Genomic DNA, 144,179 nt, shown 5'->3' on the forward strand with positions numbered 1-144,179 from the left:
CCCCTGGGCTGAGCTCTTTTAAAGCCACATCTCCCCTGTGCTTTACTCCACTTTTATAAGTGTGCCTTAGTACTCTAATGAGGTTAGGATCTCTAGGGGAAGCTGATAGGGCAGCTCTGAGTTCTCTGTTAGCCCTGGAGCAAATGTTATCAAACCACCTAGGGTTGGGTATAGGTTTAGCTGCGGGTCTGGAGATTAGTTCTTCAATACCTGCGCATAGTAAGATAAAAGCAGAGACTGCCTCTGGGTTAGGGTTAGCCAGTGTTAGGCAAGTCTCACAGAGCGATGGATAGTTTTATACCATCTTTTGGAACACCTTCGTGCAGTCCAATGCTTTCCATTTAACTCTTAGGTTATAAGTGGAAATGTCTAAATTGCCAGCCCCTGCCTCCTTTCTAGTTTTGGGTCTCGGGGCTGCCCAGAAAGAGACTAAGATGGGATTGCGATCATCAAAGCTCGATGCCCTAACCTCTGCCAAAACCAGATGATCTTCTAATTGTGCAGATATAAAAACATAGTCTATAGTTGAGGCTCGACCAAAACCTCTATAAGACAGTGTTGAACCTTCCCCAATATTTACAGAAACAATATCCATAACATTTAAAAGGCTGTTATTTGATAGGTGGTTTATTAATTTGTGTCCTCTCTTACATGGATTAACTGAGATATGATGGGTGGGACACGCAGTATTTCCCCCTACTATCTTCGCATTAAAGTCACCTCCCAAACATATCCCTACCGGTTTATGCTTTCCCAGTAGATTATCCATGTCCGAAATAAAGTTAAAAAGATTAACAAAATTAACGTTAGGTGTGGTTAAGAAGTCTACTATAAAAATTAATAAAACAAATAGAAACCCCCGTGTATTAATCAGTACTTGAAAGTTAGCGTTTCTAATGGGAATTAATTTCGGTCTGCCACCTGATGCGATACTGACCCATATTGATAAACCACAAGAGGGTCTACCGTGTTTGGGGTGAGGGGGTATAATATTATAGAACTCATATCCTTCTAGGTATAATTCTTTAGTTGCCCAGGTCTCCTGGAACATAAGGATATAAAATGTATTTACCATATTAACCCATTCTTCAATAAACGCGGCAATTTAGGCTGCGGGTGTGTGCTTGTCTCGCTGAACTTTATTTTAAAAGCTGATCTAATAGCTGTGTTGCAATTTTAACTTAACTGTACAATTTATTAGGTGTTGTATGCTTAAGGGTGCTAGAGCTCACTTACCTGTTCCTAACGCTCTTGGCCCCGTTCCGCCCCGGCATTGTGCCGTTTGTGCGGAGGGTCGTCTAGTTGAGCTCCATTTTCTGCCCCTAAGACCACTTCCGCCCTGCCCCTCCACCTCGCAGGTTAGCGGTCTAGTGGCTGCAGACATTTTTCTATTTTAGGCACGGTAGTTGCACCTTTCCTCAGATAAACGCGGCGATTTAGGCTGCGGGTGTGTGCTTGTCTTGCTGAACTTTATTTTAAAAGCTGATCTTATAGCTGTATTGCAATTTTAACTTGACTGTACAATTTATTCGGTGTTGTATGCTTAAGGGTACTAGAGCTCACTTACCTAATGCTCTTGGCCCCATTCCACCCCGGCATTGTGCCGTTTGTGCGGAGGGTCGTCTAGTTTTTTTTTTGTGTAAGACCTTTATTAACACAAAGCAAAGTACACAGCATGAGCCTACAACCCTGGGGCCGGCTCGCCACGTTATTATGATCGTCCAACAAATAACAAATGCGCTATGAAGAAGAGCGTACAATCTTTAGGTAGAGCCACCCTACACACCTTCCGTAGGACTCTGACTTGACAGATGATGTGAGTCTTACATTTTATCATTTTATAGAGAGAAAAATGCAACATACCCCAACTTAAGACCTTACAGTGCTATCACTCACAACCTAGACATCAAATTCGACAATAGTTCCGGTTCCCCACAAGGGTCAGCCGCCATCAGCTATGTATTCGTGCACCAAACATTACACATGTCAGAATGAGACAGAAGTTGAGCTAGTCTTCCTCACTGTCCTGCAGTGAGTTAAGGTGGTCTGTTAAGAAACACCATATGTCCTTTGGCCTGGATTTCGCTGGCAGTTGCTCCTCATAGGTTTGCAGTTTGTCCCGGCAGGTGGACATATCATGAAGCAACGTTTTCTTTGTCGGCACCTTACGGCTGTGCCAACATTGCGCCACCTGCCTTTTCGCTAACAGTAAAGCAATTGCACAGAACTTGCGTTTTAACGCCCTGAATTGGGGCACTATACCCAGTAAACAGATCTTAGGCGTGCACCGCACCTCTTCCTCCAACATGACAGCTAGTGTGGCAGTGACCTCCCCCCAATACCCCGCCACCTTCGCGCAATCCCAGGCCAGATGTACAAAGTCTGCACCCTCCCTGTCACACCTCTTGCACCTGTCTTCCTCCTGTAAGCCAAACTTAAGCAGTTTTGTTGGCGTGTAGTAGGTTTGGTGAATAAATTTAAAATGTATAATTCTCAAGTTGCCGTTTGGCGTCAGTATCTGTGTTAACGCGCAGGTGCTATGCCATTCCTCATCCGTTAACGGAGTGTCTAGTAGTGCATCCCACCGCCCCTTAGCCTTAAGTGTGTCCCGATATTTCGGATTGTGCAGCTGTATATAGTCTGGACACCAGATGGGAGAGGTCACTAGTAGTAATCAGTAGTTGCAGAGGTGCAAGGCATTCCGGTTCTGTGGGGAATGTCGGGTAATGTTCCCTCAATGCTCTGGTCAACCTATAGTACGTGAAGCGAAACATGGGAGTCTGGTTTTGGATATAAGTCAATTGGTCGAGGCCTATGAACGTGCCTGCTTTAAACACATCACCCAGCTTGTCAATACCAGCTCTACTCAGCAAGGACATTCCAACCTTTTCACTAGTGACGGACAACGCCTGATGATGTTGTAGTGGCATGTCCGGTGCATACAGCGGGGTTTTGTGAGCCAACTGTCCAAGTCTGTGCCATGCTTTGACCATGGTGTCTACAGTGTTTATGTCCTTTGCATGTAGTGGTGGCCTTGTGTGCGATATGATCGCAGATAGGGGGACAGGATGAGCATCACCCTCTTCTATGGCCACGTGTGTGAGATAGGGGACCTTATGGTACCAATATGCCGCATATTATGCCTGGGCACAGAGGTAGTAGAGGAGAAAATCAGGCACACTGAAGCCGCCCTGCGCAAATGGGAGTGTTAGTGTCTGCAAATCAATACGAGCTTGTTTGCCTGCCCATATCAAAGTCCGCACCAGGGATTTAATGCGGCGGAAGACTTCTCGTGTCGGCGTGATCGGTATGTTATTAAACAGGTATAACAATTTGGGTAACACGTTCATTTTAACGATTGCGATTCTATCAGCTAGTGATAGCGGCAAGTGGATCCATCGTTGGACTTTATCTTCAAGCTTAGAGAGTACCACCCCATAGTTTGCTCGCAGGACCTCCTCTGGATCCCTGTGAAACATGACCCCTAGGTAGCGAATCGGGTCCTGTTGCCATTCCAATGGGAAATCTACTGCAAAGGGTGATGTAGTGTCAGTTAGAGGTATTATGGAGGATTTGGACCAATTAATCGCCAATCCCGAGTGTCCGCCAAATCGGATGTATTCTCTGAGCAGCGGGTTTAGATAGGTTTCAGGGTCACGGATGTATAGTAACATATCGTCGGCTATGAATTGCAGTGCCGATTCTTTGTAGTCCTGTCGCACTATGCATGCTAGGGGCTCCAGCGCCAGAGCAAATAACAGGGGTGATAGTGGGCAGCCCTGTCGCGTGCCACGCTCAATGCCAAACGGAGCCGAGACATAGCCATTGATCCGGACCCTGGCGCATGGTTTTGTATAGAGCAATGAGATCCATTGAACAAACCGTTTAGGGAACCCCATTCTGTTTAGGACGGTAAGCATATAACGCCATTCAATGGAATCGAATGCTTTCGCGCGTCAAGCATGACAGCCACCGCTTTAACCGAGGGTCGCAGGTAATGCGAGAGTGCAAACAGGGATCTGGTGTTATGCGAGGTGGATCTGGTGGGTACAAACCCCGACTGATCCGGAAGGACCAGGCGGGTCATCAAAGGGGACAGCCGAACCGCTATAAGTTTGGCAAGGATTTTCGAGTCCACGTTAATCAAGGACAAAGGTCTGTAGGAATCGCATTCCTCCGGATCCTTGGACGGCTTTAGGAGAGCAATGACCAGTGCTTCTTGCAGAGTGGGGGGAAGTAATGATTTCTCAAAGGAGGTGCCATACATGTCCACTAAATAGGGAGCGATAATGTCCGCAAACTGTTTATAAAATTCAGAGGTGTACCCGTCAGGGCCCGGTGCCTTGCCATTTGGTAGTGAATTGATCACCTCAGTTACCTCCTCCACCGTGATGGGCCTAGCCAAGTACTCCCTGTGTGCATCCGATAGCCAGCCAATCGCCACATCATGTAAATAGTCATATGTTTCTTCTGCTGGCGCTGTGGGTTGCGATTGATATAGCGAGCTAAAGGAGTCCACAAAGCATTTCAGGAAATCTACGGAGTGTGTTTGTAACATACCCTCCTTAGATTTGACTCTGAGTATCGCCGATTGTCCCTGCCCCTCACAAATTTTCCGTGCCAGCATACCCCCTGGCCTACCCCCCTCCCCAAAGGTTCTAGCTACACGTTTACGGTCTAAGTACTTTATTTCGGACTCCAGAAAGTCAGCGTGCTCAGTATGCAAGTCGCGTAACCCAGGTAGTAGTGAAACATCCTGTGTCGTCTCATATTGCAATTCTAAGTCCCTCATTTGCTGCTCGCAGCGGCGAATCTGGCTCCTGATGTCCTTGAGTACCCCTATGGTGGTGCCAATGCAGACACCTCTAATCGTGGCTTTGAATGCCTCCCAGAGAAGGCACGGGTCTTCCGTCGTCTGTGCATTAATGCCAAAGTAGTCCTTTATTGCTTTTTTTAAGGTGTCAACATAGACTGCGTCTGAGAGGGCCTGGGAATTAAACCGCCACTGGAATGGGGGGGGGGGGTGTAACGTGGAAGTTCTATTTGCAACAGGACAGGGTTGTGGTCTGATAATGTGCGGGGTAGTACCTGTAATTTACGAACCCACAGAGCCATGTCCCTAGAACCCAGCCAGTAATCCAACCTGGACCAGCTATTGTGAGACGCTGTTATGTGTGTGGCGCCTGGCGCGTCAGTGTGTTGCAGCCTCCAAAGATCAGCTAAGGCCAGGTCTTCCATCATGTGACCCACCATCAGCCGCGATTGCTTGTGCTGCTCTAGCGAATGTGAGGAGCGGTCCAGCCCGTCCTGCAATGTCACATTCCAGTCCCCCCCGCATAATATGTGTGTGCTAGTATGTTTTTGCAAGTGACCCCAGACTTCCCGAAAGAATTCCAGAGCGTCAGTGTTCGGTCCATATACGTTAAGGAGTGTCACGCGCTGGCCCCTCAATGTACCTGTCACCAGCACGTACCTGCCAGAGGGATCATGTGTAACGTGCTGTGCCTCAAAGTTGACCCCTTTCTTAATCAAAATAAGCACCCTACGGGAGTAGGAAGAATAGGAGGCCCTGTATGTGGACTCCGCCCATCTCGACCCCAAGTGTGCGTGTGTGTTTGGTGCGAGGTGTGATTCCTGTATGAACGCTATATCAATGTTCCATCTGGTAAGACTAGCAAAAACCTGTCTGATTTTCTGAGGCCTAGAGAACCCCCATATGTTCCAAGTAAGAACATTTAAGCACAATCTGCCCTCATTCCTAGAACCCATTAACATCAGATAATGCAAAACATTTCATCCCTGCACATTCCAATGCTGCATGTGGTGCCCGCCCATTCTCAGTATAGAGAACAAACGTACCAATGGCTGTCCATCTCAGCGGAGAACCTATGAAGTTTTACATATGCAATGCTGTCGGTCTTCGTAAACAGTCAAACATCCCCCCACCCCTTACCCCACCCACTCCAGCAACCCCAACCTGCCGAAGCCATAGCCCCTCAGAGCACAAATCCCACAAACACATAACCAACAACTCAGTGCCCATACTGAGAACTCGTGGTGGGTATTACCCTCATGGAGGACCGCCAGGAGCACAACCCTTCACCCGGTGGACAGGTGCAGGCGATACTATAAAAACTGTACATATTCGTAATACATGTGTCCATTGACCCGCTGTCCCCTCCACTCTCCAATGACTCAGCAACATTACTCAAGTAGTAGCGTTGTTATAGGGGCAGCACAGCGACACCCTGACTCCATCCGACGGCAGTGGCAGTTTCAATCCCCACACCGCCCAGTGTACATATCACCCCCATATATCAAGTGCGTGGCTGCAAGTAGACAGTACAATGGAGGTGTGCAGGAGCGGGCGCATATCTGCAAGGTTCCATACTGCAAGGTCGTGTGCAACGTAGCGTTGAAGGCACTCCCGCCCCCATCGACCCAGTGCTCTCAACAGGATGGTTTACAAGCCTACTCATGGGGAAGGACCTGGACAGTTGCCTTGCGCACCAGAAAATGCATCATTTTGACTTGGTTATATGAACCAATACACCGCGGGGAGGGCATGTAAGCATGGGTCAGCCATAGGCAACGGTTAAAGTCAAAAGTCAGAAGGGAACCTCAGCCCTCGTTGCCCCAATGGATAACAGCCCCTCTGATATACAGTGAGTTCATAATCTACACTCAGGAGTCTGGTATCAGGCGGAACTGCCCAGTGCAGCTTATAGCGGCCATGTAGCAATCCATGTTAGCCAACAGAACAACAAAACTCACCGCTGTCCGATGAGGGATATCGCCGGTGGCTTCAGTCCGAGTCTCTGTGTTGATCATTTTGCGATTCTGATCTCGACTCACGCTGTACCTTCTTAATAAAGTCCTGGGCCGCTTTGGGTGTTGCCAGCACGATTGCCTTCTCCTTCCATACCACTCGAAGTCGGGCTGGATATAACATCGAGTAGACAATGTTCAGATCACGCAGCTTAGCCTTCACTGAGGTGTATTCCTTACGTGCCTGTTGAACCGCTACCGTGTGATCCGGGTAGAACTCCAGGGAGCTGCCTTGATGGTTGATTTTGCCTTTTTCCCGTGCGAGCCGGAGGATCGTAACTCTGTCCCGGTAATTGAGTATCCTCGCCACAATTGGCCTAGGCGTGGCACCGGGCGGTGATCTGGGGGCTAACGATCTATGGGCCCGCTCCACTAGGAAAATTGGCGATAAGGCCTCCGCTCCAAAGAGATCTTTACACAGATTTTCGACGTATTGCTCCATCCGCCCAGTGTTGGTCGACTCCGGCAGGCCAGTGATTCTCACGTTATTGCGCCTCGAACGCGCTTCCAAATCCACCTCCTTCGCTTTAATCACCTCCAGGATTCGTTCCATTCCCGCGCACTTGGTGGTGGAGGTTCGCGCTTCATCTTCAACGGCCGATATTCTCGTCTCCGCTTCATCCAAACGTTCACCATGCTTCTCCTGCCGAGTGGCCATGCTATCCATCCTGCACGTCAGGTTGTCCAGCTTACCGTTTATGTCCTGCAGATTCGATTGTATTCCCAAAAGGATCTTCTCCATGTTGCTGTTTGGCATTGGTTCGGTAGAGTCGACAGACTCCACCACCTCGTCTGCAGGTTTTGTCGCCTTTCTGTTGTCAAATGATATCTTTGGTTGTTGTTTATCAGGTTTCCCCATTATGGCGGTCGGAGAAGTCGCTTTTCTGAATGCGGGCCCAGACGCCCTCGTGACTCTGACCGCCGTCGCCGTGATGCACCGGCAAGGGTAGCGATTAGCTGCACGTGGTATCAATCCTGCGACTGGGAAAATGGCCTTCAGGTGCCCCTCTCCAGGTCGTGTGGGCTAGGGGGGGGACGTGGTCGGGCGACTCCAAAAGCAACGCGATCTAATGCGGCCAGGGAGCGCCTGTACCTCCGGTCGGGTCCCCACCGCAGTCAGCAGGATGTGGGAACACGGCCCACCTTGTGAGACCCTCTGTAGCAGAAGTTGCTCGTGAGTCCGGCAAGCCTCCCGCCGATTCGTTAGGGCAGGCGGCGACAGCACGCCGGTAGAGAGCAGTCGGTAAGCGCTTACATCCAGCAGCGGCGAGCCCAACCTGGCCGAGTCTGTATTCACTGGCGCGAAGGCGATGATAGCTCCACTCCGGCACTACGCGCCGCCATTTTGTCAGGCGTGTGGTTCAGGGAGACGGCAGAATCAACTGGTCGTACACGAGGGTGAAGGCAAATCACAATGGTCACTTGGGCCCGGGAAGCAGTTCCTCACCCCCGGATTGCGGATGCTGGTTTAGTAGGCCGATCCCACGCCGAGGCCGCCGCGCAAGTCGGAGGTCCGCAAGCCGATGTCGGCCATGTTGTCAGGCGGGTCGCTGCGCACTACAATGTACACGGCAAAAGTAAAAAAAACAGGAGTGGTGGTCGAGTTTCTCCACGTCGATCGATGCACCACATCTTCCCCCACACGTGGATGGTCTCGGAGAGTGGGTTAGCGGGGTTGGAGCGGCAATAGATCACATTGTTGGTGATCGCGGCGGAGCTGCAGTTCAGGCAGCCATTCCGCTGTGCGCCCCCTAGCGTCTCCTTGAGGGTCGTCTAGTTGAGCGCCATTTTCTGCTCCTAACACCACTTCCGCCCTGCCCCTCCACCTCGCAGGTTAGCGGTCTAGTGGCTGCAGACATTTTTCTATTTTAGGCACGGTAGTTGCACATTTCCTCAGATAAACGCAGCGATTTAGGCTGCGGGTGTGTGCTTGTCTCGCTGAACTTTAATTTAAAAGCTGATCTAATAGCTGTGTTGCAATTTTAACTTGACTGTACAATTTATTCGGTGTTGTATGCTTAAGGGTACTAGAGCTCACTTACCTGTTCCTAACGCTCTTGGCCCCGTTCTGCCCCGGCATTGTGCCGTTTGTGCGGCGGGTCGTCTAGTTGAGCGCCATTTTCTGCTCCTAACACCACTTCCGCCCTGCCCCTCCACCTCGCAGGTTAGCGGTCTAGTGGCTTACTTCCTGGGTAGTATAAATGGTGGCCTGGCGGACGCTCAGCGGACGAGTGCAGCGGGAGCGCCGACTTCGCGCCGAAGTTGCACCTAAGTAAAGCCCATCTGCGCCCATCCGCGGCCGACCGGGCCCTGGGGCCAGTCACATTGCCCAACTCATCACCTATTCCTTCACTGACCTTTTAATGTTTTGCCGCACGGTACCCTTACAGGCCCGCGCCGCAAGGGCTGCTCTGGATTGTGGCATTCTTGTTTCCCTGGATACTCCTATTTTGGAGACTCCTTCTCCCTGCTCTAAGCCGATATCTTCTCGCCTCAAATCGTCAACTCTGGGGGCCACTCCATTGACCGTGATATATCTCAATACCCGGTCAATGGTGAAACATCAACTCGAAATTTTCCAGCTGCTAGACGATAGAGCTGTGGATATCCTCCTTTTATCAGAGACTTGGCTGACTGAGGACTCCGCCCCTGACATCCTTGCTGCTATCCCCGCCCGCTATTACATCCTGCAATCTAATCGACCAGCTGGGCAAGCCGGTGGCGGGTTGGTAGCCATCACACGCTCCCAGTATATTTTTACAACCTTAGCTTGTGCTAGGATCTCCAAAACGGAAAGTCTCACTATCAAATTCACTTCTCCCAGGTTCTCTTTTATCGTTGTTCTTGTGTATAGACCCCCTGACCCTATGCCCTCCTTCCCTCAACAGTTTGGTGATCTTATTTCCCAACTCATCATCAACCATGCTAAGGTTATCATTATCGGTGACTTCAATTATTGGCCCTCTGACCCCCGGGAAAGCCGTCTCTCAGAGGAATTCTCTGATCTCTTATCAGGCCTGAACTGTCATCAACACATTAAAATACCCACTCACTGCAAAGGCCACATCTTAGATCAAGTGTGGACGGCCAATTTCGAAATTTCGTCCCCTATAGTGACCCCTTGTTCTTGACCAGATCATTGCTTTATTTCTTTTTCTTTTAACTTGACTACCCCCAGTCGCCCCTCCCCTACGACCAATTTCACTACTCGGAACTGGAAGAGAGCCAACCTGATGGAACTTCATTCTATACTAGCCTCCACAGTCCCTCCGACCTCCGCCTTGGTGACTCGCCAGGCCTTCCTTCTTGAACAATGGCTGCTGTCCGCCTGTAATACTGTCGCCCCCTTGAAAACTATAAAAACGAAGCGCCCTCATGACCCCAGCGGTGGTTTACGGATCAACTAAAGCTAGACAAATTAGCCCTACGCCAGGCTGAGCGCCGCTGGAGGTGTAATTATGACCAACAACTTAAAGCTGAGTTTGTGGACCGTCTGAAAGCCTATAAAAAATCCATCTTATCGGCTAAAACAATTTATTTTTCCCAAAAAATTATGGAGTCTGCTTCCAAGGCAAAGGATATTTTCTCCATAGTGAATGAGCTCTCTTTGCCAGACCGTGTCACTCCTCAACCTTAGACTACACAGTCCTTGTGCGACTCACTCAATGCTTTTTTCATTGATAAAATCATCACTATCAAGAACAATATCCCCCCCGTCCTCATTCTCTTCTCCTCCTCCTTTACCTCCCAGAAATCCTTGCTGCCTGGATGTCTTTCCCCCGATCTCCCTCTCGGCGTTTTATTCGTTACTGTATAAAGTGAGCTCTGGCTCCCCCAATGATTGCTGCCCTCCCCAGGTCCTTAAGGAAATCTTCTTGGCCCTCCCCGACCCTCAACTGGCATTACTGAACAACTCACTGGCGACGGGGGTGGTCCCGGACTCCTTTAAACAGACAGTTGTGATACCAATCCTAAAAAAGACCAATGCCGACCCTACGGTCTTTAGCAATTATAGGCCCATCGCCCTTCTCCCCTATCTGGAGAAAATTTTGGAGACATATGCTACTCGCTGCCTGAGTGCTTTTATTGAGAGCGCGCCTTTTCTGGAGGCCCAGCAAGCCGGTTTCCGCCCACTTCATTCCATCGAGGCGGTCATTGTGGCTTTGATGGATACCCTGAGAAGGGGCGCCGACAATAACATCTCCCAAGCACTTGTCTTGCTGGACTTATCGGCGGCCTTTGACACGGTCGATCATGCAATATTGATCGACCGTGTCGGAAATGCCGGCATTCAGGGCGTAGCTCTCAACTGGGTTAGATCCTTTCTGGATAAACGCTCTCAGGCAGTGCACCTGTCTACCTTCTCCGCCTCCTATTCCCCCCTATCCTGTGGAGTCCCACAGGGCTCCGCTTTATCCCCTTTGTTATTTAATTTGTACATGCAGCCCCTAATTGCTTCTCTTCGCAAATCCGCAGCCACTATCTTTAATTACGCGGACGACTTGCAGTTAATTTTTCCTATTGACACCTCCCTTTCCTCCTGCACCAGCTTCCAATTTACCATGCTTGAGATATCGGAATGGATGTACCACAGCCAGCTCAAAATAAATCCTACCAAGACCGAGCTTGTGCTGGTGGGCGGAGCAGCCAACCCATGGAATGACAGCTTTTGGCCTCCCTCATTAGGGCCTCCTCCTTGCCCCGTCAACTCTGTGAAGAGTCCTGGCATAGTCATCTCCAGTGACCTATCTATGAGGCCTCAGATTAGTGCTGTCACGTCATCCTGCTTTTTCCATCTGCGCAGGATACGTAAAACCAGCAGATTTCTCACTAGAGATGCACTTATATTTGTCATCATGGCCCTTGTTATGTCGAGAATTGACTACGCCAACACTCTGTATGTGGGAATTCCTGCATACCACCTCCACAGGTTGCAGCTGGTGCAAAATCAGGCAGCACGCTTGGTTTACCATCAGCCTAAGCATCAGCATGTTTCGCTGTTGCTGCGGAGCCTGCATTGGCTCCCGGTGGCTAAGCGTTGCATTTTCAAACTGGGCTGCACGATATTCAAAGCTCTGTCTGATTTGGCTCCTGTTTTCTTTTCTTCTAGTCTGAAGCGATATGTTCCCTCGAGAGATCTTCGCTCCTCCTCTCACATCCTTTTAGTTAGCTAAAATCAAACGCAAAAAACATGGTGGTTTATGTTTTTCTTTTTTGGCCCCCAAAATCTGGAATTCCCTTCCGTCTGCTTTCCGACATTGCCCCACCTACGACTGCTTTAGTAGGATGCTGAAAACGTTTCTCTTCCAATCAGCCTTTAAGTAATACCCGTTCCTGCCCTCCGCATTTGTTATGAGCGCCATGAAACCGTCCGGTGACCGAGCGCAGTATAAATAATTTTAACATAACATAACATAACAATGTCTAGTTTAGGAGCCAGACCAGCCACATTCCAGCTCAGCACCAGTAGTAATGAGTCAGAATGATCATTTGGAGAAAGTTTCCACCTCAGTGTCAATATTAATTTTAGGAGTCTCAAAGGGTGCCGCGAATACAGAAACAGTCGGTTGAGATTTAGAAAAAGGTCAATCATGAGTGTCTAGGTCAGAGATGGGAGAGAACCTATTTACCGATGTGGAAAATGGGCTAATGAATGAGCACTGTGTCGGTGGTGGTCTATAAAAGAAGCCGAGGGGTCGTGTACATATGTTTGTGGGTAGTGGGCAATTAGTCTCTAACAACTAGTATAGATCTAACAATACCTGGTCGGCGAAAGTTGATGACAATACAATCACCCCTAATAGTTTTTCCTGCTGGTCCCACCCAGCCTACCCTTCGTACCATTAGAATATAATGTATATCCCCCCTCCTGTACCCTTTGTATTTAGCCAGCAAATCCACACTTTTGTTCCGAAGTTGTTCCCAGGACTCTAATTTGTTTTTCTCTAATGGAGGTACCCCTGCAAGAACCAAAGCATACGGGCAAGATGCTGGAGGTAGATTAAAAAAGATTTAAAACATCCTTGTTTGGCTCAACATGTTTGCCAATATTAATATCGAAAGTATTCGAGTGGACTGTCGGGCCGCCATGAGCACAAATGACACTCATGTTTTGAATATTAGCAGGTCCAATGCGTGTTTTTAAAGCTGCAGAATCATTAGTTTTACTGTTAATGTCACAGGGGGCAGATAACGACTTTGCAGTTTGAGGTACATATTGCCCACTCTGGGCTAAATTTCCCTGGGGACTGGCCTTTTCAGGCTGCTGATTAGGTTCCCTACAGGGAGATTTTGCCTTAGTGGTTAAGGATTGCAGGCAATCTAGACGCTTCCATAGTTTTGCAAAGCTTTTATCCACAATCCCTTTATCACGTTCATACAGTGTGTCTATAATATTATCTATGGCAGTGTCCCCAAGTGTAAAATTACAAAAAGCAGCCTGTGTGGACTCCATCTGTGTGTATACTTAAAACATCCAATTAAACTAAATTAATTGAGTCACTGCTAGGGATTGGGTCTACTATGGCCTTCAGCCCCTTAATCCATGTATTCAATGTTGTGCATTTTGAGTTCAAGCGTGGAAGTTTTTTCCGTTTGGAGCAAACTGGTTTCACCGCCTTCCTCTTCCTTTTCACTCCACATACCTCAGGGTTAGGGGATATGTCCGAATTAACCAAAACTGTAATGTCAATTGGGCAGCTCCTAGATAAAGAGTCCACTATTGCACCTATATGGTCAGAGCCTTCCACGTTCAGTAAGTTATCTCCAATTAATGGGTGTGGACAGTGGTCAGCCTCATTGTATACCATTATTTGAGGGTCACTTATATCAGTGTTCTCAACTTGTACTGCAGGTTGGGGTTTCGTGAAACCCAGGGATAAGGGTCTCTCTGTCAGTTCGATCTCGGTACTGACTATGTCCATCGCCCTTTCCAACATAGTATCTATAGACGTAGCATTACGAGCTGTGGTGGTTGGATTTCTTTTGCCCAGGGTGTGTTTTACCCCAGAAATTCAATAGGTACTTTAAAAAATACACTCCACTCACCGTTGCAGGGTCCAGCTGTCCTTGGAATGGCATGGGGGTGGCCCAGCCCGGCCTCGAACGGTCCAGGACGGGCCTAGACAGGCCCGCCCTTGGCCCGGGCTTTGCCTGGGCGAGCCCGAGCCCGTCTCGCGCCACGGGGTCTCCCTGGCAGATTTATGTGGTGGTGACGCGGGTCCTCTCGCACTGCCTTCTGGGGTATGTAGTTCCCCGGCAGTCCGCGGTCCGCGAGGAAAGCACGTGGATGGCTTGATGTAAGGATTGAGCCCGCAAATCTCAGGAGGCTCTAGGCGGCAGCAACAACGGGCAAAGGAAGTACTTGAGAAGACCAGGTAATCGGCAAACAGCGTCCCCCGCCGCGGGGTCTCCCTGGCAGATTTATGTGGTGGTGACGCGGGTCCTCTCGCTCCTCTTACCGCAAGACCGCACTGCCTTCTGAGGGATGTAGTTCCCCGGCAGTCCGCGGTCCGCGAGGAAAGCGCGTGGATGGCTTGATGTAAGGATTGAGCCCACAAATCTCAGGAGGCTCTAGGCGGCAGCAACAACGGGCAAAGGAAGTACTTCAGAAGACCAGGTAATCGTCAAACAGCGATATCAAACTGGACCAAGGTGGGCTGCAGACAAAACATGGGGACTGTATCAACCTAGAAAAACAATTATATCAGTAATGACGTCCAGTACCAGCTCTTTGATGCAGTCATCTTTAGTAACAAATCTGTAGTGAATAGAAAATATGCGGTCCTGACCATGCATGGGGCTGGTGGAGGAGCCCTTCTCAGTCGGTATTTCTCTTGTTGATGTGTATTTCATGAAGAGTCTAGATTCTTTTCTCTTTCAGGTGCTTTAGATTGTGCTGAAAGGTTTAACCTGCAGACCTTTCATAAGTGATCTCTCTTGTCACATGCATTTCTTTGCCCCTGAAGCACTGGGCATTGGTAAGACATTATCTGCAGCAGGAGCAATTGCTATTCCCATTGACGTCGTCTGATGTGCTAGAATCTGGTTGCTTACGGAGCCCGAACGGTTGCAGATGGGCTTGCCTTAGGCTCGCCTTCAGTACACCAGTGGCACATCTGCACTTTGAACATCTTAAGAAGCGTTAGAAGAGAAAAGAGTAAGCTGCCCCGCCCACTGCTAAACACTGGAGCGGGGAAGCGAAAGCTTCGCAGTGGAGTTACACCACCGCCATTTGAATGCAGGTAAAAGTGATTCAAGCAGATTCAAATTCGAGCAAATCCAGATCGTATTCAAGCAAATTCGAACTGTATACCCCCCAGTAAATTTAAAAACTAAAAGCTACCCCAAACTTGTATGACAACATCGCCCCGTGGCATGTAAGTACAAATAAGCAATGTACAAATGAGTAAGGTATTTTTAAAATGAGAAAGGTACAATGTAAAGTGTTTGAAAGAGCTTAAAAACGCAGTGCGGGAGGCAAGCGGTGTCTCTTACTTTTGCTCTCTCTTAGGAATTCTTGTTTCAACAATATCTTTTTTAGGTCGAGCCTAGCTCTATGGGAGGCTTCTTGTCAGCACTCTAAACTTCTCCGTATGGGTCTGACTCCTCCCACACCTTGGATTGGTCTTTGCGTGTGTCTTCCAATAATGGAAATTAATAAACAAGGACTCACTGGATTTTTAGACAAAGGTGGTATTATTCACCAAATAGGCACAGGGAGAGGTCTTTCACATGGTAATACAGTTTAAACACCACTGTACAGAACAGATCATGTGACAACCCTAGTGGCACTTGGTGCGTGGTGCTATATACAGTGATAATAGTGAAGGTGCAAGTGCTCTAGTGAACAGCGTGATCGGCGCATAAAACCAAGTTGATACATCAATCAAAGGCAGCGTGAACAACAAGTTGTAATCACTTAAAACATGTTTGCATAAATTTAAACAGGAGCACAGAGAGTGATATGCGTCGTATTATTTATGCTGTAGAGTCGACGGCGTTTCGATCCTAGTTAGTCGGGATCGTCATCAGGACAGGGTTGTAGATGGATACAGTGAGTGCACCCAGGCTGGGAGGCGTGGGCGTCTGGGGTCCAAGCAGTCAATGGTGGCTCGTGAACTGATCGTGTAGATAATTCCGATCAGAGGGCAGGGTATGTGGCGCCTGTGTTAATCAGGACGGCGGTCGGCAACTGGGGCTCTACAGGGGACGAACTGCAAGCAATGAATGCAGGAGCATTCCTTGTTTATTATTTTGTAATGCAGACTGCATACATTACTTAAATTGATCCTACATGATACCTGTTGGGAATTGTTACTATTTATATTACACACCCATCCCAACGTGGTCTATGGGTTCGCTCCTGTCATTCTTATACTTCCAATAATGGAAGCGCACAAACGGACAAAGGGGGGTGCATGTCCCACCTCTTCTCAAAGCTTCACTCCCACCTCGTTTTGCTCTCGGGAGCGAGCAGCGGCGCGCAGGGTGGCAGCTGCATTCCTCATTTTGGATCAGGTTACTAATTAAACACAGTGCAGTCACTTTCACTTTAGCGGCGCACTTGTTTAATTTCCTGTTACTTTGCTCCCACCCCCCACCCTTTGTCCGTGTTCACCAGGCTATCGTCCCCCGCTGTCTGGATACCCTTTGCTCCCGCCCCCCTCCTTTGTCCTTGTTGAACATGCTCCTGCCCTCCTCCCGTTGTCTGCATTTCTTTTTTGTTTCCGCCTGCCTCTTCACTTGCGGCGGCCCGCGAGGTGCTCCCCCGCCCTTGCCCACCCGCGGCACAACACTTTATTAAAAGGCTGAACAAAGTCAGCAAAAACCATTGGCAAAGCCAAAAGGCGTGACCTATTGGCTTTGCCAATGCTTGTGTGCCAAGCCGGTACACAAGGGGCGTCAGTGTTGGGGTAACGGATCCGGTGAGGAGAAGGAGGGGAGGGGAAGGACTGGGAAAAGGGATGTCCGAAATCGCTGCCTCTTCTGCAGGACCCATCTCTCTCTTTCTTCCCTTAAGGGAGATTTGTCACCTTTGCTGTAAAAGCCTTCCCATGGTGTGCCTGGCATGGCGACCTCTCCCCGGCATGGGCACTGGCTGCCAGTTTAGCAATGGCGACAATCATTTAAAAAAAAAAAGGCGAGCTGCCAATTAACAATTAACAGTGCCACAGTGCTTGCTGTCTCATTATCCATGATATCATCGATTTAGTCACTCCGGGTAATAAAAGAGACATGCCTAAGGCATCTGGGGCAGTGTGCGGGTGGCTCTGCTTGGGCAGCACGAGGAGCTGGGCACAGACTCTGGCTGGCAGATCAGGTGCCCGCATGCTCCCTCTTCATTGCCTGCTTGCACGAGTGTGTATGCTTATACATGTGCCTGGATCTGCTTGGTTCTGTTGGTGGTTGATTTATGTTGCAGCAGCATGACCCCACATACAGTAGCTTCAAAGATTAGTGCTAGTCTAAGCAAACCCACCCCTGCGCTCAAACCCTATTCTCCTGCATGGCTAAACACTTATTAGGTCCCATCGGCGAGACCTATTGGCTATGCCATTGCTTGTTTATTTTTTTTAAGTGAATCATACTTGAGAGAGGGAGGTTTTTTTTTACGGTCGACTATTATTGATGTTGATGAGTGTCCAGTGATAGTTGAAGTGGTTATGGTGGAAATATAGGATTATTGACCATCTGGAGAGAAACACAATAGATTATTCAGTTTACTTATGACGGATTGCCTTTTAGGAATTTTTTAAGTCAATTTGTTGCCGGGTGGCTGATCTAAAACAAGCTTGGTAGTGTTGATATATATTTTTATCCCTATACTGGCACTATTTCATATTTAATGTCTTTTAATTCAATTATTGTAAATGTTTTATGCACTTTTATGCACTTGTATGCGAAACAAAGTATTGAATTGATAGAGAGAGGGAGGTGGTCAATAAAGCAACAAACAAAGAGACAGTCCCAAGTATCAATGCCTGACAGAGTCCGCAAACGTAATATTTTAAGAGGCAATTGTGCTCTTAAACCAGAAACTCTACACCTAATTTGGGCCACAATGTCAATCTTGTTCGAAGATGTAAAACCATATTAAATATAAGGAATTTCCCACATACATAGGAAAATGCGCAATCTTTCCTTAAAATGTTTGCTTTGACACATGAACTATGCCACACACTTTATATGATCTAGTGTATAAAACTGTGTGGTATTTTTCTCTGTTTGCTTTGCTATGAACTGCGCTGTGCATTTGAAAAAACCCAATAAAGTTCTTAAAAATTGCACCACTGACCAATATTCTCTTTTATTCCATGAAATACAATCTGTCACTTCCAGTTGTCATCTGAAGAACCGGGCCTTTGGGCCTGGCGGCGCAGGGCACGCCTGAAATCTTCGAGTTCACCTGCCTTGTTGCACAGAGACACGGAATACTCTGTTGTCGTAGAAAACCAAGTTTATTAGCTGGAGCTAAGCACAGTTGTCCAAGAAGTACATCAAGTAGGTTCTCAGGAGACTGCCCATTTTATTAAGGCGAGACGTCTCATTTTATACCCAATATTCACATTAAAAATGTACACCCACTGCACAAAATTCTAACCAATAAGATACATTTTCAAACAAAGTATCACATAGCAAAAACTCAATTTACAGTATCCCAACCCAAAAGTTAATTATTTGGAATGTCCCAAATTCAATCTCCACAAGCTTGACAAACCTATAATTGAAAGCATAACCCATGTAATGAAGAAACATAAAAAAGAAACAGTAACAGATGCTGAACAAGATAAGACAAGTGCAAGGAAACTAAAAAGGTTAACGATGTCCTGAACATTGATTGGCAATCTCAGACAAAGATCGATCAGGTAGATTGGCTTTGCGAGGTCAGTTTCAGGTGAAGAGGTCAGTTTCTTACAGTTCATTTCAGAGTCGAAAGAAACCTAGTTAATGTATACATGAACTGAAAAGGCCAGGCCACTTTGTTCGCCAGGCTACCTTTACAGGCCTACGTGAGGGCAATACAAAATGGAGTCAGACTCGAGAATTACAGAACCTCAGCCCCTCCTTTTGCCATTACGTAGGCAATAACCTAAGACTCATGTTAATCTGAATCTAGGTCTATATCGATATTCATTAGATCATCAAGATGTTGCTGTAGCATCATTTTATTATTCTCTACTTCTCTCGGGACAGATCTCCGAACACACATAGTAGCACAAAGACTACAAATGACGGGACCACACTGGATGCAAAGACAACAAGAGAAAAGGATGGCTAAAACCATACCAAGAAATGTCAAAACCTTCCATCCCCATTCAGACCGCAGTCCCCAAAACCATCCCGTCAATGACCAGTCTCCTTCGTCTACATGGATAGACTCAGAGATCTTATGCAACCTAGAGATGGCTTGGTACAATGTAGGGGCATTATCTGGTATGTAAACACAGCAATTGGATCCAATTAATTTACATACTCCTCGATCTGCAAGTATGATGTCTAATACCATACGATTCTGCAAAGTCATAAGGCGGTCCTCTTGAAGCTCAGCTGTGACATTACTAAGAGCATCTGCTATCTCATTAATAGTGGTTTCAACAATGCGGACAAGCTGTCGAATATGCCTACTGTTGATCATTGGACCCCAAAAGGGCAGGAAGCCCTTAAAAAAATCTCCTACTTCGTGTGCTGCAGTATCTTCCTTATCGAAGACACCTCTACCATATCTCATTCTATGATAGTCTGAAGCAGTAGTGTATGTAGGGGGAAGCAAAAACACCACATAACATGTTCCTGAAAAATCAGGTGGCCACCATGTGTAGGCTCTGTCATGACAAGCAAAATATGTGCCTTTAGCTGGCACAAACGATGGAGAAGTCCGGGATGAATAGACATAGGTTTGAGCACACACACTCTTACCTAGCTGAGCTTTCGGATTCCGACCAGTACCTTGCAAACAAAAATGGCCTCGATGGGGTACAATCCAAATAGGAGGAGACCTTTTTCGTCTCTCCTTCTCTGTCAAGCTGGTACTATATCCAGTCACATTCCAACCAACATAAGCCTGCACCTCATCCTTAGGGATAGCATTATATGCATCAATATCTCGGATCATAGCTACTATTCCCCTTATCAAGGCACCATTCCTGGAGTTATTTTTAAGGGAACATAAGGGGTGTACCTCATTTGCATAGATAAACATGGTCTGTAAAGCCCACACAGACCCATTAAAAGAAAAAGGCAAAACCAAATATGGTATACCTTTATCCGTCGTATGAGGCATAAGACCACAAACCCAACAATTAGTGGTATTTACTACTAACTGATGCTGATGCAACAACTGTATGAACGAGTTGTTGACAAATTCTGATCTCCTTGTTTGTTCATGTTCAGGCAACAGATAAAACTGGTGCAAAGAAACAGTAGTGAAAGAAAGCATATGTTGGGAGGTGGGTGTAGATGTCTGTTGTGTAACATAAACAATCCAACCCACACAAGCTAATGTGATACTTAAAAACATCAAGAAGCACAATATTATAAAACATTTGCTATATATTAATGTACAAAATCTTGTCTTAAGGTCTATTCTCTTAACATCTCTTTCAGTTACAACAGACTCCATCCTCTAACGTGCTGCTTGCGGCAATTTTCCTTCTCACTCAAGTGTGCGTCCAGGCGTCCTAGATATCCCTAGAACAGAGTTCTTCAAACTGTGGGGCGCGCCCCCCTAGGGGGGCGCGACACCATCCTTGGGGGGGCGCGAACTCCTCTCTAATTTCACCTTTGTTCTCTGTGGCAAGTCAAGGGAGGAGGGAGGGGAAATCGACGAGGCACGAAGTGCCCATTCTTTTATTATGTTTACCCTCCCAGGAGGGGGTTAATTCATTCAGCTTCAGCAAGGAGGCAGGAAGTCTCCTCTACTAAACCGAAAACTGCCTTTCAAGGACATTTAATTTAGGAAAAGAGGTCTGTGATGGTTTCTGATAATATTCACAGAAGCCATGGTGACGTGGGAGGCGCTGCTTTAGGTGACTGAGCCCCAATGCAAATTATGGTTCGTGAAAAAATGGGAACAGCGCCAATTGCAAACAGGACGATACAGAAAAGGGGGTGGTGATGAACAGAGTGTCTGAATTAAGCAGACCACTCTTACCCAGTCCAAAGATCAGGGCTTGATCCATCACCGTTATTTATCTCACTGCCCCATCCCAGCTCAGAACCTGGCTATATGCAAATTAGTCTGTCCCTGGCCCAGTGCATCATGGGAACAGAGCAGACCAAACTACCAAGCCAATTCTTTACCAGAAAGGAGACAAGCTACCGGGGACCGGTTTCTGGCATTTCAGCCTCTTCGGCCCGGCTTGCTTGAATCCTGATGGAGCAGTGAGAAAGGGACTCATGTCTGAGTATACCCTGCCACACCTATAGTGGCCAAAAACGATACAGAAAAGGGGGTGGTGATGAACAGAGTGTCTGAATTAAGCAGACCACTCTTACCCAGTCCAAAGATCAGGGCTTGATCCATCACCGTTATTTATCTCACTGCCCCATCCCAGCTCAGAACCTGGCTATATGCAAATTAGTCTGTCCCTGGCCCAGTGCATCATGGGAACAGAGCAGACCAAACTACCAAGCCAATTCTTTACCAGAAAGGAGACAAGCTACCGGGGACCGGTTTCTGGCATTTGCAAACAGGAAGCATTTAAAGTTGACATGGAGCCCGGCCCCCCTTTGAAATGAAGTGAATCCATACCAAGAGCACAAAATCGTAAAGAACAAAATCATCCAGAAATTGGGCAAAGTCAAAACATTCAGACCATGAAACAGGACATATTGTTGCAGCCTCGTTTTGACACATTTATAGCAATTGATTTGTGGCACTTGCCAATGGTCCCTTAACCCACATTCCTGATTGTCTGTCCCCAGAGGTGCAATACAGAAGCCTCATTAACATACAAATGGTCTTTTAAAGACCTGTGAAGTGCTTGGGTGCGGGTGTGTGTGTGTGTCCTGAAGCTGTATCAGCCCGGGCACAGACAGGCAGGATGAGATGAAGAGGGTGATAGAGGGAGGTGGAGGGAGACAGAGGGAAGAAGGAACAAGCATTTGCAATGCAATAGGTCTCGCATTAGCAAAGTTTGAAGTTGTTGGTATTTTAAATGGCATTGTTTTTTATCTATTTGTTTTTAAAAGCGTCCGTGGTGCATTTTTTATTATAGTTTTATGTAGCACTATGTTCTAACGTTGCATTAGGGGCGAATTAACACATTCCGTGCTGCTTGACTCCCGCACAATAGGAGCATCAGCTGAGAGGCCACTATTTGAATGGGCACAATAACAAAGCTGTATTTAACTGCCTTGAGGACACCTCTATTTGGAGGGTTGCGGCTAAGTACTGTAACAATTCCCGCATCTCCATGATAGTCATTTTCCTGACAGTGGGAGGACGGTGCACAGCTGGCCCTGCTAGGGTTCAAACTCACACTCTGCAGCCTGCGAGGACGTTTATCCAGCAGATGCGTGAACCCGTTCAGTTACCTCCTACCACCATCATGCACTCTGGCAGAAGTTATGAGGGGTCAGCTGGGCTATAGAGCACACGAATCATGATGACCTTGAGGCGCTTTCAGGCAAAGTCCCATCTTAAAAGAGTGAGAAATGCTAAAGCAAGTCAAGGGTCCATGATAGTGCTACAAGGTGTACATCTGACTGTTGAGGCAAGCTAGTCCAGATGCATTAGGGGCGAATTTACACATTCCGTGCTGCTTGACTCCCGCAGAATAGGATCATCAGCTGAGAGGCCACCATTTGAATGGGCACAATAACAAAGCTGTATTTAACTGCCTTGAGGACACCTCTATTTAGAGGGTTGCAGCTAAGTACTGTAACAATTCCCACATCTCAATGATAGATATACTTTTTTGTGTACTTTTGATAAATATACAAATATATTTTTTAAAACGTTAAGGAAGCTAACAAGAATGCGTTCTTAAATTATAATATTAAAAGTACCTTACCTTATATTTAAGTACTAAATATAGCAAGGCTTTCAGCTTTCCAATTCACCGAAGTGTCTCCGTTGGAACAAATGTTTGCAAATGCTTGCTTGTGTGTGCTTAAGTAGAGGAGCGGGAAAGGGAGGCAGACAGAGGGAGAGATAGGGAGGGAGGGAAAGGGAGGGAGAGGGAGGGAGGGTTGGAGGGAAATGGAGGCAACAGAGGGAGAGCGAGGGAGGGAGGGAGAGGGAGGAGAGAAAGGGAGCGAAAGGGAGGCAGACAGAGAGCGAGGGAGGGAGGGAAAGGAAGGAGGGAAAGGAAGGCAGACAGAGGGAGAGCGAGGGGGGGAAGGAAAGGAGGGAGGGAATGGGAGGCAGACAGAGTGAGAGCGAGGGAAGTGTGAAGGGGGGATAGAGAGGGAGGCAGACAGGGAGAGCGAGGGAGGGAGGGAAAGAGAGACAGATAGGGAGAGAGAGAAAGGGAGACAGAAAGAGGGAGACAAAGAGAGGGAGAGGGAGGGAGACAGAGGGAGACAAAGAGAGAGAGAGGGAGGGAAACAGAGGGAGAGGGAGGGAAACAGGGAAACAGATAGAGGGAGACAAAGAGAGGGAGAGGGAGGGAGACAGAGAAAGGGAGACAGACAGAGGGAGACAAGGAGAGGGAGGGAGACAGAGAAAGGGAGAGGGAGACAGAAAGGGAGAAAGAGGGTGACAGAGGGAGGGAGGGGGGGCGACAGAGTGAGGAGGGCGAAAGAGTGAGGAGGGTAGGCGAGAGAGGGAGACAGAGAGGGATAGGGAAGGAGAGAGAGGGAGACAGAGAGAGAGGGAGACAGAGAGAGAGGGAGACAGAGAGAGGGAGACAGAGAGAGAGGGAGACAGAGAGGGAGGGAGACAGAGAGAGAGGGAGACAGAGAGAGAGGGAGACAGAGAGAGAGGGAGACAGAGAGAGAGGGAGACAAAGAGAGAGGGGGACAGAGAGAGAGAGGGAGACAGAGAGATAGGGAGACAGAGAGATAGGGAGACAGAGAAAGAGGGAGACAGAGAAAGAGAAAGAGGGAGACAGAGAGATAGGGAGACAGAGAGATAGGGAGACAGAGAAAGAGGGAGACAGAGAGAGAGGGAGACACAGACAGAGAGAGAGAGACAGAGAGAGAGAGGGAGTGAGACAGTCGGAGTGAGTGAGACAGGGAGGGAGTGAGAGGGAGTGAGACAGTCTGAGTGAGACAGAGTGAGACAGAGGGAGAGAGATGGAGAGAGAGAGAGAGAGATGTGTGTATGCCTGGTCTGGTGGCTCAGTGGACAAAGGTGTCTGCTGCAGGGACCTCTGTTCAACCTCAGTTTTTTTTGTTTTCTCTAGCCCCGCCCCCTCCCCCACTTACCCTGCCCCCACCGGTGCGGCCCTCGGACACAAACCACACTGTAAATTTGGCCCCCGAGAGAAAGTTTGTGACTGCCCATGGTTTAACACGTTTGAAACCTTACTCTGCCCTCAATAACATTCTAAGTTACTTCAAGTGTCTTGGAATGCACCTTGCATTCAGACAACTCGCTTCTCATTCTCAAAAATCCATCTACAGATTGAGCGTCTGTGACGAAAAATGGGCCCACCCGTAACATTTATGTTGGTGGTGTTATCAATCAATGTCATGTGTAAAACAAAGCATCCTAGTAAAAACAATTTGCTCACATTTTATCTAGGAAAATGGTGGTTTGAGCTATGTAATAATCTGTCATTTCAGCACCCCCACTCACAAACCTGCACTTAACTAAACACTCTTATTATGTTGGACATTATATGCTGGATATGGCCCCGGGTTTGGCGCGGCGGTAAATTATGTAGTGTACCAGGTTCCAGAAATTTCTGTCAGGTTTTGGGGGGGGGGGGTGGGACGGGGGCCCAACAGCTGAAAAAAGTGAGCTGGGGGGGGGCTCAACCTACAAAAGTTTGAAGACCTCTGCCCTAGAACCACAGACCACAGACAACCCAGTTGTTTGAGTTGACAAGAGGGCTAGAGGTAAGGCGTCGGGCCAGGCAAGAACTGTGCTGGCTTGTATCTTTCCAAGTTTAAGCTTGAGAGTGCCATTATAGCATTTTACCAAACCCGCTGACTGAGGGTGGTTTGCCGCGTGGAATTTCTGCTTAATACCAAGACCTGCACATACTTTCTGCATAATTTGACCCACTAATTCACTTCCATTGTCACTCCAGACAATTCAATGTAAACCAAACATCGGGAAGTATTCTTTCAGAAGGACCTTGGCTGTAGACAAGGCAGTATTATCCTTTTGAGGGTAGGCCTCTATCCATCTAGAAAAGGCACACACCACCACAAGGACATACTTTAGGTTTTTGCATCCCTCCATATGAATGTAGTCTATCTGCAATATCTCAAAAGGATACGTTGGGGGAGCAAAATGGCCTGCTGGGGTTGGTGTCCCTCTTCCTGGGTTGTACATCAAACAAACAATGCAATGTTTAACAAGATTGTCTGCACATTTAGGAATTCCTGCATTCTGCCATACCGGAGCAGAAAGCTTGCATATTCCTTTCGCACTGATGTGGGCTGGACCATGCGCCATAGTCACTACTGGAAGTACATAGGCGTCTGGTAACAGCCAACGTTGGTGTTCAGACAATTCTTTCCAACATCCTGTAGCATCCAACATTCCCATACTATCTCTCCACTTACTCAATTCTTTCTCTGTAGCCTCTTCCTGAATCATTTTCACACTTTCTATTGTGTCCTCACACATTCCTCCTTGACTGACCCATCTAGCAGGTCCAGCAACATACATATGACTCGTTACATCTCTTGCTGTCTCTTTCGCTACCTGATCTGCAAAAGCGTTTCCTTCACCCACATCATCAGTGATCCTCTTATGTGCACTACACTTCACAATTGCTATCTGAGCGGGTAAAGCAAGTGATTCCAAAAGGTCATTCACTAACTGACCATGCTGTATTTTAGTACCATGTGAGGTAAAGAATCCTCTTTCCCTCCAAAGGCGGCCAAAACTGTGGGCCACCCCAAATGCATATTGGCTGTCGGTGAACACATTCACTCTCTTCCCTTCAGCCAATACACAAGCTCTAGTCACAGCTATCAATTCAGCTGCTTGGGCTGAATTCTGCCTAATGTGTGCTGTCTCCACAATCGTATGCAAAGTGGTAACAGCATAGGCTGCAGTCGTTTCACCATTGGGGAGCTTAAAACACGAACCATCTACCCACAGGATCCCATCCGGGTTCAGGAGCGGTGTATCTTTTAAATCGATCCTACCTTTTGTCTCCTCTTCTGTACGGAGAAAACAACCATGTTGCTCTTGAATGTCTTTCTCCACTGGAATTGGCAACAATGTAGCTGGGTTTAGGGTATTACATCGCTTGATGTGCACGTGACTAGCCAAGAGTGTCAGCTCATATACCGATAAACGGGCGCTCGTAAGATGCTGAGTTTTTGTACTGTTTAGAAGTGTATCCACTGCATGTGGCACCATGACAATAAGCGTATTGTCTAGCACCAATCCAGCAGATTAGCGAATAGAAACTGCTGCTCTACCTTTCAGACAACTAGGTAATGCTTTAGCTACAGGGTCTAACGTAGCCGAAAAATAAGCACACAGGCGTTGTTTGTCACCAAATTGTTGTGTCAAACCTGACAACGCGCAACCTTCTCTCTCGTGCACATAAAGTGTAAAAGATTTGCTGTAATCCGGAGTACCCAACACAGGAGCAGAACACAAGGAACTATGCAAATCAGTAAAACTTTTCTGGCATTCCTCTGTCCAAGGGAGAGGTTGGGGTGTATCTTTAAGAGTAAGTGCTAACAAAAGTTTCGCTAACAAATAAAAATTCGGAATCCTTTGTCTGCAGTAAGAGGTAATTCCTAAAAAGGCACGCACCTCTCTCTGTGTGCATGGTACAGACATTTGTGCAATCGCTTGGATTCTTTCTGGGGTCAATTGCCGTCCCTCCTTCGACAAGAGATCACCTAAGTAGGTAACCTCTTGGTGACAATATTGTAATTTAGAGGGCGAAACCTTATGATGAAGGTCAGACAAGTGATGCAACAATGAAACAGTAACTCGTTTACAAATTTCCTCCGAATCAGCAGCAACCAGCAGAACATCTACCTACTGAATAAGGGTGGCACCTGGAGGCAAAATGAAAGCATCGAGCTGAGTTTTCAAAGCCTGACTATAAATGGAGGGACTTTCACAATAGCCTTGAGGTGCGCGCTTGAACCGGAAGCTTCAGCCTCCCAAAGAGAAGCCAAAAATATCCCTACTTTCCTCAGCAATGGGAATGCTAAAGAAAGCATTATTAAGGTCAATGACCGAAAAGCAGGCAGCTGAGGCAGGTATCAGTGTCAATAAAGCAGTGATATCTGGGATGACAGGAAACTGGGGTACAACGAGCTTGTTGACCTCCCGGAGATCGATCACAAAACGATAAACAGGTGGCTGGGAAGAGTCAGTATATTTAAGGATTGGAAGAACAGGTCTATTGCACACATTTCCTCTAGTCTCTTCAACCACACCTTTCTCAATCAAATCATAAATGATAGCCATCAGCGCTCTCTCACCATCACTCGAAATTCTATACTGAGGAATGCGAGGTAAACTAACATTGGACTTGAGGGTGACAACATAGGGTGGAATCTGCAAGAGACCAACATCATTGGAGCCCGTAGCCCAAAGAGTGGCAGGCAGGGAGCGTAATTCAAGAGTGAGTTGGTCTCTAGACAAATATGTCGGGGACATTAATCTCTTGCCTAAAGTAAGATGTACACCAGAAGGAGAACAATGCAGGGTCGCATACAGTCTTTTTAACAAATCCAAACCCAACAAATTCTCACCACAATCAGTTGTCAAAATAAGAGGAGCCTCCAAATCATAAGGACCACTGGAGATAGGTAAAGGACAAGAAACTGGGTTACGAACTGGGGCGCCAGAAAATCCTACAGAAACATATGTTAAGCCAGACAAAGGTGCCCCCGGGAGTTTAGAGTGGACGATAGAACTCTTCGTTGCACCAGTATCCAAGAGAAATGGTTCTGACACACCAAGCGCAACAACATCAACATAAGGCCCATTTTGGTCCACTGGAACTGAAATGACTCCCTCACTTTGTCTACGGCTGTCCTAGCTAGAGAAACCCTGATTCTCATCTTCCATATAATAATCGTCATTATAATATTGGGCAGACTGAGTATTTTGCTGATCAAAATAATTCATGGAATTTTGAGGCGGAAAGGAACGTTGATCCTGGTACATGGTACTTCGCCCCCTCCCCCTAGGTGTTGACTGGAAGCCACCTCGGCCTCGCGGCCCAGGCGTACCACCAGCACGCTGCAATAATATCGGGCAATTATTCTTGAATAACTCAGTTAGACTTAAGCCCAAAACTTAAATTAAAGTGAGACAAAAGTCTAACTTTACTACACGTAAATACCTTTTGTGAATACCAAAAGTTGCAAAGTTAGACTTTCGTCTCAGTTTACATTTGTGAATCGGGCCCTAAGTGCGGGCCTCCCCCAGGCTGCCAGTTCACAAGTGCCTTGGGGAATGTGTCTGCCCATTGGAGCGCTTCAATGGTGACGTGGCAGTGGTGCTTGTGCTGAGGCCCCATCTCAGGGCTGCTGTAAGTCCACCTGCATGAGAGTCTGCTGGCTGCAGACATAAAGTCGTCCGAGTTGTCACTCTGATATCTGGCGCTAGGATGCAGCAGACACTTGACCTGACTATGGCAGGCTCAAGCACACCAGGAAAGAGTACATTCACTGCTGCTGCCTGCTGCAAAGCTAGTGGCCCTTTTGGGATATGCTGGAATGTCTGCCTCGCTGCAATTATGAATAAGCCTGGCAAGCCTTGCCAGAACATATCAGCAGGCAAAGTGCAGCCTCATGGATCCACGTGTGCCTGGCGCTGTCTGCACGTGATGGCAGTTATGTTATCAACATTAGAGGGCCAGCTACGCACGCCGATAAGACACAGGCTGACTCAGCTTCTAATAATAATTTTGGATTCTTTTTGCCTTCCCCAGAACCCCAGAGTAAAATCGACAACATAATGCAAACGCCCCCCTCTCCAGGATTGGGGCTATAGGACATAAATACCGGTTGTGGCAGGTACTATTCTGATAGAGCAAGCCACGACCCGACTGGAAACCGAAACCGGCCCTGGCCTCGGCACCCTAACATATTTTTTTTCCTGTTCCCATGTCCCTTCCCCTCGTGTTCTCCCTCATCCTCCTTCCCTGATCATCTGCGGGATCTTCTGAGCCACATCACCTCTATCTAGAGGGTTTATTTCATGTACTGTTTTCCCTGTTTTCAATGTCTTCTCACAAGTTCTAGTTTACACAGTATCTTGGACTCTGCAGAATCGATAAACTTTCATACCTATTATATGCTCATTGTATATGAAAAATCAATAAAGAATTGAGGTATTTAAAAAAAGACACAGGGAGTGGTGTCACTTAACATTTGACTTTGACAATTCCAAAGGAAGAGACATTACTGAATTTATAGACATGATCAGCCCACATGTAAAGTGATGAAATTGCAACCAAGTCTCACTAAAATAAACATTCAATTTAACATTCTACTGAACTGTGTGCAGTACTCATGGTGAAATATGAGAAACGTTTGCCACCAAAATGTGGGACAGAGGGTCTGCTCTGTGCCAAATAGTCACTTGTGAAGTTCTAGTTAATCCCCATAGTTTTGAAGAATGAGCCAGGTTTGAGTGAGACTTCAGCACGACCTCCAAATGTGTTAGTGTCACTCGTGATGAGTGAGGCTTGAGGGCTCTGATGTAGGCACGCCAAAATAATGTCACTGTCGAGGCACTCAAGGCTTCTTGCATGACAATGCTACAAAGAGTTGACACACTCACTAATCAATGGTGTATTGATGACGAGTGTACTGTGATATAGGGGCCTATGTGAAGGAGTAGAATATTTTCGAGTAGTGAAATGCCCCTGCCCTGTTCTTCATACCAGTAATACCCATTCATTTTTATGATACAATATAAACTTTGTGAAACATCTGGTTCATACTTGGTTGCCCTATCTTAGGAATTAATTGTTTCAAAGATATATTGCTTTATTTTTTGTCAGTGAATCTTTGTTGAGAGAGGATGGTGGTTACTGGAAACAAAAAAACAAAGCCTGGAAGAGACCGCTATCTTAATATTTTAGGAGACAGTTGTGCTCTTAAACCAGAAACTCAAAACCTAGTTAGAACCTACAATTCAGTCTTGTTCAAGCATATAAAGCCGAATCAAATATAAGGAATAAGCCACAGACACAGGAAAATTAGAAATAAGCTCCTTCAATTGTCGCTTTGACACATGACCTATGCCTCATTGTCACTGATCTGGTGTTTAAAACTCCATGGTATTTACCTCTGTTTACTTTGCCATCTAGGACGTTGTGGATTTGAACAACTGCAAATAAATTATTTAAAAGAATAAATAAGCTGCCCAGTTTAATTGGAAAACTGACTGATATTCTGATATATTCATTCAAATACAGATATATTCATTGAAATACAGATATATTCAATGAAATAAAGATATATTCATTGAAATACGGACTGTCGCTTCCAGTTGTCACCTTTCTGTAAATACTCTTAAGTCCTATACAACAATGTTTGGAAGATGCTCATCCAAAGTGAAGCTATAAATGCTTTCTTACAGCAGCAGCCAAGTGTGAAGCCCTGTACTTGAACTGTCTGACCCTTAAAAACATTCCCGTCTGAGACATCTGAAATCCCAGGTCTTTACAGGTATAAATGCTTGTTTATGTGAAATGTATTCACTGCTGGAGCCTGGAGGCGGCGGTTCCGTCAGCGGCCACCAGAGGGCGCTCCTCGCCTGCTGATGAAACCCACTAAGCTGCACATTGGAGGAAAAAGAGAAGGGTTTCCTCTTCCGGGTCAGCGGTGGCATGTTCAGCATACTCTGACCACCTTTATTGAGAACAACAAACTGCTGCATGACTCCCAGTCTGGCTTTCGTGCGAACTACAGCACGGAGACAGCTCTGGTAGAGGTTACCGACGCCATCAGGGAGACGCTCGATCACGGGGGAAAGGCTATGTTAGTCATGTTGGACCTATCGGCAGCGTTCGACACCGTCCCACACGCAGGTCTCCTTTCAAGACTCAGGGAGATTGGTCTGCGAGGGACGGTGCTGGACTGGTTTCAATCCTTTCTTGCCGACCGCCGACAGGTGATCAGGGCTCCGCCGTTCTCGGCTGAAATGCCTTCGCTGGAGGTGGGGGTGCCTCAAGGTTCTATCTTGAGACCCACCATCTTCAACATATATATGGCCCCTCTAGCGGAGGTAGCGGAGGCGTTTGGGGCCCGGGTCATCTCATACGCTGATGACACCCAGCTCCTGTTCACCTGCAGGAAAGGAGAGGTCTTCAACGGCGGCAGAATCAAGGACTGTCTGAGTGCAGTCTTTGCGTGGTTTCAGCGGCACAGCCTGAAATGCAACTCAGACAAGTCTGAGTTGCTCTTTTTCGGCTGTGCCCCTGATCCGGGTTGGAAGACATGGTGGCCCCAGGACATGTTCCCCCCAGAGAAACCATCTTCTCAGGTAAAAAATCTTGGAGTGGTGTTTGACGATGATCTTTCTTTCCGTCCACACATTCTGGGATTATCAGGGAAATGCTTCGGCATCCTTAAGATGCTTAGGAAATTCCTCCCTCTGCTTTCATTGCAGTATCGTAGGAATGTAGTCCAGGCGCTTGTGGGATCCCGCCTGGACTATGCAAATGCGCTTTTTGCAGGCCTACCTAAGTATCTGTTATCCAGACTGCAGATTGTCCAGAATTCGGCGGCCAGAGCCATCTATGGCCTGCCCAGGAGAGCCAGCGCCTCTGCGCTACTAGCTAGGTTGCACTGGCTGCCAATCTCTGGTAGAATCAGATTTAAACTCCTCACTCTGGCGTTTAAAGCCCTCCACGCGATTGGTCCCAACTATCTGAGGAAGCGTATTGCTTTCTATGTGCCACGGAGGTCGCTGCGGTCAGCGGACTTGGCCAAAATGGAGGTGCCTGTGGTCAAACGTGTCCGGATGGGAGGCCGATCCTTCCAACACGTGACAGCTTGTTTGTGGAACGAGCTCCCACTTTCTCTTCGGAAAGCGAACAACCTCCTGGCTTTTAGGAAGGAGTTGAAGACGCTGCTCTTCACCAAGTAATCCACTGTGACTGTAGTGTGTATGCCTTTGGTTTCTTGTTTCTCTGGGCCTCTTTGCTAAAGCGCCGGGACACCCTTGTGGGGTAGCCGTGCGCTCAAAAAGTACGGCTTAACATTAACATTAACACCAGCAGCGGGGGGTGACATCACTTTCTCCCTGTGCTCTGTGTCCAGCCTGTTGCAGAGGAGGAAGGGCCCCTGTCTGTCTGTGTTTGCAGCTACCTCCATCTTCAGACCCTCACACACCCCCCCTCAGACCCCAGATCTGCCCCTGCCCCCCTCAGACCCCAGATCTGTTCCCCCGCAGGCCCCCAGGAGGAGGAGAGAGCCCAGACAGGTTTCTGATCAGGTAGGAGAGCTGCCAACTCACTTAGCTGCAATTTATGAATCCATGGATCAGATCCCCCCCCCCCCCCACTCCCTCCCCCCTGGCATTCATGTTGACATCAGGAGAGCTCAGCTCTTCCTGCTGGTGAGGCTGAGTGGGGAGCGGAGGAGGTGAGGCCTGCCCAGGGTCAGAGGAGGAGACGTCTGTCCAGAGGTGCAGAGGAGGAGAGGCCTGTCCAGAGGAGGGGCAGAGGAGGAGAGGCCTTGAGCTGGGGTTCAGAGGAGTTGGAGCCTGTCCAGTAGGGGTGAAGAGGAGGTCAGGCCTGGCCAGGGGTGCAGAGGAGGTGAGGCCTGTCCAGCGGGCAGAGGAGGAGAGGCCTTTCCAGGGGTGCAGAGGAGGTGAGGCCTGTCCAGGGGTGCAGAAGAGGAGAGGCCTGTCCAGGGGAGCAGAGGAGGTGAGGCCTGTCCTGTAGTGCAGAGGAGGAGAGGCCTGTCCAGGGGTGCAGAGGAGGAGAGGCCTGTGAGGCCTGTTCAGGAGTGCAGAGGAGGCGAGGCCTGTCCAGGGGAGCCGAGGAGGTGAGGCCAGGGGTGCAGATGAGGTGAGGCCTGTCCAGGGGTGCAGATGAGGTGAGGCCTGTCCAGGAGTGCAGAGGAGGTTATGCCTGTCCATGTGTGCAGAGGAGGTAAGGCCTGTCCAGGTGGGCAGAGGAGGTGAGGCATGTCCAGGGGTGCAGAGGAGGTGTGGCCTCTCTAGCGGTGCAGAGGAGGAGAGGCCTGTCCAGGGGTGCAGAGGAGGTGAGGCCTGTCAAGGGGTGCAAAGGAGGTGAGGCCTGTTCAGGGGTGCAAAGGAGATGAGGCCTGTCCAGGGGTCAGAGGAGATGAGGCCTGTCCAGGGGTGCAGAGGAGATGAGGCCTGTCCAGGGGTGCAGAAAGGGAGAGGCCTGTCCAGGGGTGCAGATGAGGTGAGGCCTGTCCTGTGTTTGGGTGGTTCATAGAAGGTGGGGCCTGTCCAGGAGGGATGCAGTGGAGATGAGACATGTTTGTCCAGGCAGGGTGGTCGAGAGCTGAGTTTAAGTTTGTTAATTGTTGTTCCAAGAGATTTTTGGAATGAGTGTAAGTTGTTTGTAAACTGGCTAATTGAAGAGCCACAGAGTGAAGCGCCTCCATATATGTTATTATATATTACAAGAGATTATTCCAAATTTGCAGACAATATTGCAAAGTCGAAGACCGGGTAAAAGAGGACGCATCATTTAGCATTGCATCCAGATGTTAGTGCACATATCCGATTCAAAAAAGGGGGTGGTGATGAACAGAGTGTCTGAATTAAGCAGACCACTCTTACCCAGTCCAAAGATCAGGGCTTGATCCATCACCGTTATTTAGCTCACTGCACCCTCCCAGCTCAGAACCTGGCTATATGCAAATCAGTCTGTCCCTGGCCCAGTGCATCATGGGAACAGGGCAGACTAAACTACCAAGCCAATTCTTCACCAGAAAGGAGACAAGCTACCGGGGACCGGTTTCTGGCATTTCAGCCATCGTCGCCCCGGCTTGCTTGAATCCTGATGGTGCAGTGAGCAAGGGACTCATGTCTGAGTATACCCTGCCACACATATAGTGGCCAAAAACGATTCAGAAAAGGGGGTGGTGATGAACAGAGTGTCTGAATTAAGCAGACCACTCTTACCCAGTCCAAAGATCAGGGCTTGATCCATCACCATTATTTAGCTCACACCGGGAGCTTGTTTCCTTCCCAGTGTAAGAATTGGCTTGGTAGTTTGGTTTGCCCTGTTCCCATCGTGCACTGGGACAGGAACAGACTAATTTGCATATAGCCAGGTTCTGAGCTGGATGGTGCAGTGAGCTAAAAAACGGTGTTGGATCTAGCCCTGATCTCTTGACTGGGTGAGAGTATTCTGCTTAATTCAGAAACTCTGTCCATCACCACCCCTTTTTGTTAAACGTTTTGTCCACCCTAAGCGTGGAAGGGTATACTCAGATGTGAGTCGCTTGCTCATTGCACCATCAGGATTCAAGCAAACCGGGCCGACGCCGGCTGAAATCCAGAAACCGGTCCCCCGGAGCTTGTTTCCTTCCCAGTGTAAGAATTGGCTTGGTAGTTTGGTTTGCCCTGTTCCCATCATGCACTGGGACAGGAACAGACTAATTTGCATATAGCCAGGTTCTGAGCTGGGATGATGCAGTGAGCTAAAAAACGGTGTTGGATCTAGCCCTGATCTCTTGACTGGGTGAGAGTATTCTGCTTAATTCAGAAACTCTGTCCATCACCACCCCTTGTTGTTAAACGTTTTGTCCACCCTAAGCGTGGAAGGGTATACTCAGATGTGAGTCCCTTGCTCATTGCACCATCAGGATTCAAGCAAACCGGGCCGATGACGGCTGAAATGCCAGAAACCGGTCCCCGGGAGCTTGTTTCCTTCCCAGTGTAAGAATTGGCTTGGTAGTTTGGTTTGCCCTGTTCTCATCATGCACTGGGACAGGAACAGACTAATTTGCATATAGCCAGGTTCTGAGCTGGGATGGTGCAGTGAGCTAAAAAACGGTGTTGGATCTAGCCCTGATCTCTTGACTGGGTGAGAGTATTCTGCTTAATTCAGAAACTCTGTCCATCACCACCCCTTGTTGTTAAACATTTTGTCCACCCTAAGCGTGGAAGGGTATACTCAGATGTGAGTCCCTTGCTCATTGCACCATCAGGATTCAAGCAAACCGGGCCGACGACGGCTGAAATGCCAGAAACCGGTCCCCGGGAGCTTGTTTCCTTCCCAGTGTAAGAATTGGCTTGGTAGTTTGGTTTGCCCTGTTCCCATCATGCACTGGGACAGGAACAGACTAATTTGCATATAGCCAGGTTCTGAGCTGGGATGGTGCAGTGAGCTAAAAACCGGTGTTGGATCTAGCTCTGATCTCTTGACTGGGTGAGAGTATTCTGCTTAATTCAGAAACTCTGTCCATCACCACTCCTTGTTGTTAAACAGTGCACATATCCAGCAAAATGTGAGGGGCTGCAGACCAACATTCTGGATGAGATTTTGTTGTAACCAAAGTACTCTAGTGACAATTTTATTACTAAGCAGAAGAAGATCAAAATAAAAATAATGATGGCTCAGACAAAATTTTTCCAAACGGGTGACGAAAGTGGTTCTCACAGATTGTATTCTTGTTTTGATTCTGGGTTTGTTGCTGGTGTGAATTTGGATATGCACGGCGTTGGGGTGCAGAGTAATGATGTTCAGTATGTGCAAGGAGGAAATGTTGTTCCTCTGGGTCAGGGCCGGACTGGGAACCCAAACCAGGCCTGACAATTATGACGGACCAGCTCCCTGCCTCTTTTGTTGCTGGGGGTGATATAGCAACACCACAGCAAAACCAGCCCCCAGTGACCAATATGTTTCCCGGCACTGAACAATCGGTCCCCACTGTTCCAGCCTCCCGGGGAAACACCGGAAGCCCGTTACGGCCAGTGCGGCCCTGCTCAGGGTATAGGTTTTACTAACAGTGGCAATTTAAATACCTCAAACACTAATAATGTGCAGAATAAGACATGATCTGTGCGATGTTTGCAGGAACCTGGGAAACTGGAACATGAATTAGATGGCACCAAATGGGATGTCTCAGTCAATGGTCCCAGCCCAACTGGCCTCTGTGCCGAGCATGCAGAATCAAAGGCAGATATATTGGAACACACATTCAGTCCAGATAGTCCCACAGCCCAGTGCAGAATAGAACACCAAATTCTCAACAAATGAGAAATTTCCTAGTTATCACAAAGGAAAGTTTCAATTCTATTAAGGACGCGGAGGCAAGGGTTATGCATGACCTTTCTTCATTTTATTAACAGCAAGTTAGAAGAAACAGAAAAAACACAGGGTGCCAACTACATATCCCATGAGGCACAACAGTAACCATGGGAGCCAGTCCACCAATCATAGTCCAGCCGAATACATAAAGCAGCTCCCTCGACGAAGTCCGTCCTCTTTCGTCGCTGCAGGAAGATAAGTCGTCCCCAGATTAATCAGTCTTCTGATCAGATCCTAGGGCAACAGAAAACGAAGAGAAGAACCACAGAGCAAGATAAAATGCAAATGCAAAAGTACTATCAGTAGCATAACCAAAAGGGAAATAGAACGTGCAAATGTACAGAACAAGATCAATGCACAAAATACCATAAATACAAGAAAACATTACTCTCCTTATATGTAAAAATACTAAATCCAGCAAGACCTCCAAGCATTAGGGAGGGAGGCTCGAAAAGCCAGGGTTGGATAATCCTCGCCTCCGTGTCCTTAATAGAATTGAAACTTTCCTTTGTGATAACTAGCAAATGTCTCATTCTATGTCAGGAAGCAGGGGCAAGGATTATGAAAGTTCAAAGCTTACTCTCCACCAGCGCAACGGCTTCATGAATTGGTTTAATAGAATTTCTTAAAAGTAGATTCTGAAGACCAATGAGCTGCATTCATAATGTCCCCAACCTGCAACCTACCTGGACATCCTTGGAGGCCATTGCTCCCCTAGTAGAATGAGCCCCAAAATGCCTGACGTCAATACCAGATACAGTCATAATCCATTTGACCCATCTAGCAATGGTAGGAGAAGATACCGCCTGAAACGTTTTTTAATGGCAATCAGAAGTTGCCGTTCACCCGGAGGACGAACCTCCAAAGTCATATCTTCATAAGATTTTAAACATCAAACAACACACAATTTCGGAGAATTTGGAAAAGCAGGATAGATTACTGACCTCGTACTCGATTTAGTTCTCCTGGAGATGGTAAAGGTAACACCTTCCGGGGAAAAAACACAGGCAGAAATATCAAGGGCCCTGACATCCGACACTCTCTTACAAGAAATAAGACACAGGAGGATAGCAAGTTTAGCTGAAATCTCTTTTTGGGAAAGGAAATCATTATCTTGCCAGGATAAAAGTAGACGAAGTACCACATTAACGTCCCAAAGGCACAGGTAACGAGGCTGTGACGGACGTGAAAGACGTATGCCTTTCAAAAGCTTACAAAGCAATGGGTGCTCCCCAATCGGAGCCCCATCCATGAGAGAGTGACCAGCAGAAATGACCGGCCTAAAAGAGTTGATAGTGCCATAGGCTAATTTCTGATGAAAAAGTTCCGATAGGAAGTTCACAACTTCTGCAACGCAGGCGCCCACGGGATCCAGGTGTTTCGCCACACACCAACATACCCATCTTCTCCAAGCTGATCTGTATCGCTTGGTAGTGCCCGGGGCCCAAGCCTGCTGGATAAGGAGTTCAGCTTCTCTTGAAAGCGAGACGTCAGTCCAACATCTCCTGAAATCCTCCATGCCATAAGATGTAGATGGCCTTGGAGAACCAGGGGGTGAGGAAGTCCCAGAGGGTCTGAGGGGATGTTGTTGAAAGATGGCAACCAAAGAGGTCTGTCCCAAGATAATTCTAGAAGGGACGGAAACCAAATCTGGGCTCTCCAAATTGGAGTGATCAGGATCAGAGAGGCCCTCTGTCTGCGGACCTGGGCTGCAACCCTTTGGATGAAAAGGAAGGGTGGAAACGCGTAAGCTGGTATCCCCGACCAATCCTGAAGGAAAACGTCCACTGCCTCCGCTCCCGGATCCGGTGTCCAGCTGAAGAAACGGGGAACCTGAGCGTTCCATCTAGATGCAAAAAGATCAACTAGGGGAAGGCCCCAAAGGGACACAATCTGAGAGAACACTCCAGGATCCAGTCTCCAATCGCTGGCATCCCTGAAATTCCTGGAATTCCAGTCTGCCACACAATTCTGATCTCCTGGGAGATACTCCGCCGTCACCGAAATCTGACGTTGGAGGCAGTAATGCCAAAAATCCTTGACGAGATCCGCCAGAATCTTGGAATGAGTACCTCCAAGGCGATTGATGTACCTCACCGCCGTCGTGTTGTCCATCCTCAGAAGGACACAACAGGACACTCTGTTGGTCGTGAAAGATCGAATGGCAAAGGAGCCCGCTAGGAGTTCTAGGCAATTGATATGGAGAAGGAGTTCCTCCTACGTCCACCGACCTCCCACCGATAGAGAGCCGCATCTGGCACCCCAGCCCAGGCGACTGGCATCCGATTCTATCACTAGATCCGGATGGGATCCGAAGATCGCTCCCCCATTCCAGGCCTCCATATGGTCCATCCACCAAAGAAGTTCCGCCCTGGCCTCCGAGGAAAGGGAGATCAGCTCCGAGTAAGTGAGACCCCTGCGCAGGTGGGAGGCCTTCAACCTCTGCAGGGTCCTGTAATGTAGAGGACTCGGAAAGATGGCTTGAATCGAGGACGTAACAAACCAACAATCCTGGTCAGCTGTCGCAGGCATATCCTGTCTCTGCGGAGAACCTGTTGAATCTCCTTCTTAATCTTTGAAATCTTCTGAGAAGGAAGATTCAAGGAGGCATCCCTCGTGTCGATGCGAAAGCCTAGAAAGATCATGCTCTGTTGGGGAACCAGGTCCGATTTCTGGACATTGATGGTGAACCCCAGATTCTGTAATAAGGATATTGTAATCTGTAAGTGAAGAAGAAGATGATCCCTGGATTGATCCATGAGCAGCATATCGTCCAGGTAAATTATTAGTCAAATACCCTTGGTGCGGAGATGTTCCACCACAGGATGAAGAAGTTTGGTAAAACACCAAGGAGCTGATGAGAGGCCAAAGGGAATGGTTTTGAATTCGTAGGTTTGACCCTTCCACTGGAATTACAGGAACCTGCAATGGGGTAGGGGGGGAATTGGAACTGACAGATACGCATCTTTGAGGTCTAACCGGACCAACCAATCGTTCTGGAGAAGAAGGTCCCTGAGCAGATGAATTCCCTCCATCTTGAAGTGCCGGTAAACTAACCACTCGTAGAAGGACCTGAGATTGATAACCGGTCTGAAGCCTTTTTCTTTCTTTACTACCACCATAATATTGCTTAAGAATCCGCACGGATGAAGATGGGAGAGAGTGATAGCACCTTTTGAAAGAAGATCTAGAACCTCGTGATCTATCAGATCGGTCTCTGAGTCTGAAAAAACCAAAGGGCGAGGATGAGATGTTTGGATGGGGAACCCGTAGAACTCTATGTGAAACCCTTGAACTGTCTCTAACACCCAGGGAACTGACGTTAAATCCGCCCAGTTTGCTAGAAACAGAGAAATCCTGCCCCCAGGCGAACAGGAGAGCGGATTTTCAAGCTTACCATTGAATCCTCGTGCCTTCTTGTTGCCACCACGGCATCTGCCTTGTCCCTTGCCTCCACGGGAAGGATAGAAGGTTCCTTGTCTGCCATCGTTCCATCCATTATTTCTTTTTGCCTGTGCTCTATTGGGACCGTGGTTTAATTGTCGACCGGAAGAGCGACCCCTGCCTCGCCCGGCCCCCCCAAAAACCTTATCCAGGGCAGAAAAGGTGGCTACAAACTTTCCTAGCTCCTTAACGAAGGGATCACCAAAGAGCATACCATGAGCTACTGAACCTGCCTTGGAGGAAGACAGTTCTCCTAATTTGAAATCAATTTTCAAAAGTAGGGAACGGCGACGCTCGGCGGAGAGGGCATAATTGGCATTGCCCAAGAGACACATTGCCCTTTGCACCCATCCCGCAATATCGTCCGTCGGGAGAGGAAGGCCTGACTCTCTGGACCGTTCCGCTAACTCAATGATTTTAGTTAGGGGTCCCACAACATCAAGAAGCTTGTCCTGACAAGCCCTCCAGGAACGATCTATCCCCTTTTTTGGATCCTTCATATATTTAGCAAAAAATGTGCAGAGCTTAGGGTCCAACTCTGGGGTACTAGCAACGCCATTGGGAAAAGACGGTCTAGGGCATTCTGACCTAAGGCGGGATCTCACCTATTGAGAAAGAGGCTGCCTAATCTTTGCGGCAACATAATCCGCCGTCTTCTTATCAGGTACCCAATCAGAACACCGAGGTCGAAAGATACAGGAAGGGTCAAACATATCCGCATGAACCTGAGCTCCATCACCAACATCAGAACAAGAAGAACGTGGACACCAAGACCTGCCCGTATCGAACATATCGTCAGAGGAATTGTCATCATCTTCACCCTCTCCGTCTTTGGGAAACCCTTCATCAGGGTCCAAGTCTGGGGTGGACTCACCCAGAAAGAAGAGTTCTCCCAGTATATTTTTAGGTACAGAGGGGGGAGAAGAAGATAAACTAAGCATAGGAAGTACCTCTGATTAGACCTATATTACTTTATCACAAGAATTTATCAAAAAATATTTTTATAAAGATGGATGCTATAGAAAGAGAAAAAGGCTTTTAGTTACTTTGAAGACATAATTTTATTATTTTCTTTTTATCTTTTTTGTTTTTTCAATTTGACTGATTATACATAAATACAATTTATTTTGTCACATAGAAACATAATCATAAATAACAAGCTTTCAAAAGAATATTTGTAAATTTCATAAAGTGCAGTTGAAGCGAAACACCCCTAACAACTTATCATATCCTATTACCATTCATTCTCTCATGCATACCTTACATACCTCTGCATTCACTACTTTTTATAAAAACAAATATAGACAGATAAACAAAACTTTACATAGGACCAAAGCAAAAGACTAACAGTTGGAAGGTGCCGTGTTTGAAGTAAGGTTTGACATAAGACGTCACTAAGAACTAACAGTATGTTCTGGACTCCAGGAGTTCTTGCGCAAATCAAGACAAAAGCAGGGGGAATTCCCGGGCTGCTAGAGGCTTGGATTTGTTTAAAGAACACATTGTACTTTCTAGGAATCCATGGGAGTAGCCTTGCCGTATTAGTACTGCATTGGCTATGACTAAATATGGACATGATTCTAATGCCTTTATAAGGATATGTTTTGTTATAACCACATAAGGGCATGAATCAGGAATATTTAATTCGGGCCCTAGATTGATTCACAACACCCACTCCACGTATTATGTCAATCATTACTAAAAATACTAAGCAATAGTAAACATATAACGATGCATGTGTTTTCCAACCCACCCCAAAATACATTGATTGCATTTAAAATGGTATATGGTATATACACGAAAAATGAGTATTATACTGTACGTTTCTTAAGCAGTTGTATCATTCAGATAATGCATGTATAAATATCGGCTGAATGATTTGCGAGAATTACATTTATGAAATGGCTCAGAATACAGAAAAGAAGGTCGAGACCATTTCATCACATTTTTATACAATACTGTACATATGCTAGAGGCTGAGGTAAAATATTGTCTCTAGAGTTCCTAAAAATCGAAGCTCTGTTCTCTAAGAATAGTTCTACTTTAAGCAGAGTATCATGTGCCAAAAAAAGGTAAATATTTTGGAAATGTAAAAATAATAATTTTGTTTTCAGGGGAAAAATAGTTCCAATTATTTTCAGTAGTGTTGTTTATCAAAACTGAAGGCCGAACTCAGAGTTCAGGGAACGCTGTGTGCTCGTTGTTTTAAAAGTTATTCTCGTTGCTAGGAGAGAGCTTGTGAAAAATTGGTCTACAACAGTTGGTGAAAGTCCGAAAAAGCTGAAATTGTACATATGTGAGAGTGATTGCTATCATCGATGTCTGGATCAGTAATGCTCTCAGAAGGTTGTACCTGTGTGGTGCTGCGTTCATCTCGTACTTCACCGCCACCTACTCGTAATGGTGAAGTCTCAACGAATGTCGTCATCAGAATAGGTAGCCGCTGGGGACAATACGTTGCATGAGTCATTACTGGACCGAGCAAAGTATCGATATCCATTGGTACTGCTGATGGTAGTGTAAGACAGATGTCCAACACGCATTCTTCGAAGCACAGGTAAGATGCAATCTTGCCAGATTGGTCTGAATGAAAGAAAGCAGGTTGCACTTAGATCTCTTAGCCGGGCTAATCCGAGCACTTTAGTGATTTGGTCCCGGTAGCGTATTGCTAGGATCGTTTCTTCCATTGTAGCTAGGGTTTTGTCTGTGGCTTGGCTTGCCATATCGGATCAGAAGGAGCAAAAATAAAATTCCTGCTACGAGTCCCAAAAGAAGAGGCAGGTAGCCAAATAATGAATGCACAAAATTCGGGAAGATGTTCAGGACTGCTTCAAATGGTGCTAATAGCCCTGAAAAATTGTCTTAAATACATGTGCGATGCCACTGGTATCTGACATGTTAAAAATCTGACCTAACACTTCTACGAAATGTACGTGGCAATTTGTTGATAATAGGGAGTGTATCTCTGCCGCTGTCCTTGCAACCTGCAGATCATACGTCTCCTTGGACGAGGTTAAAGGCACAGTTGTCTGTAAAAGAATAGACTTCATTCTGCTTAAAGTATCAATTCGAATAGAAGAGATATTCAGAGAAGGCCAAAGTGTTGCCTCCATGTCTGGATTGCTGATAGGATACAATACTTGCATACAGCAAATGACCCTGGATGTGACGGTTACGATATATAGGCTTTTCCGAGCACCATGCCACAACATCTGTGGTCACTTATTAGAACGTAACTGCAGTTGGAAAGCTGTCTGAAAAAAGGCTCTATCTGTGTTGCAGGAGTGCTGTGCAGATGACATGAAAGGTTATTCGATGAACCTTCGCAGGTTCCATGCAAGTTATTACCTTGACACATAAGTGTACTGCTTAGTGATTGTTTACAATTGTTACCACTAAGGAATACCTCTTTATTTCTCCCACTCCAACATCAATGAGTGTAAGGTAATTTCCAGGTTGATTTGATGTATCCTTTACCCAACCTTTCATACAGGCCTGCTGGTATATATTTTTGGCAATACTTAAACTGGAAAGTTATCGGAATTGTAATAATTCCGTGTATTATCCATTCAATGACAGGTCTCTCTGACATTGTCAATGGTAATCTCTCAAGTTTTTCAATGCTCAGAATCGTATAGTCTGTTCCTTTTTGTGCCAAACTGAATTGTTTATCAGTAAGGTTAAAGATAGAGAATAATGACGTTGTGTTGATTAGACGCCATGGCACGTAGCCTGAACGCAGCCTAGCTGTACAATAGAACGTAATTGGGACTGACCATATAGTAACATTAGCAAATCCTGCTCTATTATATCAATAGCAAATGATACAATACAATAAATCCTGGAGGACAGAGTCGTTAACCCATTATCCACTACAGAAAGTGATTTTTCCAAATTTATACGATCAATTTCTTGTATTTTTTCTGCAGTTTCAATTTGCATTACTTTCCAAGCTTCGTTGTAAGCAGCGTATATACCGGCGTATATGAAACGTTTTTGAAGCTGTTTGTGAGGTCCCATAATGAAATCTCGCAAGTCAGCACCGTCTTTAAGTAAAGTCAAGTGTTGCTTAATTTCTGGTAGTGTGGATTTCTGTAGCCATTCAAGGCAGAGTTTTCCTACACTATATGTTGTAATTATCCCTGGATGTTGTCTCTGGGAATATCTTGGGTCTGACCTGTTCTGTTTGAACCCCTGTGTTTTGTTCAGGAATCTATCTTGACAGTTATTAGTGTCTGTGGGCCAGATCAACCATTTTTTCCAATCAGGATTTGTTCTGTTTTGGTGTAAAATATGGGATACGTCTACCTCCATATCTGTAGTACTACTATCATCAGGTATGGTTGTTGGAATAGACGGTTTGTTTAAATCTTTAATCTTGGCTAAACCAAGACAGGTTGTCTGTTGAATTGTGTAATTCAGGAATATCATTTGTTCTGGGATCACACAGGATCTAAATAATGCTTCTAGACCATGCTACCCCACCGGGTATTGGATCGGCTGTGATGTTTACTGGTGACAGTTCTCTTTTCTCGATGTGAGAGGATCTGTGAGGCTTTAGGACCAAGTTGATGTTCTGACTTGCTGTGTCCATTGCACTACATTTTCCATCAATAAATCTACCCAAACATAAAACCATGATGAGCCAAAGGAGGAGGAAACGTACACCTAACACAATCCAAAATTCAATCCATGGTGAAACCAGATATGTTTCTTTTAGTTGGTGAAAAAGTTTAGTTATTTATTCTTTGAAAGTTTTTGTTGCTGGCATTTCTTCATGCTCCCTTGGATTATATGAAAAGTCATTGAAGTTGACGAAGTAGCCAGATGCAGTTCTGTCAATTGTTGGAATTGTGTCCGGATTTTCGTTTGTCTTTACATTTTTTTTTTGTTTCATTAGCATAGTCTGAGGCTACATCATTGTAGACTGGTGTTTCTTGACAAACTGTTGCAGTTTGGGTTTCAAGAGGCACAAGTTCCATGGCGTTGTTGCATAGTCCATTTTTGTTCACTGTAGGTTTATCAAAGGTGATTAGTCTCTCAGTTTGAACCTCTTGGATTGTAGCAATATTTGGTCTTCTACTATTTCTTGGGAGTCCACTGGGCCTAATACTTATTATTGGCCACATGATTGTGGTTTTACCAGGTGAATGGATACAACTCTGTTCTCCTTTTTACCAGCAAGGGGCGGTAGTACTACTGATCTTGTTCCGCTGATTGCTAAGACAGGTACTGCTTTTCTGTAAGAAGGCCCAAATACCTTCTTCAACGCGATCTTTTTTCTGACTAAATCCCCAATCTTTGGAATTCAGACAGGTCTTGCTGGGAGAGGTGGTATCTCTTCAGTGGCTGTTGGCTTTATCTTGATGTTACTAAGACTTCTTCTTGTTTCATTTAAGTCCTGTAAAACAGCCAAACGATCTTTGATATCAAAGGCTTTTTCTTTCACCACTGAAGTCTAACAATCTAAGTCCTGGACTTTCATTCTAGTGCCGAACAATAGTTCGTAAGGAGTGATACCTTGTAGAGAATTTCTTGGCAGATTGTTAAGACTAAGTTGGACACTTATTAGATGTTTGACCCACCCATCACCCGAACCTAATACCCTCGCTGTTATAGATTGCCTTATGTCACGTTTTTTTTCTTTCCACTACCGCATTTCCCTTAGGATGGAAGGGACTAGAGTACCGCAATGCAATGCCCATGCTGGCCCTGGCCTCTTTGTAAGCTCGAGAGCTAAACGCAGGACACTGGTCAGAATGTAGCATGCCGATTGCGTATATGCCGATAAAGACTCGCAAATCTTTTATAACAGTTCTGGCGTCAGCCGAGTGCTAGTGTCTACATCTTAAGGGAATCTAGTCTTAATAATTATGGCATCGCTGATAGTTTTCTGGACGTTTGCGTATAGATAGCCTTATGCTTTCTAATGGTGGTATCTGGGCTGGTTTCTGGTCCGGTTCACAACTGCGATCTCTATTGCAGTTGTGACAAGCCATTGCAAAGTTAAAAACATGCAGGCTCATCCCCGGCCACCAGTATTCTGATCCTAATTCATTTAGGGATTTTAAGATCTCTTGGCGCCTCAGACCCTGTCCCATGTGTGCTTCTTGAATCAAGTAAGCCCTCCGGTTCGTGTTTGGAATTACTCTATCCCTCACTCCAGGGATTTGAGCATAAGGAACGGAGTTTGCATCAATTATGTATGTATTATTGAGTGGATAGCCTAGAGGTAATGCTGCATAGTCGCCTTTTAATGAGGCTTTTACTGCCAGCCTGGTTTCTCCATCTATGTCGTTTTCAGAATGTTTTTTTGTGGCTACGGAAGCCGGTAGAACTGCTGCCGCTGAGGCTCTATCAGCCAATGAATTCCCTGCAACGTGAACGCCATCACTTTGATGACTCAGTGTATGTATCACATGAGTCTTTTGTAGTTCTTTCTGTAAAATAACTACTTGTTCCCAAAGCTTTTTATGTTTTATTGTGGCACCTGTGTCATCTTTGTAACCGTTCTTGATCCATGTCTGCATGTCATTATTGTAAGACCTGACGCAGAAATGAGAATCACACTATATTAGTGTTGGGAATTCGCGATCGGCATTTTCAAGCGCCATCTTTAAAGATTTTATTTCAGCTCGCTGAGCTGTACAGTTTCTGAGTGATTCAGTTTTGGTGATCATTGGTCTAAATTTACCTAAGCGCCAGAGACCTTTAACAATCGTGCACGCGTGATAGTAAAGTTGTTTGTCCACAACGTAGTGTTGTGCAAATCTGTCCATGTAGATTACACAGGAATACTGTTCTCGAGGCAGAATTTCGATTGGCAGAGGATATTCCTGTTCATATTCTACATATTCTAGTTTTTTCATTTTCGGATCAAAATAGTGTTTCACGTCTTCTGCAGCAAGAGAATTTTCCCATTGTATCCATTTTGGATCTAATGCCACAGCATTTAGATTATTTTATTTTATTTTATTTAGAAAGTTTTATATAGCGCGAACGTGACCCTTGGGTATCAGAGCGCTTCACAGCATATATAACAAGAGGTAGATTAGCAATACAGAGTACATATACATGAGGTAGATTAGACATACAGTTACATATCGTTATCATAAAGGGAATGAGGTAGGTAGTTAAAGTTCCCTATATTAGGTGTGACCTACGGCTACAATTCAACATAGCATTGCCCTACTGGACTGAGGTAGGTTAATTATGCTTTAAATAATAGTCGTATCACACTGGTATGATGTAGATTCGGTTAGTACAACACCGTGATTACATAGTACTAAGTTTTCAACCTGCGTCTCTCCCCAATTTGGCATACATGTTATAACTGTTCTTCGATATCCTCTTAACTTGAATGCTAAGATCCTGTGTAGACCGTACTGCCTTGGCTTTGATTGTACGATCTGCTTCTAGTTCTCTCTGTGATCTAGCCTCTAGATCGTTACTGCCTACTGGACATTGTTTCTAGTTTCCATTCGATGCTCCGTGTAGGCCCTTTCAGCAGTGGTGGCGTTGAAGTCCGTACTTGACTATCCAAGGTATTTACCCATTAGGAAGCACTTCGCTTCCTTTTTGAATGTTGCCGTGTTAGTAATTTTCCTGATATTTGGAGGGAGTGAGTTCCAGACTCTGGGGGCTGCCCCAGAGAACGCTCTGTCATAGGTTTTCTTCTTCCTGAAGATGGGTGGCCTCAGCAGCAGCTCCTTGGCACTTCTGGCAGGTCTGCAACCTCCCAATATCTCAATCTTCTGAGCCAAGTAACTCGTGTTTTGTAGGGGAGTGCTTTGTGGGTGATACATGCCATTTTAAATTGGATTCTGGCTTCATATGGAAGCCAGTTTAACGCTTTTAGGTGAGGTGAAATATGGTCGAATTTCCTCGAACCGGTGATGAGCCTTGCAGCTGCATTGAGGCATGCTTTTAGTGGTGCACTGGACATTTTTGGTAGGCCTGCTAAGGTTGTACATCCGTATTCAATCCTTGAGATAACTAAGGATTGAGTAGCCAGTTTGAGGTCTGCCGACGAGATGAACGGTTTCACTTTCCTTAAGTGGTTCAAATGAAAGCGTGCACTTTTTGCCATTAGTCTGATGTGTGCTTTCATGTCTAGATTCTTATCCAAGGTGACTCCTAACGATTTGGCTGAGTCCACCAGCGTAGGGGTGCAGTTTAGTGCTGTGATAATTTTGGTCCACTCTATCGTCTCTGAGTTGTTCTTTGGTGGTGAGATTAATAGGAATTCAGTTTTTTGAGCATTCAGCTTCAGGTCATTACTGGTTAACCAATACATTGTCTTTTTTAAGGCCTCATTGATTATCTTGATGTCCTCTAGAGATGCTACTTTGATGTAAATCTGCGTGTCGTCCGCGTACATGTGATAGGATATGTTTGCGTCATGGAGGATTTCTGTCAGAGGTTCCACGTATAGGTTAAAGAGTGAAGGAGATAAGGTAGATCCTTGAGGGACCCCGATCAAGTTTGGACAGGAGGGGGATAAAGATTGGTTGATCAAGAATCTTTGCGATCTGTTCTGAAGGAAGGATTCAAACCATTTCAGTACCAGTCCTGACATTCCCATCCTCTTGTGGAGCCTGTCCAGTAGTTTATCATGATTTACTGTGTCAAAAGCAGACGATAGGTCTAGAAGGACCAGTAGGCATGTTCTATTAAGATCAAGGGCCTGTAAAGCGTCATCCGCAATATGTAGTTTGAGTTTGAAAGTTCTTGTAGAGCGCACGTTTACCAGCGGCTTCTTGGCGCTATTGCTAACGGGGACTGAGGGTGGAGGTGGGGAGGTCAGACAGGACATTTAGTCAAAGGATTTTGTAAAAAGGTGGGTTTTAAGGCTCTTACGGAATTGTGAATAGAGGGGGAGGGAGCGGAGTTCAAGGGGAAGGGAATTCCAGAGGGTAGGGGCAAGGAAAGAAAATTTAGATCCACCCCACTTCTTTCTCCGAAAGCGTGGGATGGTAAGGAGGGACTGAGTGGAGGATCGTAGAGCCCTAGTGGGGACATAAGGGACAATCTCAGAGGAGATGAAGGCTGGCGCCGAACTGGATCGGGCCAGGAAAGTAATGCATGCGAGCTTGAATTGAATTCTAGCTCGCACGGGGAGCCAGTGCAGAGATTTCAAAAGAGGGGTAGAGTGGTGGAATTTAGGGAGATTGAAGGCCAGGAGGGCCGCCTGGTTCTGTATTTGCTGTAGGCGACGCAGGCTGTATGCAGGAATGCCGGCATACAGTGCGTTCCCGTAGTCCAGGCGGGACACCACCATGGCCAAAATGATGAGCTTAAGTGCAGAGAAAGTGAAGAAGCGGGACACCCTGCGAATAGTACGCAGTGAGAGAAAGGAAGAAGATACCACAGAGCTAACCTGGGAGTGAAGGGTGAGTTGAGAGTTAAGTTTTATGCCTAAAGTTTTGACTGAGGGAGAGGGAACAGGAGAAGGACCAAGAGAGGGGGGCCAGAAGAGAGGGGACCAGGGGCTGGATGAACCACCCGTCAACACCAGTTCGGTTTTATCAGGGTTGAGTTTAAGATGGTTGTGGTTCATCCAGTCCCTGATATGAAGCATGACAGTTTGAAAGTTAAGTGCAGCAGAGGGAGAAGAGAGATTGAAGACCAGCTGGAGGTCATCCGCATAATTAAATACGGTGACCTCCATCTGTTGAAGAGAGAAAATAAGAGGGGCAATATACAGGTTAAACAGGAGGGGAGAGAGAGAGGAACCCTGGGGAACCCCGCACTGAACTCTTCGGGTGTCCGCTGTGTAGTCACCCAGGCGGACAGCCTGGGTGCGGTCTCTCAGGAAGGAGGACAACCAGACCAGGGCACTCCCCCCGATCCCCGCCGCTGCGATACGGGAAAGTAAGGTGTTGTGGTCCACCGTATCGAAAGCGGCTGAGAGATCTAGGAGCACAAGCGCCTGGTGCTGATTGGTGTCCATACCCTCCCTGAGGGTGTCAAGGACCGACATAACAACGGACTCCGTAGAGTGTGCGGGGCGGAAACCGGCTTGACGGGGGGCAAGGGCACCGTGCTTCTCTACAAAGGAACTCAGAGCGCAGGTGACATGGCGCTCGAGCACCTTGGCCAGGAATGGTAGGAGGGAAATGGGGCGGAAATTGGCCGGGACAGAAGGATCTGCCCCCGGTTTCTTCAGAATGGGCACAATGACCGCGGATTTCATGGAGTTGGGAACTATGCCTTGAGAAAGGGAACTGTTGAGAAGGTGGAGGGGAGGGTCTGGACAAGAGACAAAGACGTGACGGAGGATGTGGGCAGGACAGGGATCGAGCGGAGAGCCAGATTTGATCAGTGGCACCACAGAGGTCAGACTTTCCCGGGTGATAGGGGGAAAGGAGGTCAGTGCGCCTTTTGGGGGAGGACATTGAGGATCAACAAAAGATGGGGAGGGAGGGGGGATGTTGGCCTTAATGGTGGTAATTTTGTGAATAAAATAATCATTGAGAGAGACAAAGATCTTCGGATGGGGCTGGTTTGAGAGTAGTTCTGTCCGAGAACGCCAGGTTGTGGACGATGGAAAAAATCTCTTTGGACTGGTTCTCTGCTGCTAGGATTTTGGAAGAGAAGTAAGATGTTTTAGCCTCCAAGATGGCTTTTTTGTACTGGCTCAGGATGTTGGTGTATTCCAGTTTCAAAGTGGGGCAATAGTTTCTTCTCCAAGCCCGCTCCACGCGACGGACTGTTAATTTGGTGGTTTTAAGCTCATTATTAAACCACCGATTGGCGTCTTTGTCGCGTTTAGAGGTGATGCGTTTGAGCGGGGCAACAGAGTCGCAGCTGTGAGTGAGCCATTGATTTATGGAATCAACCTGGGAAGCAGTGGTGAGGCCCTGAAGAGAGGGAAGAGAATTAGTTAGGAGGGAGGAGAAATTTTCAAGATTGACACGACTCCATGATCGGACCCAGGTGTTTTTGGGTCGGAGGGGCTTAGCTGGGGGAAGAATGGGCAGGAGAAAGGAGATCAAGTGATGGTCAGACCAAGGGCAAGGGGAGATAGAGAGTGATTCCACAGGGCAGTTCAAGGACCAGATCTGGTCAAGCCGATGACCTTTGGTGTGGGTGGGGGAGTGGACATGGGATGTAAAGTTGAGGGAGTGGAGGGTTTCGGAGAATTCCTTTGAAGAAGGACATTCGGCGGGATCAGAAGGCCAGAAATTAAAGTCGCCAAGGAGTAAGATAGAAGAATTGTTGACAGTAATAGTGGCCAGGACCTCCAGAAAGTCGGGGAGGAACTGTAGGGGGGACTGGGGGGGACGGTAAGTGAGGAAGCAGGTTAGGGGGGGAGAAGTGGAGACTGTGCGGATCACTAAAAATTCAGTGGTGGCAATGGTAGGTAGGGATAGGATTTGAAAGGGGAGATCGGTACGTGCGACGACCGCCACGCCGCCCCCGGCTCTGCCTGATGGACGATCTGCCCTGAGGGCGTAGTAGGAGGCCGGTAAGGTGGAAAGGAGTGCGGGGAGGGAGTCGTCGCAGAACCAGGTCTCAGTCAAGAAGAGGAGATCGGGGGTGTGAAGGTCCAGCAGGACCGAAAGTTCGTGCGCATGGGCGACGGCAGATCGGGTGTTGAGGTAGATAGCTGTGAGGTTTTTAGGGATTGGGGGAGTAACAGTTCCACAGATAGTGGGAGAAGAAGTGACTGTGGGAGGAGGGTGAGAAAGGGGGGTAGGGGGAGCTATGCCAAGAGTGGTGATAAGTGAGCTGGTTGTGGCCGAGATGGGCCAGGGACCCTGGTAGCTACGTAGTAGGTCCGGGGTGTAGATGATGAGTGGAGCGCCCCTAGTCCCGGCCTGTCGCGGACGGGCGCAGACGGGCTTGCCTTAGGCGCGCCTTCGGCGCGCAATCGACGGGCCCGCTGCGCTCGTCCGCTGCGCTTCCTACCCAAACACATGCTTTATAGCAGAAGAAAGGATGTTGGAGGGGGCGTGGCCAACCGAGGGGGCGTGTCTGATTAACGCGCCGCGCCCTCGAGAATGGCTGCCCAGGAAGAGACTTGTTGCAGCGAGAAGCGCTGTTCTAGGATGCCAGAAAGTGCAAGTAGGTGGGGGGGTGATCACAACAAAGTATTACAATTCAATTTTAAAAGTTTTAAAAAATCAGCGTTTTTTCCTCACTCCCGGCTTTCCGCCTCAGGAGTCCTGTCGTTAGTGCGACGCCTAGCGACGGCGCGCACTATTTATGGTCTGGTGGGGGGGCGTGGCCAACCGAGGGGGCGTGTCTGATTAACGCGCCGCGCCCTCGAGAATGGCTGCCCAGGAAGAGACTCGTTGCAGCGAGAAGCGCTGTTCTAGGATGCCAGAAAGTGCAAGTAGGTGGGGGGGTGATCACAACAAAGTATTACAATTCAATTTTAAAAGTTTTAAAAAATCAGCGTTTTTTCCTCACTCCCGGCTTTCCGCCTCAGGAGTCCTGTCGTTAGTGCGACGCCTAGCGACGGCGCATTTATGGTCTGGTGGGGGGGGGGGCGTGGCCAACCGAGGGGGCGTGTCTGATTAACGCGCCGCGCCCTCGAGAATGGCTGCCCAGGAAGAGACTCGTTGCAGCGAGAAGCGCTGTTCTAGGATGCCAGAAAGTGCAAGTAGGTGGGGGGGTGATCACAACAAAGTATTACAATTCAATTTTAAAAGTTTTAAAAAATCAGCGTTTTTTCCTCACTCCCGGCTTTCCGCCTCAGGAGTCCTGTCGTTAGTGCGACGCCTAGCGACAGCGCGCACTATTTATGGTCTGGTGGGGGGGCGTGGCCAACCGAGGGGGCGTGTCTGATTAACGCGCCGCACCCTCGAGAATGGCTGCCCAGGAAGAGACTCGTTGCAGCGAGAAGCGCTGTTCTAGGATGCCAGAAAGTGCAAGTAGGTGGGGGGGTGATCACAACAAAGTATTACAATTCAATTTTAAAAGTTTTAAAAAATCAGCGTTTTTCCTCACTCCCGGCTTTCCGCCTCAGGAGTCCTGTCGTTAGTGCGACGCCTAGCGACGGCGCGCACTATTTATGGTCAGGTGGGGGGGCGTGGCCAACCGAGCGGGCGTGTCTGATTAACGCGCCGCGCCCTCGAGAATGGCTGCCCAGGAAGAGACTCGTTGCAGCGAGAAGCGCTGTTCTAGGATGCCAGAAAGTGCAAGTAGGTGTGGGGGTGATCACAACAAAGTATTACAATTCAATTTTAAAAGTTTTAAAAAATCAGCGTTTTTTCCTCACTCCCGGCTTTCCGCCTCAGGAGTCCTGTCGTTAGTGCGACGCCTAGCGACGGCTCGCACTATTTATGGTCTGGTGGGGGGGCGTGGCCAACCGAGGGGGCGTGTCTGATTAACGCGCCGCGCCCTCGAGAATGGCTGCCCAGGAAGAGACTCGTTGTAGCGAGAAGCGCTGTTCTAGGATGCCAGAGAGTGCAAGTAGGTGGGGGGGTGATCACAACAAAGTATTACAATTCAATTAGGATGTAGGATCGCTGTTTCCGTACTGTGTCCTGTTCTGAATCCTGATTGGCAGTTGTCCAATAGTCTGAAGTTTGTGATGTGTTGGCTTAGTTGATTTTGTACGCATTTCTCGATTAGTTTGGCCAGTAATGGAATATTGTTAACTTGGCGAAAGTTATTAGGATCCGCTGGGTCCGCTGTTGGTTTCTTGATGATCGGTGTAACTTGGCCTGCTTTCAGGCATTCTGGAAGGATCCCTTGCGATAGTATATGTGGGCTTGTTAATGCCTCAAGGGCTGATTCTGCTGTTAAAAAAGATATGTTTCTCCCTTGGACTAGGGCTCTTTCTTTTGCTACAGCAGTTTGAACCGCAGTTAGAATTTTTTCAGTAGAACTGAATTTCATTTCCGCTTGTGTGTACAAATGTGATTTGTAAGCTATTGGTACCGTTTCTCCCTCATTAGAGGTCGGGTACGTGAATCCGCATCTTCCTGGGATGACTCGGATTACAAGGTTGCGTATGTTTTCGCGTGTTTGCAGTTTTGTTTTTGTTAACATGTCTGTTTGTAATGATCTTAAAATTTCTGTGTGTTTTTTAGTCCAATTACTTTGTTTGAAATCAGGTTTTATTAATTCGTAGAGAGGTTTAACCCTCTCTGCATAATTTAGAATGTATGTTCTTCCGAAATTCAGAAAACCTAGTATTGATTGTAAGTTCTTCAGCGTTTTTGGAGCTTGGAGTACAGCACACTTCTCTAAGAAGTTGTCTGCTAGGCTTTTGCCTTCACTTGATAATTCTTATCCTAAAAACAGGACAGTTAGATGGGCAATTCGAGACTTCTTAAAGTTGAATTTGTACCCTTCAGCTGCGAACCCAAGTATAATGGTGTTCACTCTTTTCAAGTGAGTCTCCAGGTCGTCGTCTGTAAGATAGATGTCATCGACATATGACAATGCTTCATCATCATATATTTGTAGTAACTCTGTTACCCTGGCTGAGAATAATCCTGGGCTATTCTTGAATCCCTGTGGGAGTCGACAGAATTTTTTTTGAGACCCCATTGTTGAGAAAGCGGTCAAATACCTGCTTTCTGGTGCAATGTTTTGACAGAAGAATCCATTAGAGATGTCTAATGTCGTTTTATATTTTTTGCGCACAATATTATTCATTTGTGCTGCACTGTGTGAGTTTTGTACTGCAAATGTTTTGCACTATGAGTTAAGGTGTCTGTAGTCCAAAACTAGACGATATGAATCGTCTGGCTTGGAGACAGGAAACAAAGGATTGTTCATTTGCGAGGTGCATGTTTCAATCACCCCCTGATATTCAAGTTGATCTAAGATCTCCCTGACTTGTTTTTTAGCTTCTTGCTTAACAGGATACTGCCTTTGTGCAGTAGGTTGATTTTTTAACTGGATTTTATAGTGAGGAGAATCCTCACCCCATCCTACATGATTTTTATATAATGCAGGAGCTTGTGCCACTGCCCATTTTCTTGCCAATGTGTATTTTTATGAATTGGAATGTTATTTGAGAAGGCAGGCATAATTATTTCTTCGCCATGAGGGCACTCCCTGACAGACTCTGGTGGCCAGTCTTTCTCAGCTAACAGGATGTCATAGCCTTTCGAAGGGTTATCCCAAAAGAGACCCCTTACTTTCCTAGTTGTGTCCCCCTCTATACGTAATGTTATTTCGTATAACTTATGGGGTTTGCTAACTCTGGTGTCTGCAGTTTCCACTTGAATGTATTCATTCGTGTTCACTGTCTCCAGAAGATTCATCAGGATCTTGCGAGCTATGGCCACTTCTGCTGCGCTGTATAGCTTTGTCTGGGTCCACTCTCCGTTTTTCAGTTGTGTCCTCAGAATCCTCGGCATGTTTTATTTTAACACTAGCTACCTTCTTCTTTGGAAATTGTAATTTTATACTTTGATGAGCAAGTTCCTTGTCTTTGGACTTGACGTGCTCTTCTTTCTGTTCTGACCGTCCTCTTCTTTCAGATTTCTGTGAGGAAGTCTGAAAAGATCGAGAGGGACGTGTATCAGTGTCTTGATATCTGTCCGTTTTTTTCAAATTATCCCTATTCCTAAGGTTGTATCTTTTCTCAGAGGGCTCCCTCTGGGGAGACTTGCCTCCTCGTTCTATAGATCTATCTCTTCGTTGAGGAGACTTTCCTCTGGACTGGAATCGTTTTTCTCTGGGAGTGGATTGTTTATTACCCTCCCAACTCTTTTTTGGAGTGTTGAGATTATTTTTAATAAATCTTTTTTCAGGATTGTCAGTTAGTTGGGGTTTTACTGGTTTCCCACCCAAACTATCTCTACCTAATTCTTCATAGGATTTTTCTATGATTCTGGCTAGTTCAAATGGTTGTTCTGCTATATCTGTTTCTTTCAGTTTCTGGCGGATCGCCACAGATGCTGCTTCTCCTTTTATGTTGGCTAGTAGTATAGCCGGGACTTGCTTAAAGTCTTTCAGTAATTTCATACCTAGATTTAAAGCAGGCTCTGGACAGTATTCATTTTGAATTTGGCTTAGTACGTCTGGTATAACCGCCATAGACGGAACACCATGTGTCTTTGTGTAAATTGAAGCAAAGATTGTGCCCCAAGTGTCACAGTCCTCCACATGTGGTGCAATCCCCATTGGAAGGCAGATAGTCAGAATTCTGTGTTTCTCATAACGTGTAGTATCAGGAAATACTGCCTCTATTTGAGTAATTTTCTGAGCTAACCAGAATGGAATCTGTCCCGTTTTGCAGGAATTTTGCCAATCGCTGATTGTATATTTTGTGGAGTTATCTTATTTATGTTCCCCTGCTGAGGGGTGGTCTGTGGAATTTTTATTGCTGGTTGGACTGTTGAAGTCCGCATTACATATTGGACCAATTGTCTATGTATTTTAATTAGCAGTTTTAGCTGAGCTAAAAGCTCTTGGTCTGACATCTTTTCAATGTCAGGATGTGGTGTGTAGCTGGCTAGAACCGGCCACGTGGCTCCTGGTCTACCTAGTGGACCGAGCCTGGTGATGTGATGTTGATGTTTTAGGGCGCAATTAAACCAGAGCAGGTGCTCTGGGTAAGTTAGTGGGATTTCAACGTCCTCGAAAGGAGCGTATTCATCTGGAGGTTCCTCTATTTTGTAATAGAGGAAGACTTGTGTTACAGCGTGTGCTGCTGGAAAGTGTATCCATGAATAGAATACCTCTGTCTGCCGATATTCATGGGCCTCTACCACGAATATGACTGTAACACCTCTCGATGATTGTCCATTTTCTATGAATTTATTAGTTATGGTTCTTCTTACATTGACCGGAATGATTATAGCATTCGGGTCTTCATCTTGAAGACTTGTGTCCTCAGTTAATAGTTGAGTAAAGCAGCTTCTCTTTCTTATCACTTTCTGTCATTTTTTGTGACAACGTTTATTTTTTTCTTTTATGCAGAAGTTTCAAGGGAAACCAAGATTAGGTGCACAATATTTTGGAACACTGTATCCTTCAACGTTGACTAAACCAAAAACGAATACATAGGATTCTCATCCTACTATGTTTCGGCGGATATTAACCTTTTACCCACTCCAGACGTCTATTGGAGTTTTTTATGGGAAAAAGGGGTCTGTGTGAAAAGCACGACTGAGTTACACTAGCGTCTTGCGTCTTGCGTTAGATTATCGCCTTACCAAACGTTGGGCACCATGTAGTGTAGTTCCTATTTTCCCAATAGGCTCTGCGCATTGGAATAATATAGACAGCAGTTTAGACGTAGGACTGAGGTTATCTAGGTCTCTAGTGACTATATTAAAGTTAATTAATTTTGCCAGCTAGCTCAGAGGTCACTAGAAACTACACTACATGGCGCCCCACGTGGGCGCCATGTAGTGTAGTTCCTATTTTCCCAATAGGCTCTGCGCATTGGAATAATAGACAGCAGTTTAGACGTAGGACTGAGGTTATCTAGGTCTCTACTGACTATATTAAACTTAATTAATTTGGCCAGCTAGCTCAGAGGTCACTAGAAACTTTCTTGAGTGAACAAGAAGGTGTTAACTTCCCTGAATAGACAAGAAGGGATTAGTTTCTGACAACCGTATAAACATGACAACTTTGCTCCCTCAGAATAAGAGTGTATCTCCAGAGTTGTGTGAAAACAATAGACAACTATTTCACTCAGTCAATCGTGCATGCTTTAGTTTCACCAGAGTGCAGAGAAATAGAGAGACGGGCGTTTTCAATAAAAGTTGTTATTTATTGAGTAGACTTCTTTCTCATGCAAGAGAAATGAATTGCCACAGTTGCAATACTTATCATAAAGTAAATTGCGTACAGTAAAAGGAGTATTATGAAATAATACTGTAAAAGCATTGATATGGTTTCTTAGCCATATGATACTTTAAAATGGTTAAAATATATACATATATAAAAACATTGACTAACGTACTCAACTGGTGCTTCTAATATACGCCTACCCCGGTGTACCTGACCTAAGCCTAATACGTGGAAAGGAATAAGTGAGTAGCAGATTAAGTTAAGTTGGTTGTTTTGCCAAGAATCTGAATCAAGAATTCTCTTAAGGTTTTAGTCAGCTCCGTACCTTGGTTTTTAGAATGAAGGAGGTCTTGTATCTCTCTCTCAGGACTCGATCTCCCAGTAACCCGCAAGGGTGACTGAAAACACCGGAGCTGGATTTCTCGGCAGGAGAAAAGACAGCGTCTCTCTCAGTGCGTCAATGGGAGGGTCGGCTTCCTTCGGCTCTCGCATCAGCTCGGCTTCGGGCAAGTAGATAGCCTCTCTGCTCCAAACCACCACCGTGTATTTGCTTAAGGCAACGTTGGTATATTTATACCTGGAAGGTGGCGTGTTTGATGTAAGGTTTGACATAAGACGTCACTAATAACTAACAGTATGTTCTGGACTCCAGGAGTTCTTGCGCAAATCAAGACAAAAGCAGGGGGAATTGCCGTGCTGCCGGAGGCTTGGATTTGTTTAAAGAACACGTTGTACTTTCTAGGAATCCATGGGAGTAGCCTTGCCGTATAAGTACTGCATTGTCTATGACTAAATATGGACATGATTCTTATGCCTTTATAAGGATATGTTTTGTTATAACCACATAAGGGCATGAATCAGGAATATTTAATTAGGGTCCTAGATCGATTCACAACATCAGAACCAGTCTTGAACACATGCGCAGACAGTTTGTTAACACTGTCCTGCAGAGGGGCAAGCGCCTGGGCAATGGCCGAAGAAAGGAGCTTGTCAACCTCTGCAGGAGTGCGTGCCTGGGGGGGCTACACCTCAGCAGAGTGAGCTGATACATAGTCATGGTCAGAAGGTGACTGCATATTTAATGAAGGCCGGGCACCCATTAACAGATACACCCTACTAAATTATAAAAGGCTCCCCCCAACACGAGTGCCTCTAGAAACAGGTGAGTAACCAAAATGTTAGACTTCAATGTACTACAGAAGTGGCTGTGAAGACTTTCACATATATTCAAACTTTTTTTTTTTTTAATACAACCAGGCCACCCTTATTATTAAAGGGCAAAGCCCGTAAAATAGACCGCCATGCGGTGTCAGTGCTGGGCGGGAGGCAGAGCAACACAACAGATGAAGCACCAGAAGCCTCGGAGTGTTTCACCACACGTGCGTGAAGAACGCTGTGGTGAAGCTGAAGCACCGGCCGCGCGTCTATGGAAAGACCGCACCGCACGCGCACTGGCTAAACAGAGACGCTCAAGCCAAGCCTACCGCGTCAGCTACACAGCGGGAGAAACCCGCAAGCAATACAATATAAATAAAAGCTGTCACACAAGGAAACTGCCCCCGCAAGTCCCAAATACGCAGTTAAGAATATGCAAAGGGACTTAACTGAGGGCAGTAATGAAGAAAGAGGACGGACTTCGTCGAGGGAGCTGCTTTATGTATTCGGCTGGACTATGATTGGTGGACTGGCTCCCATGGTTACTGTTGTGCTTCATGGGATATGTAGTTGGCAGCCTGTGTTTTTTCTGTTTCTTCTAACTTGTTGTTAATAAAATGAAGAAAGAACATGCATAATCCTCGCCTCCGCTTCCTGACATAGAATTCAGGATTGCAACAAAATCCTTTAGAGATTAATAAGGATTTTCCATAACTTGCATCTACACTAGGAGTTTCTACTGGACTGAATCAGACACAATGACAGCGCCTGAGACGGGAGAAGGATTGCATGCTTGGGGCAGTCCTAGAGGTCACCCAGAGTGGCCCTTTTGTAGAAGAAGTAAATGGGAATCCAGCATCACTTTTTTTTTTTTTAATTAATTTTTTTATTAAGTAATGAAACAAACACGGTCAGTAAGTTACGTTCAGCTTGAATCCGTTACATCACCAGGAATACATCCGAAATTTATACATTACTCACATTTATAGCAACAAGAAAAACAGTTTAGTCCATGTCTTCCGAGCCAGTCTGTGGGACATGAGAAGGCTCACATATGTTTCCCCTAAAGTCATTGCAGCTTGACCATACCTCTCCCCATTTGCGGGGGCACCCTCTCGCTGTATATACAGTCTTTTCTTGCAGCATGCACCAATCCATGTCGCTTTGCCAATCTATCAGTTTTGGTGGATTGGGGGCTCCCCACAGTCTAGCAATGTTTCTCTTTGCCACCATCTGCCCAAGTGTCACCCAGATTTTCCCCTTTGGAGACAGGTCCGTGGGATCCCAAATATTCAGAAGACATCTCTTAGCCTCCAGGCGGATATCTACTTCCCACACCTCCCGCATACACTGCACCACTCGTCTCCAGTATCTTTGCACCTTCGGACAGTCCCATAGTGTATGGAAGAAGGTGCCTGTCCCTCCACATCCCCTTCTGCATAGCCCTTCTCCTCCCCTCCCCATCGCTTGTAGCCTAGTACATGAGATATACACTCTGTGAAGAGTTTTCAGTTGAATTAATCGTAATCGGGCCGAAATCGCCACCTCCCTAGGGGAGGCAAGAGCATACATCCATTCTTCCTCATCTATCTCTAGCCCGTCAGCGACCCATTTCTCTTTTAGGGGAAGGAGCGTGTCGGGGGCGTTGTTGATTAACTTTTTGTATGAGAGAGAGATGGCGTGTTCTGTAATGTGTCCGTCCAATAATCTGTCTTCGAGTGGGGAGGTCTGAGGCAGTGTCGTCTCTGGTGGAATGTTCGCCTGCAGGGAATGACGCACTTGCATGTACCTGAAGTGTTCGGTATGAGCTAGGTCGTATGTTTCTTGCAAGTGGGCAAACGTGTGGATTCCTTTAGGGCCCCAGATGTCTCTGATTTGTGAGATTCCTATCAGGTCCCAGTTACGGAACCCCTTGGTGTGCCCAAGTTGCCAAGTTTTTCGGAGGCCCAGTGTGGAGTTGACATAGTAAGGACATCTGACCACCCTAGGTTCCGCTGAGCAATATGCCATATCTGTACTGAGTGTTAAGTTGGTCCCGTGAGTTGGTGTTTACCCGGCTTGGAGTAGAGTGCAACCTCATAATTCCCCCCAGGAAGTAGCCATCTGTCCATCCCGTACCCGGGGTCGTTCCCGTCACTGTATGTCCCTTAATTGATCGCTGAGAGGTGGGCGGCCCAGTAATATTTGCGGATGTCAGGGAGGGCGATTCCACCGTCGTACCACCCCAATGTGAGTTTGCGCAATACGATTCTAGGCGCCCCTGCCCACAGGAGGTCACGCTGCGCCGTTTCAACTTTTGCAAAATACGAGTTGGGTACTAGGTCTGGGTAGTTCTGTAAAGCGTAGAGAAATCTTGGCAGCGCCATCATCTTAAAGGCCGCTCGGCCAAGCAATGAAATTGGAAGTTGCTGCCAGGATTTAGCGTCGCGTTGGAGCCGTTGTAGAGGCGGCAATAGATTTCTTTCGTACAGCAGAGTCTTGTCTGTAGAGACAAAGACTCCTAGATATTTGAAGCCGTCCTCCGCCATTGTTATGGGACAAGTGGCAGGGAGCCTCGGGGGGTCCCCGCGGAGTACGTAAAGGTGGGATTTGCTCCAGTTTATCCGAAATCCGGAGTTTCGTCCGAAGCTCGTGAAGATATCAAGTGCCGCCATGATAGATCTACGCGGTTTGGAGAGGTACAGAAGGATATCGTTGGCGTATAGGGAGATCTTGTCCTCCCATCCTTCCGTCCATGCTATCCCTTTAAGGTAGACATCCTGCCTTATCCAGGCCGCGAGCGGTTCAAGGGAAAGCGCGAATAGGAGGGGAGAGAGAGGGCAGCCCTGTCTAGTCCCTCTCTCAAGGGTGAAGCCCTCGGATGCCTTACCATTTACCACCACCTGGGCCAGCGGTTCAGTGTAAAGGAGACGGATCCAGGATATAAAATTCGGCCCAAAGCCCAATTTACGAAGTACCGCGATCATGTAGGGCCACTCTTAGGTGTCGAATGCCATGGTGGCGTCAAGAGAGACCACCACCGCATCTTCTTGCAACCTATGTCGTTGCCCGAGTACCCCGTTAAGGCGTTGAATGTTAAGTGCGGTGTTGCGGTGGGGCATGAACCCTGATTGATCCGGATGGACCAGGGTAGGCAGGACCGATTGAAGTCGATTTGCCAGTGTCTTGGCCAAAATTTTGGGCTCCGCGTTGAGCAGCGAGATTGGTCTATATGAGGCACAGGACTCTCTAGGTCTCCCCTCTTTAGGTATTGCCACTATAGTTGCTAGGCGTTGGTCTCGTGGCAACAGTCCCTCCTCTTTACTTTTTTCGAACATGTGTTTTAGGTGGTTACTGAGGGCATCCGGCTTTAGCTTGTAGAGCTCTATTGGGAGGCCGTTGGGTCCTAAGGCTTTGCCCGGGCGGAGGTCGACAATAGCGCGTTGAAGCTCAGTGACCTCGAGTGGGCTCTCAAGGGCTTCTGTATGTAGGGTTCTTGTAGCGTTAACGCCTGTAGTTCGCTCACCCTTCGCAGTGAGGTGATAGCCACCAAGAAGGCTGTTTTTATTGTTAACATTTGTAGTGAAGCCTTTGAAGCCTTATGAATTGGTTCAAAGGGCGCCTTCATGAGTTCCGTTAGGACTAGGTTAAGGTTCCATGCTGGCGGTGGCATCCTCTTAGGAGGTGCGATCCTTTTTGCCCCTTCCATGAATCTCTTTCCTATCTGTGACGTAAAGAAGCTTGTCCCAGTCTCTCCTCTTGTGTAGGTCACAATCCTTGCTAGGTGTACTCTCAGCGAGGATGAGCTTAGCTTTGCCTTCAGCAGGTGCGTGAGGTACCTCAGTACTGTTGACTCTTGTCATTTTACTGTGCAGTTTCTTCTTGCTGCACCATTGCGTGAACCTCTTCCATTTAGCCAAATAGCACTTTCGTGTGCTAGGCCTCCTTGCCTCTCGCAGTACCCGCAGGGTGCTTTCTGGTAAACTTAGATGTGCAAACTATGTCTTCAGGAGGCATGCTGCTAGGCTGAGGCTCTCTGGTTCTGGGTGAAGTACCTCTCCGTTTTGCATGGACAGTAGGTCTTTTCTTTTCCCGAACTTCTCCATTATCTGAGAGTACCACGTCTGCCTGGCCCATTGCGGTGCCACCAGGATCAGAGTCATGGTGCTGGTCCTGCACTTGTTGGGTACTTTCTATCAAAGGTATCAGGGGAAAAGCGTAAGCTAATATCCTCGACCAGTCTATCCATAGGGCATTCCCCAGGGAACCCTACCCTGGTCGCCTGGATGTGAAGCTTTGGCATTTTGCATTCTGGTGTGTTGCAAATAGGTCTATTGTTGGTGTCCCCCACCTTTTGAATAGCTTTAGCGATTCCTGTGCATTCAGCTCCCACCCGTGGGATGCAGATGTCTGTCTGCTGAGCCAGTCTGCTTCCACATTGTCTTTCCCTGGTAGGTGTATGGCTAGCAGGTCTATATTTAGTGGGATGGCCCATTTCCATATCTCTGCGCTAGGTTCGACAGTGGCGGAGATTGCGTTCCTCCCTGTTTGTTGATGTAGAACATAGTCGTTGTATTGTCCGTCTGGATCAACACTCTCCGGTTGTACAGTTTCGTCTGGAAGGCTTTCAGGGCGAGGAACACGGTCTTTAGTTCTAGGTAGTGGATGTGTTTGACCATGTCCGCTGGAGTCCACAGACCCCTCACTCTGAGCTTGCTCATGTGTGCCCCCCATCCTTTCTGGGATGCGTCTGTAGTGATGGTCACTGTTGGGGTCGGTGGTGTTAGAGGCTTCCCTTTTGTTATGTTCTCCAAGTTCCACCACAACATTTCTTCCTGCACTGCGTGCGTTACTACCACTAGATCTTCCCAACTCCCTGTAGCTTGTGACCATTGTTCTTGCAGCCATTCTTGGAATGGTCTCATGTGGAGGTGTACGTTTGGTACCAAATTTATGCATGAGGCCATCATGCCCATGACTTTGCTCGCAGTCATCACTGTCAGAGCTCGCCCCTTCTGGGAGAGGTGCGTCTCCTTGATTAGCGCCTGTGTCCTTTTGTCGCTGGGGAACACCTTGCACTGTATGGTGTTGATCTGTGCTCCCAGTTAGATTTTTACTTGCTCTGGTTCCATAGAGGATTTCCCCCAGTGAATGGAGAATCCCAGGTCCATCAGAGTGTTTGTCCCGCGCTGGGCATGTTCCTTGCATGTCTTGTGGGAACTTGCTTTTATTAGCCAGTCGTCTAGGTAAGGGTATACATGGATCCCTTCCCTTCTTAGGTGCGCTGCCACTGCTGCGAGGCACTTTGTGAACACCCTTGGTGCGGATTTTAGGCCGAACGCTAAGGCTGTGAATTGGTAGTGATGCTTGTTGATGGTAAATCTGAGCAGGTGTTTGTTTCTCCTGTTCATTGGTATGTGCAAGTAGGCGTCCTTTAGGTCTATGGTGGCTATGAAGTCTCCGAATCCTATTTGTGGAATGACCTCCTTTAGAGATGTCATTTTGAACTTTTGTTTCTTTATATATTTGTTTAGGAATCTGAGGTCCAGGATGGGCCTTAGTGTTTCGTCCACTTTTGGTACTAGGAAGTAAGTGGAGTACACCCCCTTGTTCTTTTCCTGGTATGGTACCGGTTCGATGGCCTCCTTTTGGAGCAGTTCCTCCGCTTCCTTTTGAAGCAGTTCGATTTCTTTTCCTGACTGCGTCCTCTTTTTTGGTCTTCTGCTTGGTGGAGTCCTTTCTAGTTCTATTACAGTATCCGAACTGTATGATGTTCAGGATCCACTTGTCTGTGGTTATCTTCTTCCACTCTCTGAAGAAGAGACTTAGCCTGCCTCCCACTGGTGTTACATGTTCTGTGATCTTTTGTCTGTGTAACCTATCTTTTGTTTTCTTGTGCTCCACCCCAGGAGGTCCCGTGCGGGTGGGCACCTGCTGTGTGACCGCGTCACTTTGAGGTGGCTTGGTGGCCCCCTCTTTTGTTCTGACCACGTCCGTTTCCTCTCCTGCGAAAGGAGTGGCCTCTTTGCTGGTTGTGCCAGTTTTGTTTTTGGTGTCCCTGCTGCGTCTGGATGTCACCCTAGCCGGACTGCTGGAAGGTCTGGTGCGAGGTTCCCGGCTGGTTTCCCCCTCTGCCGCTCTGTCTCCGTGACGGGGTTCCTCTTTTCATCCCTCTGAATTGCAGGGCTCCCATGGACCTTGCAGTGTCGTTCTCTTTTTTAAGCTGGGTGAGCTTGTCATCTACCGGTGCTCCAAAAAGTGTCTCTCCATTAAAAGGGGTTCTAAGGATGTTGTGCTGAACTTCAGGCTAGAATCTTGAGATTCTGAGCCAGGCTTGCCTTCTTTCAGTGATTCCCATCATCATCAGCCTGCTGGATGTGTCTGCTCCATCTAAGGCAGTCTTAAGGCATGCGTTTGCCACATTCTTCCCCTCTTCCACGAGGTGCGTTGCCCTCTGCTGGTACTCCTCTGGGAGGTTCTTCACCAGCTGCCAAAATTTGGTCCAGCATTTGGTACTGGTGCCTATTTAGTAGGGCGTTTGAATTTGCCATGCGCCAATGCATTGCTGCGTTCCTTTTAATTTTCCTCCCAGTCAGGTCCATCCTCCTGCATTCCTTGTCTGGTGGTGGCCGATGTTGACGGCCCATTTGGCCGTTTCCTTGCAGTCGCAGTGATAATGGAGTCTGCTAGGACAGTCCCCTAGATGTAGGGGGGATCTTTTGTGGAGTGTTTGTATTTTTTCTCGGTTCTTGGTGTAACGGACCTGCATGTTGCTGGCTCCTTGAACGCCTCCTTCCCCTGAGCCATGACACTCTCTAGCATTGGGAGATACTGGCTCCTGGTCTATGTGGGGAGTAGGGTCTCTAATAAAAAGTCAGATTTCTGCTTTTCCTCGTCCAGCTTGACCCCAAATGCCGTTGCCGCGTTCTTCACGACTATATTGTATGCCCCAATGTCATCTGGCGGCAAAGGCCTCGAAGTGTACGTGTCTAGGCCCTCTTCTACACTTTCGGTGTCGAGGTCCTGCCATTCCAGGTCCTGTGTCCCCGAGGATGCCGACGCAAGGATTGTCCATTGGTCGTCGTCACCCTCCTCCTCATAGTAGAACTCCTCACCCTCCGGTGTTCTTGAGCTTCGGGGCTTTTCTGCAGCTCTTCGGCCTCGAAATCCTCCTCCTCTTCGACGATTACTGTCGTTGTTTTTGACGGAATCGTGAATTGTTTGAGCCTTTCGTCGAACTCCCGTTTCCTTTGTAGGATGTTATCCATTTCGGCCTCGAGCCTTCTCTTCTCTCTTTCCAGTTCGGTGGCCTGTTCTGCGTCGGACTGTTCGGCTGGTCTTTTCGTCGAAAATTTCGACGTCGACGTTGAAATGGGCTTCGGGACCTGTGTCGACGCCGAGGCGGTCTTCGGGGCCCTTTCTTTCGAAGTTGAACGTTCCTTCTCGGGGACGTTCTTCGACAACCTTGGCTTTTCGCCAGTCTTCGCCGACTGGGAGTCCTTCTCGAAGGATCCGCTGGGCTTTTTCATTGGATGCAGCTGCGGCCGTGGAGGTTTTCGGCGCCAGTGTACCTTTCGAGGACTTTGACTCATTTTTTTGAGAGTCTGATTCAGACCTTCGATGGTCTGTCGGGGGTTTAGGGGTCGACGACTCTCCTACCTCTTTAGAAGTTTTCTTATCGGTCTCTAGGACCGTGTAGTCGTCGTCTTCTACGGCGATGTTATCTTCTTCGTCGGTCGATAGTCCCAGGTCTCGAAGGGACAGATGTTGGCCCTTCCCCTGCATGGTGTAGTTGGCCCTTCTCTGTCGTTCTCTGACTCGGAAGGTCTTCGGTGTGAAGGCAGAGCAAGCGTTGCAATCCTTGCTCTTGTAGTCGACCGGTAGGCAGAGGTTGCAAACCGGGTGCTGGTCCTTCTGCACGTATTTGTGGTGGCAGTTACGGCACAATTTAAAAGGTGTGTTGTCCATTTCTTGCATTCAGGGGGCCCCCTGAGTGCGCATTCTCCGTTGGACGTCCAAGTTTTCGAAGTTCTCCTTCCTGTTCGTCGTCCCGGCTTAAGTTTGTTCTTTCCTCGTCGTCTTCTCAGTCTTTTCCTGAAAGTTCGACTCTTCTCTCGTCTTTTCCCGTCCAAAACTCTGAAGCCTCTCGGGAACGATCCAGACCCAATGGTGGAAAAAAGAATCTGAAGATGGCGCCCAACGGTGGGAGCTTCTGCAGGAAGCATGCCGACGTCACGGAAGGACACCAAAAGGTGGGACGTCAACGTCCACCTGGGCTACGAAAAAAAAAAAAAAAAAAAAAAAAAGACTACGATTCCAGACCCAACCACTAGACCGCGGAATAATGCACAGCATAGTGAATCCAGAAAGATTCACGCTGCAAAATCCTTGTTAGTGAGGATTTAGTCTATGGGACTACACCTCAACCCGCTGTTGGGCAGTGGGGGAGCCATGCTTGTCAGATTTCGCCCTCCCATGGACCGCCCTTAATCCATGCTCCAAGCAGAGCACGGATTCGGACCGAGTAAGGAAGGCATCCAAAGTCCCTGCCACTCCCACCCCCTCTTTGAGTGTGATCTTACTCATTTCCAAACTAAATATGTAGTGCCAATTATATTAAAAAAGTCTGTTTGTTTGCAAATATTGATGTTCTTTGACAAGTTATCACTCCCACTTAAGTGCAAACAATCCTTAAGAAATGCTTACTTAAAGTCCCGGAGTAAATGTTGGAGGGGTGGCCCAGCCCAGCCTCATCCGGTCGGTGGCGGGCGCGGATGGACCCACCCTTGGCCCGGCCACGCCCGCGCGCGTCCCATGCTGCAGGAGGCACGAAGGTCTTTTAAACGCCTCCTGGCACTTTGTAGTGACGCTGGTGGCGTGCGCCACTGAGGGATGCCGGGAGATGTAGTTCTCGCCATCCGCGTCTGGGCCAGCAGGGGCAGCGGTACGGCCGTCAGGTCCAGGTGATACAGGTAGCAGTACGGGATCCAGGGTGAGTACCAAGTAAGTCAAGACCCAATAGTAATTTGGCCAACAAGTGAAAAACACGCCCGTGCAGCGGGAGGCACGAAGGTCTTTTAAATGCCTCCTGGCGCTTTGAAGTGACACTGGTGGCGTGCGGCACTGAGGGATGCTGGGAGATGTAATTCTCGGCCGTCCGCGTCTGGGCCAGCAGGGCCAGCGGTACGGCCGTCAGGTCCTGGTGATACAGGCAGCAGTACGGGATCCAAGGGTGAGTGCCAAGTAAGTCAAGACCCAACAGTATTATGGCCAACAAGTGAAAAACACGTCCCCATATTTGTTTACATACAATATCATATGTCTGATTTATTATTCCTATTACAGCGCCTTCTACATTGAGAAGGCCCATCCAAGACCAGTGTGTGGACAAAACCCATGCCGACAAATCAAGGACAAAGGGATTGGGATATGATCTAGGGACACTAACAACAAATCCTACATCAAACCTCACATTACACCCCTTGCATGCTGATGACGGCCCCCAGCCGTCATGCACTACAGTGCTCGTGTGCTGATGACGGCTGGGGGCCGTCATGACCGCACCCGTGCTGAAATCTTCAGCACAGGAGCAGAATCGCGGCAGCATGGAAGGGGTTAACTGATGGAGAGCTATGAGCGAACTGAAGTGTAATACTGAGAAAAAGTAACCTGCAGAATTGCTGCAAATTAAAGTAAATAAAAAAAACTAATAAAGAACTACATATCCACCGCTGCGTGACATGGAAGCCGATTATTTCTCAATTCAGTGCTCACATTATCATCCGCGCTGGAAGAGATGGGAGCCTGGTATGTCTGGTCACAGAAGCTCATTTACATACAAAGGGGGGTGACAGCCTGTTCACAACGCACAGCACAACTTGTTTACGTAAAGTGCTAGTACACAGAACAGGGTAAAGTCTTGTGTCTCTTTTTTTCATTTTCTTTAATATATCCTGCACCTCGCTCTCTTCTTCTCTTTCTCTCATTTCAATTCATCATAAATTACTCAAATTCACTATTGCTTTATCAGCACGGCACAAGTCGGGGGTAGCCACAGTTTGAAGGGGTCCCCCCACTATTATCTAGAAACAGGACTCAGTTCCACCTAGCTTCTTAGCCTAGCTTCTTAGCCTGCGACTGATAATTGTTACTTTGTTGCCACAGCACTGCAGACACATGCATCTCAGTGTTTGTTTGTGTGAGTGGTGCAAGAGAGGAACAGAGAACATGACAAAATTAGCCCTTCTATTGCTTAATACATTGTAAATGTGAAACACTTTGGGGCTTAGGGGCTGGAAAAAGAATAACATCAGGAAACAAACGCAAATTAAAAGCATATTTTATTTATTCGCTGAAAACTGTTTAAAAATTTAATTTATTAGTTCCACATATCTATTTAAAAATATTGAGACTTTCAGTCATTTCCGAGTTTAGTTACAAACTAATAGTGAGAAAACTGAAACCAAAAACTTATTTTTACATTATTTTATGTTTCTTGTTTTTAAAACAGGCCCTCAATCTTTCACGTGAAAATTATTATAAGGGCCTGACATCACTATAACATTAAAAAAGCGCCTGATAGTCTGAGAGTATGACTAAGCAATGGTGATGTGCAGAGGGGTCGACATGTTTCAGCCGGTTGGAAGACCGTGTCCGGCTTTCTTCAGGACCGATTAGATGTAAGCTACTGCATTTATACGTGAAAAGTAGTGTAACAAAAATTGTGGTAAATAAAATTCATACCATACCACCAGGAACTTGTGTCCCCAATGTATTCTGGTGGAGATGAAGTACGTGTTACTCTTCCTATTGAGGTAGTTAAACAGGAGAAGATGTAAGTATATCCCATAGAAACGTTGCATGTAAAAACGACCTGCACTCAACAAGGAACAACACAGAACACACACATGCAGAGAGCGTATCCACTCCGCTAAACAGAACTGTACTCAATTACTGTTCTACTCCATCCGTTCAGTGAAAGAATTTTTTTTTGGGATGTCATAGTGTACTCACCCAGCTTTATGTGGTGAATAGCCTCACCTCACCTAGCAACCGCTCGGGAATACGAGGCCCCTATCTAGTTATATAAGAAGAAATGGACAAGATCAATACAGTAATATTATCGTGTCCGGCTCATTAGCATTCAATAGTTTTTATAACAAGTAAAACCTAGTGATAAACTAGTGGAAACTTATCACTTAACCATAGGCTGAACTGACTTGCAAAAACGAGTGATGTAATTATATGAAAAATGACATATTATAAAGTTGGCTGAGCAAGCCATATTAAAAATATGATCAAGAAATATGCCAAAGGAAATATGCCAAAAGAAGGTCAAAGCAGAAATCTAGTGAGCCTCTACAGAGTTTTACAAGGAGTTTCTTAAAAAGGGGGGGGCTCAAGTTCTAGTAAGGTAGAGACCAAAAAGTTTTCCCAGACCTAACTATCCGTCGGTGCCTCAGTCCGTCGACCGAGAGGCAGTGGAGGTAATGGAAGCGCCAACTATCGCGCTATTTATAGTTGTCTTGATTGGTTGATTGGTAACATATGGTGCCTGACTACCTCCGAGCACTGATCACCACACCCAAGGGCCGGAAAAATGTTGAAAACAGTGCATGCGCCGCGGAACGCTGATAAGCCGCGCATGCCCTATTACGCGTGTTGCGACTTGCCCAGCGATGCTAATTACTTGCGCATGCGCGCTCTTGGAGGAGCTAGCTCGTATATCACACTGCACGAGCGCTTTTTAGTATGTCAATGTGTAGGAAAAATGCATCGGTATCGTAATTACATTATATATGTATAACGTGTATGTCTCCCGAAATGTCCAAACGTGATGTCAAGAATTATTGATGTAAAACTTGCTGATATATTAAGGAAGAAGATACAACCAAAGGACCCTAAACCCTGTATTTTACAGATAAACAATTTTTGCGATCTATGGGTCTTGTTAAGGGGTGTCTAAAAGACTGAAAATATAGAAAACAGTCCTCCCTCTAAGTCTTCCTCTATATGTCTATGGATACTTCTAGAGCAGTCAAAAATAGTAACGCTTAATAATATGTGTATGGTCAGAAGAGACAGGGTGGAAATTATTTTAACTCTGGAGGCTATCAGACAACTTCTTACCTCACGAGATCTAGGTAGCATCACTCCTGTTAATTTCATCATGGAGTGTGCTAGATTAGCCATGATGGAAAATTTCTTCAAGTTTGAAGAAAAGGTCTTTCTCCAGGTCTCAGGGACGTCTATGGGGAGCATTTTCGCCCCGAGCCTCGCAAACCTATATGTCCACCTATTCGAACAAGATTGTATTCTCAACCATGGCAACCCTTTCTTCCATCATGTGGTGCTATGGAAGAGATACATAGACGATATTCTGTTGGTGTGGCGAGGCACTGCCTCTGAGATCGAATTATTCCATAAATGGCTTGAATTTCACAGTGGAGTTCAGCCAGGACCACCTTGCCTTCTTGGATATTCTCATCTTTCCAAAAGGTGGAGGTTTGTAATGCGAACTCTATCCCAAACCTATGGCAAGGAATTCTCTCCTGGTTTTTGAAAGTCACCATCCACGGACTTTACGTGAGAACCTCCCCGTGGGACAGTTCCTGCGGGTGAGAAGAAATTGCTCCACTAAACAGTTGTTTGATAAACATGCGGAAGAACTATCTAATCATCTACGAGAACGACACTACCCTAAACACCTGGTGAAAAGAGCTTGGAAACGGGCCTCCAATAATAATCGCGATGCCCTACTAGAGAGACGTCCTAATAAGGTTCCATTAGAGAGACTAACTTTTGTGAGCACTTTGTGTACTCTCTAACAAAATCTAACAAACAGTACGTAAACGCTGGGGCATTTTAAATGTGGCGAACTCAAGTGTCCCCTTGCCACTTTTCTTGTTTGAAAGAGCACCCAGTCTACGTGATACCCTGGTCCATACCAGACCCAGGGCACTAACAGTAGATACCACTAACACTCTTTGGAACCTTCCACCAGTGCAGGGCCATTTTCCCTGCGGCTCCTGTAGTGTCTGTCCTCAGACCTACAAAACAGACAAAGTGGACCTTGGGATGGGAAAACCTTGGCTACTTAAGAGACATACAAATTGCAACACAGAAAAGGTCATATATATGATCCCATGCCCTTGCCTTCTCAAGTATATTGGCCATACCACTCATAAGATTAAGATCAGGATCAGTTAACATAAGAGCACTATCCGATGCCAGAAACAATCTACTCGGTTGACCAATCATTTTTTGTCTATGAAACACAAACCCGAAGACATGCAATGGGTAATCTTGGAACACTCCTTTATCCCTTCACATATAGGTGATGTTTCCAGATATCTATTAGTCAAGGAGCAGAAATGGATTTTTAAACTGCGCAGTGACAGCAAGGGCTTGAACGACGAAATTCCATGGATATCGTTGTGAGCAACTATCTAATATGCTCTCTTTCATCCGTAAACATTTGAGATAGTCACTATATAATAAACACTGCAGTATAGCTGCTGACCAATTTCTAAGTAGTATATAGTGTTTGACCAGCTTGGTAAAATGATTACATCCAGCGTAAAAAAAACTTCCACCCTGTCTCTTCTGACCATACACATATTATTAAGCGTTACTATTTTTGACTGCTCTAGAAGTATCCATAGACATATAGAGGAAGACTTAGAGGGAGGACTGTTTTCTATATTTTCAGTCTTTTAGACACCCCTTAACAAGAGCCATAGATCACAAAAATTGTTTATCTGTAAAATACAGGGTCTAGGGTCCTTTGGTTGTATCTTCTTCCTTAATATATCGGCAAGTTTTACATCAGTAATTCTTGACATCACGTTTGGACATTTCGGGAGACATACACGTTATACATATATAATGTAATTACGATACCAATGCATTTTTCCTACACATAGACATACTAAAGAGCGCTCGTGCAGTGTGATATACGAGCTAGCTCCTCCAACAGCGCGCATGCGCAAGTAACTAGCATCGCTGGGCACTGGGCAAGTCGCAACACGCGTAATAGCGCATGCGCGGCTTATCAGCGTTCCGCGACTCATGCGCTCTTTTCAACATTTTTTCGGCACATGGGTGCGGTGATCAGTGCTCGGAGGTAGTCAGGCACCATATGTTACCAATCAACCAATCAAGACGACTATAAATAGCGCGATAGTTGGCGCTTCCATTACCTCCACTGCCTCTCGGACGACGGACTGAGGCACCGACGGATAGGTAGGTCTGGGAAAACGTTTTGGTCTCTACCTTATTAGAACTTGAGCCCCCATTTTTAAGAAACTCCTTGTAAAACTCTGTAGAGGCTCACTAGATTTCTGCTTTGACCTTCTTTTTGGCATATTTCCTGCTCATATTTTTAATATGGCTTGCTCATCCAACTTTATAATATGTCATAGGTCTAAAATAACCTTCATCAAAACTCTCTTTATGAAAGCATTTTCATATAATTACATCAGACTCGTTTTTGCAAGTCAGTTCAGACTATGGTTAAGTGATAATTTTCCACTAGTTTATCACTAGGTTTTACTTGTTATAAAAACTATTGAATGCTAATGAGCCGGACACGATAATTTTACTGTATTGATCTTGTCCATTTCTTCTTATATAACTAGAGCGGGGCCTCATATTCCCGAGCGGTTGCTGGGTGAGGTGAGGCTATTCCCCACATAAAGCTGGGTGAGTATCCTATGACATAAAAAAAATAATTCTTTCACTGAATGGATGGAGTAGAACAGTAATTGAGTACAGTTCTGTTTAGCGGAGTGGAAACGCTCTCCGCAGGTGTGTGTTCTGTGTTTTTCCTTGTTGAGTGCAGGTAATTTTTACATGCAACGTTTCTATGGGATATACTTACATCTTCTCCTGTTTAACTATCTCAATAGGAAGAGTAACACGTACTTCATCTCCACCAGAATACATTGGGGACCCAAGTTCCTGGTGGTATGGTATGAATTTTATTTACCACAATTTTTGTTACACTACTTTTCACGTATAAATGCAGTAGCTTACATTTAATCGGTCCTGAAGAAAGCCGGACACTGTCTTCCAGCCGACTGAAACATGTCGACCCCTCTGCACATCGCCATTGCTTAGTCATACTCTCAGACTATCAGGCGCTTTTTTAATGTTGGCACCCAGACAATACGGATTAAACATATTTTTTGTCTTGGTAGCCATTTTTTATCTCACTCACTTGTTCACAATATAGCACTGCACCCCATCAGTAACATCAAGACACACCTTGGTTAGAGTTCATCTTTGGTTTCCAGTTTCGCACCATCAATTGGATGAGTTGGGCGATCTTTGGATGTACCATATAAATCCCACATGATGATGCTACGCCGTAAGGGTGGGCTGATGGGAATTTCTCAACCAGGTGTTGCCCTTGCTGTTGCTGTTTGATGGTCTGCGTTCTTCAGTTTCTAACATTGGACACACACACTCTTTCTCTTGACCGGACACCTCCCTGATTTGTTGTTGTCATATATTTTGGGGTACGGAGGTATCCAGGTCGTTAAACATATACCCGGAGACCCTCATCTCTATCCTTATTTCTTTAGTAAGATGTCACACATTGACATGTATTCGGCTGCTTCTTCTATTTTTAGGTAAGTACAAATAACGTGCCGTCCCCCCTCCTTCCATTTTTCTCTTTTTCTCCCCCCTTCTTTGTCTATCTCGCTCTCTTTATCTCTCCCCCTCTCTATCTCCGACACACTCCTGTTAGCATTAGCTTCATGAATCTCACTGCCACTTCTGGCATTCATATGACAAATCCTTCAGAACATTTGAGAACAAGGGACAATCAGTGTGGAAGACGAGTTGCTGGGAGTGCAACTGATTGTCCTGGCACATATATGCTTTTGATGTGGGATTTCACTATTTCACCACATTCTTCAAGCAGAGTCTACTGCTTACAATGGCTCAATTCTGGTAAAAAGTAGAGTTTGGCAAGTCACAAAATGAATAGGGATAGCCAAGTCGGGGAGGAGCCACGGGTTACACTTAGCTATAAGGCCCGAGCTTATCCAACAACCGATAACAGTGTGTAAAAGATGCAGCAATCGTTACTTAAAAACAAGGTATATGCTCTTTTATGTCTAAAAATAGGTTATTTATTGAACACTTGTGCTTCACTTTAGTTCATTATATATGCTGCTGTGGCATTTGTTAATAGTAATACATGCATTTTACCAATGAAGCTTCCCATCGCCACAGCCCTGACGACATGTCCACTCTGGGTGTGTTGCGTTTATATGTTTTATCACTAATCCGACAGGTTAGCTGAAAATACCGTTGTTAGTCCCAGTATTGTTCGGTGTTGCTTTTACAGGTAGTGTGGTCAGGTGCGATTGAATGTTTATCTTTGTACCTCTTCTTCAACAAATAAAAATCCACAATGTTTCTTTTCTTTGAATCCACATTGTGCTTGTCTCCCACTGTGTATCCTGGTACAGAATGTCACTTTGCTATGTGTACGGAAGTGAACAATCACTGGAAACAAACACTTTTATAATTCTGCAAATACTGTTATCTGTTTTTCTTCTTTACTGCTATTAGGGTCTTCTATCATCTGGCATTTCAATGTCCCACATAGTTTGAATGTTATCTTTTTCCGCAATTCATTCCTCTCACAATAACTGCACTGCTTAGCTCTTGTCTGTGTCCTCAGATGGGTCAATATTTTTGCTGCTCTTAAGTTCTTTCCGGAATCTCTGCATCTCTAGGATTATTTCCATGTGAGTTAAATGAAGGAGTGTATTCACTGAGGGCTGTGTGGGATCGAAAATTGACAAAATCCCTTCTCACTTTCAGTGCCCTTCTAGGTTTTCCCCGTGTGTTCGCTGATGACTTTGTAGCTCTAATCGTCGACTAAAGCTCTTCCCACATTCATTGCACTTGAGTGACTTTCCCCCTGTGTGTTTGTTGATGTTTTCGTAGGGCTGATAACGGACTAAAGCTCTTCAAACATTCACAGCAATCGTATGTTTTTTCCCGTGTGTATTCGCTGATGTCTTTGTAGGTCTGATAATTGACTAAAGCACTTCCCACGTTCATTGCACTTGAATGGTTTTTCTCCTGTGGGAGTTTGCTATGATACCTTAATACTGAAGTGAAGCAAAAACTACTGTCACATTCACTACAATGATAGGGTTTTTGCCCAGTGTGTGTTCGCTATGTGTTTGGAGGTTTGATAAATCGACTAAAGCTCTTCCCACATTTACTGCACTTGAATGGTTTTTCTCCCGTGTGTGTTCGCTCATGTCTTTGTAGGTCTGATAATTGACTAATGCTCTTCCCACATTCATTGCACTTGAATGGTTTTTCTACACTGTGTGTTCGTGGATGATAACTTAATGCTGAAGAGCTGCAAAAACTACTGTCACGTTCACTACAATGATAGGGTTTTCCCCCCGTGTGTGTTTGCTGATTATTTTTTAGGTCTGATAACTGACTAAAGCTCTTTACACATTAATTGCACTTGAATGGTTTTTCCACTGTGTGTGTTCGTTGATGCTTTTGGAGGGTTGATAAGTGACTAAAGCACTTTGCACATTCACTGCACTTGATTGGTTTTTCCCCCGTGTGTGTTCGATTATGACATTGAAGGTGTGATAACCGACTAAAGCACTTTGCACATTCACTGTAATGAAACTCAGTGTGACACTGTGGACAAATTTTTTATTGAGAAGGTTGAAAAAATGTATACAGAACTATCAATTAATAAGCGGGAACTCTAAATGAACACCGTAGTCTCTAACTTTGAAGATAAGAAAGCAGAGGAGACATCTGATCTTGCGCCCTGCCATAAAATTATGAACTGGCTACCACTTGACTTGATGTCTTTTAATGAAATTCTGCACGGCCTCAAATCGGGCTCGCCGAAAGACCCACTACCAGTTCAGATTCTTCAAAAAAATAAAGCATAGTTCCCTACAGCCCATGATGGAACTACTTAATGCCTCATTGAAAGAAGCTGTTCTGCGAGCAGAGTGGAAACATGCGATGGTAGTCCCCCTACTGAAAAAATCCAATGCAGATCCAGCCGAACCATCTAATTTCCCACCAATCTCTCTTCCCCCTGTTTTTTCTAAAATATTAGAAAAACATGTGAATCGACAGTTAGTTCAATTTGTGGAAACAAATGAGATCTTACATAGATCTCAATCAGGTTTCAGAGCCAAGTACTCGAAAGAAACAACTCTTTTGGGGGTGACAGAAACTATTAGTCAATTACTGGATAAAGGAGAAACAGCTGCACTTATTTTATTAGACCCAAGTGCCGCCTTTGATACAGTGTCACACCATACTCTCCTTAAAGTTCTACAATCACGAGGTATTGTGGGCCTTGCGCGGGAATGGATTAAGAACCTTCCAGGTTTTCTCCACTTCAGCTTGCTCTAAGAGTTATGAATCTCCTTTTGGTGTACCACAGGGATCCGTTCTGAGCCGCATTTTATTCAATCTCTATGTTGGCCCACTAGCCAATACAGCGGAAGAGCTGGGTTGTCTATTTTTCCGTATGCTGACGACACCCAGCTTCTTTTCTCTCTCTGCCAATAAGACTTCTAAAACCTCCTCCCTACAGACTGGACTATCCAAAATAGCCAGTTGGATGAATAACAATAGGCTAAAATTAAATAGTGAGAAAACAGAATTCCTGATAATCGGAAAAAATAAAGATCTGTGGGGCCCCTACCATTGGCCCCCAGAAATGGGTACAGTTCCTCAGCCTGTTCAATCCGCCCGTAATTTGGGGATAATGATTTATGACCAACTTTCCATGAGGCAACAAGCTACAAAAACCGCTTCCACATGTTTTACCATCCTGAGGTGGCTTAGGAAGATATTATGGATGCTGCCAAGTTCGACTCAGAGGACAGTAATTCAAGCACTGATAGTCTCTAGATGGGACTATGGCAACATCATATATCTGGGAGCCAATAAAGAGGTAATCCGAAGTTTACAGATGGTAAAGAACGCTGCTGCGAGGTTGCTGTGTCATGTTCCGAAAACATCTTCCATCGCAGGCAAGCTTCGGGACCTTCACTGGCTGAGAATTGAAAACTGAACCAAATTTAAAGCCATGTGCTTTATGCATAAAATTAAACTCGGTACAGCTCCTCACTACCTAGGTTCCTTAGTCCGGCCATACCTCCCTGCAGGCCCGCTTAGATTATCTTTCCAGTTCGAATACTCAGTTCCAAGATTTAAATCTGTCCGCATGGGGGGGCCACTCTTTCTCTGATCTGGCACCCGTACTGTGGAACTCTCTCCCAATCTCTCTTCGTCATGAAACTAATCATGTTAGCTTCCGTAAAACCCTTAAGACCTGGCTAATTAATCGGTACTGTTGATGTCCTTGGCGCCGGGAAACCTACGGGTAGCTGTGCGCCTTACAAATCTAATTTAATAATAATAATAACTGCACTTGAATGGTTTCCCTGTGTGTGTTTGTTGATGTTTTTGGAGATTTGATAAGTGACTGAAGCACTTTGCACATTCACTGCACTTGAATGGCTTTTCTCCTGTGTGTGTTCGCTGCTGTTTTTGTAGTTCTGATAACCTACTAAAGCTCTTGACACATTCAGTGCACTTGAATGTTTTTTCTCCTGTGCGAGTTTGCTTATGACTTTTTAGGTCTGATAACCAACTAAAGCTCTTTACACATTCATTGCACTTGAATGGTTTTTCTCCTGTGTGTGTTCGCTGATGTCTTTGAAGGTGTGATAACTGCCTAAAGCACTTTGCACATTCACTGCACTTGAATGGTTTTTCCCTCGTGTGTGTTCGATTATGACTTTGAAGGTGTGATAACAGACTAAAGCACTTTGCACATTCACTGCACTTGAATGGTTTTTCCCCCGTGTGTGTTCGATTATGTCTTTGAAGGTGTGATAACAGACTAAAGCACTTTGCACATTCACTGCACTTGAATGGTTTTTCCCCTGTGTGTGTTCGATTATGTCTTTGAAGGTGTGATAACCGACTAAAGCACTTTGCACATTCACTGCACTTGAATGGTTTTTCCCCTGTGTGTATTCGTTGATGCTTTTGGAGGGTTGATAAGTGACTAAAGCACTTTGCACATTCACTGCACTTGAATGGTTTTTCCCCTGTGTGTATCCGCTGATGCATTTGGAGGTTTGATAAGCGACTAAAGCTCTTCCTACATTCACTGCACTTGAATGGAATTTGCCCTGTGTGTATTCGCTGATGACGTCTTAGGCTTGATAACTCACTAAAGCTCTTTTCACATTCACTGCATTTGAATGGTTTTTCCCCTGTGTGTGTTCGCTGATGACTTTGAAGGCTTGATAACTGATTAAAGCTCTTTTCACATTCACTGCACTTGAATGGTTTTTCCCCTGTGTGTATTCGCTGATGTATTTGGAGGTTTGATAAGAAACTAAAGCTCTTCCTACATTCACTGCACTTGAATGGTTTTTGCCCTGTGTGTATTCGCTGATGTCTTTGGAGGTTTGATAACCAATTAAAGCTCTTTTCACATTCACTGCACTTGAATGGTTTTTCCCCTGTGTGTATTCGCTTATGTTTTTGGAAGTTTGATAAGTGACTAAAGCACTTTGCACATTCAATGCAATGATATAGCTTTTCCCCTGTGTGTGTTCGCTGATGACTTTGAAGGCTTGATAAGTGACTAAAGCTCTTTACACATTCACTGCACTTGAATGGTTTTTGTCCTGTGTACGTGTGCTGATGAAGCTTGAGTAGTGATAATAAACTAAAGCTCTTGCTGCATGTGTATGATTCTTCTTTCTTGGTTAGTGTCTGTGGGTCGGGTATATATTTTCCTACATCCCATGACTGCATTTCCTGATGGGCCATGATAAAGCGCTTGTGTTTTTTCTCACACACTTTATATGTGTGCAGTATTTTGCACGTTTGATTTCTGCGATAGCCACCAAATATTTGCAACACTCCTAATATGTAGAAGGTGTCTATGTAGGCGATTGTGCCTTTAGATTGGATTATGGCAATGCACACTTGTGGGTAAAGATGTATCTTCCTTCTGGCCGGTGCAAATAGGGACAGTCTGTTGTATTTTAGATAGAAGAACTCCTCTTTCATTTACCTGTCAATTGTCTGGCTCCGCTCTGTTGTGCTTTTCTCTGGTTGCTGTGGTTTGGCCAGAAATAGTTTGAAATTCACCTAGAGCACTGACTGATGGCTTGTCGTCATTTTAGAAAACAAAACAGAACACTGCGGTAATCACACTATACCGATCCCATGATCAAATCTGGTGTTGGACACTTGTTTATACAGGATGCAGTTTGTTATTGTTGTTGCCTTAATTTTCCGAAGGTCATTTCTTCATCTTGTGGCGTGGAGGTGCACAGCTCAGCCTCTTGCAATCACTGAACTGCCCTTGCTGCTTCATCCGGGATCTGTCAGTTTGTGTGCAGGTTCCTCTGTCGCCGACTGAGCTGATGTTTTCCTGAATACTGTAGCTCAATATTTCTGCTATTATTGAAGATTTACAGCATGAGCTTTGTTACTGATGGTCATTTCATACATTCAAGGCTTGTTTTCTGTTGGATGTAAAGATATTGAAAATAACTAAATTGAAACATAATGGAATGAGAATTCAGAATGTTTAACTGGTTGTAAAAGACATTTCTGGGGAGATTTACCAAATCTCCACACACTGCAGCGCAGCCCTCCCCCTGCGAGGCTGCACTGCGCAACAAAGAGGGAACAGGAGAGCACCATATTTTCAAAGATATGGATCTCTCCTTCCCTTTCCCTTGCGCCGGCACTGATTACAGCAGCCCTGTGCCATGCACACACCTTAGCACCAGAGCGCTAGGGTGAGTGTGTGTGAGTCCAGCATAGATTTTGTACAGGAAGGACACCCTTCCTGTACAAATTACTATGCCTAGACACGAGGGAAAGCTTTTACCATATTGTATACGTGTTGCACAGTGCAGCACGCATGCAAAGTCTCCTTGCACCTAGTTTTGTGGTTGCACGGGAGAGCCCTTGCACCGCCCTTGGCAGGCACCCATGGCAGGCACCCATGGCACAAAGTAATGCGAAACAATGCTATGCGCAGTGTCACATTACTTTAACGTTATTTCCAGCGCTAAACAAGTTTAGCGCTGGAAAGTAGATTAGGAAAAAAAGATTTTGCAGCATTTTGTGCTGCTAATACAGCGGAAATTCTTAGTAAATCTCCCCCTTCTTCTTTATCGCTTTTGAAACTTAGCAAGGAATATTTCATCATACATAGATATTTAACTAAAAGTTCGGTTGATCAGGTGACATCTTATTACATTTACAGAGTAAGGCATATGGTGAAGATTTCATTTAAACAACAATAGAGTTTAGAAAAAGAGATGGATCAGGCTGGGCTGCAAAATTTCCAGTAACTATTCACGAAGTATCCAACAAAAGTAACTCCATTCACACACTTCTTCTCGTTCTTCCCTATTCACTTAAGATCATCTCAAATACCAACTCCTGTCTTTACCTCGCTGTTCATGAGTCACCTTTGACACTTTCAACAGCTCCCTTGGTTCAAGCATTTCTGGTTTATTCTAACCTGGAAGATTGGAACATTATTGTGGGTTGAGTGGGGTTTCCTATTGCCATAACATCTGTCCATCGTCCTGAAACTAGTGCAGCTTACAGCACCCAGTTCTGGCCCTAAAAGATAACTTTAAAAAGCAAGTCTTTACTTCTTCCTAAGGTGGATAAAGGTCTGTAAGATGCACCTCCTTCCAGAGCTTTTGTGTAAAACAGAGCAAGGGGTTCACTGTAAGGCCCGTCCTTTACATTATAAGCGCAGATAAGGTAAACAAATATTGATTCATATAATTTAATATTCAAACGATATCAGTCATTTAGTACTTATAGAGAATCCATCACAACCAATAATTTACCTGACATATCCCCGCAGCAGATGTGCGCCTATTACTCCCCCCCCCCTTTTCCAACATTACATGGCATCTGGCATGATGTTGTCCTTTTAGGGCCCAGGATGCCATTTGTGACTGGATGGGCATTTGGAAGAGTGGGAGGAGGTGTCAGTTATCCAAAGGTGATGCAGCATTTATACCTTTCCATATTTCTCATATTCAAGTTTACCTAATTTCATGGCCTTCGGCCCCCCTACTGCCCTCTGGCTGCACACTCTGTGGGGTTCATCAGAAGTCAGATAACTGCCTCATACTCACAAGGCCATGGATCTCACTTCTTCTACAACACTTATTGCAGACATAGGGCCTAGTTAGGAGTTTGTCCAACAGATTATTGCCTCAAAACTAGGGGTGGGTGAAGAATTCCGCTCTGCCAGCAGAGCTTGTGAAGTTTTGCCCACTCTGCTCCAAAAAACTCCATGCAGAACGGAGTTTTTTTCTGCAGCGGTTCGCCAACGGTAAAGTGGCGAGCACTTGTGAGAAAATATAATGCGCTAGACCTCATACTGGCGAGATTTCTCATTGCAGGAGGTCACAGCAGGTCGCGACCACTCGAGTGTTAAAATCTGCCATTCTCGTTGATGAAGCTACCATTCGATTAGAATATCAATTAGAGCGGCAGAAAGCAGCATCGCCCTCGGACACGACGCGTAGTGCTGTTCGCGCTGATTTTACAGTGGGGGTTAAACTCCTGGCACTAAAAATCAGTGAGTGCAGTGCAACTTAACAAACTCTGCCACTTGTGGAAGTCTGCAGAGTGCGGCGGAGTTTCCCTGGTGCTTTGTGAAGTTCAGCGGAGTAAAACTCTGCAAACTGCACCAAGGAATTATCAAAACGTGCAGATATCCTGTCTACCTTATTATAATTGCTATAGGATGCAATGCATTTTTAATGGGGCGGGCATGATACCTGTCACATTTGTGATGGAATAAACCATCTGCTGAAATCTAAATCAGGCCTTTGGTGTACACTGCATCCAGTGTGGCTAGCTGGGCTTGACGGATCTTGTGGTTTGTGGGTCTCTCACTGCTTTTTTTTTTTTTTGGGAAAACCTTTATTGGTGATTTAAAGTACACAGCTATTCAGCCTTACATCCCGGAGGCTAGGCAGCATTATAAAAGCGAAGAAAAGGTGTGCACAAAACAGGTCAAGGAGTAATCAGGTTTAATTTTATAATAGAAATACGAACTTAAGAACAAATTAGGAACCTAAAAGGAACAAGAAAAAGAGAATTATGGGGGGGAGGGGAAAAGAAAAGGGTGGCAAGGCAAAAAGGAGAAGTGGTAGAGCACAAATCCAGGGGATGGGTGGGAACTGCCATATCAAAAAGAGCATACAATTGTGGGGGGAAGAAGAAACAGGATTATTTCACGTGAAACTTGGGCGGAGGGAATGGCTAGGGTGAGAGACGGACCTCCAGCGGACCTACGTCAGGGGGTACACAAATATCGCCTCTGTATGCATTCCATGCCCCCCAGACCATCCCCCACATCTTGGGCTTACCCCGAGCTAGGTAAACAGTTTTCTCACGGAGCATGCACCAATCTATATTAGTTTTCCAGAGACCCACGGAGGGGGGGGTCGGGGCGCCCCATTTCTGAGCAATATCTCTCTTGGCCACCATGTTCCCTAGCATGACCCAGCGGGCTTGTGCATTATTGTAGTCAGTCGGACCCCACACGTTCAACAAGCAGCGTCGAGCTTCCGCAGACAGATCAACCCCAGTCACGTCACGCATAACCGCATGCACCCGTTCCCAATAGGAGGCAATGGCCTGGCATTCCCAAATGGTATGCATAAAGGTGGCCAGTGTACCACATCCTCGCCTACAAAGGCCATCCTGGGAAAGCCCCATATGAATCAACCTGGGGCCAGTGACGTAAACCCTATGGAGTATTTTCAGCTGAACTAAACGCAGCCTGGCTGAAATTGCTACTTCCTTGGGGGGAGATACAGCACACTGCCAATCCTCATCATCCAATTCAATCCCATCACTCACCCACTGATCACGCACTTTCAACAACAGGTCCGTCCGAACATTTATTAGCTTTTTATAAGTCAGGGAAATGGCGCTGTCCGGCATATGGCCGTCCAGCACCCTATCCTCCAGCGGGGATGACTCAGGGACCTTCTCACCAACAGGCAGGGTAGACGTAAGGGCATGTCTCAACTGTGCATACCTAAAATATTCCGTGGCACCCAGTTGGAATTCAGCCCGTAGAGCCTCAAAAGATTTAATTTCCCCTCTGGCCATCACATCAGCCACCTTGGAAATGCCGATGAGATCCCACCGGTCAAACCCTTTTGAGTGCCACAACCTACCCAGCAAGTCGGAATCATAAAGGGGAGTGGCCATAGTGAGTCTATCCCTCCACCCCTGTGCCTTCGTAATGGCCCTCCATATACGTACAGCGGTCCTGGTGGGACCAGTCAATTTTCCGTCCAGAGATCTAGAGTACAACGCTCTGTAGTACATCCCGTCATTCATAAGCCAGCGATCCATGGCATACCCCGGGCTTACCGCCGGTCCATAGAAGCCATGATTAAGAGCAGCCAGTTGAGAGGCCCAGTAATACCGTCGGACATCAGGCAAGGCAATACCGCCGTCGTACCACGGAATGGTCAGCTTAACTACGGCTATACGCGGCCTACCTTCCCACAAAAGGGTACGCTGTAAGCCCTCAATCTCCCTGAAGTATTTGGAAGGGACCGGGTCCTGTGTGTTTTGAAGCGCGTATAAGAATCTCGGCAGGGACATCATCTTAAACAATGCCGCTCGGCCCAACAGGGACAGCGGCAATCTTTTCCAACCCTCCACGTCGCGCCTGAGGCGCCCTAGAGGGGGAAGCAAGTTGTTAGCGTAGCGTGCCCGGGCATCCGTTGAGATATAGATACCCAGGTACTTGAATCCCTGCTGCGAGACCTGTATCGCACAGCCCCTAGGAAGACGTGGAGTGTCTCCGCGAAGCACATATAGGTAGGACTTGGACCAGTTGATAACCAGTCCCGAGTACCCACCAAAAGTACTCAGTACATCAAACATCACTATCAAAGACCGACAGGGGGAGGTAAGGTAAAGCAGAATATCGTCTGCGTACAGCGAGACTCGATCCTCAAATCCCGGCGACCACTTGATCCCATTGATGTCAGGGTGGGTGCGGATCAAGGCAGCAAGCGGCTCAAGTGCAAGGGCAAAAAGGAGCGGAGATAGTGGACAACCCTGTCTAGTACCCCTGCGCAAGGCAAAGGAAGCAGACATCCGGCCATTGACCGTTACATTGGCCAGCGGGGAGGAATAGAGAAGCCGTACCCATCTTATAAAGTCGGGGCCAAACCCAAACTTGGACAGTACCGCCCAGAGGTAGTTCCATTCGAGGGAATCAAACGCCATCGTTGCGTCCAGTGAAGCCAGGACAGTCGGCTCGCAGAGCACGTGCACCCGCGCCATGACAGCGTGACGCCTCCGAAGATTAAGGGCAGTATTGCGGTGGGGTATGAAGCCCGACTGGTCTAGATGGACCAAGTCAGCAATCACACCCACGAGTCGATTGGCCAGCAACTTAGCCAGGATTTTGGGTTCGGCATTCAGCAAAGAGATCGGGCGATATGATCTACAAAGGTCTCTGGGCTTCCCCTCCTTATGAATGACCACAATGGTGGCCAGGCGCTGATCTAGTGGGAGTTCACCAACCTCCCGGGCTTCCAAGAACATACGCCGCAGGTGCACTGCGACGGTATCTGCTCTAATCTTGTAAAGCTCCACCGGGAGACCATTGGGACCGGGAGCCTTGCCGGAGCGCAGGGACCGTATCGCAAGCGCCACCTCATCTGCCGTAATACCCCGGTCCATGTCGTCACGCTCGGTGTCCGACAGGCAAGGGAGCTCAACCCTGTCCAGAAAAGAGGCCGAGTCCGATTCAGTCAGGGCAGAGACTGAGGTGTAGACCGTCTCAAAGTAGTCGGCAAAGGCCGAGGCGATAGCATTGGGGTCAGTAACAACCACCCCGTCCTCGCCCAAAATCTCAGGCACTACACGGGAAGCCAACTCCCTCCTATCCAACCAGGCAAGGAGCTTGCCCGCCTTGTCCCCTGCATCGTAAATCCTCCCTTGCTGTTCCCTGCCCATCGCCTTGGCAGCGTCAGTGGCAGTGGCTCGATATTCCGACTGCTTCAGGGAGAGAGCGTGCAACAGTTCGGGTGTCGGACCTAACGCCAACTGGGAATCCAGACCTGCAATATCCGACTCCAACCGCACCATGTCCTCATCCCTTCTCCTGCGCACCTCGGCTATCAGAGAGAAAGCTTCCCCTCTCAGGACAGTCTTAAAGGCCTCCCAGAGGGAAAGGGCCGACGTTACCGTACCTGTATTCTCAGCGAAATACAGGTCAATGGCTTTAGCAAGGAGGTCTTGAGTCTTGGGGTTGCGGAAGTACCAGGGATTGACCGGCGCCACCCTATTCGTCGCCGTAATACCAAAGTCAAAGGATACCCAAACAGGGGAATGATCCGATATGCCTCTGGCCATAAGGCGAGCTTCAGAGACGGTCGATGCCTGGACCGCCGGAGTCAAGACATAATCAACCCTGGAAAGGCTACCGTGTGCGCCCGAGTGAAAAGTGTACTGCCACTGGGCAGTGTGTAAAAGCCGCCAACAGTCGATAAGGCCCATAGTACTCATGAAGTTCGGGAGCCATGATTGCGCACAGCGAAGATCTCTGGACGGAAAACGGTCTAGGGTTCCCGAAACCACAGAATTAAAATCCCCACCCAGTATTAGCAATCCCTCCGGGAGGCCCAAAATGGCGCCCCCGAGATCCTGAAAGGTAGTCGTCTGCAAACCCGGGGGGACGTAAACTGAAACCAAAACCAGGGTGCGTCCCTCCCATCTGCCCACCACAGCAGCATATCGGCCCCTATCATCAATCACTTTGGACTTCACCTCCAGGGGTAGAGACATGCGCACCATGATCCCAACCCCCCGGGACCCCGAAGAGAACCCGGAATGGGCCACCATCTTGAACCCCTTTCTGTTAAGAGCCTGACAAGTATTGCCAATGAGATGAGTCTCCTGCAAGCTCTCACTGCTTTGAGGCCACCGCCCGGCAGACCTTCTGTCAGCTGTGCCCTGTGCAGACCTTCCTTCCAGGCAGGACCTCCTTCAGCTGCGCCTTGTGCGAATCTTCCTTCCAGGCAGGACCTCCATCAGCTGTGCCTTGTGCAGGTCTTCCTTCCAGGCAGGACCTCTGTCAGCTGCACCTTGTGCAGATCTTCCTTCCAGGCAGGGGTTTCAGTTAGCTGTGCCCTGTGCAGATCTTCCTTCAGGCAGGACCTTTGTCAGCTGCACCTTGTGCAGATCTTCCTTCCAGGCAGGGGCTTCAGTTACCTGCACCTTGTGCAGATCTTCCTTTCAGGCTGCGGCTTCTGGCCGCCGTGCATTGTGCAGATCTTACTTCCAGGCAGGGGCTCCTTTCAGCTGTGCCCTGTGCAGATCTTCCTTCCGGGCAGTACTTCAGTCAGCTGTGCCTTGTGCTGATCTTCTTTCCAGGATGGGCTTCTCTCAGCTGTGCCGTGTGCAGATCTTCCTTCCAGGCCGGAATTCTGTCAGTCGTACCTCATGCAGATCTTCCTTCCAGGCTGGACGTCTGTCAGAGGTGCCCTGTGCAGATCTTCCTTCGAGGCAGGACTTCTGTCAGCTGAGTTTTGTGCAGATCTTCATTTCAGTCAGGACCTCTGTCAGCTGCGCCTCGTGCAGATCTTCCTTCCAGGTAGGGCTTCTGTCAGCTGCACCATGTGTAGATCTGCTTTCCTCAATGATCAGTTCAAAGGTTAGGAGAGGTAGAACTGGTCTAGGTCATCTTCTTTATTACAGTTCTACTGGTCAAGCCACAGACCTCGTGCTCTGAGAGGACGGAGTGTCTGGATTTTCTGAGCTCCGTGGAACAGGAATACAGTTCTACCGCATTCAGCACATACTACAAGACTCCAAGAGTCAACGCTACAAGTGCTGCTCCAAGGTTTAATTCAACCACTGTATCTGAACATGCCTTGGCAAATGCCAACTAGCGAATAAACATCCTGCCTGCACCAGCAGAGTGCAGGAAGCTTTTCAAGAATATCGAGGTACCTTGACTTTCTCTGTCTGTCGTAACTGAAGATGTTAAACCTTTGTAACATCAATCCCCTTTGGACAAGGTCCTCCATTTTGCTATCAGAATGTAACTCATCCTGCGCAGACACAAATCCTCTAGTCCGTATTGCATGAAGCTGGGTGGTTCTCACCCAAAAGAAGGCCCTCGCACAAATTGCTGACATTTCTTACACCCTCTGGACAGCCGTGGCAACACACAGACTAACTACACCCCTTCAGGGTTCACCAGTCCATCTGCCAGGATCAAGACTCAGATCTTTCAACCTTCTCTGTTACAGTCTTTGGAACGGCCTGTCTCTGGGATTCGTGGAAGCTCCACACTCTGAGCTCAGAGTTGCCTTGTAAAACCATCTCATGAGAGTGGAAGAAAAGAACATTAAGTGACACGCTCTGCACAGAAGTGTAAATAAATCTACTATTATCGTTCCATGTACCGTTGTCCTAATGCTGTTGTTATGACATGGATGTTTTGCCGTCTATCACAGCAGCTTCTTCCTTTAAAATCTTAACTCAGTTTGTTTTGCATCATACCTACTTACCTATGTACTGTTTCTGACCCTACGACATCTCTGGTTGACATGCTGTGCTGTCTGTTGCTACATAAATAGAAAGTAGATTGCTACTGCAGGGAGGAGCAGTGTCCTTTCAGTCAGATGCACGTGATTGGGATAAAGGGTACCATGTTTGTTAGAAAAGATGCAACTATTAGAATAATAACATACCAAAAGCATCACATATAATGCAATAACAGACCAGGTACTAGAAAAACACGACGCAAACAATGCAATTACACAGGCTAGGCACTAGGAAAACATGACGCAAACAATGCAATAACACAGGCCAGGCATTAGGAGAATCTGGTGCAAACAATGCAATAACACAGGTAAGGCACGAGGAGAATCTGATGTAAACACTGCAATAACACAGGCCAGGCACAAGGAGAATCTGATGTAAACAATGCAATAACACAGGTCAGGCGTTGGGAGAATCTGACGCAAACAATGCAATAACACGGGCCAGACACTAGGAGAATCTGATGCACACAATGCAATAACACAGGCTGGGCACGAGGAGAATCTGATGTAAACAATGCAATTACAAAGGCCAGGCAGGACAGAGCTAGCTCGCAACCAAGATGGCTGCTTGAGCCGTTAGCTCCCCCGTCTCGTGTAACTATCCTACATCAATTCTGCGTGCTATTCCACTATCAGCTGCCCTGACTAGATGGACCGAGCCCCAGGACTGCTGTGGTCCACGAACGGCGTGGGTCCGGATCCCGCCCCCCCTTCACGCTGAGCGAGCCGCGTGGGCCTGGCACGCTGGCTGCAGCGGTAGCTGCAGGGCGGAATTAACTTCAAAGGGCGTATGCTCCGACTAGGCCGCTGTCCTGGTGGCTGTACAGGGCCGGCGGTCGATCCCGCGTTTGGCTGGAAAGGCGAGGAGCGATACCCCCCCGCCTCTTGAGATCATGAGTCAGCCCGGGTGGTGTGTGGACTGAGGAGCAGTGCAGGAGGCGGCGCTACCAGGCGGGGAGGTGAGTACGCACCAGTGAGGCCTTCAGAGCAGCCTCTGGCGCGCAGGCTGAGCCCGGGGCCACGAGCGCCAACACCGTGACTGCGGGGGGCAGAGAGTGCTGTGTAGTGGCAGAGGTCGATTCCGCTGTCGGCAGGAAAAGTGAGGAGCAAGTGCCCCCTTTGCCGCTGGAGACCGCAAGTCTGCCCGGGTAGAGCGTGGTCCAGAGGAGCGGCGCGGGAGACGGCGGAACCAGGCGGGGAGGTGAGGGCGGCCCAGTGGGGCCTAAAGAGCGGCCCCCGGCGGGGACTGGGCCCGGGCCCGGGCCGTGAGAGCCAACACAGAGACTGAGAGGGGGGGGGGGGGCACAGCAACAACAAGATGGGACGGACGGACCGGAACCAGCCTAAGCTGACGTTTGAACCGAAGAGGCCCAAGACTGGCGAGACCACACCAGGAGGAGGGCCCGGAGAGTTGGAACCTATCGAAGAGCCCCCGCAGCAGGATATCCACAGCCTTTTGCTCGCAATGCAGAAGAGCCTGCAGGGGGGGGGGATTGCATCTATGGGATCCAAGATGGACGTGCTCACCTATCGAATGGACCGCATGGCGGAGAGGCTCGACAAACATGCGGAACGAATAGACATGTCCAAACATCGCCTGACAGAAGAAGAAGAGGCACAAACGACCCTGGACTCGGAACACAAACAGCTGGGCAGAGTGATCCAGATTTTACAGGACAAGACGGAGGATTTAGAGGCCCACTCTCGGAGATGCAATCTCTGTAGTACGGGTCTCCCGGAAACCACACAAACCGGGAATATGGAGGTGTTTGTGGAAAGCCTACTGAAGAAGATACTAGGGGACACAGCCTTCTCTGGAATGTTTGTGGTTGAGAGGGCCCACCGATCTCTTGGCTCGAGGCCGAAACCTGGGGTGCCTCATAGACCTATAATTGCGAAGTTGCTAAATTACAGGGACCGTGACATGGCGCTGAAGCTCGCCAGCCGCTACATTACGAGGGGTCGGTGATCTCATTATTCCCGGATTTTACGGCAAAAGTTCAGGAAGCAAGGAGGCAGTTTGTACCGATGAAACGACAGCTGCGTGAGTTGGGAACTGACTCTGCGATGCTGTACTCCGCGAAGCTGCGGGTCAACAGACCGGGGAAGTCTATGATTTTCACTGACCCTAAGGCGCTCCAGAAGGCCCTCAGAGAATGGTACAAGGACACGCCGTCCTCCCTGAACAGAGAGCTACAGGACGAAGCAGCGGGAGGCACCCTAGATGAACAGGACTAACTAAAATGCACAGCTGCGGGTGGCTGAGTATGTGTTCTGACTGTTGGGCGTCCTGGGGCGGTGGTGCCAAAGAGTAGGTGGAATGATCTGGCCCTTGTGTGCCCTTTTCCTGAGGTTGCCCTTAAATGGCTTTGTGTTGCGGGATGGGGGGGTGGGGGGGGTTGAGGGGATGGGAGGGGTAAAGTTCAGCCTGATCTGATTCTCAATGGGTTACGGTCCTGAAGTACATTGGGTCACAAAGTTATGATAAACAGTCGCACAATGAGGTGGGTCTAGGTGCAAGTATATTAATTATGAGTCAATGGAGGAGGAGGGGCCCTGCGGATGAAGGAGTTAGAGCTACAGCAGAATGTATGGTCCCGTAGGAATGTGCATGGCACAGACTTGGTTCAGGGGCACACATATGCAAGATGCTGTTACACGCGAACTATACTTGATATGAGACGGGGGATGGGTGGTCACTAGGCATAGTACTGTACTGTGATTTTTCTGCTGGCTACCTACGTCCCCGCGTGAATTACACTTTTCTACAGTTTTTGTTTGCTGTTATTGGGGGATATGGAGGGGAGAGTGTGCGGTTTTTCAGGGGTGGGGGATTTCAGCGGGCTAGTTGTGGTAGGGCAGGCGTGAGAGGGCGATGGATGGGGGAGTTGCGGCACTTTCGAGTGCCACTTGAACAGGGGTGGGCCACTGCTGTTTTTTGTGGTTTTGATTTTTTTGGCACAGATGTGGCAAGGCATGGCGGGATCGTATACGTCCAGGACACATCGCTGGGGCCCATACACTGGCCGCTTACATACAGATGACACCAATCGGGGAGCCCCCAGATACACGGACGCTGATGACCTGGAATGTCTCAATGACCATCGTAAGGTCAGGAAGGTCCTACAATATCACTCCAGACAGAGTTGACGTTGCGCTCTTACAGGAGACGCACCTCCACCCAGACAGTCCTGTATTGTGTTTCAGGGGTTTAATGGGTAATGTACACACGGGGGGATTCACATCACATGCTAGGGAGGTTCTGACATTGATTAACCCTAAAGGACCACTGATGTTGACACCACTGGAGACGGACAGATGTGGGAAAGGCATGTTGATCTGTATAGTTAATACCTACTGCCCTAACTACGACCACCCTGCCTTTTATTCAGATCTGACAGATAAGGTTCTGGAGCGCTCGGGGGGGCTACGTCCTTTGGGGGGCGATTTTAATACGACAAGACAACCCAATATAAACAGATCGGACGGCCCTGATAGGCGCCCCTCGGCTTCTGCTAGGGCGCTAGAGGCATCAAAGACACGACTGGACCTGAGAGACATGTGGAGATACTGACACCCAACTCAGGGAGGCTATACTCACTGCTCAGCACCACATAATATACACACTAGGATTGACTACTCACTTAACTCACAATGTGCAGGGTTGCACGATATTGCCACGCATATATTCGGACCATTCACCTCTGTTGACAATTTCCACACCTAAGAAGCGCCTCACACCATTTGCTTGGCGCTTCCCTCCTTATTCCCTGCTGGACGACTCCTTTAAGGAGGAGCTGGCCGCATCCATCGAGTTGTTTTTTGACACCAACATTGGTACAGTCGACTCATTCCAGACAGTCTGGGAGGCCTTTAAGGCATATATCAGGGGATCGCCTTTTCCAAACATGCGGGGGTGCTCAAATTGATCCGGGGTCGGCTGGAGACCCTGGACAAAAATCTTAAAGAGCTGGTGCCTCAGCGCTTAACAGACTTTAGTGATGCCCTCACGCAGGAACTTGCCTAAACACTGCGCGAATATCACGAAGAGGTGGACTCTGAAGTAAAACACCTGGGAAAGTACGCCATTGCGAGAACCTATGGTGGGGGGAGCAACCCGGGTCGGTTCCAGCACAGTTAACCAAACAAAGCAGGAACAGAGTAGTGATACCGGACATGAGGTCCTCACCGACAGACGACCCGCTCTCTGAGGATCAGGTAGCAGAAAAGCTCTGTGAGTATTACGCAGCTCTGTATGCCTCCCAAGGACCCGCCCCGGAGGAATGCATACTAGATTATCTTTCCCACATTAAACTGCCTTGGCTGTCTAACCTACACTGGGAATTTTTGGTGCATCTGATCGAGCGGGAGGAAGTCGTATGGGCTCCGTCTCCTTCTATAAGGCATTTGCGGATCTTTTGATACCTCGTTGCTCACGCTGTTTAAGGACATAGCGGACTCCGGAGCAATGCCGCCCACTATGAGCGAGGCAATACTAGTTGCCATTCTTAAAGCGTGGAAACCCCCGCGAGATTGCGCCTCGGCCGACCACTGTCGTTACTGAACGTCGATGTGACGATATTCGCCAAGTTGATAGCAAACCGTCTCAGTCCCATGGTTAACCTGGTGGTTGCCCTTAAACAGGCAGGCTTCGTGCCCAGTAGCAACCTCACTTATAATCTCAGGACGGTGTTCGCAGCTCTCCAACATACGCGTCCAGAGGTCCCTGCAGTAGCAGTATTTTTAGATGGCGAAAAGGCCTTCGACTCGGTCGAGTAGCCTTTCATGAGACAGGTCTTAAGCCGAATGGGTGTGGGTGCGCTGTTCCTTCAGCTTTTAGCGACACTGTACACTTCACCCACGGCCCGCATCCAGATTGGAACGTTGACCACAGACCCTATACAAATTAGCCAGGGCACGAGACAAGGATGCCCCATATCCCCTATACTTTATGTAATCACGGCCGAGCCTCTTGCATGCGCCCTACGGGAATACCACAGGCACAGGGGCATATGATTCCCCACATACAATCTGATTGTGTCCACGTATGCGGACAATACCTTCTTATATGTTCAGGACCAGGAGACGCACCTTTCTGCGGTGCTACGCGAGATGGTCTTGTTCAGATCTCTTTCGGGTATCCATATGAATTGGAACAAATCTATTATGTTCCCACTAACACCGGCTACGAGGAGGGTGGTTCCGGAATACCCACTTCAGTGGACTACTGAAGCAGTGCGATACCTAGGGATTCGTCTGCATACGGACTCGGGGGTAGTACTGAGGGAGAACTACGGCGTGGTCATCTCCAAACTGGAGGATGATATTGAAAAATGGATCGCTCTGCCATTGTCACTGATGGGATGGGACTCTCATGAAAATTATGGTATTACCTCGCTTCCTGTTCCTGTTTAGCAATATTCCTATGGTGCTGTCCAATTCATTTTTCCAGCAACTACACTCGTTAATGATTCGTCTGGCTTGGGCCGGGTACACAGCCAAGGGTGGCATGGAAAATTCTCACTCGGCCGTATGCGGATGGCGGCCTGAATGCCCCGGACCTGGAACTGTATTATCGGGCTGCACAAAGCACGCACGCCTATCACTGGATCCATGGCCCAGCGGACATCACGCATCACGCATATACGCATAGAATCTATTGTTGCGGCCCCTGTCCCCCTCCCTGCATTGCGATCCTGACCTCGGGATCGCCGTACTGGTATTCTAGACTCGCTGAATACGGTCACACACGCTTGGCACCATATGATGGACGCACAGGCTTGCAGCCTGTTGTATGCCCCGAAGGCTCCCCTCGCCTGGTGCTCTTGGTTGGCCCCATGTAGGGACAAGGGGGTGCTGGCTGCGATGCGTTCATTGAATATACACAATATGGGGGATCTTTTCTCGTAAGGCACCGCACGCTCATGGGAAGAGTTTGAGATGGGGGACGTTCCCCATCCGCTGTTGCCGTGTTTTCAGTTCTACAGGGTGAGGCATGTGCTTAAGGACCTTCTAGGGGAGGATATGATTGAGCCCCGGGTGGTTACGGCATTAGCTTACATTATTAACGCTAAGTCCCCCGATAAATTGGTAACCAATCTGTATCGCATTGCCCTCTCAGAAAGGACGGCGGAATATGCTAAACCTCGCTTGGCATGGCAGAGCGACTTGGGTATATACCTGACAGACGAGAAATGGCAATACTGCTGCTCAAGCACAAAGAGAATATCACTCAACGGCTGTCACAGGTTGATACATTTTAAATTCCTAAAAATGGTTTACTATACCCCGGAAAGACTTCACAGATACGGTCTACGAGAGAGCCCTCACTGTGATAGATGTGGTGGCGGATGTCCTACATGTGGCATGGTCTTGCCCGGGGATCTCATCCTTTTGGTGCAAGGTATATGAGGAAGTGAATAGGGTCAATGTTTTAACTCTGTCTCCGGATCTCCTGTTGGCTATTCTGGGTTACTCTAAACCTCTCCAGAAGGATCGTAGAAGGCTTGTTGATATGGCCTTCCTCCTAGCCAGAAGGTGTGTAGCGCTCTCTTGGATGCGAGGCCCTGTACTGACACTGTCGCAATGGATTAATGAAATGATATATTGCAGCACGCAAACCGAACTATACAGCGAACTGTTGCCCCAACGCAACAGACATAAGAACTTTTGGTCACTGTTTCTAGACAAGAAGCCCACACAGGACACTTCAGATGAGGAGGGTGCAGACACATATACACAGGTGGAGGTTTCAACTGGGGACACATAATTCCTTTCGAGCCTTTCGAGGAGGAACTACACCAAGCGCTCCATACGCCATGTGGACAGGCTGCATACTTGAGGATTGACTGTGCAGGCCCCGGGTAGGTTCCAACGACCGAGATGCTCTCACCTCTATGGGTCTTTCATTGCCATGCCATGATGGTCTACACTCTTACTGAGTTTATGCAATGGGTGTTATCTGTTGATGGTTTGCTTTGATACTCAAAAGATGTATGCATTATCCAATGTGTTGGACCCGGCCTTGTGGCGTGGTTTCCCCCAACCCGTAGCGACCCGACAGTTAACCCTGCGCAGCGAACACCCCCGGTCGTCCCGTCCCCGGTCCACCCCACTCCCTACATGACCCTACCAAACGGACGACCACCCCCACATCCCGCCATCTATCCTCCCGGTACCGGACGCCCAGAACCCACATCACCCTAGAGGGCCTACGGTAGCCATTACCCTTCCCTACAGATCCCTGACTCCATGGGCCTCTGCATGATCCCGGCCCCAGCGAAACCTAAGCTCCAGGCGCGCCATGCCCGGCTGGGGGGTACAGGGCCTCCTCTGAGTGAGATCGGCCAGGTACTTTCGATCACACCTCCGGCCTCCCCCGGGAGACTGGTTTCCCTCACATCTCTGGCCTTCCCTTGAGGACTGGTTTAGATGGCACCTTCGGCCTCCTTCGAGCGATGGCTCCAGGCACTGCTGGGTGTCTGGAAAACCCCGGACTCATCTTCAAAGGATCAAAGGGCCGGCCGGCCAGCAGGAAACCCCAACAATCAGCCCCGAGGCATCAGATACCTGCCTGCGAGGGCCCGGACTTCAAAGGGAGAAAGGGCTATAACAAGGGCGGCCCGAGAACTAGCGGGCAGTTGAATCCTGGACTACTAGAGCCCTGCTGACCTGGTCGCGGCTCAACCAGCTCGAAGAAGAACGCTACCCGAACTTTGGAACCTGTGCTTGAGCCCTGCTGACGAGGTCGCGGCTCCTTGAACCATCTTTGCCTGTGCCCTGCTGACGAGGTCGCGGCTCCTTGAACCATCTTTGCTTGAGCCCTGCTGACGAGGTCGCGGCTCCTTGAACCATCTTTGCTTGAGCCCTGCTGACGAGGTCCCGGCTCCTTAAACCATCTTTGCTTGAGCCCTGCGGACAAGGTCACGGCTCCCTGTAACCATCTTTGCTTGAGCCCTGCTGACGAGGTCGCGGCTCCCCAAGAACTACAAAACACTCCGCTCATTACTGCTCGAGCCCTGCTGACCTGGTCTCGGCTCGAGGGTACTCTGGTCCGGCTGGACCAACAGCACTACCGAAGCATCGTGGCTTGAGGAGGGTGAGTGGAACACCCAGTACCATCAACATCGACAGCAGACCCGTATCCCCCGGCTCGAGGATTGAGAGCTGGGCGCCGGATACGCTGGTGCTGGTCCTCCGTACGGAGACTGTCCCGCTTGTCACCCCCTCTATGATCAAAGACTTACGAACATTTTTACCTGAATGTAAATATATGACTGTTTAACCTGCAACGAACGTTATAACTGCTGCTTGATAAAGAACTCGTTATCAGTACTCAATTGTGTGGTGTCCATTTATAACGCAGTAGAAGTCCTGCGCTTAGGATCTCGAAGGTGAAGTCCCCTCCTGCGAGGGTTTCACGCCTGTGCTCGGCAGCGCTCCTGGGAGAGGTTTCCAACTTGTGCAAAATATCTCCAAGGGCTTGTGAGTGAGCTTGCCCCCTGAACGAAATCCCAGGACCATTGGACTTCATCCTCCTCGCAAACCACCGCTGGAAACGCTGTTTTCAGTCGCCGCAGGGGCCGGGACCTGTGTACACCTTGTACAATCGAGTCGAAGCCTGACCGCAACGTACAGAGCATCGCCAACCACAAGGAAAGCGACTCTGTGTTCACCGACCCACACAAGCGCCGTCAACAAGCCGCCGCTCGCACCATGACTGGGAAGCACCGCTGCGTACAACGCTCCATGCATCGACTCGCAACAGGTCAGGACGACGCGCACACTACTGCGGAGGTAGAGTCCGAGAATCGCACGGAGTTGGGTGCGCATCGCATGGCCCGACTCGCACCGCTTTCAAGGACTGTACGACTCCAGCTCCCAAAGTACGGCTCATACATCGCAACGGAATAGTTCGCACCGCACAAGGCACCGTCCCCTCAAGAAACGCGACTTTGCGTTTACCGACCCGCACAGGTGCTGTCAATGAGCCATAGCTCGCACCGCGACAGGAGGACATCGCCGCGTACAACGCTTTCTTTTTCAACGCATCGTCTGTGACGAACTCATCAAAGCAAAGGTACTGTGTACGACTTGCACCGCATTTTGGTACGCATGGGACAGGAGTGTCTGCTGCGTTTGTTAGACTCTTTCTCAGTATTTTCATCACCGTGATAGCCGGACGAAGGGTACGAAGCGTACGAAGCGCACAGAACTCTAAAATACGCATTTCAACAAGAACTCTATATTGCTAATAGTATTGTGGCTCATTTTGTCGTTATTTGGTCTTGTGCTAAGTCTCTATATAAAGATAACTATTTCTGATATAATACTAGTGTGGTGTCCATCTGTGGTGTTGTCACTGGGTTACTGTATGTGGTCAAAAATGCTTAACTTGCAACGCCTCTGAAATAAGTCTTGTCTGCTCGCGCCAAGCTACCTAGAGGGTGAGCAGGGGTTATTTTAAGAGGGTAATCCCCTTATCCTGACTAGAGGAGAGGGTCCCTGACTGTCACAAGTACTTACCTGTGCCAACCAGAGACCCCCAAATCTAACAGTAGATTTAAGCTTAGTTCAGTTCAGTTCTTAGATGCGACACTCTGCGTCAATGTACCTTAGGTTGCGTTGCGCTTCCACAACAAGCAATGTCGCAGCGATGGGAAATGCGGCAAAGTTCAGATAAAAAGAAATAAAGACGTGAAGATCTCCCAGATGCGGCACACTTCTCAGGGATGCGAGAAGTCCTCGGTTCGATGCGTGCACTGTAGCGGCAACACCCTTACGATACGACGGCAACAGCTCCAGCGGCGACGCTCTTTTCCCAGAATGTGTGAAGCTTCCGCTTGATGCGACAACTACAGCGGTGACATACAAGATGCGACGGCAGCAGCTCCGACGGCGGCACGCTTCTCGGGGATGCGAGGTGCTCTTGGCGACCCTTCGGAGTTGCGACGGCAGGCACTCTGACGGCGACATGCTCCGACCTTGTTGCGAGATTCTTCTCCTGATGCGGTGCGACAACTACAGCGGCGACACCCTCCTTCGGAGTTGTGAGGGGGGCGACGGCGCACGCTTTCTCTTCGTTGTGTGTGAACATTTATACAGATAGCCGCTATGCTTTTGGAGTGGCGCATGATTTTGGCCTGCTATGGAAGGAAAGAGGCTTTCTGACATCACATGGGATGCAGATAATGCACGGAGAATTAGTGCATAACCTTTTGACTGCGTTGACATAACCAAAAAGAATAGCTATTGTGAAATGTTATAGATAAGGTGGTACAAGGAAATGCCTGCAGATCGAGTGGCACGTGAGACAGCGATGCAGCCCAGCACTACTTCCATGTATGTAGTGGAGTCGCAAGCTGAGCGGTGGCACGATGCTAGGCAAGAAGTATTATAGATACAGAGAGCCGCTTCTGAGAAAGAACAGGAGCAATGGTCTAAACATGGAGAGTTGAATGATGAAGGTTGTTGGAGAAATAAGCAAATGGATAAATGGAAGTTGCCCATAGCTTTTGTACAACCTATGGTTCAGATGGCACATGTTGGAGCTTCAGCAATAGTGAAATTGCTTACGCAAGTTTGGGAGCATTCAGAAATTGCGTAAGCACAGCCAAGAGAGTAGTAGAATCATGTATGATTTGTTTGCAATTTAATCCTGGAAAAGGGACACGAACTTCTGCAGGAGGTTTTGCTACACCAACTGCACCTTTTGAAGTTTTGCAAATAGATTAAGTTCAGCTTGAACGCTGCATTAATCTGAAGTATGTCTTGGTGGTGGTATGTGCCTTTAGTAAGTGGATTGAGGCGTACCCCACAAAGGACAACACTGCTATTACTATGGCAAAGGTGCTTTTGAAGGAATTCTTTCCTAGATATGGTGTTTGTAGACTTTTGTGGAGTGATAACGGACCTCACTTTATAGGAAATGTTATCAAGTATGTCCTGAAAGGATTAGGGATCAAATAGAAGTTCCATGCGGCGTTCCACTAATCCTGCTGATTGCGGGTGGAAAGATACAATGCTACTCTGAAGTTAAAATTAGCGAAAATACAGGCTTCTACTTCTTTCACTTGGCCAGATGCGTTGCCACTGGCATTGTTGTCTATTAGATCAGGGCTGCATTCCCCGACAGGTCTCACTCCCTACGAGATTGTGTTCGGGAAGCCAATGAATATCTGGGGAGTTCCTAAACCATGTTCTGTATATGATGTACCTTGTGTCTTAATGAATGACTATTTGGCACAATTAACTGATAGCTTGGTTTCTATTCATCATACGGTTCGAGAAGCACTACCTGATAGATCTACAGGTGAAGGCCATGAACTCCGACCGGGTGACTTCGTCATGGTTAAGTCATTTGAGAGGTCGAGCAGTCTGGAGCAGAGGTGGCGCGAACCAGAGCAAGAATTACTTGCTACGAGGACAGCGGTTCGAGTCACGAATCGGAAGAACTGGGTCCACAGTACTCACTGCCGGAGAATACTTCCTGCCTTGGTGGAGCCTGCTGTGTTGACCGACCATCGAGAGGTTTTGACTCCGGAGAAAGGCCACGCCGTGACACCTGACGGATCTGAGGAGTTCTTCCCGGGCCAGACAATCCCTGGAGCATCAAGATATAATTTGAGGCCGAAGAAGGAGTTTGCAGTACCTGTGAAAGTGGTCTGATCATTCCCTGGGTCAGTGAAACGGAGAGCCGATGGGGAAAGGGGCGGGGTCAACCATGCATTAGAGTAGTGACAACCGTCTTGGCCCGTGGTGAAGAAATCAACGGCTACCCAGGGGTAAGAGCTCTGACGACTACTTTAGTTTCTGGAAGAATTGTCTAGTGCTGTTATTGAAATGGAGAGAAAGAAGATTTTTTGTGCTATAGGGTTTATTGCTGCTTTGGTGATTATGGCAACAATCACTTGGTCTGTTGAGAAGACATCTCCTGCTCGTGAGTGGTTTGTTACTACTACGCCAATACCGGAGGAGCCCTTCTTCTTTACGCTCCCGTATCAGGAGCAGAAGCATCGTCAATCTTATCTCAACAACACTTTTATTCAGATGCTGCATCATACTCATAATGCCACAAACACAATCAATTGTTGGGTATGTGGGATGATGCCTGCTCATCAAAAGAAAGAACACCTTTAATACCTCTTCCTTTCTCACATAATAGCTCTTGTCGAGCCTGGTTCACTCTCTCGTTTGCAACCAGAAAGCCTACAGTAGGTGGACTTATTTTCCATTTAAATAAAGAGTGTTATCAAGACAAAGATGGGTATCCTCAAGCTAATGGAACTAAACGGGAATGGGAGGAATACCGGCCGGACAATATTTCAACGCCATATGTCTTCACCAACACAAGAGACTCTGCCGAAAGTGAACGCTTTGTGATTTCTGTTACAAAGACTAAAGCAAACTTATGTGTACAAAGTGTTGGACAGATTCCTGTTGTAATAAGTGACTGCATTACCGTTTTGAATATAGATGGAATAAATGATAGTTCTTTCCTAGCTTCACATAACACATACTTTGTATGTGGCAGTTATGGGTATTACCGACTACCAGCTGGGTGGTCGGGTGTATGTTATGTATCGTTTTTATTGCCCCCTGTATTTTTAGCACCTGCATCACATAATCGAGATCTTAAATTGTTTAGTAATATTACTATGAATCGGTATAAAAGGACATTAAGTACAGATGATGTAGATCAAACAGATACTAGTTTACAGCAATATGTGGAGTTTAATCTAGGACTGTTCTTTTTTGTAGGTGCTGCATTAAATAGTAGGAAAGTGCGACGAATGACTAGGGTTGTGGAAGCTGTTACAAATCAGGCAACTATAGCACTTGGAAATATTACTGAAGAACTGAAAATTGCTAGAGTTGTTGCACTCCAGAACAGGATGGTGCTAGATGTTATGCTTGCTGACCGAGGTGGTGCATGTCGCATCATTGGTAGTAGTTGTTGTGTGTTCATCCCTGATCACACACCGTTAGTGTATAATGCGATAAATAAACTCCATAAGATTGCTGTAGAAATTCATACAGAAAATGGTACTTGGACTTTTGCGGGATGGTTTTGGACTCTAGTTTCTGCTTGGGGCTGGAAAATATGGACTGTCCTGTGTATCATATTTGCGATAATCTTAACATGTTGTATATGTGTGCAATGTGGTCCAATATTATGCTCTATGTGCATTACTGCTTGTATACCAGCTAGGAGAAACACTGCAGATATGAAAGTACAAAGTATTTTAGACAAAGAAGTAGCTGAAATGATTAAAATTGATATGCAGGATGAATATTTAGACTATCCCAGGAAGTCGTACGTCTTCAGCTAATGCTGAAAGGGTCGTCTGTTGTAATTTGACAGCGATTAGATTAAGCATTAGCAGAAGACATGCTGTATTTGGCAACTATCGTAACAATTCAGTCGATTCCATTTTGTATTTGCGGCAGCCATTTTGTCTGTCATATGCTGACATGTGCTCACCGTGTGTTTTGTCCTACTTCCTTGTTAACTGCACTTGAAATCTGCCCAGCAACAGGCTATATTAAGTATCTCCTGTTTTAGCGCATGCCCAGTAGAGTCTGCAGCTGTTAGTAATTAGTTCCAGATAGGAATGTCACCCAAGACTCCCCAATTTTATATAACTTTGAGGAATTCAAGAAAGAGTTTTTGTGAATTTTTGATAGTCTGATAATGAATTACTGGAGTTGAGGCAAGGTAATCGAGAGCTTGTCACTTACCTGGCCCAATTTAACAAACTTGTTGTAGAAACTGAATAGCCGGAGGCCAAAAGGGCAGCCTTGTTCTATCGGGGTTTGAAAGATGACTTAAAGGATGCTGTGTCACAGATCCCAAATCGCCCTACAGAAGTTTCAGCTTTGATTGATCTCGTTTTTGAGATAGACTATCGACAAACAGAAAGAAGGGGTGAAGACAACGCAAATTTCGGCGCAGAGGTTGTTAAATCTGGTGATAAAGAACATTGAGTCGAACCTATGCAAATTGGAACTATTAGAGGCCCCCTTTCCAAAGAAGAGAAAGCAAAGCGTTGACAGAATAATCTATGGCTTTATTGTGATATCAGTGAACATTTTGTGAAGAAATGTCCCAAGAAGCCAAAGACCTTCAAGAAGGAAAACTCTCTGCACCACTAGTAGAAGGAGTTGGGCTGGTGGTTGCTAACAAGGATACAACTCCAATTTCTCATCAGGTGGCCAATATTCTACAAACTTCCGCTCCACACCTTATTCTGACGAGGACCCTAAGATTTCAAGACTGAGTTCTTTCAGAAGTGGCCGTGATGCTGGACTCCGAGACTACTGGGAACTTTTGTGACCTCAAATATGCCTTGAAAATTGGTCTGAGGCATTACCTAAAGAGAGAAGTGAGGCAGTTAGGGCTGTTGAGGGTACAAATGTATCTTCCGGCCCAATAACCAGTCACACAGAAGTTGTGGAACTTGTCTCTGTTGAAGGTCAGAAGGAAGAGATTCAATTTAACTTGATTGATGCTCCGCAGTTTGGAATCATCCTGGGTTTGCCTTGGTTAACTGAACACAGCCAAGTTATTGGTTGGAGAATTGCTTCGGAGAAAAGCAGAAAGAGCAAGATGGAAATCTAGCAGCTTTATTATGCAAGCAAAAGATGGTGTGTGAGGTGCAAACTGAGTCTTCCCGTAGAATAGCAATAGTTTGCTGAAGTATTCAGTGAATTGGAATCAAAGAAGTTGCCCCCACATCATTGGTATGACTGCAAAATTTGATTTGGAACCAGGATCTAACCTTCCTTGTAGCCAAATGTATGCGCTTACTGAAGCTGAAAACCGTCATCCTAAAGATTACATTGAGAAATACTTAGAAAACGGGTTCATACGACCATCACAGTCCCCCGTTTCTTCACCGTTATTTTTCATTCCGAAATGTGACGGAGATCTGAGAATGTGTATAGATTATCATACCTTGAACAAGATTACAGTAAAGAATAGTTATCCTCTTCCCCTTATTTCAGTTCTTCTAGATCAACTAAAAGATGCCAAAATCTTCATGAAGTTAGATTTACATGGGGAGTGCCATTTAATTTGAGTGAGAAGTGGAGAGGAATGGAAAACAGCATTCAGAACAAAGTATGGATTACATGAATTGAATTGAGTGAATTGAATTGAGTTCTTATATAGCGCAGCTGCCACCCTACGGGTATCCTGGCACTCAGACCTGAGAAGCCAACCTAAACATCAACCGATAGGGAAAGGGGAATAGAGGAGGGCTAGAAATCGTGCCTGGGAAAGAGCCAAGTTTTCAGGCTCTTTCTAAACTCAGCCAAAGGGTTGGCTTGTCTAATGTTCTGAGGCAGCTCATTCCATAGATGAGCGGCTACAACACTGAGAGTCCTCCCCCCATCCTAGAGCGTTTAAACCTGGTAGTCATCAATAGATTTGCGCTGGAGGAACGGAGCTGCCTCTTGGGATTGTACCAGGCAAACTTCTCCTGCAATGGGACAGGACCCAAGTCATGTGCTGCTCTGTAGGCACTACAAAGTGATTTAAAGTGAATCCTTTCTTTGATGGGCAGCCAGTGAAGGTCTTTCAAAGCCAACGTTGTGGAGGACCCACGTTGCCTGTTTAGCACCATCTTCGCTGCCATAGACTGGACTCTCTGCAGCCCCTGAAGAATATATTGCGGTGCTCCTAGATACAGGGAGTTGCAGTAGTCCAGCCTACTCAGCACAATATTCCTCATTACAAGTGAGCGAGAGTCTTTGGGAAGTAGTGGAAGAATCTGTTGTAGCATGCGCATCAATGAAAGGCACGCGCTGACAGTCTTGTTAGCCTGGGATTCCATTTGGAGGTTATCGTCCACCAAGACTCCCAGGTTACGTACTGCTTTGGCTGGAACCAGAGGCTCCTCATCAGGAGTGAGTCTGAATTCCAGAGGTAGATGTAATGAACATTCTGGCCATGGGGCAGTATACCACCTCCGTTTTCCCATTAAATTGCAAAGAATTTCTCCTAAGCTATACCTCAGTCTGGTGCATGTATTCCTGGAGCGTATCCATGGATACTGCTTGTTTTCCTTCCAGAGAAAACACCAATTGAGTGTCGTCGGCGTAATTGACCAGGTCAACGCCAAAGGATTTAATAATGGGGAACAGGAGCTGTAAATAGATATTAAACAATATGGGACTAATCGCAGAGCCATGGGGTACCCCATGATGTACTGGGGACTTTCTGGAGGTGAAAGGTGTCATAGTCACCATCTGCTGTCTTCCCGATAAGTAGGATTGCAGCCATTGAAGGGCCCGTCCTGACACCCCTATCCTCTCCAGTCTTTCCACCAGTACTGCATGGCTCACCGTATCGAATGCAGCGGACATATCCAGTAATACTAGAATGGTATCATGCCCATTGTCAGCACGCATTCGTAGATTGTCTAATACGGTGGCCAGAGCATTCTCGGTGCCGTGACCTGGACGAAACCCAAATTGGTCCCTATCCAGCAGATGGTTGTCTTCCAGATAACATGAAAGACTTTTGCTGACTGCTTTTTCCAGGATTTTGTATGGGTATGGCAGAAGGGAAATAGGTCTAAAATTTCCTGGTGTCTTAGGGTCTAACGAGGGTTTTTTCAGCAGAGGTGTCACTACTGCCCGCTTCCACGCCTCAGAAACTATTCCTGCTTCCAGGGATTGGCTGCAAATTTGTCGCAGCCAGGGAAAGGTGCCTCGGCCAATGGTTTTCCAAATTTTGTTTGGAAGAGGGTCAAGTGGAGAGCCAGAGGACATACTATTGGCCAGGTTGTTAAAATAATCGTCCGTGAGGACTAGAAATCTGTCCAAGGAGGTATTCACCTTTGCTACTTCCTCCGGCCTCTGGATAATATTGTCCAGGTGGCTAATATCATTAGGATGAAGATCTCCGACAATTTTAGTGATTTTATCCTCGAAATGGGCAGCTATCTCCTCACACAGTTCTTGCGAAGCAGCAACCTTGTTGCTCATGCAAGTAGGGCTAGAGAGGTCCTTACAGATTTTAAAGAGAGCTTTAGTGCTATTGGGAGCTTGTAAGATAGATTTAGCATAGAAGTCAGATTTGGACTTAGCGATAGCCTCCTTGTATCTAGCCTGAACAATTTTCAGTTCTTTCTTGTCAGGGACGAGTATGTCTTCCTCCATTTTCTCTCGGCTTTCTTACATGTTGTACCAGGGGGCTGAGGTTTTCTTCCTATTTTTAAGGCTTTTTACTGGTATGATCGGGTCCAGGGTATTGGTTATATAATTATAAAAAAAATTGATAGCTCTCCCTTACAGAGATAGTGGGAGAGAAAAGGTTAGGATTCATAAAGATCTGTGACGTCTTATTTTTACCTAATTTAGCCCACTCTCCTCCCCTTCTGAATGTCACCGGAAAATCATTATTGTCCACTGACTTGAGAACCTTGATGTTAAAGTGGACTAGATAATGATCAGTCCAGGTTTGTGACAATATGTCTATCACCTCTGTCTCAGTCTGTGTGGCAAACAGTAAGTCAAGGATATGCCCTCCTAGATGAGTGGGTTGCTGAACCATTTGATGTAGGTTAAGGTTCAAGCAAGTGTTCCTCAAATCTCTCAGATGACTGCCCAGACTTCCATTATCCCATAGGTTAAAATCTCCCATTATAATCATTCTAGAATGGGTTTGGGTCAGATTAGTAATAGTGTCCAAAAGTACTTGGAAGTGGGTATCTTGCCCTGGATGTCTATAACAGATCATTCCTGTAAGTAGCCTACCCTTGACCTTCTCCAATGAGAACCCCAGAATGTCAATTCCTTTTACATTGTCTATCTCCAACGGGGCTAAGTTCCATTTCTCCTTAAAGATCAGGTCAACCCCTCCTCCCCTCCCTACAGATCTTGGTTTATGAAAGATTTTGTATCCCTCAGGGCAGGCAAATCCCATTATTACAGAGGAATCAGGATTAGTCCAGGTCTCAGTTAGGAAGAGGGCTTCCAAATCCAGATCCTCTATCATGCAGAATACCTCCACATGATGGTTTACTAAAGATCTGCTGTTAATCATCCCACAGTTCAAAAGCTCTTTATCGTGGCTGACTGCGGATGGACAGCGATAGTGTCCCCTACCTTCCCTCTTACCTAATTTGAGCAGCTGTTCCCTTGTATATGCTGTCCGACCGTGTTCTCTAACGGCACATGCAGCGTGGCTGGCGCTAGGCACATCCGAGGCGCGGACAGGCGCAGACAGGCTTGTCTCTGGCGCGCCTCCGGTGCGCCATCAGCCCGCCCGGTGCGCCATCAGCCCGCCCGGTGCGCTCTTGCATTGCCTGTCCTAAATAGGCGGGCAAATGCAATCAGCCAACCACTAGAGCGCGATTTGAGAGATGGCGCTCATTGGGGGACAGCTGAGCTCCGATCCCACACCCAAGATGGCGCTGGTAGCAGATCGGGAGCTTCGAGGGGGCTAAAATTCTGTAAAACAGCGGAAGAGGTGAAGAATTTTTTTATGTGCAAGTAAGTGGGCTGAAAAACACAATTCTAGTGCCACATAAACATTAATAAAAACGAATTTCACAATTATAAAATTTGCTGTTTTTTCCAAATGACAATGTCCAGACCCAGCTTCCCTGCAATCCTATGGTCAGCGTGAGGTTGAATGACTAAGATCTACGATTATATGAGTACCAAGTGAAGCCCTACAGTTTGAGCAACGCTCCTGCAGCCTTCCAGTACTTCATTAATGATGTCCTGAAGGAGTTCATTGATCAATGCACGATTGTTTACATCGACAACATTTTGATTTATTCCTCATCAGAAGATCAGCAACAGGTCAAAAGAGTTTTGCATTGCCTGAAGGAAAGCAAGCTTTACATAAAACTTGAAAAATGTGCTTTTGGAGAGAAACCTGTGGATTTCTTGGGATTTGTAATTGCTCCAGAAGGTCCTACCATGGATGTTAAAAACATTGAGGCGGTCTTAAATTGGCCTCCTCCAACCTCTGTGAAAGAAATACAGAGCTTCATTGGGTTTGCAAATTTCTATCGCAGATTCATTCAAGATTTTTCCCTGAAGGTACCTCCAATTACTAAATTGCTACGGAAAGAAGTACCTTTTCAATCGTCTGCTGAGGCAGAAGATGCTTTCCAGTTCTTGAAGAAGAGTTTTACCACTGCACCAAATCTGCTGCATGCGCATCCTATTCAACCGTTTTACCTGGCGACTGATGCTTCTAAACAGGCCATCGGAGAGGTACTTTCGGAGAGACACAAAGAGACCGAACAGTTGCATCCGGTGGCATATTACTATAGAAAATTGCAACCAGTGGAAATAACTTATACTATTTCAGATAAAGAACTCCTCGCTATAAAAGATGCCTTCCAAGAATGGCGACATTACCTAGTCAGAGCAAAACATGTGGTGACGGTATTCACCGATCACCGGAATCTTCAGTTTCTGAAGTCTGCAAGAACGCTCACACCATGCCAACTTAGGTGGTCCCTGTATTTCGCCAATTATGGCTTTGTAATAACTTATCGGCCAGGAAGAAATAATGGAAAGGTAGATGCCATGTCTCGCATTGACACAGATGGAAGAAAGAGTCCCATTAGTGATCAAAAGATAATTCCTGAAACTAAGATCGTTGGAGCCACTAGTGAGAAAACTCTCGTAGACAAGGTCAAAGAAGCCTTACCTTCTGAAGAAATGCGGAGCTGCGCAGAGAAGGAGTCAACTCAAGAAATTGTCGATGGATTACCGTTTCATTCCAAGGCCTTGCACTTACCAATCAAATAACTGCAACAACAAGCGTTGATCGACTGTCATGACAGTCCATTAGCTGGTCACCCTTGAATCCATTGAACGGAGGAGTTGTTAAGGAGACAGTTTTGGTGGCCAGGGTTGTCCAAAGATGTTAGAGTTTATGTGGAAGGCTGTGAGATTTGTACAATGGGGAAGACAAATAAGCTGGCTCCTCTGGGTTTATTGAGACCTTTGCCTACCCCTCCATTTTCCTGGCACACTGTGACTATGGATTTGATTGTTAAATTGCCTCCTAGTCAGGGATTCAGTTCAGTATTACTCATGGAAGACTCCTTCTCAAAAATGGCACATTTTGTTGCCCTGAAAGGGAAGTCATCTGCAAAACATATAGCCACACAATTCAATTAACGGGTTGTAAAATACATGGTATTCCAAAGGTTTTGATCACAGATCGTGGATCTCAATTTCTATCCCATTATTGGAAGGTTTACACAAGGAGTTTGGGAATTGAGACACGTTACCCAACGAGTTTTCATCCACAAAAGATGGTCAAACTGAAAGGGCCAATCAAGAGTTAGAATAGTATCTCAGACTGTTTCTTTTGGATCAAGAGGGAGAGTGGCTTGATCTTCTTTGGACTGCAGAGTTTGCTCATAATGATGCTAAGAATGCCTCTACTGGTTTTCCCCCTTTCTACTTGAATTATGGAAGGCATCCAAATTCTGAGATTTCCTCTCAAGAAGTGTTGGTACCTGCAGCACAAAACTTTGTACAGCATCTTAGCAAGGTACACGAGTCTGCCACCAAGAACTTAATGAAAGCTAAGGAACGCTACAAGCAAAGTGCAGATGAAAAAAGACCTGAACCAGATTTGAGTACAGGGGACAGGGTATGGTTAAGCACAAGAAACCTAAAGCTTAAAGGAAATAGAAAGTTTCAACCCCGATTTATAGGTCCATTTCCTGTGGAGCAAGTAGGGAATCCAGTGACTTTCAAACTAAAACTACCACCACAGCTAAAAATACACCCAGTGTTTCATGTTTCTCTTCTTAAAAAGGTTTCACCCCATTTGAAAGAATTAAGAAACAGAACTTATTTTAGTGAAAGGACGAGAAGAATTTGAAGTTAAAAGAATCCTAGTTTCAAAGTCCATTCAAGGGAAAATCTTCTATCTTGTAGACTGGAAGGGTTTTTGCCCAGAGGATAGGTAGTGGGTGGAACAATCAGATGTTCATGCTCCCCGATTAACCAACATTTTTCACTTGCAAAATCCTCACAAACCTCAGCCCGGAGGCTTAACCTTGCGAAGGGGTACTGTCAAGGTGCAGGAAAAAGAAATCAAAGCTCTTCTTTGTCCCGCAGTACCTGCCATTAAATGGGCATTGCAAAGATTACCCGCTCGCAAATGGTATTGGGTGATTATACTGAGGAACTGGGCATTCTCCCCTGTACTACCAACAGGGAGGACCGCTGTAGAAGTTGTCGGTCTAGTCCTGCGCTCCTGGACACGGGTGCGAGGTCTAGACAAGCTGTGAAGAGCGCTGGTTGATTTTAGAACCACGCACTTCACCAACGGATTTTCAGAGATTAGTCACGTTCTCTCTGTAGTCTAGTTAGATAGAAAAAGTGAAGTTTTGTGCCAGGCGTAGGCTAGAGAGAAATACCAATTTAAAGTAAACAGGAAAAAAATATATAAAGAGAAGAATTAATACTTACCCATTGAATACTTCAGGTCCGGATTTCTTCGTCGCTTGGCTGACGGCGGAAGTCCAGAAGGTTCCTAAGGGAGAAGTAAGAAGAATTCAGAAGATAAGAAAGTAAGCAGAGAGTGAACGAACAAATGAGTGAAAAAGAATAAATGAACTCACAAGAGTTAAAGGGTGCTAAAAAGTTGTTTATAATGCAGGTTACCAAAGAATAGAATACTTATATTGTAGCCATAGGCACTTTGGGTAAGGAAATAGAGAGAGAGTAAGAAAGTGGAGAAGGAAATTAGTAATGGTGTGCTTTTCTGTTACAGCGATTTCCACTCATGCTTAAAGATAGAGAGGGAATAAGTAAGGCATAAAACGGAGTACGGCATAAAACGGAGTACGGCAGAAAGAAAGAAGTAGAGTGAAAGAATAGGCACTGAGGCGAGAATTATCAGGTCTGTGGAATTTTTTAGCCCAAGACCCGCCGAGGCGGGGAATTGAACCCTGGTCCCGGGCCAGACCTTTGCACCAGGGTCTGCCGCTCTAACCATTGAACCACACTTCTCCACCCTTTCCCCCGGCTGGGGTCGCTTACTACTCCACCTACATCCATTGCCTTGCTTTTACTACTGCCAGAGGCCCAAACATTAAAGATAATCCCTTTGGATAATGGGAACACTGGACAGTTTTTAAACTTCAGTTTCACTGCACACTCAGTAAATATACCTGCTCCGCTGTAATACAGGCCTAGTAGCACAGCAGGGACACACTTGGTGTCACCAGGTGGGCCCGATGATTAAGCATGCCACCAACTAGGTTGGTGGATGGGGGCTTCATAAAAAGAAAGAAGACTTTTCTTTTTATCACTAACATACAGTTTTGTGTCTCATATCACGTCTTGACAGAGTAGTTCTCATTGATGCCTTTGTAATGAGCCATCTGGGGCTCAATGGTAACTCCGGATACTTTTCAAAAACTCGGATTACAAACTCTTACAATAAAATACATTGCCAGGAAAGGAGCATCTCTGGGTGGTGAGAGAAGCGGCTGAGGCGGTCCACACTCCTCATACACAGAGGACACGATAGGCCTCAACTCCAATCCCTACAGAGCAGGTTTCATCCCAGCAGGGGACAGGTCTCCACTTCTCTGCATCTCCCTGGATAGCCCTCAACCACTCTGCATCCCCCTGGACAGGCTTCACCTCCTCTGCACCCCTCCCGGATCAGCCTCACCTCCTCTGCACCCCCAGCCCAGGACAGGCACCACCTCCTCTGCAACCCCTGTGCACGCCTGACCTCCTCAGCACCCCAGGACAGGCCTTGCTTCCTCTGCACCCCTCAAGACGGGCCTCAGCTCCTCTGCACCCTGGGGCAGGCCTCACCTCCTCTACACCCCCTGCACAGGCCTCACCTCCTCTGCAATCCCAGCCCAGGAACCTGCTCCTCTTCATCCCTGGACAGGCCTCACCTACTCTTAGCCCCTAGACAGGATATGCCTCACCTCATCTGAACCCTGGACAGGCCTCACCAGCACTGCTCCCCCTGTGAAAGCATGACATCCTATGCACCACTGGACAGGCCTCGCCTCCTCTGCTCCCCCTGGAAAGCATTCTCCTCTGCACCCCTCAGGACAGGCCTCCCCTCCTCTGTACCCCTGGACAGGCCTTGCCTCTTCTTCATCCCCCTGGACAGGCCTCAACCACTCTGCATCCCCCTGGAGAGGCTTCACCTCCTCTGCACCACTCCCAGATATGCCGCACCTCCTCTGCACCCCCAGCCCAGGACAGGCACCACTTCCTCTGCACCACTGGACAGGCCTCACCTGCTCTTAACCCCCTGGACAGGACATGCCTCACTTCCTCTGTACCCCCCCGACAGGCATCACCTGCTGTTAACCCCCTGGTCTGGTCATGCCTCACCTCCTCTGAACCCTGGACAGGCCTCACCTGCTCTGCACCCCTGGACAGGCCTCACTTCCTCTGTACCCTGGACAGGCTTCACCTCCTCTGCACCCCTGGACAGGCCTCTCCTCCTCTGCACCCCTGGACAGGCCTCACCTCCTCTGCATCCCTGGACAGGCCTCACCTGCTCTGTACCCCCATGGACAAGACATGCTTCGCCTCCTCTGCACCCCCTGGATAGGCCTTGCCTCCTCTGCTCCCCCCGAGCAGGCATCTCCTCCGCACCCCTCAGGACATGCCTCACCTCCTCTGAACCCCAGACAGGCCTCACCTGCTCTGTACCCCCATGGACAAGACATGCCTCGCCTCCTCTGCACCACCTGGATAGGCCTCGCCTCCACTGCTCCCCCTGAACAGGCATCTCCTCTGCACCCCTCAGGACAGGCCTCACCTCCTCTGCACCCCTGGACAGGCCATACTTCCTCTACACCCCTGGACAGGCCATACCGCCTCTACACCCCTGGACAGGCCATACCGCCTCTGTATCCCGCGGGACAGGCCTCACTTCCTCTGCACCCCTGGACAGGCCTCACTTCCTCTGCACCCCTGGACAGGCCTCACCCCCTCTGCACCCCTCGACAGGCCTAGCCTCTTCTTCCTCCCCCTGGAGAGGCTTCACTTCCTCTGCACCACTCCCAGATATGCCGCACCTCCTCTGCACCCCCAGCCCAGGACAGGCACCATCTCCTCCGCACCCCTGGACAAGCCTCACCTGCTCTTTACCTCTGGACAGGCATCACCTGGTCTGTACCCTCATGGACAAGACATGCCTCACCTCCTCTGCACCCCCTGGATAGGCCTCGCCTCCTCTGCTCCCCCTGAACAGGCATCTCCTCTGCATCCCTCATGACCCGCTTCACCTCCTCTTCTCCCCCTGGACAGGTCTCACCTGCTCTCCTCCCCATGGATAGGACTCAGCTCCTCTGCACCCCTAGGACAGGCCTCGCCTCCTTCGCAACCACCCCACCCCTGAAAAGGACATGCTTCACCTCCTTTGCACCCCCCGGACAAGTCTCACCTCCTCTGGACAGGCCTCTCCTCCTCCGCACCCCTGGAGAGGCCTCACCTCCTCTGCACCCCTGGATAGACCTCACCTCCTCTGCAACCCCAGGACAGGCTTCACTTCCTCTGCAACCCCTGAGAAAATCAACTCCCCAGCACACGTATTTAAGTAAGATGTGGTTTCCCTCTAGGTTAAAAACAAGTACAGTAAATGAGTCTCAGAATATACAGAATTCTTCCTTTCTTTTGTCTTGTTCCCATTTTATTCTGGTGTTCTCGGCCACAACCAACACGTGTTTCGTCGGTACGGGTTGTGATCCTGCGATTTTCTCAAGGTTGTGTAAAAAATAAAAGGTACAGAACCATGGTCTAAATAGAAGTCACATTTCCATGACCGCGTTGCTGCCAGCAATTTCTTTTTGAGCACGAACCTTTAGCTGATTCAGAGACCCTACCGCGGACCCGCCCGCCTGTCTCCCGCTGCCCGACTGCTCACCTAACACCCAGAGCGGGGCCGCCGAGAGGAGACCGGCGAGGGGCAGACTTCACCATCCAGCAGCCCTTGCGGTGTTCCGCGTCACCGGGAAGCGCCAGGAGGCGCTTAAAAACGTCACTAGAGCCATCGAGTGGGGGAACTTTCCATGACTGCGTTGCTGCCAGCAATTTCTTTTTGAGCACGAACCTTTAGCTGATTCAGAGACCCTACCGCGGACCCGCCCGCCTGCTCACCTAACACCCAGAGCGGGGCCGCCGAGAGGAGACCGGCGAGGGGCGGACTTCACCATCCAGCAGCCCTTGCGGTGTTCCGCGTCACCGGGAAGCGCCAGGAGGCGCTTAAAAACGTCACTAGAGCCATCGAGTGGGGGAACTTTCCATGACCGCGTTGCTGCCAGCAATTTCTTTTTGAGCATGAACCTTTAGCTAATTCAGAGACCCTACCGCGGACCCGCCCGCCTGTCTCCCGCTGCCCGACTGCTCACCTAACACCCAGAGCGGGGCCGCCGAGAGGAGACCGGCGAGGGGCAGACTTCACCATCCAGCAGCCCTTGCGGTGTTCCGCGTCACCGGGAAGCGCCAGGAGGCGCTTAAAAACGTCACTAGACCCGTCTCGCGGGACGCCGGGCGAAGCCTGGGCCAAGGGCGGGCCCGTTGTTGCCCGTTAGTGACCGGCAAGACCGGACCGGGCAACCCCCCTTTAGTCCATCATAAGGTAAATTGGTTCACTTATCCTAGGTACATCTTCCTTCCAGCCAATAAGAACTGTATAAATTTCAGCTGAACTTTTATTAAGAACTGCCTTCTAGGTCTCTTTGGAAAATAGTGTAATCCTTTGGCTAGGCCACCACGTCTAAAGGCACCAGGAGTAAAACTGTAATGAGCGTCGCCCAGATTACAGGTCCGATTGACCAATTCATCTCTCGAACTAACGAGGCCATCGATCAGAGTATTTCTCTGCTGGAGCGCAGAGTATCTCAAGACCTTGTGAATGCACGACGCTCCTCCATGGGCCTTCTGGCTTCAGCGATATCACCTATCCAGCAAGGCCCCAATATTCCATTGTTGATACCATCCAAAACTGTAGCAGTAATTCATACCGTCCCTTCTACGGTGGATCTTTCAGCCACACAACCATTGTTAGACTCCCATGTGCTAGAGGACCTTGAAACTACCCCAGATTTAGAGTTATGTCAATCGCAGGAGACAGAACCAGTCAAGCAGTCTCGTGGGGTTAGGGAGGGTGCTGTTCCAAAACGGGGGAAAGGCAAGAAAAATACTACTTTAGCCAGATCTGGTGCCCCTCCTGAGTCTGGAGGGGGGAAACCTGTTCAACTCAGCCTGACCGATCCAAATGTTATCGATCCTCCCGCTATTAATTTAGTTGACTTGCCCGATAATCCTCCCATCATGGGACAGGTGGAGGGTTTCTGTAGGATCTGCAACACCACCCCTCACCTATTAGCCAGCATCAGGGAACTTCTTATCTACCAATTAAAACCATTGGAATCTAGTTTAAGGCTCCTTGAAAAACAGATAGTGAAGCTTTCTGCCACTCCACCTACTCAGTCCAGCTTAGTTCAAACAAAACAGGGGGGGGGAAATCTAAACCTCCAAATATAGTTCCTCAATTGGTTCAACCAGATCCCCGAGGTATGCCGACCAAAGCTGCTAAGGCTTCTACTACGCAACCTAAGCCCAATACACCATCTGCTTCTACCCAGTTAATCTCTGATGCGGGTTCGGCTTCACATAGTACGGCCATTGTTCCGTCCCAGGCCCCCTCAGGACAGGTGAAAGGTCCCGTCCAAGTAGCTAACAAAAATCAGACATCCTTTACACCCAAAACGCCGGGATTAAAACCCACGGGGGAAGTAAAAAAGGGAGCGCGGCCTAGGCGCCCTATACATCTTCCACCGGAGGCGTCCCCCTACACGGTCATTCTTACTGGGGTTCCTGAGCTTTCTTATGATACAGATGAACCTTCTTGGTCTCTCCATAACAAGGTTCTACAGTGGCTTAGCCTAAACAGACCCCTACAGCCCCGTTACTCAGGTAGAATTTCTAGAGTTCGCAGAGTAACATGGATCGGAGACGAACGTAAAACAATACAAGGTGACTGTATTATAGTAAACTGTGATGATCCAACTACAGTTGACTATATTTGTTCATGGCCGTCACTGGAAAAAAAGGGGGGAATTGATGCTCAACGTCTCTCCTTTTTTTATCCCCCAGAGAATAGCTACCAATATTTCCCTACTTTAAATTGGCAACAAGCACAAGAAGGGTCCTGGAATCATGTGGGTAACAGATATAGAAACGGAAGCAGGGAGTGGCAGGCACAGTCTTGGTACCCAAGCAGAATTCACTTCCCTATGGAGGGGTGGCGGGGTTTTCCAACCAGAAATCGATATGATTGTCTGGAAATGGTCGATTGACCGATAGTAAATCCAGTCAGCATAAATCAGGCCCCTGAAGCCTCTGGCGTTCACTTTAGTCCTGGAACACAACGAGACCTGATTGAAGGTCATATTATCTCACAAATAAGTCCGACTACACCAAATGCCAACAAGGTCAGAACTACATTAGAAACCTCTCCTGCCTATTCCAATACAATGGTGGATAGATTTCCAGTGGTTTCTATCTGCATAAACGCCCCAAACCTCCATCAGTTCAAGGACACTGTCAACAGGTTAGAGACCGCGGTCTCTTCGGTGTGTTCGCTTACGCGTGCACCCGACCTCTTGACAGCTGAAACCCTATCTCCTCAGTCAAATGAACTTCTGCTTACTACTAACCTGAGCTTTTCAATCTTGTATTGGAACGTGCAGGTTTACGTACTAAAATGACTCTGCAGCCGTGGTTAGACACGGTAAATGAACACCAGATAGTCTGCCTTCAAGAAACGTGGTTAACTACCCCCCCATCATCTAGTGGGTTATAAAACATTTCACACACCAGCTAGTCAGGGTGTCTTGGGTAGACCAAAGGGTGGACTGGTAGTTTATGTTGTCAATACTCTGCCCCTCACAACGTTATGTATGTCTAAAGAAGTGGCGAGTTATCAAATTTTACAATTAACCTTTAATAAAAATAGCACCTATTTTTTGGTTAATTTTTATAATAATCTTGAAACAATGGATTGTATAAACACCCTTAATGAAATTACCACTTTTTTAATAACACAGCGCAATAAGCTTTCAACAATCCCAGTATATGTGGTCTGGGGTGGTGATTTTAATCTCCCATTATGCACCAATTATTAAAATGGAAACTGTGGCCTGCTGGATGAGCATGGCAGTGCATTGTCTCACTTTGCACACACTATCTGTGGAAATCGACTAAATGAATGCCTCTTTTCACTAGAGCTTGATTTTGCCAATGACCTTGTAGAACCTTCAATTGACTTTTCACCAACTTTTCATGGTAGGGGGCTCTCAAGTACCATTGACTACATGATGTCCTCCCAGAGTTTGAAGGGACAAGTGGCAAATTATCAAACTGGGACTGATGTTAGTAGTGACCATTTTCCCATTAGCGTCTCAGTTGTACCAAAAAATGTCTCTTTACAATCTAACAACACCAGTCTGTTAACTCAAAATTCCTTAACTATGAATAAGGTGAATGGATACTCTGTTAAATGGGCAAAGATAGATCCAGCTGTAATCACTGGGAGGGTCCTTGCAAAAGCTAGACCCTGGATTCTTGATTGCTTAGCACTAGATTCCACCCCTCAAACAATCCTGGCTGGTTTCCAGAAGATCCTGGGGGCAATCAGAGAGGAGCTCACAAGCAAACAAAAAAATAAAAAATGTACAACTGAAAGATGGTTTAACACGAAGTGCCGTAAGGCACTTTCCAATCTAAAGGCAGCCCTACGCAGAACTACGAGGGACGCGTTGGAAATTACCAATTTAAGGAAACTTTACAACTCAGCCAGAGTGGAACGCAGGAGGGAAATCAAGCAAAACCTTTGGTCACAACTGCATGACAGCTGCCATAATAAAGACAGCGTCCTTTTTTGGCGCGTTATTAGATCTCCCTTTCTGGCTGACTCAACAACGGGGCAGCATTTAGATGTCGCAGTGTCAGCAGCTGAATGGGTCACCCACTTTTCATAAATTTTTGGGAACTGTCAACCAGAGCCTCCTGGAGAAGAAGACTGGCGTGGAGGAAGTAAGACGGGGAGTAGCAGCTACCCGATTAACATCTACTTCGACCATGCAGAGGTCGCCAAAGCCCTTAAAGCGTCAAAATCCGGCAAGGCACCTGGGCCTGACGGAGTCCCGCTGGACTTTTTTCTGCATAATCCTGAACTATGGTCTCCACTCCTTACCAAGGTCTTGGCGGCAGCAACAACAACTGGACTGATAGAATCATGGTCAACATCCATTCTACTCCCTATTTTCAAGAAGGGCCATCGTAACGATCCCACCTGCTACAGGCCTATCTCCCTCTTGGACTCCATGGGTAAAGTTGCGGGTCGGGTGGTATTGGTCCGACTTCAAGCCTGGGCCCAAACCAATAACATCATGACCGACCTGCAATATGGTTTCCAGAAGGGTCTTGGGACCGTAGAGCAGCCCTTGAATCTTGCCCTCCTCATTGGGAAGTACGCGGGAGCCAAAAGGGGTAACATCTTTCTCGTGTACGTAGACCTCAGCGCAGCTTTTGATTGCGTTCTGCACCCCAGACTTTGGGCAATCCTCAGGGACCTCGGAGTGGACCCAGCCCTCATTGTTTTCCTTCGAGAACTTTATTCCGATGCAACGGCGTGTGTCAGATTTGGGGTTAACGGCGACCTGACCCCATCTTTTTCCATCAAAAAAGGGGTCAGGCAGGGCTGCGTACTGGCTCCTTTCTTGTTTAATCTTTATACCAACGGCCTTGAGGTGGCCATGCTAGAAGGGAGCCAGGACCTACCTCAGATTAATCACCGCCCAATTCCAACACTGCTATATGCAGATGACTCGGTCATCTTTGCCAGAACACTGATCCAACTTCAAAAACAACTTAATAAATATTGTTCTTTCATGGGCTCTCTTGGCCTTAAAGTCAACATAAAAAAGACTTTTGTTATGCACATCGGCCCCAAGGTCAAGAACCCCAAATCAATTTTTGTTGAGAAAACAAGGCTGGAAAAAACATCTGTTTACCCTTACCTAGGTATATTGGTGGACGACACTCTAAGTTGGAAGCAGGCCATGGCTAGTAGAAAACTTCTTTTCCAGCGAGCAACAACGGCCCTGGTTTCCTTTTCCAGGAAACTCGGTAAACCAGCCCCCACCGAACTGCTTAAGATTTACTATGCAAAGTGTCACAGCGTAGCCACCTATGGCGCGGGAGTGTGGGGATATGGTCCAATAGATCCAATCCAGATGACAGAGAACGGGTTTGTCAAGTATCTGTTGGCGCTCCCACAAAGCGCGCCAACTTACGCATCCCATAATGAACTAGGTATGGACTATATTATTGACACCATTCGTTGCCAACCTATTCTTCTATGGCACTGTAAATGGACAAAAGGCGAGTGCCATCTAACACGCTCTCTGATCATGGACTGTTTGGACTTAAACTGGCAAAGGATTCCATGGCTAGTTTATGTGGGGAATTTCTTTAGAGATCTTGGCCGCAGCTCCTTCTTTGAGGACCCACCTAGTATGGAGGATATTTCGAGAAAGGAGCTAAAGAGGTTGTGTTTAGGTCACCTAAGAGAACTTCGTGGCTCAGCTGAGATCTTAAAACCCTCAAATTCCCCAATCCGCGCAGTCCAGGTTGATAAAGGCATGCAACCATACTTATCGTTTCATTTGTCCAACTATGAGAAATATCTTTTGACAAGGTTCCGTTTCAACTCTTTCTTTCGTTTGGTCTCTTTTCCACAAATACAGAACTGGTCGAATGCGATCACGAATTGCCCTTGTGATGGTGTATCCCCCCCAGTCAACAATTCACATTATCTTGTTTTGTAAATTCAAAAAGTTACCACGAAAGTCCTGGATTTTACCACTTCTCCGTTTAATTGGCCTACGGTCGTGCCATCCAGCATTTATGTCCCTACAACTCCTGGACTCAGAATGTTTTGCAAAATGCATAGTTCATTTTTTAAAAGCTTGCATTATGACCCGTCATTCTCTTGGTTAATCTTTTTTAAGTCCACATATTTTATTCTTATGTATGTAACTGTTATTTTAAGTCCCACATTTGTTTTTTGCAGCATATTTTAGTTTATTTTCTTATCAATTTTAATTAATTCTGATTCTGTTAGTATTATTGTTTGACTCGCTATGTACTGGGACATTTTATATTCTGTTGAATTTTCTTTTTAATTTATTGTCATTTTCATGTACTTTTTATGGTTCCAAAACAAGTGGTAACCGAATAAAAGATTATGAAGAAGAAGTCACATCCTTCTCAGTCATTGGTATTATTTTTTATAAAATTAAAATACGGCCACAGCGCATATAAACTAAGGGGGTTGTCTATGTTAGGTATACAAACAATAGTAACGTAACCTTGTTGAGAAGATACATGTAAAAAAAGCATTCTAAGATACAGTACACGATGGAGAGAGCGAATCTCGATAAAACTCCAATGGCAAAATGACCTCCTTATAGCCCTTGTGCACAAAACCCTTCATAATTTCAAGTGTGAAAACCTGTGTCTGTGATTTGGTCCGAATGATTGCTATCAAGTCGTGTGCTCTAGTTGAGAGAGGGGGAGATTTTGTTGTGTGTTTATCTAGGTTCCTGATCGATACTGTGACCTTATGCCCCTATTCGGCTATAAATCCATTTATTCCCTATATTGGCATAACCGTTCAAGTGCGATATTCAGAAAGTCATCTCTGGCCTCACACGAACAGAGCCACATTCCAGAATAGTTTTCTGCCACTTCCTTTGCAACCAATTAGTGCAATGACAGAGCAGAAGTCACTATCTGATATTCCTAGATTAACACTCCGAGTTCTTCAACAAGATAAAAACTCAGCAAACCTGGAAATCCCCGCTTGCTGTGTTTTGATTAGTAATGGAACTCTAATGAGCAACTGATAGCTATCACTTCCAGTGACATCTTTAATTGACGTCTTATGTCCAGCAAACTTGCGTCAAACCAGGCACCTTTCAGGTATAAATACTACCAACGTTGCCTTAAGCAAATGCTGTGTTGCTGAGCTGGTGTCCCATTGCTGTTGTATGCTGTATGCAGTACGCTGATGCTGCTGCTGTCCCGGTGGTGAAGCTACTGATACCATTATCGCTGCTAAAGCGCAAACGATGGTGTGGTGAGCTTAGGAGCTGAACAGCCGTCCCTCTGCGAAGAGCCCAGCAGATGCCAAGCTGCCCGCGGACGCTGTCCCCCCTCCTCCTCTCGACGCGCTGAAGAGAGATGCTGCCTTTCTCCGGCTGAGAAATCCAGCTCCAGCGTTTCTAGTCTGCCCTCGCGGGTGACTGGGATTTCGAGTTCCCCCTGAAGGAGATACCAGACCTCCATCATTCTATTCAGAGGTATGGTGTTGACTAAACCCTTATTGAGAATTCTTGAAGCAAACCTTGGCAAAACCAACTTAACTTAAAGCTACTTACTTACTCCCCTTCCAAGTGTTAGGCTTAGGTCAGGCACACTGGGGTAGGCTTAGTTAGAAGCACCAGTTGAGTATGTTAGCCTAATGTATATATGACTGTATATATGTTTTATTACTTTTAAACCATTGTATGGCTAAGAAACCATATCAATGCTTTTACAGTATTATTTCGCAATCCTTATCTTACTGTACGTACTTTTTATAATAACAAGTCTTGCAATTGTGGCAATTCATTTCTCTTGTACGAGAAGAAAGACTGTTCAATAAATGTTAACCCTTTTTTGACAAACGCCCGTCACTCTGTTCTCTACATATCGTGAAAGTAAACTGCACTAACCTGACTGAGTGAAATACCTGTCTATTGTTTCACACGACCCTAGAGATCGACTCTTGATCTGAGGAGCAAAGTTGTCATGTTGCACGGTTGTTGGAAAACTGAATCCCTTCTTATCTGCGCCAGGGAAGCTGATCACTTCCTATGCAGAGAAGAAAGTTTCCAGTGACCTCTGAGCTAGTTGGTAACACAACCAATTAAGTTTAGCATAGTCAGTGGAGGCCTGGAATATCCGCAGTTCCACGTCGATACTACTGTTTATGTTATTCCAATGCGCAGGGCCTAGTGGGAAACTAGGAACTACACTACATGGCGCCCAAACGTTTGGTAAGGCGATAAACTAACGCAAGACGTTAGAGTAACTCAGTCGTGCATATTTCACACAGACCCTTTCTCCCGTAAATACTCCAATAGACGTCTGGAGTGGGTGAAAGGTTAAAATCCGCCCGACCTTAGTAGGAAGAGATTCCTATGTAAAGCTCTGGTTTATTCAACGTTGAAGGATACAGTGTTCCAAAATATTGTGCACCTAATCTTTGTCTACTTGGAGACCAACTCTGCAAAAATATTTTTCAGGCAGTAAATGCTAGAAAGTGATGATGAATGGGATGCGACCATATTAGCAGTACAACTAATGATGGACGACGCAAGTATCCTACATAATGAACCGAATGCAATAATCATTCCGGTATATTTAAGAAGATCTATAACGTTAAAACTTATAGAGAATGGACTGACACCACAGGGTGGTACAGTAGTCTTCGTGATAGAGGCTCACGAATATCGGCAGACAGAGGTATTCTATTCATGGATAAAATTTCCAGCGGCAAACGCCGCAACACAAGAGTTCCACTACTATACAGTAGAGGATCCACCGGAAGAGTACGCTCCTTTCGAGGAGATAGAAATTCCTCTTAAATTTCAAGAGCACCTGCTCTGGTTTAATGGCGCCCTAAAACACAATGATCACATAACCAGGCTCGGTCCACTAGGTAGACCAGGAGCAACGTGGCCGGTTCTAGCCGGCTACACACCACATCCGGACATTGTAAAAATGTCAAAGGAAGAGCTGTTAGTACAGCTAAAAACACTTATAAAAATACATAGGCAATTAGTCCAATATGTAATGCGGACTGCAACAGTCCAACCAGCTGTAAATGTACCACAGCTGACCCCTCATCAGGGGAACACTAATAAAATTACACCACAGAACATACAGTCATGTCTTGGTAAAACACCCGTAAAACGGGAACAAATTCCTTTCTGATTAGCACAGAAAATCACTCAAATAGAGGCAGTATTTCCTGATACTACCCCTATTGAGAAACACAGAATCTTGACCATCTGCCTTCCTATGGGAATCGCACCACACATAGAGGACTGTGACACTTGGGGTACAGTCTTTGCTTCCATTTACACAAAAACACATGGTGTTCCGTCTATGGCGGTAATACCAGAAGTGCTAAAACAGATTCAGAATGAATACGGTCCAGAGCCCGCTTTAAATCTGGGTATGAAATTACTGAAAGACTTCAAGCAGGTCTCGGCTATATTACTAGCCAACATAAAGGGAGAAGCAGCATCTGTGGCGATCCGCCAGAAGTTGAGGGAAACAGATATAACAGATCAGCCAATTGAGCTTGCCAGAATCATAGAGAAATGCTATGAAGAATTAGGTAGAGACAGCTTGGGTGGGAAACCCGTAAAGCCCCAACTGCTCGAAAATCCTGAAAAATTATTTATTAAAAATAATTCAAACACTCCTAAAAATAACTGGGATGGAAATAAACAATCCACTCCCAAGGAAAAAGTTTTCCAGTCCAGAGGAAGGTCTCCTCGACGGAGGGAAAGAACTCCGACTCGAGAACACCAGTCTCCCCAGAGGGAGCCCTCTGAGAAAAAATATAACCTTAGAAATTGGGATAATTTAAAGAAGCCTGATAGATATCAAAGTATTGATACACGTCCCTCTCAATCTTTTTCGCAGAAAACAGAAAGAAGAGGACGGTCAGACCCAGGAGAGCACACCAAGTCCAAAGACAAGGAACCTGCTCAGAGTAAAAAATCTCAATTTCAGAAAAAGAAGGTAGCCAGTATTAGAGTAATCGAACATGCCGAGAATACTGAGGACACAGTTGAAAAACGGGGAGTGGGCATTGACAATGTTAGACAGTGCAGCAGAAATCAGTATAGCCCGCAAGATCTTGATGAGTCATCTGGAGACAGTGGACACGAATGAATACATTCAGGTTGAAACTGCCGACACCAGACTTAGCGAGCCCCATAAAATATACAAAATAACATTGCGTATAGAGGGTGATAAGACTAGGAAAATAAAGGGTCTATTTTGGGATAAACTCTCAAAAGGCTATGATATCCTGTAAGCTGAAAAAGATTGGCCCCCAGAGTTTGTCAGGGAGTGCCCTTGTGGCGAAGAAATGATTATGCCTGCCTTCTCGAATCACATTCCGATTCACAAAAAATATACTTATGCAAGGAAATGGGCAGTTGCTCAAGCACCTGCGTTGTATAAGAATCATGTTGGATGGGATGAGGACTCTCCTCCTCACAAAATCCAGTTAAAAATCAACCTACTGCACAGAGGCAGTATCCCATAAAGCAAGAAGCTAAAAAACAAGTCAGGGAGATTTTAGATCAACTTGAATATCAGGGGGTGATTGAAACATGCACCTCTCAAATTAACAATCCTTTGTTTCCTGTCTCCAAGCCAGACAATTCATATCGTCTAGTTTTGGACTACAGACACCTTAATTCATGTTGCAAAACTTTTGCAGTACAGAACTCGCATAGTGCAGCCCTAATGAATAACATAGTTAGGAAAAAATATAAAACGACATTAGACATATCTAATGGTTTCTTTTCTCAAAACATTGCTCCAGAAAGCAGATACTTGACCGCTTTCTCAGCATTTGGGTCGCAGAAAAAATTCTGTCGACTCCCACAGGGGTTCAAGAACAGCCCAGGACTATTCTCAGCTAGAGTAACAGAGTTACTACAAATATATGATGATGAGGCATTATCTTATGTCGATGACATCTATCTCACAGATGACGACTTGGATACTCACTTGAAAAGAGTGAACACCATTATACTTGGGTTCGCAGCAGAGGGTTACAAATTCAACTTTAAAAAGTCTCGAATTGCCCATCTGACAGTATTATTTTTAGGATACGAATTATCAAGTGAAGGAAAAAGCCTAGCGGACAACTTCTTAGAGAAGTGCGCCGTACTCCAAGCTCCAAAAACGCTGAAGAATTTACAATCAATTCTAGGTTTTCTGAATTTCGGAAGAACTTACATTCTAAATTACGCAGAGAGGGTTAAACCTCTCTACGAACTAATTAAACCTGATTTTAAACAAATCAATTGGACTCAAAAACACACAGAAATTTTGAGATCACTGCAAACAGACATGTTAGCAAAAACTAAATTAGATACACGTGACAACACACGCGGTCTTGTAATCCGAGTCATCCCAGGAAGATGCGGATTCACATACCTGACCTCTAATGAGGGAGAAATGGTACTAATTTTAATTAAATCTCACTTGTACACACAAGCAGAAAAAACATTCAGTCACACAGAAAGAACTGTGAAAGCAGTGCAAATTGCATTAGCAAACGAACGAGAATTAGCACACGGCAAACGGATTAATATCCTCACAGCGGAATCCGCCTTCGAGGCGCTATTCAGCCCAGTAAACCTGCCTACAGTGTCACTGGATCCGAAATGGATACAGTACGTAGATTCTCTTGCAGCAGAGGACGTGAAATTCTATCACGGACCGCTCCTAAATGAACTGAATGATTTAGAATATGCAGAAGAATATCCTCTGCCAATCGAGCTTCTGCCTCTCCCACAATACGCCTGTATAATCTATACAGATAGTTTTGTACAGCATTTTAATGTAGAGAGCAAAACCTACAATGCAGCCTGTGCGATCATTAAAGGTCGTTGGCTGTGCGGTAAATTCAGACCAAAAATAACAAAAACTGAATCTGTAAGAAACTGTTCGGTTGAGAGAACTGAAATCAGATGTTTAAAGATGGCGCTCAAAAATGCAGAACGTGAATTCCCGACACTTATCGTGTGCGATTCTCATTTTTGCGTCAATTCTTACAATAACAAACTGCAGAGCTGGATTGATAACGATTTCAAAGATGACACAGGTGCCACGATAAAGCATAAATTGCTCTGGAACGAGGTAGCTCTTTTACAAAAAGAACTACAAAAGATTCACGTGATACACGCACAGAGTCTTCGACGCGATGGCGTTCACGTTGCAGGGAATTCATTGGCCAATACAGCCACAGCGGAGACAAATAAACCGGCTTCCGTAACCACAAAAAAGCGTGCAAGAAAATACATAGACGGGGAAACCATGTTGGCAGTTAAAACGACCTTAAAAGCGACTGTGCAGCACTACCCGTGAACTATCCACTCAATTATGCGTACATAATCGATGCTAACTGCGTTCCTTTTGCTCGAATCCCTGGAGTGGGGGATAGAGTAATTTCAAACAGGAGCAGGAGGGGCTTCCTCTTACTGGAAGCACACATGGGGTTGGGTCTGAGACACCAAACAATTAAAGATTCTCTGAAAGAATTACAATCAGAGTACTGGTGGCCAGGAATGAGCATAGATATTCAATGTTTTGCTCAAAATTGTGTAGACTGCAACAGAGATCGCAGTAATGAACAGGCCAGTGTAGTTTCAGGAACCCTGATAGACAGCATAAGGCGGTCTATCTGCGCAATCAAAGAAGAGAAGCACGTCCCATTGTACACCATTAAGGCTAAACGCACTTAAAAAATGTGGCCCCAGCGCTCGGCTGACGCTAGAACGGTTATAAAAGATTTGCGAATCTTTATCGGCACATACGCAATTACCACGTTCCACTCTGACCAGGGTCCTGCTTTTAGCTCTCGAGCTTATAAGGAGGCCATGGCCAGCATGGGAATTGGGTTGCGGTATTCTTGTCCGTCGCACCCCGAAGGGTATAGTGTGGTAGTAAGAATAAACCGTGACATAAAGCAATCTATAACAGCGAAGGTATTAGGTTCAGGCGCTGGGTGGGTCAAACATTTAATAAGTGTCCAGACTAGTCTTAATAACATGCCAAGAAATTCTCTAAAAGGTTTCAGCCCATACGAACTATTGTTCGGAATTAGAATGCGTATTCAGGACCTCGATAGTCAGATGTCAGTGGTACAAGAAGAAACAACGCACTTTGATGTAAAGGATCGTTTGGCTGTTTTACAGGAACTGAATGAAACAAGAAAATCCTTAAGCAACACAAAGTTAAAGCAACAGCCATCTACCACTGACGAGGCACCACCAGCAACAGCCCCAGCAAGGCCTGTCTGGATTCCAAAGATTGGGGATCTAGTCAGAGAAAAGATCGCGGTGAAGAAGGAATTCGGGCCTTCTTACAGAAAAGCAGTACCTGTCTTGGCAGTCACCGGAACAAGATCAGTTGTGCTACCGCCCCTTGCTGGTAAAAAGGAGAACAGAGTCGTGTCTATCGATCTGGTAAAACCACAAGCATGTGGCCTATAATCAACAGTAGGCCCAGTGGACTCCCAAGAAACAACAGAATACCCAAACTTGCAACAATCCAAGAGGTTCAAACTGAAAGACTAATCACATTCGATCAGCCTGCAGTGCACAATGAAGGACTATGCAATAATGCCATGGAACTCGTGCCTCTTGAGACACAGATTGAAACAGTTCGTCAAGCATCACCAGTCTACAATAATGTGGCATCAGAAAATGCCAGTGAGAGACAAATTGAAAATTCGATCCCAACAATTGACAGAACTGCCTCTGGTTATTTCATCAACTTCGACAACTTCTCTGAAGATCTAAGCGACCCCGAAGTGATGCCAGAAATAAAAAAGACTTTTAAAGAAAAAGCAACAGAACTCTTTCATCAACTGAAGGAAATCTACCTTGTTTCCCCTTGGTTAGAGTTCTGGTTCGGTCTAGGTGTATTTTTCCTCCTGCTTTGGCTCATCATGGTACTTTGTTTGGGAAAATTCATCGAGGGAAAATATAGTACAATGGACACAGCAAGTCAGAACATCAACTTTGTCCTCAAACCACACAGATCATCCCACGTGAAGAAAAGAGAACTGTCAACAGTAAATGTCACAGCCATTCCAATACCTGGTGGGGTAGTATGGGAGAAAACTGACTATGAAATTTATGGTCCGGTCGAAATCCTGAAGTATCCTCATCAACTTAAGGTTTCCTTAAGTGACTTTGTAAAACCGAGTACATTCTCTGATGATTGGGACTTTAACAGTATTAATGATATGATGTCTGATTTAGTAATGTCAGCTAGATTCACAGATCATGATTATTTACAAGGTTCGTCTAGTTATGAACAAATGTTTTGTTTTACCCATTATGGCGACCATTACTTGCATAAATCTGCACAGCCTAGAAATGTTTTTATGTATAATCAATGGGAACATTGTGCAACACCACCTAAAAGCAGTTCTAAGACATTCTTTGAGAAATTCAAGTACTTCTCAGGGTTTAACACCAGTAATGCAGTAACGTTTTATTATAAACTGTTAGATAAAACAGGAATGAAAACAATGCTGACAAATTCTAAATTGATATATTCAGAAGCATTTTATGAAAAAATGATGACATTTGGTTTTGATTTTTGGAAAAATAACATTGAAACAAAAACTATTTGGGGTACAAAAGATTGGCAGGTACAAGGCCTTGAAGCACTATTCAGAACCTGCATGATACCAGAACAAATGTTGTTTTTAAATGACACAATACACCAAACATCCTGTCTTGGCCTAGCTAAGATCAAAGATCTTAAAACACCGTCTATTCCAAAGCCAATACCTGAAAATGCAACTACAGATATTGAGTTAGACGTGTCACAAATTTTACATTTTAACAGAACACATCCTGATTGGAAAAAGTGGTTAATCTGGCCTACTGACACAAACAACTGTCAAGATAGATTCCTGAATAAAACACAGGGGTTAAAAATGACCAGACAAGACCCTAGATATTCCCAGAGACAACATCCAGGGATAATAACAACATACAGTGTAGGGAAACTCTGCCTCGAATGGCTAACATCATCCACACTGGCTGAAATTAAGCAACACTTGTCTTTACTAAAAGATGGTGCTGATTTGCGCGATTTCATTATTGGACCACGCAAACAGCGTCAAAAGCGTTTCATAGCGACCAGTATCTATGCTGCGTACAACGAGGCTTGGAAAATCACACAAATTGAAACAGCTGAAAAAATACGAGAAATTGATCGTATTAATTTGGAAAAATCACTTTCTGTAGTGGACAATGGGTTAATGACTCTGTCCTCCAGAATATATTCGTTGGACAATATTGTATCCTCTGCCTTTGATGTGATAGACAGAGACTTGCTAATGTTACAACATGGCCAATCTCAATTACGTTCTATTATAGAATTAGGCTGGACGCTGCAAAATCTTCGTTCAGGCTATGTGCCTTGGCGTGTAATCAACACAACGTCATTGTTTTCCGTTTTTAACCTTACTGATAAACAGATCAGTTTGGCACAGAAAGGAGCAGACTATACAATCCTGAGCATCGAAAAACTTGAGAGATTACCATTGACAATGTCAGAAAGTCCTGTCATTGAATGGCTAATACACGGAATTATCACTATTCCGATAACAACTTTCCGATTTCAAAAGTGCCTTGAGTACATACCTACTGGCCAGTATGAACAATTAGGTAAAGGATATGTAAAATCAGAATGGAAATTACCATACACTCATTCATGCTACAGTGACAGCGACAAAAATGTATTTCTTAGTGGTGACAACTGTAAACATTCACTGAGCGGTACACTTTTGTGCCAGGGTATTAATTTACACGGAGCTTGTGATGGAAATTCTAACAACCTTTCATGCCACCAGCTTGTCACACCTGCAACTCAGATAGCGGCCTTCTTTATGCAACTTGCAAACGGGAGTTACATTCTTAGAATGGATCACAGATGTTGTGGCCTTGTTCCAGGGAAAAGTTATCTAGTAAGCGTAACATCCATGGTCAAATGCTGTATGCAGGCATTGTTCCCGAGTGGGCCTGCAGACACATTGACTCCCATCTGGCCTCGTCTGAATCTCTATTCTATACGAATTGATACTTTAAGCAAAATGAAATCTGTACTTTTACAGACAACAGTGCCTATAACGTCATCAAAAGAGACGTATGATCTTCTAGTTGCAAGGACAGCTACTGATGTTCATGACCTTTTATCAACAAATTGCCCCGTGCATTTCGTACAAATGCAAAGCCAACTCCTTAACATGTCTAGTGCCACAGGCATCCCAGGCATATTTAAGGCGATTTTTACGGGACTGCTAACACCCTTTCAAGCAATCTTGGGAATCGTTCCTAATTTAGTGCACTCTGTTTTTGGCGGCATACCATTATTTTTGGGACTCGTAGCAGGCATTTTATTTTTGACCCTACTGCTTCGTTATGGCAAGCCGAAACTCAGACATAGCTCCTATAGGAATGGAAGAGACAATCCTAGCAATGCGCTACCGGGACAGGATAACTAACGTCCTTGGATTGGCCAGGCTGAGAGATCTAAACATGACCTGGTTCCTTTCATTCAGACCTATATGGCAGAACTGTATCTTACCGGTACTAAGATGTATGCTATGCGGAGATGAGTGCGTGTTGGACATCTGTCTTGCACTTCCATCAGCAGTACCAATGGACGTCGATACTTTGCTAAGTCCGATAAAGGCTCACGCATTGTGTTGTTCCCAGCGGCTACCAATCCTGATGACAGCATTCGTTGAGACTCCTGTGCTACGACTAGGTGGTAACAGTGGAGCGAGTGACAAAAGCAACATCACCCAGGTACGACCATCTGTGAGCATTGCTGATCCTGACTACGATGACAGCAATCATTCTCACACCTGCCAAGTTACAGCGCTATCGGATTTGGTTGAACTGTCACCTGAATTTGTAGACCAATTCTTTGAGAGCCTGTCGTATATGATGTTCTCACCCGAAGAGAAACAATAACTTTTGAGAAGCTTTCCGACACACAGCGTTCCCATGAACTCTGAATTCGGCCTTCAGTTTTGAACAACAAAAACTGCTAAAAGCGTTGGAACTCTTTTTCCCCGTTCAAGCAATAATTCTTTTGAATTGAACATTTTTTAATATTCACCCTTTTTTGGCACGAAAAAATTCTTTGCTTAAGGTAAAATCTATTCTTAAAGAACAGAAGTTCAAACTTCTATTTTTTACACACATCTAGAGACATAATAACTTACATCAGCCTCTAGCACATTTATTGCAATGCATTTATATGTGATGATTTATCTCACCCTTCTTCTGTTTTAGAGATATTTCATGTGTAATTCTTTTTGCATAATCGTTCATTGATTTCATATGCAATAATTTTTGAATGATTTCTATGCTTTAAAAACGTACAGTACCTAAATTTTCACGTATGACAAATACGCCTATTTCGAATGCATATATGTATTTTGGGGTGGGCAATGTTACACATGCATCTTATTGCTCTAGTTTTAGTAATTTGATGGACATGAACCCGTGGAGTGGGTGTTGTGTGTTTATCTAGGTTCCTGATCGATACTGTGACCTTATGCCCCTATTCGGCTATAAATCCATTTATTCCCTATATTGGCATAACCGTTCAAGTGCGATATTCAGAAAGTCATCTCTGGCCTCACACGAACAGAGCCACATTCCAGAATAGTTTTCTGCCACTTCCTTTGCAACCAATTAGTGCAATGACAGAGCAGAAGTCACTATCTGATATTCCTAGATTAACACTCCGAGTTCTTCAACAAGATAAAAACTCAGCAAACCTGGAAATCCCCGCTTGCTGTGTTTTGATTAGTAATGGAACTCTAATGAGCAACTGATAGCTATCACTTCCAGTGACATCTTTAATTGACGTCTTATGTCCAGCAAACTTGCGTCAAACCAGGCACCTTTCAGGTATAAATACTACCAACGTTGCCTTAAGCAAATGCTGTGTTGCTGAGCTGGTGTCCCATTGCTGTTGTATGCTGTATGCAGTACGCTGATGCTGCTGCTGTCCCGGTGGTGAAGCTACTGATACCATTATCGCTGCTAAAGCGCAAACGATGGTGTGGTGAGCTTAGGAGCTGAACAGCCGTCCCTCTGCGAAGAGCCCAGCAGATGCCAAGCTGCCCGCGGACGCTGTCCCCCCTCCTCCTCTCGACGCGCTGAAGAGAGATGCTGCCTTTCTCCGGCTGAGAAATCCAGCTCCAGCGTTTCTAGTCTGCCCTCGCGGGTGACTGGGATTTCGAGTTCCCCCTGAAGGAGATACCAGACCTCCATCATTCTATTCAGAGGTATGGTGTTGACTAAACCCTTATTGAGAATTCTTGAAGCAAACCTTGGCAAAACCAACTTAACTTAAAGCTACTTACTTACTCCCCTTCCAAGTGTTAGGCTTAGGTCAGGCACACTGGGGTAGGCTTAGTTAGAAGCACCAGTTGAGTATGTTAGCCTAATGTATATATGACTGTATATATGTTTTATTACTTTTAAACCATTGTATGGCTAAGAAACCATATCAATGCTTTTACAGTATTATTTCGCAATCCTTATCTTACTGTACGTACTTTTTATAATAACAAGTCTTGCAATTGTGGCAATTCATTTCTCTTGTACGAGAAGAAAGACTGTTCAATAAATGTTAACCCTTTTTTGACAAACGCCCGTCACTCTGTTCTCTACATATCGTGAAAGTAAACTGCACTAACCTGACTGAGTGAAATACCTGTCTATTGTTTCACACGACCCTAGAGATCGACTCTTGATCTGAGGAGCAAAGTTGTCATGTTGCACGGTTGTTGGAAAACTGAATCCCTTCTTATCTGCGCCAGGGAAGCTGATCACTTCCTATGCAGAGAAGAAAGTTTCCAGTGACCTCTGAGCTAGTTGGTAACACAACCAATTAAGTTTAGCATAGTCAGTGGAGGCCTGGAATATCCGCAGTTCCACGTCGATACTACTGTTTATGTTATTCCAATGCGCAGGGCCTAGTGGGAAACTAGGAACTACACTACATGGCGCCCAAACGTTTGGTAAGGCGATAAACTAACGCAAGACGTTAGAGTAACTCAGTCGTGCATATTTCACACAGACCCTTTCTCCCGTAAATACTCCAATAGACGTCTGGAGTGGGTGAAAGGTTAAAATCCGCCCGACCTTAGTAGGAAGAGATTCCTATGTAAAGCTCTGGTTTATTCAACGTTGAAGGATACAGTGTTCCAAAATATTGTGCACCTAATCTTTGTCTACTTGGAGACCAACTCTGCAAAAATATTTTTCAGGCAGTAAATGCTAGAAAGTGATGATGAATGGGATGCGACCATATTAGCAGTACAACTAATGATGGACGACGCAAGTATCCTACATAATGAACCGAATGCAATAATCATTCCGGTATATTTAAGAAGATCTATAACGTTAAAACTTATAGAGAATGGACTGACACCACAGGGTGGTACAGTAGTCTTCGTGATAGAGGCTCACGAATATCGGCAGACAGAGGTATTCTATTCATGGATAAAATTTCCAGCGGCAAACGCCGCAACACAAGAGTTCCACTACTATACAGTAGAGGATCCACCGGAAGAGTACGCTCCTTTCGAGGAGATAGAAATTCCTCTTAAATTTCAAGAGCACCTGCTCTGGTTTAATGGCGCCCTAAAACACAATGATCACATAACCAGGCTCGGTCCACTAGGTAGACCAGGAGCAACGTGGCCGGTTCTAGCCGGCTACACACCACATCCGGACATTGTAAAAATGTCAAAGGAAGAGCTGTTAGTACAGCTAAAAACACTTATAAAAATACATAGGCAATTAGTCCAATATGTAATGCGGACTGCAACAGTCCAACCAGCTGTAAATGTACCACAGCTGACCCCTCATCAGGGGAACACTAATAAAATTACACCACAGAACATACAGTCATGTCTTGGTAAAACACCCGTAAAACGGGAACAAATTCCTTTCTGATTAGCACAGAAAATCACTCAAATAGAGGCAGTATTTCCTGATACTACCCCTATTGAGAAACACAGAATCTTGACCATCTGCCTTCCTATGGGAATCGCACCACACATAGAGGACTGTGACACTTGGGGTACAGTCTTTGCTTCCATTTACACAAAAACACATGGTGTTCCGTCTATGGCGGTAATACCAGAAGTGCTAAAACAGATTCAGAATGAATACGGTCCAGAGCCCGCTTTAAATCTGGGTATGAAATTACTGAAAGACTTCAAGCAGGTCTCGGCTATATTACTAGCCAACATAAAGGGAGAAGCAGCATCTGTGGCGATCCGCCAGAAGTTGAGGGAAACAGATATAACAGATCAGCCAATTGAGCTTGCCAGAATCATAGAGAAATGCTATGAAGAATTAGGTAGAGACAGCTTGGGTGGGAAACCCGTAAAGCCCCAACTGCTCGAAAATCCTGAAAAATTATTTATTAAAAATAATTCAAACACTCCTAAAAATAACTGGGATGGAAATAAACAATCCACTCCCAAGGAAAAAGTTTTCCAGTCCAGAGGAAGGTCTCCTCGACGGAGGGAAAGAACTCCGACTCGAGAACACCAGTCTCCCCAGAGGGAGCCCTCTGAGAAAAAATATAACCTTAGAAATTGGGATAATTTAAAGAAGCCTGATAGATATCAAAGTATTGATACACGTCCCTCTCAATCTTTTTCGCAGAAAACAGAAAGAAGAGGACGGTCAGACCCAGGAGAGCACACCAAGTCCAAAGACAAGGAACCTGCTCAGAGTAAAAAATCTCAATTTCAGAAAAAGAAGGTAGCCAGTATTAGAGTAATCGAACATGCCGAGAATACTGAGGACACAGTTGAAAAACGGGGAGTGGGCATTGACAATGTTAGACAGTGCAGCAGAAATCAGTATAGCCCGCAAGATCTTGATGAGTCATCTGGAGACAGTGGACACGAATGAATACATTCAGGTTGAAACTGCCGACACCAGACTTAGCGAGCCCCATAAAATATACAAAATAACATTGCGTATAGAGGGTGATAAGACTAGGAAAATAAAGGGTCTATTTTGGGATAAACTCTCAAAAGGCTATGATATCCTGTAAGCTGAAAAAGATTGGCCCCCAGAGTTTGTCAGGGAGTGCCCTTGTGGCGAAGAAATGATTATGCCTGCCTTCTCGAATCACATTCCGATTCACAAAAAATATACTTATGCAAGGAAATGGGCAGTTGCTCAAGCACCTGCGTTGTATAAGAATCATGTTGGATGGGATGAGGACTCTCCTCCTCACAAAATCCAGTTAAAAAATCAACCTACTGCACAGAGGCAGTATCCCATAAAGCAAGAAGCTAAAAAACAAGTCAGGGAGATTTTAGATCAACTTGAATATCAGGGGGTGATTGAAACATGCACCTCTCAAATTAACAATCCTTTGTTTCCTGTCTCCAAGCCAGACAATTCATATCGTCTAGTTTTGGACTACAGACACCTTAATTCATGTTGCAAAACTTTTGCAGTACAGAACTCGCATAGTGCAGCCCTAATGAATAACATAGTTAGGAAAAAATATAAAACGACATTAGACATATCTAATGGTTTCTTTTCTCAAAACATTGCTCCAGAAAGCAGATACTTGACCGCTTTCTCAGCATTTGGGTCGCAGAAAAAATTCTGTCGACTCCCACAGGGGTTCAAGAACAGCCCAGGACTATTCTCAGCTAGAGTAACAGAGTTACTACAAATATATGATGATGAGGCATTATCTTATGTCGATGACATCTATCTCACAGATGACGACTTGGATACTCACTTGAAAAGAGTGAACACCATTATACTTGGGTTCGCAGCAGAGGGTTACAAATTCAACTTTAAAAAGTCTCGAATTGCCCATCTGACAGTATTATTTTTAGGATACGAATTATCAAGTGAAGGAAAAAGCCTAGCGGACAACTTCTTAGAGAAGTGCGCCGTACTCCAAGCTCCAAAAACGCTGAAGAATTTACAATCAATTCTAGGTTTTCTGAATTTCGGAAGAACTTACATTCTAAATTACGCAGAGAGGGTTAAACCTCTCTACGAACTAATTAAACCTGATTTTAAACAAATCAATTGGACTCAAAAACACACAGAAATTTTGAGATCACTGCAAACAGACATGTTAGCAAAAACTAAATTAGATACACGTGACAACACACGCGGTCTTGTAATCCGAGTCATCCCAGGAAGATGCGGATTCACATACCTGACCTCTAATGAGGGAGAAATGGTACTAATTTCAATTAAATCTCACTTGTACACACAAGCAGAAAAAACATTCAGTCACACAGAAAGAACTGTGAAAGCAGTGCAAATTGCATTAGCAAACGAACGAGAATTAGCACACGGCAAACGGATTAATATCCTCACAGCGGAATCCGCCTTCGAGGCGCTATTCAGCCCAGTAAACCTGCCTACAGTGTCACTGGATCCGAAATGGATACAGTACGTAGATTCTCTTGCAGCAGAGGACGTGAAATTCTATCACGGACCGCTCCTAAATGAACTGAATGATTTAGAATATGCAGAAGAATATCCTCTGCCAATCGAGCTTCTGCCTCTCCCACAATACGCCTGTATAATCTATACAGATAGTTTTGTACAGCATTTTAATGTAGAGAGCAAAACCTACAATGCAGCCTGTGCGATCATTAAAGGTCGTTGGCTGTGCGGTAAATTCAGACCAAAAATAACAAAAACTGAATCTGTAAGAAACTGTTCGGTTGAGAGAACTGAAATCAGATGTTTAAAGATGGCGCTCAAAAATGCAGAACGTGAATTCCCGACACTTATCGTGTGCGATTCTCATTTTTGCGTCAATTCTTACAATAACAAACTGCAGAGCTGGATTGATAACGATTTCAAAGATGACACAGGTGCCACGATAAAGCATAAATTGCTCTGGAACGAGGTAGCTCTTTTACAAAAAGAACTACAAAAGATTCACGTGATACACGCACAGAGTCTTCGACGCGATGGCGTTCACGTTGCAGGGAATTCATTGGCCAATACAGCCACAGCGGAGACAAATAAACCGGCTTCCGTAACCACAAAAAAGCGTGCAAGAAAATACATAGACGGGGAAACCATGTTGGCAGTTAAAACGACCTTAAAAGCGACTGTGCAGCACTACCCGTGAACTATCCACTCAATTATGCGTACATAATCGATGCTAACTGCGTTCCTTTTGCTCGAATCCCTGGAGTGGGGGATAGAGTAATTTCAAACAGGAGCAGGAGGGGCTTCCTCTTACTGGAAGCACACATGGGGTTGGGTCTGAGACACCAAACAATTAAAGATTCTCTGAAAGAATTACAATCAGAGTACTGGTGGCCAGGAATGAGCATAGATATTCAATGTTTTGCTCAAAATTGTGTAGACTGCAACAGAGATCGCAGTAATGAACAGGCCAGTGTAGTTTCAGGAACCCTGATAGACAGCATAAGGCGGTCTATCTGCGCAATCAAAGAAGAGAAGCACGTCCCATTGTACACCATTAAGGCTAAACGCACTTAAAAAATGTGGCCCCAGCGCTCGGCTGACGCTAGAACGGTTATAAAAGATTTGCGAATCTTTATCGGCACATACGCAATTACCACGTTCCACTCTGACCAGGGTCCTGCTTTTAGCTCTCGAGCTTATAAGGAGGCCATGGCCAGCATGGGAATTGGGTTGCGGTATTCTTGTCCGTCGCACCCCGAAGGGTATAGTGTGGTAGTAAGAATAAACCGTGACATAAAGCAATCTATAACAGCGAAGGTATTAGGTTCAGGCGCTGGGTGGGTCAAACATTTAATAAGTGTCCAGACTAGTCTTAATAACATGCCAAGAAATTCTCTAAAAGGTTTCAGCCCATACGAACTATTGTTCGGAATTAGAATGCGTATTCAGGACCTCGATAGTCAGATGTCAGTGGTACAAGAAGAAACAACGCACTTTGATGTAAAGGATCGTTTGGCTGTTTTACAGGAACTGAATGAAACAAGAAAATCCTTAAGCAACACAAAGTTAAAGCAACAGCCATCTACCACTGACGAGGCACCACCAGCAACAGCCCCAGCAAGGCCTGTCTGGATTCCAAAGATTGGGGATCTAGTCAGAGAAAAGATCGCGGTGAAGAAGGAATTCGGGCCTTCTTACAGAAAAGCAGTACCTGTCTTGGCAGTCACCGGAACAAGATCAGTTGTGCTACCGCCCCTTGCTGGTAAAAAGGAGAACAGAGTCGTGTCTATCGATCTGGTAAAACCACAAGCATGTGGCCTATAATCAACAGTAGGCCCAGTGGACTCCCAAGAAACAACAGAATACCCAAACTTGCAACAATCCAAGAGGTTCAAACTGAAAGACTAATCACATTCGATCAGCCTGCAGTGCACAATGAAGGACTATGCAATAATGCCATGGAACTCGTGCCTCTTGAGACACAGATTGAAACAGTTCGTCAAGCATCACCAGTCTACAATAATGTGGCATCAGAAAATGCCAGTGAGAGACAAATTGAAAATTCGATCCCAACAATTGACAGAACTGCCTCTGGTTATTTCATCAACTTCGACAACTTCTCTGAAGATCTAAGCGACCCCGAAGTGATGCCAGAAATAAAAAAGACTTTTAAAGAAAAAGCAACAGAACTCTTTCATCAACTGAAGGAAATCTACCTTGTTTCCCCTTGGTTAGAGTTCTGGTTCGGTCTAGGTGTATTTTTCCTCCTGCTTTGGCTCATCATGGTACTTTGTTTGGGAAAATTCATCGAGGGAAAATATAGTACAATGGACACAGCAAGTCAGAACATCAACTTTGTCCTCAAACCACACAGATCATCCCACGTGAAGAAAAGAGAACTGTCAACAGTAAATGTCACAGCCATTCCAATACCTGGTGGGGTAGTATGGGAGAAAACTGACTATGAAATTTATGGTCCGGTCGAAATCCTGAAGTATCCTCATCAACTTAAGGTTTCCTTAAGTGACTTTGTAAAACCGAGTACATTCTCTGATGATTGGGACTTTAACAGTATTAATGATATGATGTCTGATTTAGTAATGTCAGCTAGATTCACAGATCATGATTATTTACAAGGTTCGTCTAGTTATGAACAAATGTTTTGTTTTACCCATTATGGCGACCATTACTTGCATAAATCTGCACAGCCTAGAAATGTTTTTATGTATAATCAATGGGAACATTGTGCAACACCACCTAAAAGCAGTTCTAAGACATTCTTTGAGAAATTCAAGTACTTCTCAGGGTTTAACACCAGTAATGCAGTAACGTTTTATTATAAACTGTTAGATAAAACAGGAATGAAAACAATGCTGACAAATTCTAAATTGATATATTCAGAAGCATTTTATGAAAAAATGATGACATTTGGTTTTGATTTTTGGAAAAATAACATTGAAACAAAAACTATTTGGGGTACAAAAGATTGGCAGGTACAAGGCCTTGAAGCACTATTCAGAACCTGCATGATACCAGAACAAATGTTGTTTTTAAATGACACAATACACCAAACATCCTGTCTTGGCCTAGCTAAGATCAAAGATCTTAAAACACCGTCTATTCCAAAGCCAATACCTGAAAATGCAACTACAGATATTGAGTTAGACGTGTCACAAATTTTACATTTTAACAGAACACATCCTGATTGGAAAAAGTGGTTAATCTGGCCTACTGACACAAACAACTGTCAAGATAGATTCCTGAATAAAACACAGGGGTTAAAAATGACCAGACAAGACCCTAGATATTCCCAGAGACAACATCCAGGGATAATAACAACATACAGTGTAGGGAAACTCTGCCTCGAATGGCTAACATCATCCACACTGGCTGAAATTAAGCAACACTTGTCTTTACTAAAAGATGGTGCTGATTTGCGCGATTTCATTATTGGACCACGCAAACAGCGTCAAAAGCGTTTCATAGCGACCAGTATCTATGCTGCGTACAACGAGGCTTGGAAAATCACACAAATTGAAACAGCTGAAAAAATACGAGAAATTGATCGTATTAATTTGGAAAAATCACTTTCTGTAGTGGACAATGGGTTAATGACTCTGTCCTCCAGAATATATTCGTTGGACAATATTGTATCCTCTGCCTTTGATGTGATAGACAGAGACTTGCTAATGTTACAACATGGCCAATCTCAATTACGTTCTATTATAGAATTAGGCTGGACGCTGCAAAATCTTCGTTCAGGCTATGTGCCTTGGCGTGTAATCAACACAACGTCATTGTTTTCCGTTTTTAACCTTACTGATAAACAGATCAGTTTGGCACAGAAAGGAGCAGACTATACAATCCTGAGCATCGAAAAACTTGAGAGATTACCATTGACAATGTCAGAAAGTCCTGTCATTGAATGGCTAATACACGGAATTATCACTATTCCGATAACAACTTTCCGATTTCAAAAGTGCCTTGAGTACATACCTACTGGCCAGTATGAACAATTAGGTAAAGGATATGTAAAATCAGAATGGAAATTACCATACACTCATTCATGCTACAGTGACAGCGACAAAAATGTATTTCTTAGTGGTGACAACTGTAAACATTCACTGAGCGGTACACTTTTGTGCCAGGGTATTAATTTACACGGAGCTTGTGATGGAAATTCTAACAACCTTTCATGCCACCAGCTTGTCACACCTGCAACTCAGATAGCGGCCTTCTTTATGCAACTTGCAAACGGGAGTTACATTCTTAGAATGGATCACAGATGTTGTGGCCTTGTTCCAGGGAAAAGTTATCTAGTAAGCGTAACATCCATGGTCAAATGCTGTATGCAGGCATTGTTCCCGAGTGGGCCTGCAGACACATTGACTCCCATCTGGCCTCGTCTGAATCTCTATTCTATACGAATTGATACTTTAAGCAAAATGAAATCTGTACTTTTACAGACAACAGTGCCTATAACGTCATCAAAAGAGACGTATGATCTTCTAGTTGCAAGGACAGCTACTGATGTTCATGACCTTTTATCAACAAATTGCCCCGTGCATTTCGTACAAATGCAAAGCCAACTCCTTAACATGTCTAGTGCCACAGGCATCCCAGGCATATTTAAGGCGATTTTTACGGGACTGCTAACACCCTTTCAAGCAATCTTGGGAATCGTTCCTAATTTAGTGCACTCTGTTTTTGGCGGCATACCATTATTTTTGGGACTCGTAGCAGGCATTTTATTTTTGACCCTACTGCTTCGTTATGGCAAGCCGAAACTCAGACATAGCTCCTATAGGAATGGAAGAGACAATCCTAGCAATGCGCTACCGGGACAGGATAACTAACGTCCTTGGATTGGCCAGGCTGAGAGATCTAAACATGACCTGGTTCCTTTCATTCAGACCTATATGGCAGAACTGTATCTTACCGGTACTAAGATGTATGCTATGCGGAGATGAGTGCGTGTTGGACATCTGTCTTGCACTTCCATCAGCAGTACCAATGGACGTCGATACTTTGCTAAGTCCGATAAAGGCTCACGCATTGTGTTGTTCCCAGCGGCTACCAATCCTGATGACAGCATTCGTTGAGACTCCTGTGCTACGACTAGGTGGTAACAGTGGAGCGAGTGACAAAAGCAACATCACCCAGGTACGACCATCTGTGAGCATTGCTGATCCTGACTACGATGACAGCAATCATTCTCACACCTGCCAAGTTACAGCGCTATCGGATTTGGTTGAACTGTCACCTGAATTTGTAGACCAATTCTTTGAGAGCCTGTCGTATATGATGTTCTCACCCGAAGAGAAACAATAACTTTTGAGAAGCTTTCCGACACACAGCGTTCCCATGAACTCTGAATTCGGCCTTCAGTTTTGAACAACAAAAACTGCTAAAAGCGTTGGAACTCTTTTTCCCCGTTCAAGCAATAATTCTTTTGAATTGAACATTTTTTAATATTCACCCTTTTTTGGCACGAAAAAATTCTTTGCTTAAGGTAAAATCTATTCTTAAAGAACAGAAGTTCAAACTTCTATTTTTTACACACATCTAGAGACATAATAACTTACATCAGCCTCTAGCACATTTATTGCAATGCATTTATATGTGATGATTTATCTCACCCTTCTTCTGTTTTAGAGATATTTCATGTGTAATTCTTTTTGCATAATCGTTCATTGATTTCATATGCAATAATTTTTGAATGATTTCTATGCTTTAAAAACGTACAGTACCTAAATTTTCACGTATGACAAATACGCCTATTTCGAATGCATATATGTATTTTGGGGTGGGCAATGTTACACATGCATCTTATTGCTCTAGTTTTAGTAATTTGATGGACATGAACCCGTGGAGTGGGTGTTGTGTAATAATCATTCCGGTATATTTAAGAAGATCTATAACGTTAAAACTTATAGAGAATGGACTGACACCACAGGGTGGTACAGTAGTCTTCGTGATAGAGGCTCACGAATATCGGCAGACAGAGGTATTCTATTCATGGATAAAATTTCCAGCGGCAAACGCCGCAACACAAGAGTTCCACTACTATACAGTAGAGGATCCACCGGAAGAGTACGCTCCTTTCGAGGAGATAGAAATTCCTCTTAAATTTCAAGAGCACCTGCTCTGGTTTAATGGCGCCCTAAAACACAATGATCACATAACCAGGCTCGGTCCACTAGGTAGACCAGGAGCAACGTGGCCGGTTCTAGCCGGCTACACACCACATCCGGACATTGTAAAAATGTCAAAGGAAGAGCTGTTAGTACAGCTAAAAACACTTATAAAAATACATAGGCAATTAGTCCAATATGTAATGCGGACTGCAACAGTCCAACCAGCTGTAAATGTACCACAGCTGACCCCTCATCAGGGGAACACTAATAAAATTACACCACAGAACATACAGTCATGTCTTGGTAAAACACCCGTAAAACGGGAACAAATTCCTTTCTGATTAGCACAGAAAATCACTCAAATAGAGGCAGTATTTCCTGATACTACCCCTATTGAGAAACACAGAATCTTGACCATCTGCCTTCCTATGGGAATCGCACCACACATAGAGGACTGTGACACTTGGGGTACAGTCTTTGCTTCCATTTACACAAAAACACATGGTGTTCCGTCTATGGCGGTAATACCAGAAGTGCTAAAACAGATTCAGAATGAATACGGTCCAGAGCCCGCTTTAAATCTGGGTATGAAATTACTGAAAGACTTCAAGCAGGTCTCGGCTATATTACTAGCCAACATAAAGGGAGAAGCAGCATCTGTGGCGATCCGCCAGAAGTTGAGGGAAACAGATATAACAGATCAGCCAATTGAGCTTGCCAGAATCATAGAGAAATGCTATGAAGAATTAGGTAGAGACAGCTTGGGTGGGAAACCCGTAAAGCCCCAACTGCTCGAAAATCCTGAAAAATTATTTATTAAAAATAATTCAAACACTCCTAAAAATAACTGGGATGGAAATAAACAATCCACTCCCAAGGAAAAAGTTTTCCAGTCCAGAGGAAGGTCTCCTCGACGGAGGGAAAGAACTCCGACTCGAGAACACCAGTCTCCCCAGAGGGAGCCCTCTGAGAAAAAATATAACCTTAGAAATTGGGATAATTTAAAGAAGCCTGATAGATATCAAAGTATTGATACACGTCCCTCTCAATCTTTTTCGCAGAAAACAGAAAGAAGAGGACGGTCAGACCCAGGAGAGCACACCAAGTCCAAAGACAAGGAACCTGCTCAGAGTAAAAAATCTCAATTTCAGAAAAAGAAGGTAGCCAGTATTAGAGTAATCGAACATGCCGAGAATACTGAGGACACAGTTGAAAAACGGGGAGTGGGCATTGACAATGTTAGACAGTGCAGCAGAAATCAGTATAGCCCGCAAGATCTTGATGAGTCATCTGGAGACAGTGGACACGAATGAATACATTCAGGTTGAAACTGCCGACACCAGACTTAGCGAGCCCCATAAAATATACAAAATAACATTGCGTATAGAGGGTGATAAGACTAGGAAAATAAAGGGTCTATTTTGGGATAAACTCTCAAAAGGCTATGATATCCTGTAAGCTGAAAAAGATTGGCCCCCAGAGTTTGTCAGGGAGTGCCCTTGTGGCGAAGAAATGATTATGCCTGCCTTCTCGAATCACATTCCGATTCACAAAAAATATACTTATGCAAGGAAATGGGCAGTTGCTCAAGCACCTGCGTTGTATAAGAATCATGTTGGATGGGATGAGGACTCTCCTCCTCACAAAATCCAGTTAAAAAATCAACCTACTGCACAGAGGCAGTATCCCATAAAGCAAGAAGCTAAAAAACAAGTCAGGGAGATTTTAGATCAACTTGAATATCAGGGGGTGATTGAAACATGCACCTCTCAAATTAACAATCCTTTGTTTCCTGTCTCCAAGCCAGACAATTCATATCGTCTAGTTTTGGACTACAGACACCTTAATTCATGTTGCAAAACTTTTGCAGTACAGAACTCGCATAGTGCAGCCCTAATGAATAACATAGTTAGGAAAAAATATAAAACGACATTAGACATATCTAATGGTTTCTTTTCTCAAAACATTGCTCCAGAAAGCAGATACTTGACCGCTTTCTCAGCATTTGGGTCGCAGAAAAAATTCTGTCGACTCCCACAGGGGTTCAAGAACAGCCCAGGACTATTCTCAGCTAGAGTAACAGAGTTACTACAAATATATGATGATGAGGCATTATCTTATGTCGATGACATCTATCTCACAGATGACGACTTGGATACTCACTTGAAAAGAGTGAACACCATTATACTTGGGTTCGCAGCAGAGGGTTACAAATTCAACTTTAAAAAGTCTCGAATTGCCCATCTGACAGTATTATTTTTAGGATACGAATTATCAAGTGAAGGAAAAAGCCTAGCGGACAACTTCTTAGAGAAGTGCGCCGTACTCCAAGCTCCAAAAACGCTGAAGAATTTACAATCAATTCTAGGTTTTCTGAATTTCGGAAGAACTTACATTCTAAATTACGCAGAGAGGGTTAAACCTCTCTACGAACTAATTAAACCTGATTTTAAACAAATCAATTGG

General features: G+C 46.2%; 1 protein-coding gene and 1 pseudogene across 1 annotated transcript; both read right to left on the bottom strand.

Moving 5' to 3' along the window:
* Positions 1-38,756: 38,756 nt before the first annotated feature.
* LOC147737758 (uncharacterized) lies at positions 38,757-40,573 on the bottom strand (annotated as a pseudogene).
* A 34,164-nt stretch (positions 40,574-74,737) lies between these two features.
* On the bottom strand, positions 74,738-79,901 carry LOC147737759 (uncharacterized). The gene is made up of 2 exons (XM_086943873.1): positions 78,190-79,901; positions 74,738-75,148 (listed from the first exon to the last, which is right to left on the bottom strand). The coding sequence occupies exons 1-2, from the start codon at positions 79,599-79,601 to the stop codon at positions 75,019-75,021; spliced, it is 1,542 nt and encodes a 513-aa protein (XP_086799999.1). The 5' UTR covers positions 79,602-79,901; the 3' UTR covers positions 74,738-75,018.
* Between the last annotated feature and the right edge of the window lie 64,278 nt (positions 79,902-144,179).

This window comes from Lissotriton vulgaris, chromosome 1_1 (assembly GCF_964263255.1).
Source record: "Lissotriton vulgaris chromosome 1_1, aLisVul1.2, whole genome shotgun sequence".
NCBI lineage: Eukaryota > Metazoa > Chordata > Amphibia > Caudata > Salamandridae > Lissotriton > Lissotriton vulgaris.

Excerpts from the sequence above, each read along its gene's own strand:
- LOC147737759 (XM_086943873.1), bottom strand. The coding sequence starts at position 79,601 with ATGAAAGAGGAGTTCTTCTATCTAAAATACAACAGACTGTCCCTATTT. Across the intron at positions 75,149-78,189 it reads ACAGGAGAAAAACCATTCAA|TTATTGTGAGAGGAATGAAT; the intron begins GTGCAATGAATG and ends TAAGCAGTGCAG.